Consider the following 133,927-nt stretch of genomic DNA (forward strand, 5'->3'; position numbering starts at 1 on the left):
CCCCCGGCTTCCACCTTCCTGGGTCTGGTCTCGGAGCATTCAGCATCCTCTGCCCCTCCGTGCGCTTCCCCCCAGCGAGTCCACTCAGGCAGGGCTCCTGGGGAAGCCAGAGGGTCCTGCCCCCCAACTCCGCAGTCAGACGGGACTCTCAGCCAGCCAGTAACACAGAAGGTTTATTAGACGATGGGAACATGGTCTAAAACAGAGCTTGTAGGTGCAGAGACCGGGACCCCTCAGCTGGGTCCATTTTGGGGGGCAGTGAGCCAGACAACCACGTCTGCCCTTCACTCCATGTCCCAGCCAGCCCCAAACTGAAACTCCCTCCAGCCCCTCCTCCTCTGGGCTTTGTTCCTTTCCCGGGCCAGGAGGTCACCGGATTCCTTTGTTCTCCAACCCTTCAGCTCTCACCTCGCAGGGGGAAGGGCCCAGGCCATCAGTGGCCAGGAAACAGGGTGTCGGCCATTCTCTGTGTCCAGACCCCTGCACACACCTGCCCTCTAGGGCTCTGCAATGATCATACACCCTTACCCCACCCCCTAGATACTTAAGAACTGCATAGGGGAAACTGAGGCACCCCCACACTATTCGGAGGAAACATTAAGAACAGTCCCACTTTGTCACATCTCTCCCCCCTTCGAGATCGAACTGAGCGGGGTCACTTTACCCGGTGACCTGGGGAAGTTCGAAGCCACCAATGCTCCCATGGATGCCCCAGCATCTCCCCCATTCCTTGGTAGGAGTTACACCAGGCCCTTCCAGTTTCACGCCCTCCCTTAGGTCGGGGGTGGTCGATAGCACTAGCAGGCTGCATGTGGGAAGGTTTCTGCAGCCCATGCCCTTTGGCCACCCCAAAACCCCAGGGGGTCAAACTGGGATTGGGTCTTCTCCGAGTGCTCCAGTCTGGAGGGCTGCAATTCGGGCTCTCTTGGTTAAGGGCCCCCATCTTGACCTGGGCCACATACTGTTCACTTACAGAACTAGCATGGAGACATCCCTTTCTCCACAACCTTGTCTCCCAACAAGCTGGCCAAACACAGCCACTTGGTTATAGGACGGTGTACCTTTCTTAACAGCTTTCACTCCATCTGAGACCTTCTCAAAGCTATCCACACTGGATCTTTCAACAGGAAAGTCAGTGGATCCATTCACAACAGAACATTTCTGGCTGTTAGGAACTGAAACTTTCTTGATTAAATCACTTTCACACCCTTCCGTTGCAGTAAACTGCTTGCAAAGACTCCATGAGGATTCCTTTCCCTAGGGCTTTTCTATGCAACAATTCACCCCTCCCAGAAATTCTGCCCTTACCCTCTTTACCTAGGGCTTGCTCTAGAGGAACACTTTCCTGAGCAACAACAGACTCTTTCTGGGTCTCCCTTACATCCAGAATCACCTCTGGCCCATCAGGCGGATTCCTACATAATCCCCTTTCAGGCAAACTTACAGACTTCCTAGATAAAAGGTTAGAAGCATTCTCCTTCCCTTTGCCACACACAAGTTCAGGAATCTTTTCCTTCTTGCTACAGGTTTCCACACCCTCAGTAGGTAACACAATCACACACCTTCATGCTCTCCTTGTGCCCTGGCTAGGATCTCACCCTGATTAGACAGAGTTGCTCCACCCTTTCCAACAACACACTAGCAACAGGCAAAATACAAGCACCAGAATTGTCTGGTCTCGGGGATTTTACATAGACCCTAACTGGATGCGACCTAGTTACAGGGCCATTCTCCCGAGCAGACAGAAACTTAGGACCCTTCCCTTCCTGGGCTTTAGCTGAATCCAGAACCAGCTCTGAGACAACTGCACGACCCTCAACCATCATAGGCTGAAAGGCCCCTTCTGTCTGCTCCACAGACCAAGAAGAGCCGGACACACTTTCTCCTTTACCAGACACACAGGTTGGGATCTCTTTCCCTTTGTCCCAGCACACAAGGCTGGTCACAGACAACTGCTTGGAGATCAGGGTAGCTCCCTCCATAGGCAAGTCAATACCCCTGACAGACAGAGACCCATTTCCTTCACTGTCCCAATTCTCCACCCAGCTAACAGGTAAGGTCCAGGGACTCTCATCTTCCGCTCTCCTGGCCTTCCCACCCTGCTGACTGGACACAGCCATCAGATCGCAAGGCTGCCTAGGCTCATCCAAACTTTCCTAACCAAGCACCTTGCCACTCCCCACAGATCCCCTGCCCTGCCTGTGTCCTCCCCCCCCCTCAGCTGGGGTCTCAGCTCCCACTGTGCTCAGCGCTGCCCTGGCTGTCCCAGTGGGGCAGGCCACTGCTTTCCTCAATGCATCAGAGCCAGGGAGAGTCCCCACTCTTGTGTGCAAGGGGGCAGGGAGCATCTCTCTGTCCCACCCAGCCCCAGGGGTCTGGTTACAGGCAGGCAGGTATCGTGAGCCTAGCGGCTCCTCCCTGCTGCCAGCCATGTCATCTGCATTTTCACTGACCATTTCCCTCTCCGCTGATTGGTTCCCTGGATTCAAATTCAAACCCTTGGCAGTTACAGGAACAGGGCCTGGATCCTGTCCCAAAGAGACACAGTCACCCCACAACAGGGTCTCGCAGCTGGTGTCCTGGGGCACCCCAACCACCAGTCAGCCCCACTCCTCCTGGGTCTGCACAGGGATCTGGGCCATAGGCAGGGCGAGGGGCTTCGTCCCTGGGACCCTCACCCAGCTCACACAGACCCTCAGCATCTGAGGCTGCACCACCCAGGGCCTGACACCAGTTCTCTCTGTCCCAGGATCTCGCCACCCCAGGAATGTCTCCCCATTGACCATCACCTTCCGCTCCCACTGGGGGTCCGAGGGGCCTGGCCCCAGGAGACTCCATACAGACATATAGGCTGGGGTCAGGAGTGGGAGCCTGTCCACCTCCCCACCCATCTGGCTGACGGAGTCTGTGGCCTTGGGACCCAGCAAGGGAGCTAGACACCGGGGCTTTTCCGCAGGGTCCCCCTGGTTCAAATCTCCAGCCTGCTCAAAGGCAGTGAGGTGGGCATCCACACACCCCCCCTCCTTAACTAGGGGCAGCAATTTAGTCTCGAGGTTCCCTGCGGAACTGGCCTCCCGAGGTCTATCCCCACTCACCCCTGGGAGGTCCTCTAGGCCTCTCCGCCCCACCACCGCCAGTTCATGCTGCTGCTGCTTCTGCAGCTCTTTCTCGGGCTCTCGCTGTCTCTCACAGTCCTCTTGCTCTCTCGGACTCAGCTCCAATCCCATCTGTCTCCGATCCCCCATGGGGAACCCGATCGTGAAGACCCTCGTCTGGTCGGGGACAGGAGTCTTGGGGATGCCTGGCTCCCACTCCAGCTGCTCCCAGATCCTGCTATAGCCCCAGTTGGGGTCAGGAATCTGCTCCTTAGAGCGGTCATCCCCCTCCAGCTGCACGATTAACTGTGCTTTGGTGAACTTTCCAACGCTCAACCCTCTCTTTCTGCACAGGGTTACAATGTCCTTCTTAAGGAGACGGTGACAGGCCATCACTCCGCTCCTCCCAAGTTGTTCTGGACTCACAGGCCTCTGTGTTCTCAGCTCCCCACGGTTTCCAGGGAGAACCCCTCGTGTGCCAGCCCTTCTCGAGGTCACCCCCTCTTTGCCAGGGTCGAGCTGCAGACTCCTCCGCCCTGGGACCGCTCGCTGCAATCCCCAGGGGAACACTGTTACTGCAAAAGTCCATCTCTCTCCCAGGGCCGAGCCGCAGGCTTCTCCGCCCCTGAGACTGCTCACCGCAGTCCCCAGGGGGACCCCATTACTGCACAGTCCTTCTCGCTGGTCACACACTCCCAGGGGTTAACCGCCCCCCGAAACCGCTCCTCTCTGAGCCTTCAGCAGGCCTGGTCCTCGGCAATCCCCCTTCGTGTTACTGCTCCCCAGTCACTTACTGCAGGAAGCGCCATCCACGGGGTGCAGTACATCCCACCGCTGCCACCAGTTGTCACGGAGTCCCTGGGCGATGCTCTGGAACTGCTCCCCATGAAGCCAGGCAGGACTCTGGGGTAGTCGCCTTCCTGTGAGCAGCCTGTCTTCAGGACACACAGCTCACACAACTGCCACCTTCCTGGGTCTGACCTCGGAGCATTCAGCATCCTCTGCCCCTCCATGCGCTTCCCCCAGCGAGTCCACTCAGGTGGGGCTCCTGGGGAAGCCAGAGGGTCCTGCCCCCCAACTTCGCAGTCAGAAGGGACTCTCAGCCAGCCAGTAACACAGAAGGTTTATTAGACGACAGGAACATGGTCTAAAACAGAGCTTGCAGGTGCAGAGAACGGGACCCCTCAGCTGGGTCCATTTTGGGGGGCGGTGAGCCAGACAACCCCGTCTGCCCTTCACTCCATGTCCCAGCCAGCCCCAAACTGAAACTCCCTCCAGCCCCTCCTCCTCTGGGCTTTGTTCCTTTCCTGGGCCAGGAGGTCACCTGATTCCTTTGTTCTCCAACCCTTCAGCTCTCACCTTGCAGGGGGGAAGGGCCCAGGCCATCAGTGGCCAGGAAACAGGGTGTCGGCCCTTCTCTGTGTCCAGACCCCTGCCCACACCTGCCCTCTAGGGCTCTGCAACGATCATACACCCTTACCCCACCCCCTAGATACTTAAGAACTGCCTAGGGGAAACTGAGGCACCCCCACACTATTCGGAGGAAACATTAAGAACAGTCCCACTTTGTCACATGGGGGCCCTGAGCTGAGTTGGGGGTCTGGGCCACGCCCAGCACAACGGGGGCCGATCTCAGTGGGAGGTCTGTGCTGTGCTGCAGGCCGGGGCGCAGCAGGGGGTGCTCTGCCCGGGCAGCCAATGCTGGCCCCAGGGCCCCCAGGCAGCACGGGGGTGGGGAGGGTGCCGTAGTAGTTGGCTCCCCAGGGGGCGCTCCCGCCCCGCAGCCAGCGCCTGGCACTGGGGGGCGCTGCACAGCTGCCCAGAGCAGACCCACGCTCAAGCCCTGGCTGCTGTGTGATCCTTCAAGACCCAGGACTCCCCAGGGAAGTGGGGCTCCCCAGGGGCCACTCACCCCCTCCGGGGAGCGGCTGCGAAGGGGAGACAGGCCAGTCCCAGGCTGCTCCGCCCTGGCCTTCGAGGTCACGCCGGGCCGTGTTTCCTAATTAGCCTGAAAATGTTACATGTGTTGTCAATAAACCTGCTTATTCCCCCCCAACCCGCCCCCCCGGTGTGGGGTGGCCCCCTACCCCACCCGCTCGCCCACCCCAGCGCCTAGCTAACTGAGCCAGAGGGGACAGGCCCCGTGCCCCATCCCCGCCCCCCTGAGCCAGCCGGCGCCCCCCAGAGGGGACAGGCCCCGTGCCCCATTCCCCTCCCCCCTGAGCCAGCCGGCGCCCCCCAGAGGGGACAGGCCCCGTGCCCCATTCCCCGCCCCCCGGAGCCAGCCGGCGCCCCCCAGAGGGCACAGGCCCCGTGCCCCATTCCCCGCCCCCCTGAGCCAGCCGGCGCCCCCCAGAGGGGACAGGCCCCGTGCCCCATTCCCCGCCCCCCTGAGCCAGCCGCCGCCCCCCAGAGGGCACAGGCCCCGTGCCCCATTCCCCGCCCCCCTGAGCCAGCCGCCGCCCCCCAGAGGGCACAGGCCCCGTGCCCCATTCCCCGCCCCCCTGAGCCAGCCGGCGCCCCCCAGAGGGCACAGGCCCCGTGCCCCATTCCCCTCCCCCCTGAGCCAGCCGGCGCCCCCCAGAGGGCACAGGCCCCGTGCCCCATTCCCCGCCCCCCTGAGCCAGCCGGCGCCCCCCAGAGGGCACAGGCCCCGTGCCCCATTCCCCGCCCCCCTGAGCCAGCCGGCGCCCCCCAGAGGGCACAGGCCCCGTGCCCCATTCCCCGCCCCCCTGAGCGAGCCGGCGCCCCCCAGAGGGCACAGGCCCCGTGCCCCATTCCCCGCCCCCCTGAGCCAGCCGGCGCCCCCCAGAGGGGACAGGCCCCGTGCCCCATTCCCCGCCCCCCTGAGCCAGCCGCCGCCCCCCAGAGGGGACAGGCCCCGTGCCCCATTCCCCGCCCCCCTGAGCCAGCCGGCGCCCCCCAGAGGGCACAGGCCCCGTGCCCCATTCCCCGCCCCCCTGAGCGAGCCGGCGCCCCCCAGAGGGCACAGGCCCCGTGCCCCATTCCCCGCCCCCCTGAGCCAGCCGGCGCCCCCCAGAGGGGACAGGCCCCGTGCCCCATTCCCCGCCCCCCTGAGCCAGCCGCCGCCCCCCAGAGGGGACAGGCCCCGTGCCCCATTCCCCGCCCCCCTGAGCCAGCCGCCGCCCCCCAGAGGGCACAGGCCCCGTGCCCCATTCCCCGCCCCCCTGAGCCAGCCGCCGCCCCCCAGAGGGGACAGGCCCCGTGCCCCATTCCCTGCCCTGGAGCCGGATGGGAGCTGGCGCCCCCCCAGAGGGCACAGGCCCCATGTCCCCCGGGGGGAGCGGTGGCTCTTTGAGGCCTGGGGGCGGCTCTGTGGGGCAGGCTGCGAGGATTCGAAGGGAGGCAGCAGCCGTGGGGCTCGTACGAGAGGTGCAGAGGCCACCCCCCCAGCTGGGCGGCACCCTGACCCCTGGCTGCCTGGGGCTGTGGGGCGGGGTGAGCTGGGCCAGGCCCAGACGCATCCTTGCCAGAGCCACCAGTGGGCTGGGGCTGGGGGGAGATTGTGACGGCCTCAGCCTTGGGGGGGGGACACCCCCTTCCTGCCAGCCAGCCCCCACCCGCCCCAGAACAGGCCCCTCCCCACCAGGGAATCAAGCCCCACCCCCTGAAGAAACGGGCCCCTCCCACTCAGATACAGGTTCCTCCCCCTCAGAAACAGGCCCCTCCCCCACCAAGTACAGGCCCCTCCCCGCTCTGGCCTGAGGCCCCGCCCCCAGCAGGGAATCAAGCCCCACCCCCTGAAGAAACAGGCCCCTCCCACTCAGATACAGGTTCCTCCCCCTCAGAAACACGCCCCTCCCCCACCAAGTACAGGCCCCTCCCCGCTCTGGCCTGAGGCCCCGCCCCCAGCAGGTGAAAAAGGCGGGAACACCCTCCCCCGCCTCGCGCCCTGTTCGCCCTCTGAGCGCTCACAGCCCCGCCCCGCACGTGCTCCACCTCCCCCCGCGTCTCCCACCCAGCGCATGCGTAAATGTCACGTGGGGGAGAGACGCTGACCAGGGGACGGAGCCCGCCTTGACTCGCGGTTACGCACACGCGCCTTGCGCCGCTTTCCCCACGCGCCCCGTCTTCCACGCATGCGCGCGAGGTGAGGGGGGGGGCGAGGGCGCCATGGCGCTCGATCTTGCTCTTGCGCCTCACTGTCCGCCCCGCGCATGCGCCGACCCGTGACCCTCCCCCCGCAGACGGCGCCTGCGCGGTCGGCAACCGTCTTCCGCCTCACGCGCCGCCCGCCTGGGCCTCGGCGCAGGCGCGCCGCGCGCGCCCAACCGCCCACCTGCCGGCGCCTGCGCAGTGCGGCTCCGCTCGCCGCCCGGGGGCCGCCGCTGTCAGTCGGTGCGCGGAGCCCGGCGCCGGGTGGGTCCAATGGGGCCGCAGTGAGGAGCCGGCCAGGCCCAGCCCGCCCCGGACATGGCCGACCCGGCCCCCGCCCGCAGCCTGGATGACATCGACCTCTCCGCCCTCAGGGTAAGGGGGGCAGAGGGCAAAGGTCACGGCGGCCTTGGCAACGGGGGGTTACAGGTGAAGGGGGAGGGGCCTATTGGGGGGCTGGGGGAGGGGCCTGATGTGGGGGGAGGGGGAAAGAGCCCCCCTCTTGTGCTGGCCCCTACGGGGGGTTCTGATGTGGGGGGAGGGGGAAAGAGCCCCCTCTTGTGCTGGCCCCTACGGGGGGGGTTCTGATGTGGGGGGAGGGGGAAAGAGCCCCCCCCTTGTGCTGGCCCCTACGGGGGGGGTTCTGATGTGGGGGGAGGGGGAAAGAGCCCCCCCCTTGTGCTGGCCCCTACGGGGGGGTTCTGATGTGGGGGGAGGGGGGAAGAGCCCCCCCCTTGTGCTGGCCCCTACGGGGGGGGTTCTGATGTGGGGGGAGGGGGGAAGAGCCCCCCTCTTGGGCTGGCCCCTACGGGGGGGTTTCTGATGTGGGGGGAGGGGGGAAGAGCCCCCCCTTGTGCTGGCCCCTACGGGGGGGGTTCTGATGTGGGGGGAGGGGGGAAGAGCCCCCCCTCTTGGGCTGGCCCCTACGGGGGGGTTCTGATGTGGGGGGAGGGGGAAAGAGCCCCCCCCTTGTGCTGGCCCCTACGGGGGGGTTCTGATGTGGGGGGAGAGGGGGAAGAGCCCCCCCCTTGTGCTGGCCCCTACGGGGGGGTTCTGATGTGGGGGGAGGGGGGAAGAGCCCCCCCTCTTGGGCTGGCCCCTACGGGGGGGTTCTGATGTGGGGGGAGGGGGGAAGAGCCCCCCCCTTGTGCTGGCCCCTACGGGGGGGGTTCTGATGTGGGGGGAGGGGGGAAGAGCCCCCCCTCTTGGGCTGGCCCCTACGGGGGGGTTCTGATGTGGGGGGAGGGGAAAGAGCCCCCCCTCTTGGGCTGGCCCCTACGGGGGGGTTCTGATGTGGGGGGAGGGGGAAAGAGCCCCCCCCTTGTGCTGGCCCCTACGGGGGAGTTCTGATGTGGGGGGAGGGGGAAAGAGCCCCCCCTCTTGTGCTGGCCCCTACGGGGGGGTTCTGATGTGGGGGGAGGGGGGAAGAGCCCCCCCTTGTGCTGGCCCCTACGGGGGGGGTTCTGATGTGGGGGGAGGGGGGAAGAGCCCCCCCTCTTGGGCTGGGCCCTACGGGGGGGTTCTGATGTGGGGGGAGGGGGAAAGAGCCCCCCCTCTTGGGCTGGGCCCTACGGGGGGGTTCTGATGTGGGGGGAGGGGGAAAGAGCCCCCCCCTTGTGCTGGCCCCTACGGGGGGGGTTCTGATGTGGGGGGAGAGGGGAAGAGCCCCCCGCTTGGGCTGGCCCCTACGGGGGGGTTCTGATGTGGGGGGAGAGGGGAAGAGCCCCCCGCTTGGGCTGGCCCCTACGGGGGGGGTTCTGATGTGGGGGGAGGGGGAAAGAGCCCCCTGCTTGGGCTGGGCCCTACGGGGGGGTTCTGATGTGGGGGGAGGGGGAAAGAGCCCCCCCCTTGTGCTGGCCCCTACGGGGGGGTTCTGATGTGGGGGGAGGGGGAAAGAGCCCCCCCTCTTGTGCTGGCCCCTACGGGGGGGTTCTGATGTGGGGGGAGGGGGAAAGAGCCCCCCCTCTTGTGCTGGCCCCTACGGGGGGGTTCTGATGTGGGGGGAGGGGGAAAGAGCCCCCCCCTTGGGCTGGCCCCTACGGGGGGGGTTCTGATGTGGGGGGAGGGGGGAAGAGCCCCCCGCTTGGGTTGGGCCTTGTGTTGGGACAAGGGGGCACCTCCCCTATTCTGGGCCCTATTGTGAGGGGAGGGTTCGGGTTGGGCTAAATGAGTCGCCCCCCCCCCCATTGTGGGACCTGGGAGGACACCCCCCATCTCTGCTGGACCCTCCCCCTTGTCCCTGGGTTGGGGGATGTGACTCAAGGGATTCCCCCCCGCTCTCCCCCCTCCCCCCGGAGCTGTTGCGGTGGGGTTAGGCAGATGGGGAAGTGATTAGATGGATGTGAGCCGTGCTCCCCGTTCCCCCTTGCTATCCGCCCCAGTGTCTCTGCAGCGGCTGTGGTCATTGCATTTACCCTGACTCATTGTGTCCCTCCCGTGTCACTGCAATGACTCTGATTCCCCGTTCCTCCGCCGCTTCCCCCCTTCGTCGCTGCACTCACCCTGATCCCCGGTTCCCAGTGTCCCTGCAGTGACCCTGATTCCCTGTGTCTCCCCCCCCCACCCTCCCAGTGTCACTGCTGCTACCCTGACTCCTTGTTTTCCCCCTTTGCTCTCCTCCCCACTGGCGTTGTTGTGGTTACCCCGTCCCCCCATCTCTGCAATGATCTCACTAGCTCTTCCCCACGCATGCTGCTGCGTTACCCTGTTCTCTCCTCCCCCGTCTCTCCTATTTCACCGATGGTGCCCAGCCTCTGCGTTCCTAACCGGTGCAGCAGTAGGCAGTGCAGGGAGGGCACATGTTGGTAGCTGGCTCAGGGGGCAGAGTGGGGAGCTGTTGCTGCAGTGGTTCATGGATGGTAGCACTTAGGCATGGATCATGGGGTCACTGTCCTGGCCCACATCAACCTGCTAGACCCCAAATCCGATTTTCAAATGTTGAATAACCGCCCCGTCTTGGAGTATTCTCCTCTGCTGTGCTGGGCTGGTGGTAAATCACCCTCAATCAAGCCCCCCACACTGCCAGCGCCCTTGTGTGGGAATGGTGATTCTGACATCCCCGGCTCTGCAGTGCTAACAAGCAGGAGTTCTTTAGGCCATCGCCACAAAACCTTGGCAATGCAACGTGGCGGCTCTGCTCAGGATTGAGGCGAGCTGGTGAATAATGATTAGCCTGGCATGCCAGGGGTTTCATGCAGAGTACAGAGCAGAGCTTCTGCATTGGAGCATTCATTCCCTCGACCTTGAGGGATCACGTACGCCAATGGGAGAACCCCTCCTGGCGGGGTAGATAGTGTCTACGCAGAAGTGCTATCGGTGTAGTGTCTCGTGTAGAGAAGCCCTGAGATCGATGTAGTTATACCAGTATAATCACCTATAATAATGAGGCTATATATATATATATAATAAAGGCTAATGCTTTTCGTCCGTCGATCATTATACCCACTCCCTGCCTCAGTTTCCCCATCTGTAAAACGGGGATGTGCCTTATCAAAGGTCACCTAACAGATCAGCGTCAGAGCTCTGAATAGAAGGTCTCCCAGTGCTCTAGCCAAGGCAACACCTGCCTTTATACCAGTATAATTAGATCTTCCCCATAACTGTGGTGCTGGTACCAGTATAAAATCAGTCACTGGCCCGAAGTCCCTGGCAAACCATTTCCCTTTTTACAGGAACCCTAGTTTATAATTGTGTTTAATGGGAACGAACCGAGGTGCCGGCTGCAGGTCGGCCTGTGCTGTGAATTCTCGCCTCCCTCAGCAGAACAGCTCCGGAACGCTTTGGAATGTGATTACATCTCTTTTCAAACCACCGTCTATCTCACAGACAAACGAGGGAGGTTTCGTAACGCTGGCTCTGTGCAGATGTCATTGCTGGTGGGTGGATAGAACTTCTTCCCAGCTGGCTGCAGTCTTTCTGTCCTTCCCAAAGGATCCCCAACATCTGCCTGCCTTATTCAGGTGGTAGCACCCAGTCATGGACTCCGCTGATCACAGGGAGAAAATATCCGGTACCAAGGTGCTCTTTAATCTGTCAGAAAGGCAGCACACAAACCAACGGCTAGCAGATAAAGCCAGACAAATTCATGCGAGAAATAAGGCACAGGTTTTGTACAGTGTGGGTGATTAGCCGTTGGCCCAAACTGCCTACAGCAGTGGTAGATTCTCCGTCTCGCCAGATGATGTGGAATGGAAGTGGAAGTCAGCGCATTTAAAACTGGCCAAAGGAAATATGCTGGGCACTGCATTTAAAAAGCAGTGCCACAAGAGGCCAAGAGTTTAGCGAGATTTAAACAAATGATCAGACGTTTTATGTGGGTAATAGTAAGGATTGAAAAGAAAAACAAGAGTTAGACTCTCGCTCTTCAGGGCACAAGCACGACTCATCCTCTGTGTAACAGAGACAGGTTATCCCGTGGCTGCAGGGTTTCTTGTCTCCAACAGCTCTTACAAGGCTCTGGGCTGAATGGACCCTGGTTCTGGCGATTCTTTTGCTGATAGAAACTGCGGTGCCAGTAGGGTGGAATGCAACAATTGTTCAACAGGGCCCAGTGTTTTAGGACAGGAAGTGACACATTTCTTATCTGATTGGAAGTGCAGGGGCTGGGCATGGTGCATTTCTGGAGTAAACCCTGGTATGCATCAGCCTTTGCTAAATGGCAACCTAAGCACAGAATCTGCTCGTCCCATCTGGTTTGCCCCGATTCATAGAGGAAAGCCAGGAGAGACACTTAGATAATCTAGTACCCTACAGGCAAGAGAATTTCACCCAGCTCCCACTGTATTGAGTGTAAGAATTGTGCTGGGCTAAAGCGTCTTCCAGAGAGGTTCCAGTCTGGATGGGAAGGCAGAAAGAGATGGGAAATCCACCCCTGCCCTGGGGACCTTGTTTCAATGGTTAATCACTCACGCTGTGGGAAGCATATGCCTTATTTCTAATGGGAATTTGCATGGCTTTAGCTTCCAGCTGTTTACTCCCCATGTAGGTACTTACAGACCGTGATTAATGTCTTTGGTAAGATGAATACTTTGAGCTGCTTTGTGAGGCGTGGTTGCCAGCTTGTCGATCCTCCTTATAGCTCTTGTCTAAACCCTCTCCCATGTTTCATCATCATCGTTTTTAAAGTGTGGATGCGAGCGCAGGACACGATATCATTGCCACTCGCTGGGAGCTCATGGCTGACTTCTCAGGATTTCCCAAAAGGCCACGCTTACCCCCTGCCAGTGGGGACGGGGTCTTAATTTCGCTACTTGGGTTCTGACTTACCTGGTCTGAGCGGTGATTGGTCACTTGCCAGGGATATTTGGCCGGAAGGCACACAGTGTTCAAAAGTGCAGCGTGAGACGAGAGCCAAAAACTAACCCCAAACCCAGCCAGCCAGGTGGTGCATCTGTCTGTATCCATGTGTGGAGAAGGCAATGTGTTGGGCTTTGCTGCTTCAGATTGAAATGGGGGGTGCTAATACCCATGACCAAGTCCGAGCTGGGAGCTGTCTGGCTGCCCTAACTGGAATGACTGCCCCATCTGCATCAAGAAGTCTTCCCACGGTTGCTGCTGAGCGGGGGCTGGCAGCGTTCAGAGCCTTAGTGCAGACATGGAGCTGGGGACTGTGTGGAAAGGCTTTCTCTGCGTGGGGCTAGAGTCATAAGGGATCTGACTTCCTGTACAGTGCAGGCCCTGAATGGATCCCTGTGTGAACTGAGCAGATCTTTTAGAAAAACTTCCCACCCCTTCTGTCCATGCACCGATGGCCAGAAGCTGGGCCTGGCTGACGGGCTGGATCACTCAGTAATCACCCTGTTCCGTTCGTTCTCTCTGAAGCATCTGGCCCAGGCCGCTTTGGTGGGCTAGACGAACCATCGGTCTGAGCCAGTGTGGCCGTTCATATGTTCATCTTTATGGAAAAATTGCCACGGCAGCCCTAGTGCTTAAACCCCCTCACTGTTAACATGTCGCGCCTGCTTTCCAGCCTGCGTTTGTCTCGCTTCGATTTTCAGCCCTTGGGTCGGGTTAGACTGAAGAGCCCGGTGTTAAACATTTGTGCCCCGCGTAGGTGCTGATCAAGCCACCCCTTAGCCCCTTGGATTGCGATCCTGCCATCTCTCCTTATAAGGCAGGCTTTCCCTTCCTTCCTGAACTGCAGACGCCCAAACATGACAACAGTATCCCAGGGTGCCTTGCTCCTATGTGAGATTCCCCTGTGTGTGCATCTGAGGGTGGCGTTAGCCTTTGCATCAGAAGCTGCCACACAGACACCACCCCAAGACCGAGATCGGGGTCCCCCCATGCCAGGTACTGTACAAACATATTGTAAGAGACAGCCCCCCCCAACCCCATGATCTTTAAGGCTGTGTGAAAATTAAGGTCCAAAATTTCCTTGATCAACTTTTTATACACCTCACAAGTTTCTGCAAACTGGAGTGAGATGTGTCAAATCGGCCTCCAGGCGCAGGGGGTCACAAAACCCCTGTTTCTACAGGGCCTGCACTGACAGTCCCAAACCACAACTTCAGCGCACCCCAGATTCAGCTTTTGAACCCAACTATTAAAATCAATCACAACTTTGTTCCAGCCTCAAGCCTCTTACAATGTAGGGGCCCGGTCCACATTGCATCGCATTGGGAGCTCCTGTCCAGCTAACTCTCCACCGTGACCCCCGACTCCTTTTTGGATGCGGTGGTCTTTCTAGCTGTCACGGACTCACAGGTCATGGCCACTCTTGGCCCCGTGCGGTCTGTGGGGGGAACTCCCTTCAGTGAGACAGCCCTTCTCGGGGGTCCACTCTCTCTCGTGGGTTAAGCCCCCCCATCCTGGAACCACCCCTCTCTGAGCCTTAGCATGCCTGTCTCTGCCGTGGGCCCCTTGGGGAGACCCTCAGGGCCTCCACTCCCAGTGGGAATAATGCCCCCTGATCTCTAGACTGGAGTGACTCTCAGCCAGCATAAAACAGAAAGGTTTATTGAACGTTTGACCCCAGCATAGGAAACTCCTCAGGCCTGGTCTCCCTCAACACAGTACATCCAAGTCTCTCCTGCATCCAGCGGGGCTCTGCCTGCTCCCTCCCTCCAGCCCCGAGCCCCCCTGCTTCCCAGCTGGGCATCTCCTATCACCTCCCCCAAGCCCCACCTCTGTCCATTGTCTTCTCTCTAGGTAAACAGGGTCGCCTGGGCCCCCTCTCCCCTCATCTGTCCTCTGGCCCCTCTGGCTGGGACTGGCTGGTCAGGTGGGGGGGGGGTGTCCTCTCTTCGCAGCCCGTTGTCCTCCCACTGGCCAGAACCAGCTCATGGTCTCCCCTGCAGTTATGGCTCCACCCCGCTTTGTGCTAGCTAGTCCTCTGCAGGGCTGACTGTGGTGTGCTGGCTCTACTCGCTGGGCTGGTACCTGGGAGATCTGAGTTCAATTCCCAGGTCCTCCAGCACAGGCTGCCTGCATTACCGTGGGGAAACTGAGGCCTGGAGAGATGCAGTGACCAAACGGGAGCTGCTGCTGAGTCTGACACCAAGGCCGGGTGCTGCAGCTGCTGGCTTCGTGTCACTCCGAGGGCGTCTTCCGCTCGGCGTTGGCATTCGAATCCAGGCCGTGCGCCTGAGGTGTTCAGCGCAGTGCGAGTTGCGAGGTAGAACTTGTTGACTGCAGTGTGTGTCTTTGGATCTGATAAAAAGAACAGGGGGACTCGTGGCACCTTAGAGACTAACCCGTTTATCTGAGCATGAGCTTTCGTGAGCTACAGCTCACTTCACACGTTCCTGCTCTTGTGGCTTCTGTCCTTGAACTCGCATCGTGCGGCTCTAGCTCGTGGATGCGAAATAAAGGAAGAGACGGAGCTAATAAGGGCTTTTAATGTCTAACTGTCCACATGTTCCTGACGAGCCGCAACGCATGCCTGGCTCCCTGCTGATACAAAGGCTCACAGCCACCGAAAAATCCACTTTAGAAACAGCTTTTGTATTCTCCTTGTCCTGGCCGAGATTAGGGGGGCCCTTGGCTGTGCTGAGCACTGCCCAGAGGCCCCCGCTCCCTGACCGAGATTGGGGCAGAGCACTGCCTGCCACCTCCCCCCTCCCTGACCGAGATTGGGGCAGAGCACTGCCTGCCACCTCCCCCTCCCTGACCGAGATTGGGGCAGAGCACTGCCTGCCACCTCCCCCCTCCCTGACCGAGATTGGGCGGGAAGTGATGCGCGTACACACACACACCCCGAGATGGTGGGGAGCGCTGCCTGGCACCGCCCTCACCCCCCCACACCGAGATTGGGGGGGAACACTGCCCATCTCTGCCCTCCCCCACCCCCAACCAAGATCGGAGGGTCCTCGCCTCTGCTGGGCGCTACACAGGTCCATAGCAAGAGACATCCCTGTGCCAAACAGCTGACAATCTGAGGAGATATGCTGGGAAGGGAAAAGTTGCGTGTCGACAGGGGACTTGCCCAAGTCCCCCAGCAGGTCGAAGGCAGAGCTGGTCTCATTGTCTGGACTGCGCTTCATTGAACAATCGCTGGAGAGCCCCAGCAGGGTCTTCAGCAGGGAGCAGAGACTGCTGCAAATGAAACGCCTGAGGCTGCTGAGACCATCTTCCACCTCTAGGTCACAGGTTCAAAGCAGGCTGGCTGCATGCTGAGCTGTGGGTCTGGAGGGAATGTGGATGCCTGCCTGGTTCCACAGGCTGTACAGACCCCACCTCCAGGGGTGCTATCCCAGCCCTGCGGGCACGGCAGACGCTGCTGCTAGAGAGGCAGTCTGCTCCCCGGGCCAGGGCATTGGGCTCAGGACACCTGGTTCTGTTCCCAACCCTTTGGTCTGCGTGCAGCGCCTAGCACAGTGGGATCCTGGGCCTTGACGGAGCACCTGGGGACTGCCGTAATGCCCTGAACGTACAGCACCTGGCACAGAAGGGTCCTGGGCCCTGACAGGGCGCCTGAGGGCTGCCATAATACCCCTAACGTACAGTGCCTGGCACATGGGGGTCCTGGGCCCTGACGGGGTGCCTGGGGACTGCTGTAATACCCCTAATGTACAGTACCTGGCACATCAGGGCCCAGGATCCCACTGTGCCAGGCACTGTACGTTCAGGGCATTACAGCATTCCCCAGGCATGTGGCTGAGCTGGGAATTGCACCCTGGACTCTTCTGCCTCAGGGCATTGTGAGGAGCTCAGTTGGCAGCGCTCTGGCTCCTTTGGCAATTCTGCCGTTGGTGGTTTGGGCCCAGGGTTGCGAGCTGGGGGTGGGGGCGCGTTGGGGGTTGGCGGAGGGGCTGCAGGCTGGGCCCGGGGGGTAACATGCCGAGCCCGTGGCGATGGTCCTTGCGTTAAACAGCAGCAGCAGCAGAGTTCCCCAGCTGGCTGACCTGCCTCTCTGGTGCGAACGGGGTGGGGTGCTTCTCTGCTCTCTGCCTGGACTGGATGTGCCCCAACCTGCCCCAAGTCAGCTGCGGAGCAAACCTCTCCCTTTTCGGAGCTGGTCTAGCGCTGGATTTGGGGAGGGGGCATGGGCTGCTCCCCTCAGGGTGCTTTTGGCCCAGAGGCGCATGCTGCAGTGTCTCGTGCGGTGGGGGCCTACTCCTTGGCTGGAGAGCGAAGTCCTGTGGGGCTTCCCCGCTGGATCCCCGGCTGCGAAAGGCTCGTTGCAGGATGGTTCATGCTGGGAGTCTGAGAGTGCTGAGCTGGGGCGCTGGACAGGTCTGGAGGAAAGGTCCCTGCCTCAGTGGAGGTTTGTGGGGAGAGCTGCCCAGACTCCTGGTGTAATTGCCCCAGGTACAACACCGCCCCCCAGCTGGTGGCCTCTATTGTACCGGGCACTACACAGCCAGAGTAAAGCAGTGCCAGCCCTGGGAGTCATGGTCTAATCAGACAAGGCGGCTATCTTATCCCCATTGTACAGATAGGGGAACTGAGGCCCGGAGACGCAGGGACTCCCCCAGGGTTTTCCGTAGATTCAGGCCAGCAGGGACCATTGTGATCACAGGCTGGAGAACTGCCCCCAGATCACGCAGACAGTCTGGAGCAGAGCTGAAAATCCCAGGTGGCCGGGATGGATTTCACGCTGGCTTTGGGGAGCCCCGACCTCCTTTTGTAGTCTGGTGTCTGACCAAGCCCACCTTCCGGCAGAAGGCTTCATGTAGCTGCACGACTCCTGATTCCCCTTTTCCACACACCTGCCGTGAAATGCAAATCAATACCTTGTGTGGTGGCCGCGGATCTGCCTTATTGTGATTTACTGTTGAGGGTGGGACGTGCTGGGTAACTCCCCGCTCTGCCGTGGGCTGTGGGAGAAAGCAGCGCCGTGGGGCTGACTGAACATAACATGGGAGCAGCCATACTGAGTCGGAGCAAACGTCCATCTAGCCCAGTGTCCTGTCTTCCAACAGTGGCCAATGCCAGGTGCCCCAGAGGGAATGAATCATCCAGTGATCCGTCTCCTGTCACCCATCCCCAGCTTCTGGCAAACAGGGGCTAGGGACACCAGCCCTGCCCAGCCTGGCTAATAGCCACTGCTGGACCATCCTCCAGGAATGTATCTAGTTCTTTTCTGAATCCTATTATAGTCTGAAATTAACTGAAATTAACTGATGCTGAAGCGCTAAAGGGAAACCTTATTCATCATTCTGGAGCTCAGCAAAACTGCTTTACGATCTCCTTAAAGCGGGATCGGGGCCTTTCCGAAGCCCTGCCCTGGGCCTGTCCAGCTTCCCCCCCCGTCCTTTTTCTTTGTGGCACAGGGAGCTCTCTGCAGCGAGGCCTGCTGTCTAATTAGCAAAGGCAGGCAACCCACAGCACCTCACGCATTTAAGTGATGTTTCTCGGCTGGAAATAAGGTGACCTCATTGTTGTCTGGGAGGAGAAGGAATAGCCCCGTGATGGGGGCTCGTGGGTGGGGGGAGACAGCCTGCACACGGCTGGAGCTGGGTATGTTAGCAATGCGTATTGGCTCTCCAGGGACAGCATGAATTTGCTGAGCTCTGAGGCTCACTGAGGGCCATGTGGCTGGTGACCCGGGTGATGGGAGAGGAGTGCTACAGATGTGGGTCAGCGTGATCTAGTGGGTCCAGCAGTGGGCTAGGACACGAGAGACCCAGCTTCTGTTCCCAGATCTGCCACTGAGCGACCTTGGGCGAGTCCCTTCACTGCCTCATGCCTCAGTTTCCCCTGCCTGTCCAGTGAGTGTAATAATCCCCAGCGTGAAGTGCTGTGAGATCTGTAAATGGAAAGCGCAAGGTATCATTAGTATTTGGGGGGGCTGCATGGCTCGTGGGAAGGGATCACTGCTGCATGGGGACTCATGGGCAATGAGGAATCATTTGGCCTGTTAACCTTGGCTCAGAGGGCCCAAGGCTGCTGGATATTCCCCCTGTGCGTGATCCCAGGCTAAAAAAGTCGCTGGAGAAGGATGGCTTCATGGTTCAGGCTGGGACGTAGGACGCCCGGCTGCGTAGTGGACCAGGCCCCTAGATTGTAAGAGGCTTGAGGCTGGAACAAAGTTGTGATTGATTTTAATAGTTGGGTTCAAAAGCTGAATCTGGGGTGCGCTGAAGTTGCGGTTTGGGGCTGTCAGTGCAGGCACTGTAGAAACGGGGGTTTTGTGACCCCCCTGCACCTGGAGGCCGATTTGACACATCTCACTCCAGTTTGCAGAAACTTGTGGGGTGTATAAAAAGTTGCTCAAGGAAATTTTGGACCTCAATTTTCATACAAAGCCTTAAAGATCATTGGGTGGGGGGGGCTGTCTCTTACAATATGTTTGTACAGTACTTGGCATGGGGGGGACCCCTATCTTGGTCTTGGGGTGGTGTCTGTGTGGCAGCTTCTGATCTAGGCTGGGACCTCCAGGGTGCTACAGTGATCGATAACTCCCAGCTGAAACCTACCGTGGGGGGGAACTTGCTTTCTGTGCAGTTCCCCTCAGGGTGGGCTTTGCCGTGAGGAACATGGGGGGCGCAGCTGCAGGTTCCTATCTCGATATATAGGGGGAAGATCGGAAATGCCTGCTCCGGACAGAAGCGTCCTGTGATGAAGCGGGACTGTTCTTAATGTTTCCTCTGAATAGGCTGGGGGTGCCTCAGTTTCCCCTAGGCAGTTCTTAAGTCTCTAGGGGGTGGGATAAGGGTGTAGGATCATTGCAGAGCCCTAGAGGGCAGGTGTACGCAGGGGTTTGGACACAGAGAATGGCCTGTTTCCTGGCCACTGATGGAGAGGTGAGAGCTAAAGGGTTGGAGAACAAAGGAATCCGGTGACCTCCTGGCCCGGGAAAGGGACAAAGCCCAGAGGAGGAGGGGCTGGAGGGAGTTTCAGTTTGGGGCTGGCTGGGACATGGAGTGAAGGGCAGACGGGGTTGTCTGGCTCACTGCCCCCCAAAATGGACCCGGCTGAGGGGTCCCGGTCTCTGCACCTACAAGCTCTGTGTCAGACCACGTTCCTGTCGTCTAATAAACCTTCTGTGTTACCGGCTGGCTGAGAGTCCCGGCTGACTGCAGAGTTGGGGGGCAGGACCCTCTGGCTTCCCCAGGACCCTGCCTGGGTGGTCTCGCTGGGGGAAGTGCACGGAGAGGCAGAGGAAGCTGAAGGCTCCGAGGTCAGACCCAGGAAGGGGGAAGCCGGGTGAGCTGTGTGTCCTGCAGACAGGCTGCTCCCCGAGAGGAGACTCCCCAGAGTCCTGCCTGGCTTTGTAGGGAGCAGTTCCAGAGCATCGCCCGGGGACTCCGTGACACTTCCCTGGCCTGCTTTGCCAGCAGCTGCCGGTTTCTGTCGCCTCGCCGCTGGTGGGCACCAGGCTGTAGTTTGAAGGGATTGGGGGTTCCCCATCTTACTGCCCCCCATACCTCTGCGCTGGGGTGGTCTACAGCTGTGGATGCTGGGTGGTCTTGCTGTGCTTGCCATGCAGGTCCAGAAGTGACAAGCACCAACACACATGCAGCTGCGGAAGAGATGCCCTCGGTGGTGCAGGGCCGAGTGGCTGGGGGTCACACAGACCCCCCCACCCCAATCTGAGGGCCTCTCTGAAGGGCCAAGCCCTGAGCAAACCCATCGCAAGTTGCTCCCAGCCCTGAGGAGAGCAGGAAAGATGGTTCCCCCCCTCCCTCTTACAGCTGGGAACTGAGGCACAGAAGCGAAGTGAAGTGGCCAGGGTCACACAGGGAGCTTGTGGCAGAGCTGGGAAATGAACTCAGGTCTCTGAGTCCCATCCGGTCCGTTAACCACAAAGGCAGCCTTGCTGTCTCCCAAGCCCACTCCCCTCCCAGAGCTGGGGAGAAAACCCAGGAGTCCTGGCTCCCAGCCTCTCTGCTCTAACCCACCAGACCACACTTCCCTCCCAGAGCTGGGGAGAGAACCCAGAAGTCCTGGCTCCTGGGCCCCTTCCTCAAACCCTAGACTCCAGCTGCTGCCTGGCTGCCACTGAGAATGAGTGCCATATTGCCCCTGGCAGGGAGTAGGGCTGATTGGGTCATGTTTGAACCTGCCTGAGATGCAGACTCCGGGCCAGCTCTGTGCCAACGGGAGGTACGTTGTCTGGGGAGAACGCCGCGGGGCAGGGAAGGGGTTGTGGTGTTCCAGGATGGGCCATTCCACCCCAGCATTGCCCATGCGCCGGCTTCCCCAGGTTCTCCGCTCTACATTGTGCCAGCAGCCTGTGGGGCCAGGGGGTGGGTGGATGGCTTTGCGAAGGGAGGTGGCTGAGAAGCCTGGGTCCTCTGAACAGACCAGCCAGGGCTTGCCTGCATCCCCTGTGCCTTCCCCCAGCCATGCTCTTGGTTGTGTTTTGAATCTCTTCCTCTCCCAACCCCGGGTGTCCCCGTTATCTGTAGAAATGTCTGAGGGCCCTTGAATGCAGCTCTCATGGCAGTGAGTTCCGCAGGCTAATTTATGGGTGGGGCACGAGCCTAGAGGTGGCAGAGCCAGCTCAATTTCCTGCTCTGCCACAGACTTCTTGTGTGACACTGGGCCAGTCACTCAGCTGCTCCGTGCCTCGGTTTCCCCATCTGACCAGCGGGGATCCCTGCCATGCCAGCTGTGACGATCAATACACTGAAGGGTGTGAGGCTGTGGTGGGAACCATACATTGATTACGGGGCTCCTATAGAGAGAGTCTGACAAAAATCTACTGGAGTGCCATCTAGCCTGAACCCTTGGGTCAGAGAATCCCGCCCACTAGCCCCTGTATTTAGCCTACTAAAGCTCCCAGAAAAGCTCCAGCCTGGGTCGGACGCCCCCAAGAGATGGAGATGCCCCCCCGAAACAGGCCTTTGGCTGGCACGAGTGGGAGCCATGTCCTTTCACCACCTCATACTGGGGACTTACACGGGTCTTTCGAATTACGTGGAGAGTGAGGGACAACAAACCCAGCTGGGCTCGAAAGGTTCTCGTCCTCCTTCAGATGTCTGTGTGTGCCGGTAGCTGCCGGGGGCTGTGCATTGTACAAACACTCTGAGGGCTTTGTGTGGGGGTGGGAGGGGGGCTTGGGCTTACACACGTCCACACTACAGCATAGCCAGTATCCTAGACAGCGCAAGGAAACCGTGCTCGCAGGGAGTCTGCAGCAGAGCCAGGATTTGAACCCAGATCTCCTGCCTCCAAGCCCAGTGCTCTTAGTTACAAGCCCCTTGCTGCCCGTCTGTCCTTCTCGTGCTCAGTGTCGGCTTTCTGCGTGTAACTGGGGGTCGTCTGCCAGGCGCTGGGCTGTGTCACGCTGCCCGGGGTGTAGGTGGAGCGTCACTGAGATGAACTGGGGGACTTCTCAGGAGACTGAGCTCCAGTCTGAGCTGGGGACCCCCCCACCAGCCTGAGGAGTGGCTCCCCATGGTCAGCCCCCCTCCCTAGAGCGTGCTGGGAGCGCTGTCGCGAGTGGGTTTGAGATGCCCAGGGCCCCCCCTGGAGGCTGGCATGCCCTGCGTGGTGCTGGGGCGGGCGCACAGTGGGGGCGATGTTCTTGGAGGGGGGCAAGGACGCTAGGGCTGCGTCTCCCTGGGCCTCGCTGAACGCTTTGATCCAGCAGGGACCATGGGCCTTTCTGCGGCTGCGAGACGGGAAGCTCTCTGGGGCAGCACCTGGCTCTGGGTGCAGTGCCCGGTGTGATGAGGGGCACCTGATCTCAGGTGCTGGGTGTCTGTGCAGTGCCGGCATGGTGCCACCCCATCTTGGTGAGTTAGAGCCGGGGGGGCCTGGGAGCCAGGACTCCTGGGTTCTCTCCCCAGCTCTAGGAGGGGCATGGGTTGTGGGGGTGGGGAGCAGGGAGTCTGTACGCTTGGATTCCTTCCCTTGCCAGCTCTCCTCTCTAAACGCAGGCTGTTCTCTCTCTGAGGGAATGAGGGTGGGTCGGGAAGCTGCAAGTACAAAGTCCTGTTGACTCTGGAGGTGTGACCTGGATTGCCGTGCCAGGAAGGGGGCGGGAAGGAGGCTTTTGCTGGGCCCCCAGAAGGGCAATCCAGGGGCAGGAACGTGGTGTCCTGAAGAGAATACCCAGCTCCAATCCCATTCTCCAAGATAAACACCGGTTCCTTGGATTCCCAGCTCTCCCTCCCACCCACTGCCTGGCTCACCCCTGCACTCCTCTCCCATGCTCCCTTCTGCCCCGGGTCCCAGCCCCACACAGCTGATTGTCCTGGGTGGATTGCTTGGACTCCCTGTCTGCTAACGCTGCTGATTCTCTAGGAGTGCCTGACCCCCAGCCATGCGGACCACTGCACGGAGCCCAGCCAGTATCGGAGCCCCTGTTGTCCCCGGCCTGCACAGACTCACGCCACGGCCCCTGTGGTGCTGAGCATGGCACAGATCCCCCCATTTGAAATTGGGCCCCTTTGCGCCAGGCACTGGACAGGGCCCCGTCGTGCCAGACAGAGGGCCGACCCCCACAGAGATCAAGGCCCCCCGTTGTGCGAGGCAGTCCCTGTCCCAAGCTTCAAGTCTACGCAAAGGCTGGGACGGAGGGGAAATCGCAGGGGCCCAGAGCGGGGAAGGGACTTGCCTGAGGTCTCCCAGCGCCAGCAGGGACCAGAAGCCCAGTCCCCTGACTCCCAGCCCAGCGGCCTACCCGCTAGGCCGTGCTATCTCTGTGCCTCAGCATGCTGGGGATTGCAGCTTGCCACCGGGCAGAGAATTCCCACAATCCCCCCAGCGGCCGGGCGTCATCCCCACAGGGTAACCTGGCGCATCGCCGCATTGTGGGTCGCTTGCCCAGAAGGCATTGCTGCCGAGGCAGCTCAGCCCGATGGTGGGGCTGGCGTACGCTGACCTGCCCCACCGGGTAGCACCACCCCAGGGCTGCGAGCACGGATCCTGGCGTCCAGGCAGGAGAGGGGAGCAGCAAGCCCTGCTAGCTGGCCTCTGTCCCAGGCCCCTTGTGACCGATTCCAGCCTGGCTTCTCTGTTAATTCCTTTGTGTGCCAGGGCTCGGGGTCCAGCTGGGCGGGGCTCAGCTGCTCACAGGGCTCTTTTGTGTTCCCCCTTGCACTACTCGTGTCAGCTGCCAGCTTGTTTGGGTGGTGTAAGGGCCAGGAGGGAGCGACAGTGAATGCTGGGCCCTGAGAGCAATGCGCCATCTCCAACAGACTGAGCCGTTCCTGGGGCGGGGGGGCGGGGAGCCAGGACGCCTGGGTTCTCTCCCCGGCTCTGGGAGGGGAGCGGGGGCTGGTGGGTTAGAGCAGGGGTGGCCGGGAGCCAGGACTCCTGGGTTCTCTCCCCAGCTCTGGGAGGGGAGCGGGGTCTGGTGGGTTAGAATGGGGGGCTGGGAGCCAGGTCTCCTGGTGTGCGTCCCAGGCTCTTTCACAAAGTCATTTCCCCCGCCGTGGAAGGGTGCTGGTTCTGTGCTGCGAGGGAGGTTGAGTGCAGGGAGCAGAGCAGGGAGGAGCTGTCTGAAAAGCTGGTTCAAAGGTCCCATTGTGCCAGGCGCTGCACAGACCCCTGGGCTGAGATGGGGGGTGGGGGGCCTGTGGTGCTAAGCGCAGCGTGGACCCCTCCCTCCAGCGGGCAGGGTGCTGCATGGATACACACAGGAGCAGCCCCCACGAGCTCCCAGCCTAGCAGGTTGAGAACGGAGGAGTTTATGGCTCACGCCTCCTTGGCAGCATCTGTAATTTCAGCCCCCGGACTCCTCCAGAGACCTGCCCCTCTCTGCCCTGGGCGGGATCCAGAGCCCCTCGGCTGGCGGCCGGCGCTCTGTCGTCTCTCTGGGCACCGCACAGGTGCAGACCCGTTTCTGCCCATGATGTGTTATCGCCGAGGCCTAGCGGGGGCATACGCATCCAGAGCTCCCAGAACAGCCCCGCATGTATTCACAGGGAGTAGCTGCCTCCCCTCTGAGCCAGCCCAGAGCTTTGTCACCTCTGCTGAGGCCGGGTGGCCCGTCCCCTGAGCACCCCGGGAGCCCCGGAATTCAGAACCGGAGCAGAATTGTCCCGAGGTGCGGGTGTTGGCAGTGTGGGGCCAAGCATGGGACCAAACTCCACGGGGCGGGGGGGGTTTCCATCTCGCAGCCTAGACCCTTTCTGGGAGATACGTTAGTGCAGCCCGAGGGACTGGCCTCCCTGCGGAAGTAGCTGGTGGAGGGCCAGTCACAGGATGATCCGATGGGCTCTTGGGGCTGGTTTCAACATCTGTCTCCATTTGTGCAGCTACCTCAGGCCTCCTCAATGATCTGTGTCCTGGGGATGCTCAGAGACCCGGGCCAAAATCAAAGGGACCTCATCATGCCATAAGCTGCATGGACTCCCAGCTGAGATCAGGGAGACCCTGTTGTGCTGGGTGCTTCTCGGAGCCCCCCAGCTGAGATGGGTGGGGATCCTGTCACTCCGAGTGCCTCGTGGAGCCCCCCAGCTGAGATGGGTGGGGATCCTGTCACTCCGAGTGCCTCGTGGAGCCCCCCAGCTGAGATGGGGGGGATCCTGTCACCCCGAGTGCCTCGTGGAGCCTCCTAGCTGAGATGGGGGGGATCCTGTCCCTCCGAGTGTCTCTCGGAGCCCCCCAGCTGAGGTGGGGGGTATCCTGTCCCCTCCGAGTGTCTCTCGGAGCCCCCCAGCTGAGGTGGGGGGGATCCTGTCCCTCCGAGTGTCTCTCGGAGCCCCCCAGCTGAGGTGGGGGGGGGAATCCTGTCCCTATAGCAAGGGACTGTCCTTGCCCTGAAGATCTTACTGTCTAAGTAATTGAGAGAGGCAGCATTATTCTTCCTTCCCGTTTTACAGGGCACTGAGGTCCAGAGACTCACTCAAGCTCAGGCAGGGAGTTCGAGGCAGAGCCAGGAACAGACTGTGGGGGAGTCCTGACCCCCCAGCCCCGTGTCTGAACCACATGGCTGCCCTTTCTCTCTCTAGGGTCCCAGTTCGCTCCACCATGATGCTTGCAAAATGCTGGTGAGCTGAGATTTCTGCTTATTCTAGGAGATCCTGGGGCCGGTTTCACGGAGCCTACAGCCAGGACCGGCTCATCTGACCTCCTGTGGGTGATGCCCAAGAATTCCCCTCAGGATCTGCAGATCCCTGGGGGAACGCTCCCGTTCCAGCCCAGAGGGGGTGTTTATTCTGCAGATGGCCCCGTCCGGGCCTGTACCAACCCAGAGCGAACAGCTGATCGCTAATAGATGCTCCTGCAATGTGACATTGTGCTTGGCGCTTCCCTGCAGCTTGTGTCTTGTTAAGTGACTTTCTTGTCTGTTCCCTGCCCTGCTGAACGTGTAAAACCTTCAGCCGCCTTCCTGTGCCCTTGTGAGAAATTAGTTTAATGAGGATCTTCAGTAAATCAATTAAGAAGAGGAAAGCAAGTCGCGCAGCAAGAGCCCTGCGTTCTGTCTTCTGGAGCCGTTCATTGTACCCAGGCGATGATTCCTCCGCCAAGACACCCGTCTAATAGACCATCCGGATAACCCAGTACAGAGGTTCTCATCCTCTTCTCCCTGTATTGAGCCCAGTCTCTAAAGCACCTTCCAGGAAGGCTCCGGGCCGGGTGGGAAGTGAGGAAGAGATGGATCCACCGCTGCCCTGGGGAGGAGGTCTAATGGCTCATCACCCTGTCTGTGAAAACCTGGTGCCTTGTTTACCCCGCTGGGTCCTGATCTGCCTCTCTCCGCTATATCAAAGAGCCCTGCAGCACCAGGGGTTTTCTCCCCATGGAGGGACTGAGATGCTGCAGACAAGTCACCACTTCATCTTTTTGTTAAGGACTCGATCGGTTTTAGCTTCTGTGACGAAGTGGGACTGTTCTTAATGTTTCCTCTGAATAGTGTGGGGGTGCCTCAGTTTCTCCCATGCAGTTCTTAAGTATCTAGGTGGTGAGATAAGGGTGTATGACCATTGCAGAGCCCTAGAGGGCAGGTGTGGGCAGGGGTCTGGACACAGAGAATGGCCGACACCCTGTTTCCTGGCCATGGATGGCCTGGGCCCTTCCCCCCTGCGAGGTGAGAGCTAAAGGGTTGGAGAACGGTGACCTCCTGGCCCGGGAAAGGGACAAAGCCCAGAGGAGGAGGAGCTGGAGGGAGTTTCAGTTTGGGGCTGGCTGGAGACATGGAGTGAAGGGCAGACGGGGTTGTCTGGCTCACTGCCCCCAAAATGGACCCGGCTGAGGGGTCCTGTTCTCTGCACCTACAAGCTCTGTGTTAGACCATGTCCCTGTCGTCTAATAAACCTTCTGTGTTACCGGCTGGCTGAGAGTCCCGTCTGACTGCGGAGTTGGGGGGCAGGACCCTCTGGCTTCCCCAGGACCCCGCCTGGGCGGACTTGCTGGGGGGGAAGCGCACGGAGAGGCATAGGAGGCTGAAGGCTCCGAGGTCAGACCCAGGAAGGGGGAAGCCGGGTGAGCTGTGTGTCCTGCAGACAGGCTGCTCCCCGAGAGGAGACTCCCCCGGAGTCCTGCCTGGCTTCATGGGGAGCAGGTCCAGAGCATCGCCCGGGGACTCCGGGACAGCTTCATTCTCACTGCACAGCATCTTCTCCAGCCGTAGCCCCTCTCTGACTTCCCCCCCATCCTCTGTAAAATGCCCACCCCAGAGCGGGGCGTAGGGTTGGGTGTTCTTTGCCGGCTGGTTTGCATGAACTTGGTCAGTTGCTCAGCCCCACGCTGCCGCTCCAGGAATCAGAGGGGACCGCGGGTGCTCGGGGGGAGCTGACGCTGCAGCCAGAGGGCTGTGTGGAAGAGATGCCGGCTCATATGGCCTCGCTCTCCGGCTTTGGCGCAGCCCCAAAGTGCTTCCTGTGTTTTTGGAATCAGATAAGGGCTCAGGGCTCATCCTCGTGGCACAATACGCGTTCTCCGACCAGCCTCCTGGGCTATGAACACAGCAGCGTGGAGGTAAAACCCTCCCTGTACACTCCATCCTCCCCCAAAGTCTAAGAGCCAGCGTGCCAAGACCCGGTGGGGCCAGGCAGGGGCTCCGTGCACCAGCAGCTAACCGTGGGCAGGGGTTTTGGAGGCAGTGTGGCGAAGGAGGCGGCTGTAGGGGCTCGGTGTTTAAGGCAGCTGTGGGAGAAGGCACTAAGGGGCTCAACATCGCCAATGGGCGATGGAGGCCGGTGGCTCCAATCGGAGGTGGGGCTCGGCATCTCGAGAGAGGATGGGGTGGGTGGGGACAGGCGGCGAAGGGCCTGGAGACGGAAACTGAAGGGTTGGTGTCTGAGCCAGTGGAGAACAGGAAGAACGAGGGGGGAAGCATTGGTCCAGTGTGTGTGTGGGGGGGTCTCTGTACCACCCAGAACAATGGAGGGCCCTGATCTCAGCCTAGGGGGTCTGTGTGGTACCCGGTGTGATGGGGACCCCAATCTGAGTCAGGGAGGGAGGAGTCTGAGCACCACCAGAGACTGGGGGCCCTGTTCTCGGCCCGGGAGGGGTCTGCGCGGCGCTGTTGGGGCCCTGATCTCCGTCCGTCTTGGTCTGGGCTTTGTAGGTACTGTCATGAAACAAGTTACAGCCACGTGGGAAGAGGGCAGAGAGAGGGGTGGGGAGCCAGGACCCCCGCTCAGCACTGGTCACCTGGCTGGCTGGTCCTGACTGTGTCTCTGAACCAGGAACTACCTGGCCAGCTGTACAGATGCGGCTGCCTCTGGTCTGGAGTGACACCCAGCTCTCACGGGCTTGTCCCTCCCCTCCAATATTGGTTAGCACTTGGCACGTGCTGCGTGCCCGGGGCATCGTGTGGCATCAGGCCCCGGCCATGGTATTAATAGCTTGGCAGTGTGATACGCAGCAGAGACCCTGCCAAGGCTACCTGGGAATTGGAGGGTGGGCTGGGGCCGGGGGAGGAGAGGGGCTCTCCGGGGCAGGCCGGCACAGGGGGCAGGGACTGGAGTTGAGGTGGGGGGAGGACGGGGCAAGCCGGCACCGAGAGGGTCTGAGGGTGGGCTAGTGCAGCAGGAATGTTTGTGGCACAGTCACCCCGACATTGTTTCTGTTACCCCCCCAGGACCCTGCCGGCATATTCGAACTGGTGGAGGTGGTCGGGAACGGGACGTACGGACAGGTCTACAAGGTGAGTTCGTGGCCGGCCCACCCTGTCATAGAATCATAGAATCTCAGGGTTGGAAGGGACCCCAGAAGGTCATCTAGTCCAACCCCCTGCTCGAAGCAGGACCAATCCCCAACTAAGTCATCCCAGCCAGGGCTTTGTCAAGCCTGACCTTAAAAACCTCTAAGGAAGGAGATTCTACCACCTCCCCAGGTAACGCATTCCAGTGTTTCACCACCCTCTTAGTGAAAAAGTTTTTCCTAATATCCAATCTAAACCTCCCCCACTGCAACTTGAGACCATTACTCCTCGTTCTGTCATCTGCTACCATTGAGAACAGTCTAGAGCCATCCTCTTTGGAACCCCCTTTCGGGTAGCTGAAAGCAGCTATCAAATCCCCCCTCATTCTTCTCTTCTGCAGGCTAAACAATCCCAGCTCCCTCAGCCTCTCCTCATAAGTCATGTGTTCCAGACCCCTAATCATTTTTGTTGCCCTTCGCTGGACTCTCTCCAATTTATCCACATCCTTCTTGTAGTGTGGGGCCCAAAACTGGACACAGTACTCCAGATGAGGCCTCACCAATGTCGAACAGAGGGGAACGATCACGTCCCTCGATCTGCTCGCTATGCCCCTACTTATACATCCCAAAATGCCATTGGCCTTCTTGGCAACAAGGGCACACTGCTGTCCCGCTTTGCCATTCATCCGTCCCGTCCCCAGGCACCATCCAAAGCCAACCAATGAGCATCCGGAGACACAGTCACAGCACACGTTGTCTGGAACTCCGCGGCGTCCCGTGACCGTGAGGACAGAGCCCTGGGTCTGCTCCCCGTGTGCTTCTGTGGTCAGAACAGTGCTGGTCTTAGGGCGGCATTGCCTCGGAGCCCTGACCTTGTGCTTGGCGGGGTGAGGTATTTAGTACATCCATTACGGTCGTGTCGGGCCCCCCAGCCGAGGCCAGGGCCCCGTGGTGCAGGGCGCTGTACGTTATTAGGTGTATTACGGTCGTGTCGGGCCCCCCAGCCGAGGCCAGGGCCCCGTGGTGCAGGGCGCTGTACATTATTAGGTGTATTACGGTCGTGTCGGGCCCCCCAGCCGAGGCCAGGGCCCCGTGGTGCAGGGCGCTGTACGTTATTAGGTGTATTACGGTCGTGTCGGCGCACCCCAGCCGTGGCCAGGGCCCCGTGGTGCAGGGCGCTGTACAAACACAGCCCGAAGCATCACTCCCCACCCCACAGAGTTGACATTCTCACTCACTCATCCCCCCACCTCCACAGGCCTGGCGCTGTACTAGCCTCCGGTCGGTGGGCCCAGCGAGCCGAGCGCCAGGACCGAGTGCAGCCGGCGCAGAAACTCTCCCTCGTCTCGAGCCAATTAGCAGCACCCCTGAGGCTGGAGGCGGCAAGTGTGCTCGGCCTTCGAGGAGAGAGCGGGGGCCTCGGCTGGCAGGATCTCCCCCTCGCTGTCCCACTGGCTGGATGTGTGCAGACACTCCTGTAATAAATACAGGCAGTGACCCGTGCAGGGCCCAAGCTGCGTGCCGCCTGGCGCGGTGGGTGTGGTGATACCCATGGACACGCCGGTTCGGACTCAGTTCCACGCTGTATGATTGTTCCGCTCGTTAGGGTACTGAATTGCCATCCGAGTCTCTGCTGCCCCGCCGGCTATTCGCATGCGAGGATGATGGGGGAGGGACTTAATTTCCCCAGTGAATGGGAGGGGACAGGGAGGGAGCCCAGCAGCTTGGCTGGAGGAGATGGACCCCCCCTCTGGGAACCCAGATCCATCTGTCTGGGCGCGGTCCGAGGGAACGGCAGCGAGGAGGTGACTTGCTTCCTGCTCTTCCGCTCCAGTTCTATGGCTGCAATATCCGAGTGCCTCCCCATCTTCAGTGGATTCACGGTCACGAACCCAGGTGGGGAAACTGAGTCACGGAGCAGCTAAATGACTCGTTCAGGGTCACACAGGAAGTCTGGCAGAGCAGGGACTCAAACCCAGTCTCCCCAGTCCCAGGCTGACGCTGTGACTGTTCCCCACCCTTCTCCTCTCCGGAGCACTGATTGTGGGCCGCGAATGCCAAACCCGGGTGGCCCACACCCACGTGTGTCATTTCCCTGGGGAGTGGTGGGTAGACGGCCGGCACCTGGCATGCCAGGCTTGAGAAGCACCTAGATGCGGGACTGGGGGAGCGGTTTCTCGGTGGGAAATTGGGTTTGTTAGCCACATGGCCCCTGTGCCTCATGGGAGTTGTAGTTTGGCTGCCCCTGTGGACCCAGCAGCTTGGAGGGAATAATCTTCCGTGAGGCACAGCGGTGGCTCTACAGAAAGAGCGACCACGGTGCATCCTGGGAGATGTAGTCCAGGCAGAGAGCCGGGCCCACGGAGGTGGACAAGGGGCATGCAGCGTCTGAACTACGCCTCCCCTGAGGCACCGGAATGACAATTCCAAATGGAAATTTTCAACTGTTTCACCGCAGATGTGAGACTTAGTGGGGGGGGGGGCACCCCCATTTTCCAATAGTCTTTGCCGTGGGGCCTGGTACGAGGGAGACCAAGAGCAGTGTTGCCAACTCCCTTAAAGCCCCAGCTGCTGGAGTCATGCTATTCCAGGGGAAGATGTCTGGGGGGCCATCTCCTCGCTGGTGGTCCTGGTGATTGCAACATCTGAGCCTGATGTGACTGCTCACACTGAACGAGGCCAGCCCCTGCGCTCAGCGTACCCTGGGAGAACCGCTGGCTGGCAAACCAGGCCTGCTTCCCATTAAGGTTCCAAGGCTGAATGGCTGCGCAGGGGTTAATGGGTGCTGAGTGAATGTCGCAAGCATCCTAGCCTCGTCAGAGATGGGTGGAAGCCACATCTTGAGTCACGGAAGGTTGATCAGTCAGTTATTAGAACACCTGTGAATCAGATGTAAATGGAGCTCAGGTAGGAGTACAGAGGTTATTTTACTTCTGCATTTGGCACTGGTGCGATCTCCAGCTTCCTCCGCCCCTGCTCTAACCACTAGCCCCCACTCCCCTCCCAGAACCAGGAGAGAACTCAGGAGTCCAGGCTCCCAGCCCCTCTGCTCCAACTGACCAGCCCCCACTCCCCTCCCAGAGCCGGGGAGAGAACCCAGGCGTCCTAGCTCCCAGCCTCCCCCCTGCTCTGACCACTAGCCCTCACTGCCCTTTAGTGCAGCGTTTGTGGTGAGAAATGTATTGAGGCGTTTACCACTGCCCTTGGCAGCCTGCCCTTCCCCCGAGAGGAGCCGGCAGGGCTAATTGCAGGCTGATGAGATCCGACTTCAAGGTGAACCGATGTGAAATATCTCCAGCGTTGTAGGTCAGTTCCTATCTGCTCTGGTTCCCAGCAGAGGGCTCCTGCTGGCGCACCGCGCTTCTCCAGTCGCTCCAGTTCCCAGTACAGGCCTGAAAGCTCCTCTGCCCCCTTTCCGGCCTGCCTCCAGGCACCCCAGCCTCTCCGCAGTCTCCCACCCTCCAGCCGGCATGCGGGTCCGCTTCTGCCTGCTGACCTCCCCAGCAGCCTTCCCGGCAGGCGGTGTCTCTCCAATCCCCGATCATGTAGTCCGACCCCCTGCAGGACAGAGGCTGGAGGATTTCACTCGCCGGATCGGGTCCCGTCTAGGCTGGCCAGCGAGAGACAGGCACTCCAAGTAGCCGTCTTTGGGGGGCAGGGGATGATTTGAACCCCGCGTGTTTAGTGTGTGTGCGTTGTGTCTCGGGGGTGTGCCCACGCTAGGAGGAAAGGGGGTGGGTTGAGTGGCGGGTACCGTGTGGCCATGCTCCAGCTGCCTTGTGCACTCCCAGGTCGTGCCCACTCTTGGCCCCGTGCGGTCCGTGGGGGGAACCCCCTTCAGCACAACAGCCCTTCTCGGGGGTCCACTCTCTTGGCGGTCCAGCCCCTCCACCTCCTGGAGCCGCACCTCTCGGAGCCTTAGCCTGTCTGTCTCTGCCATGGGCCCCCTCAGAGAGTCCCCTCGCTCGGGACCCCCGGGGCCTCCATTCCCAGGGGGAATAATGCCCCTGTTCTCTAGACTGGAGCGACTCCCAGCCAGCGTAAAACAGGAGGGGTTAGTGAGCGTCTGAACCCAGCCCAGGAAACTCTCTGGGCCTCAGGCCTGGCCTCCCTCAGCACAGCATATCTAGGTCTGTCCCGCATCCAGGGGGGCTCTGGGGGCTCCCTCTCTCTAGCGCAGCAGCCCCCTTCTTCCAGCCGATCATCCCATATCACCTGCCCCAACAGCTCCTCCATCCCAGGTAAACAGGTCGCTGGGGTCCTCTCTTCGTCCTTTGTTCCTCTCTGGCTGGAACTGGCTGGTCAGGTCAGCGGGGTCTCTCCACAGCCCTCTGTCCTCCCACTGGCCAGAACCGGCTGTCGGCCAAGCTGGGATGGGCCTCTTAGTCACCAGTTGTTAGGGTTCCCCATCTCCAGGCCGTTGTCCGGGGGTCCCAGCTGCCAGGCGAAGTCACACCTGGTCCTCTGCAACAACAACCCCTCTCCCATCACCTTCTTAAACATGCGGCACACAGGGAAACTGAGGCGCGCACACGCTGTTCTTGTAAAACACTACAAAAATCCCCACTTCCTCACAATAGGATTTTGCCACCTGGTTTAAAAGAAACCCAAAACAACCCCCACTTTTCTCCTAGTGAAGCTGGGGCCTGTCTCCCCGGCCCGGCTCTGCCTGGGATCTGCCCCAAAATCTCCCACAAGGGCTGATTCCTTCTCAGCTTTGGCAGGCTGGTACGGCCGAGGGGTGTCCCCTCTCTGCTCCATCTGGTCAGATCAGGGCTTTGTGCCGGTCTGCAGAGGCAGGCCCTGCGTCCTCTCCTGCCCAGGCAGCGTGGGACAGGCTGTATGAGACGGTCGGCGAGGGCCAGCTTCTCCGCCCCCGCACCGGAGCAGCCGGGCCACCCCGTTAAGGATCGGCCCATCCACAGCCAGGCTGCTGTGGCTACAGGGGGAGTGTGGGGCTCGTGTGTGTGCGTGAGAGAGAGAGAGCGAGAGAGAGAGATTCTGGTGTTTTAATTTCTTAACGTTCCTACTCCTTGGGGCCGAGGCTGGCGGGAGAATCTCTGCTTTTCATTAAAACCAAATCCGTCCGTTCCGAACCCTGCGGCTGCAGAGCAAAGGTCCCCCAGCTCCTCAGGAGGCAAATGAAAAGAATCAAAACTGGTTTGGGTTTTTTGAAGATTTAGTTTTAAGCGACTCTCACGGCTTTTGGGAGCCTGGCTCATGATAATTGGGTTTGGCACGTTGGGGGGTTGTATGGGAACGTGTGTTCAAAACCCAGGAGTCAGGTCCTGAAACGCTGAGAAAAAAATCACAAGATAGATTTTTAAAAAGGTCCTTTTGTATGAGGTTTGTGAGCACTGTCCAGACCCTCCCCAGCCGAGATCAGGGGCCCCTGTTGTGCCAGGCGCTGCCCAGACCCTGCTCCCCAGCTGAGAGCAGCGCCCCCGGTGCCCACTCTTCAATTTGGGGTGACAACCGCTTTCCTTCCTGCTCTGTTTTGTGTCTGTGCCGGGCTGGAAATGCCCCTGTGTGGTGTTCCCATGGAAACCCCAGCTCCGTTTTCTGGATCAACCCCCTGTTCCTGGAAGCCAGGCTGGTCTCAGCGCTGCGTAAAAATAACCCCCCCGGCTCCCCGTGGGAGCCCGATCCAGGGACCCCGCCACTCCTCTGCCATCTCGGTGCGGCCGAGCACATGCCAAGCTGTACAGTGCCAGGACTCGCAGCCCCCCCAGGGAAGAGCTGGTATCCCCTTTGAGCCTGAGCGTGGCATTTACAAGGGCACAGAGTCCCCATCCTCTTGAGCCCAGGCCAGGGAATTGCACTGAGCCCAGCTGCCTGGGTCAGACCAAAGCATTTCAGCCCCCAGGAGATCAGCTGGCATGGACCTCAGGAGGGAGCGAGGGGCCCCCAGCACCTGAGCCCCCTGTGGGGGCAGGGGGCTATCAGATGAGCCAGGCCCCCCGATCAAGCAGGTGACCCGCGCCCCATGCCGCAGGGGAAGGGGAATACCGCCTCCAGGTCCCTGCCAATCTGAGCCGGGGACAATCCCATCCCTGCTCTGAGCTTGGAGCCCTGAGCCAGCCCACGCAGCTCAAGTGGCTCCCCGTGGGGCAGGCAGGAAGGGGACAATGGGAGTCGGGGGCTATGGTGGGCCGCGCTGGGCACCTGTCTGCAGCTGCAGGGACTAAAACCCTGGGAAATCTGGCCCTGAGTCATCCAGGGGCAGAGTGTGGGGCACGCAGGCTGCCAGCCGCCTAACCACAAGCCCCTCCTTCCTCCCGGGCCTGAGAGCAGGCGTGGTAATCCCGTCCCGGTGCTGCTCCTTCCCAGCCGGCCCAGGCAAAGCCCCTTTCTCCCGGGCGCCTGGCTGCGTGGGCTGAAACCCCAGAGCTGCCAGCCCCTGCCCCAGCCGCCTTGCGTCAGCAAATTGAGTCCCGGCTCCCCTCCAGTGCTGCAAATTGCCTCATTAGCAGATCACGAGCCAATTGCGCTCATCGCAAGGAGCTGGATTAGCCTGGCTGGGTTGCCGTGGGGCAGACCGGAGGCTAGGGGGATGGGTGTGCACTGTTAGGAAGGGGCCCACAACCGGGAGGGGTGTGGCAGTCAGAGCAGCTGCATTGAGCCCAGACCCTTGTGCTGGAGCAGAGCGTGCTGCAGAAAGGCCCTCACAGCCCCAGAACAGGCCGTGGGATTCCTGGGTGCAGGGCTGGGACCCCTGGGAGTCCTCAGCCCCTGCTCGAGTACCCCCCGCCGGAGCAGGGGCAGCTCCCTGGAGAAAGGAGATGCAATATTCCCCGGCGGCAGCAAGCAGCTCCTGCGGGGGCGGGGGGCTGCCTCCCACGCCCCCCCGCACGTCAGTCCCCAGCCCAGAAGAGCAGGAGGCGGTTGCTAGGTGACGGGCACCCCCCCGCACACTGCACAATGCGGGCACGTGGCAGAGGGCTCCGGGGGCCTGCGTGGGATGGAGCCGCGGCACTGCAGCGCAGGGGTCAAGGCAATCCACCCAGGGGGTCTCCAGCCCCTGCGCGTGGGACCCTCAGGCCTGCGCTGCTTTAACCCCTTCGCCCCCTGCCTGCCCGGAGCCGGCTGTGAGGAGTCCGAACCCAGCCAGCAGGCCCGAGGCTGGATCAAAGCCAGGCTGGGACGGAGACCAGCTGCTCTTCTTAATCCGTGATTGATATGGCGGTAGATCAGTGCTAGCACCCGGCAGGACTGGCTCCCAGCCCCTCTCTAATCACCAGCCCGCATGCCCCTCCCAGGGCCGGGAGAGAACCCAGGAGTCCTGGCTCCCAGCCCCTCTCTAATCACCAGCCCGCATGCCCCTCCCAGGGCCGGGAGAGAACCCAGGAGTCCTGGCTCCCAGCCCACCTGCTCCAACCCACCGGCCCCCACTCCCCTCCCAGGGCCGGGAGAGAACCCAGGAGTCCTGGCTCCCAGCCCACCTGCTCCAACCCACCGGCCCCCACTCCCCTCCCAGGGCCGGGAGAGAACCCAGGAGTCCTGGCTCCCAGCCCCTGCAGCCCACTCCCTACGGAAACACCCACACATGACTCTCCTCCCATCCCCCTGCTGGGCCCTGGCATGTCTGTGGGCTCATCCCACCACTGCCAGCCTGTGCCCCTGCCCTGGGTTTGCTTGGCCTGGGGCTGGAGTTGGGAACGTGCCCTGAGCCGTCAGCTGGCGGAGGGACTCCCCACGTGGGTAGAGCACGGTGCAGGCACGGCGGCTCCTTCCCTGCTGGAGCAGGTCCCAGCTCTAGGTGAGTCTGGCCGGCCCGGAAGGGAGTCAGCACCAGCGGGCCCCAGCCCACGCACCAAGGTTCTCATCCACTCGGCCTGCCTCTGCCTTCCTGATTTGGAGGTGCTTTGCCCACCTGGCCCCATCTAGCCCAGCCTTGGGTCTCCCCCAGGAGCAGAAAGCCCTCAAGTGGGCCAGCCTGTCCCCTCAGCCCGAATTATCTCTGCTCACTGTGATCGAGTGGGTGGGCCTCAGGACATCCGGATTCTATTCCCAAGCAAAAGGATAGGCCCATCCCCTTCAGTGCCTCGGTTTCCCCCTCTGGGGTGTGCGGATAAGGAGACCTCTCCTTTGTGAAATATCTTGAGAGGTTGGGAATAAATTATCCAGGGGAGCACTGATCCTTTCCCAAACTCCTGCTGCAGTCTAACCAGTTCCTCTGCGAAGCCTGAATCTTGTGGCAGGGAGTTCCACAGGCTGCCACCATACCACGGGGGGATGTGTCTCTCCATCTGTTTGAAACTGGCTGCTGCTGTTTCTTCCTTGTCAGCCTCCTGCCTCACCTGTCGGTAGCACTGACACGGCCCCATTGCTTGAATGCGCCGGGTCTGGCCTCACCCTCCCAGCTCCCCGGGACGCAGGGCTGATTCCCCATTGCAGTGTGGCCCAGAGAGGCTGGGGGGCTTGGCCAAGGTCCCCCAGGGAGTCTGTGCAGCGCCTGGCACAACGGGGCCCCTAATGCGGCTGGGGTCTAAGTCGGCAGGGCGTGGGACGTGGGCCCAGCGCGGCCCGGCTCAGCCCCCTGGCGTCTCACGGGGGGAGATGTACGTGCCAACAGGCTGGGCAGGATTGGTCCTATGGTGGGTGGGAGGGGATGGCGTAGCCATCTGCAGCGGGGGGGAGGTACATGCTACGTTTCTGGCACTGGGTCACGTGCTCGGCAGAGGGAGCGAGCCCCGGCCTGGCCTGAGCCGGGAGGCAGGAGTCCACTGATGAGCCATTGGGCCTCTGCCAGCATCACTGGTCCATGGCCTGTGTGTTTCGCTGGGTCGCTCTATCCACTAGCCCCCACTGCCTGCCCGGAGCCGGGGAGAGAACCCAAGAGTCCCGGCTCCCAGCCCCCCCCATCCTGTAACCCACCAGCCCCCACTCCCCTCCCCGAGCCAGGGAGAGAACCCAGGAGTCCTGGCTCCCAGCCCCCCCTGCTCTAACCCACCAGCCCCCCTGCCCTCCCAGAGCCAGGGAGAGAACCCAGGAGTCCCGGCTCCCAGCCCCCCCCATCCTGTAACCCACCAGCCCCCACTCCCCTCCCCGAGCCAGGGAGAGAACCCAGGAGTCCTGGCTCCCAGCCCCCCCTGCTCTAACCCACCAGCCCCCCTGCCCTCCCAGAGCCAGGGAGAGAACGTGGGAGTGGGGGTTAGGGAGCAGAACAGGGGGCTGGCGCTGCCTTGCTCTGGATGTAGGACGTTCCCTTCTCTCTGGGGAGTGGCGCAGGGCGACTCTGCTGGGACCGTGTGTTGCACCCTGACTGGGGGGGTGGCGCCCCCTACTGACCGTACAGCTGCTACACTCTCCCGCCGTAGCTTGCAGAGCGGGGACCGTGTCTGTTAGGTGCGTGGACCCCAGCACAACGGGGCCCTGATCTCAGCTGGGGGGCAGGCGGCTGGTCTGGGCAGTGTCTGGCAGAAAGGGGGCCCAATCTTCAACCAGCGGGCTCCAGGGAGCTAGTTCATCACATACGTACCCCAGCCCCATGGTGTGCGGGGGTGTGACGAAGCGGGACTGTTCTTAATGTTTCCTCTGAATAATGTGGGGGTGCCTCAGTTTCCCCTGTGCAGTTCTTAAGTCTCTAGGGGGTGGGATAAGGGTGTAGGATCCTTGCAGAGCCCTAGAGGGCAGGTGTGGGCAGGGGTCTGGACACAGAGAATGGCCGACACCTTGTTTCCTGGCACCTGATGGCCTGGGCCCTTCCCCCCCTGCGAGGTGAGAGCTAAAACGTTGGAGAACAAAGGGATCCGGTGACCTCCTGGCCCGGGAAAGGGACAAAGCCCAGAGGAGGAGGGGCTGGAGGGAGTTTCAGTTTGGGGCTGGCTGGGACATGGAGTGAAGTGCAGACGGGGTTGTCTGGCTCACCGCCCCCCAAAATGGACCCGGCTGAGGGGTCCCGTTCTCTGCACCTGCAAGCTCTGTGTTAGACCATGTCCCTGTCGTCTAATAAACCTTCTGTGTTACTGGCTGGCTGAGAGTCCCGTCTGACTGCGGAGTTGGGGGGCAGGACCCTCTGGCTTCCCCAGGACCCTGCCTGGGTGGTCTCGCTGGGGGAAGCGCACGGAGGGGCAGAGGAAGCTGAAGGCTCCGAGGTCAGACCCAGGAAGGGGGAAGCCGGGTGAGCTGTGTGTCCTGCAGACAGGCTGCTCCCAGAGAGGAGACTCCCCCAGAGTCCTGCCTGGCTTCATGGGGAGCAGGTCCAGAGCATCACCCGGGGACTCCGGGACAGGAGGGTGGAGGAATTTCTCCCTGTTAGTCATGGGTCAGCTCTGCCCCAAAGCCTGGCACTGGAACCCCGGACATGCCCACTGTCCACAGCCACGAAGATCCAGTGGCGATCAGTTCCACAGACCAGCCACACAGAGCTGGGTCCGAGCGCTGTGCCCATGGAGCGGGGCTGGACAGAGGAGCCCACCCTACCCCCCCTGCCCCCAGCACTCATGGGCTGACCCCCTCTCTCTGCCTTTGCCTCCCCAGGGCCGCCATGTCAAGACAGGGCAGCTGGCCGCCATCAAAGTCATGGACGTCACCGAGGTAAGAAGGATGGGGGGTGGGGTACACCTACGTCAGCCCTGCAACGGCTGCCCCTTCCCTGGGGGCGCCCAGTCTCCCCCCTCAGCCCCATTCGTTCTGCATCCCTCCCGTTCCCCGGCCTGCTGCGGGGGCTGGGCTCAGCTGCCCATCTGCGTCTGTCCCCTGCTGCCACGGCAGGCCGGGCTCTGCTGGGTGAAACCCATCTCCTCCTCTCCGGCGATCCCTGGCCCGTTCGCCCCCCTCCTCTGGGGCGCCCGGCGCTCCTCTGCCCCTGGGGCCTTATATCCCAGCCTAGCTCTGCCAGCCTCCATCCCCTGAGCAGCCTGGCATCCCTCCTCTGCACCTGGGCACACGCACCTCCCCCAATCAAAGGGGAACTGGCAGGGCTGGGCTAGCAGGGGCTGCGGGTCGGGAGTGAGGGGCACCAGCAGAGCTGGGGGGAGCCCAGGGCTAGCAGGGGCTGCGGGTCGGGAGTGAGGGGCACCGGCAGGGCTCGGGGGAGCCCAGGGCTAGCAGGGGCTGCGGGCCGGGAGTGAGGGGCACCGGCAGAGCTGGGGGGAGCCCAGGGCTGGCAGGGGCTGCGGGCCGGGAGTGAGGGGCACCGGCAGAGCTGGGGGGAGCCCAGGGCTGGCAGGGGCTGCGGGCCGGGAGTGAGGGGCACCGGCAGGGCTGGGGGGAGCCCAGGGCTGGCAGGGGCTGCGGGTCGGGAGTGAGGGGCACCGGCAGAGCTGGGGGGAGCCCAGGGCTGGCAGGGGCTGCAGGCCGGGAGTGAGGGGCACCGGCAGAGCTGGGGGGAGCCCAGGGCTAGTAGGGGCTGCGGGTCGGGAGTGAGGGGCACCGGCAGAGCTGGGGGGAGCCCAGGGCTGGCAGGGGCTGCGGGCCGGGAGTGAGGGGCACCGGCAGAGCTGGGGGGAGCCCAGGGCTGGCAGGGGCTGCGGGCCGGGAGTGAGGGGCACCGGCAGGGCTGGGGGGAGCCCAGGGCTGGCAGGGGCTGCGGGTCGGGAGTGAGGGGCACCGGCAGAGCTGGGGGGAGCCCAGGGCTGGCAGGGGCTGCAGGCCGGGAGTGAGGGGCACCGGCAGAGCTGGGGGGAGCCCAGGGCTAGTAGGGGCTGCGGGTCGGGAGTGAGGGGCACCGGCAGAGCTGGGGGGAGCCCAGGGCTGGCAGGGGCTGCGGGCCGGGAGTGAGGGGCACCGGCAGAGCTGGGGGGAGCCCAGGGCTGGCAGGGGCTGCGGGCCGGGAGTGAGGGGCACCGGCAGAGCTGGGGGGAGCCCAGGGCTAGCAGGGGCTGTGGGCCGGGAGTGAGGGGCACCGGCAGAGCTGGGGGGAGCCCAGGGCTAGCAGGGGCTGGGGGTCGGCAGTGAGGGGCACCGGCAGAGCTGGGGGGGTGGGAGCCCAGCTGCCTGTAACCCGGGTCCTTTCTGCCCCGCCAGGACGAGGAGGAGGAAATCAAGCAGGAGATCAACATGCTGAAGAAATACTCCCACCACCGCAACATCGCCACCTACTACGGCGCCTTCATCAAGAAGAGCCCACCCGGGAATGACGACCAGCTGTGGGTGCGTGGGGCCGGCGGGGTGGGGCGGGCTCACATGGCTGCCAGGGCCTGAGAGCACGCGCCGCCGGGGAGACGCATGGATGGGGCCCGCTGCTCGGCCATGTCTGGCACACACAGCACTTGCCTGGTGGCACCCGGGCTCAGAGAACAATTAGACGAGCGGCCTGGCTCTGTGCAGCGCCTGGCGCAGCGGGGCCCCGATCTTACTCGGGGGGGGGGTGCAGCGCCTGGCGCAGCGGGGCCCCGATCTCACTCTGGACATGGGGGGGGGTCTGTGCGGCGCCTGGCGCAGCGGGGCTCCAAGCTTGGTCGCGGTCTGTGCCACACTGAGATCCTGTGGCCATCTCTCCCCTCTGCTCGCACCCGGCCCCATCCGTGGGGCTGTCCCTGCTCAGTGGCTCTCTGCGGCGTCTGGGGGTCCGGGCTGGTAACTCTCTGCTCCCCCCAGCTGGTGATGGAATTCTGTGGGGCCGGTTCCGTCACAGACCTGGTCAAGAACACCAAGGGCAACGCGCTGAAGGAGGACTGCATCGCGTACATCTGCCGGGAGATCCTGCGGGTACGCCGGGCCGCACTGCCGGACCCTGCCCTCTGCGCCCCACCGGCCAGGACGCTGGCAGCCAGGACTCCTGGGTTCTCTCCCCGGCTCTGGGAGGGGAGCGGGGTCTGGTGGGTTAGAGCAGGGGGGCTGGGAGCCAGGACTCCTGGGTTCTCTCCCCGGCTCTGAGAACGGAGGGGTGGCTGGTGGGTTAGAGCAAGGGGCTGGGAGCCAGGACTCCTGGGTTCCTGTGACAATCCCAGCCGACCTTTCCCTGCTCCCCTAGGGCCTGGCTCACCTCCACGCCCACAAGGTGATCCACCGGGACATCAAAGGGCAGAACGTGCTGCTGACGGAGAACGCCGAGGTGAAGCTGGGTAAGTGGGGGGCAGCGCCCAGAAGCCCCATTTCTGCTGAAGGGCCACTCGCCCCGGACTCCTGGGTTCTGTCCCCGGCCCTGCCGCGCACTCTGGTCTCCAGCAGCTGCCACGCCCCCGTGAGTGGGCGACCTGCCGTCTTCTCTCCCTAGAGGAAATTCCTTCTCCCCCGACAACTCAGGGCGCTCCCGCCCGGCTCACGTGACGAGGTTAGAGTCCCATCTATTTCCTTTCTCTCTGGCTGGTCTGACGGCCCACATAAGTGTCAGTCCTGCTTCAAATCCCTTGAGAACCAGCAACATCCTGTGGCAGGGAGTTCCACAAGCCACCCATGGAATAGATCATCTCCTTGGCCTGGTTTATAATGGGCCACTTCTCCCTGCCTGAGTCTGCAGAGAGCCTGAGCCCATTGCTCTGAGGCGGGGAGCTTCTGGCTGGGGAAGGAAGGGTGGCCATGCCACTGTCTCTCTGGGGTTGGGGCCGCAGGCCGGGGTTGCTGATGGGCGAGGGGGTGGGGGTTCCGCGTGCTGATGGCTGCGTCTCCTCGCTCCCCAGTGGATTTCGGGGTGAGCGCCCAGCTGGACCGGACGGTGGGGCGCAGGAACACCTTCATCGGCACCCCCTACTGGATGGCCCCAGAGGTGATCGCCTGTGACGAGAACCCCGACGCCACCTACGACTACAGGGTAGGGCAGGCCCCATGGATTGGGGGCTCGGCAGGGATCCCTGCCCTGCAGGGAGGAGGGGCAGCCTGGCCTTGGGATCCAGGACACCTGGGTTCTGCTCCCGGCCCTTGGGCCTGACTTTGGGGGGAACCAGCCCCATTTGGTCAACGCCGCCCTCTCCCCACCCCTACTAATATGGCCCTGCTCCCCGCGGGGACAGGGCTGTGAAGCGACAGATCTTGGCCCTGGGGCGTGCCTGTCCTCTTTCTGGGTAGCGTGCTGGACTGGGGGGCCCTCCGCTGGCTCGCCCGCCGAGTTCCCCCCCGTCCAGGGATCCCCCCCGGCCCCCAAGAGGTCAGAGCTAGAGGACCTACTGAATCCTTGTAGCGCTGGAGAGTCCTGCCCGCCCGTCCCTACACCCCTGCCCTTCGCCAGGGTGTGCAGGGGACATACAGCGTAGGGGCGGGTCTCACGGGACCCGCAACCCCCTCAGTGTCCTCCCCCCACTCTGATATCCCAGGTTCCCCACATCCCAGTCCCTCTGGGACTCCCCACCCCCATCCCCCTGCGTCCTCCCCCACTTTGATCCCCCTGGTTTCTCCCACAGTTTTGACCCCCTCTGGATTCTCCGTACCCCAGTCGTCCCAGCCCGCTCCCCCCATACACAATCACACCCAATCTCCCTAGACTCCCCCTCACTTTGATCCCCCCACGTTCTCCCCCCTCCCCCTGATCCCTACAGACACTCCGATGCCTCTGGCTCCCCCACAGCCCGGTCCCCCCTGCGGGCAAAGGTACTGCCCACCCCCTCCCCAGCTGCAGCATGGGCCCTGGGCTCGGAGCCATGACGGTGCAGGGAGATCCCCACTCCCAACCCGTCCCTCCTTTCTCTCTGCAGAGCGACATCTGGTCCCTGGGCATCACTGCTATCGAGATGGCCGAGGGGGCACCACGTAAGTGCCGGGCTCTGCCCTGCCCAGAGGGGAAGCTGCGGCCCGGGTCAGCCATGCACACCCCCCCGGGGGGCTTGTAACCTGTGGGAGTCAGAAGCTCCCCTGGGTGCTCTCCCCAGCTCTGGGAGGGAAGTGGTGTCCCGGAGTCCCTGGGCGATGCTCTGGACCTGCTCCCTACGAAGCCAGGCAGGACTCTGGGGGAGTCTCCTCTCTAGGAGCAGCCTGTCTGCAGGACACACAGCTCCCCCGGCTCCACCTTCCTGGGTCTGACCTCGGAGCCTTCAGCCTCCTCTGCCCCTCCGTGCGCTTCCCCCGCAGCGCGTCCACCCAGGCGGGGTCCTGGGGCGGCCAGAGGGTCCTGCCCCCCAACTCCGCAGTCAGACGGGACTCTCAGCCAGCCAGTAACACAGAAGGTTTATTAGACGACAGGAACATGGTCTAACACAGAGCTTGTAGGTGCAGAGACCGGGACCCCTCAGCTGGGTCCATTTTGGGGGCAGTGAGCCAGACAACCCCGTCTGCCCTTCACTCCATGTCCCCAGCCAGCCCCCAACTGAAACTCCCTCCAGCCCCTCCTCCTCTGGGCTTTGTCCCTTTCCCGGGCCAGGAGGGCACTGATTACTTTGTTCTCCAACCCTTTAGCTCTCACCTTGCAGGGGGGAAGGGCCCAGGCCATCAGGTGCCAGGAAACAGGGTGTCGGCCATTCTCTGTGTCCAGACCCCTGCGTACACCTGCCCTCTAGGGCTCTGCAATGATCCTACACCCTTACTCCACTCCCTAGATACTTAAGAACTGCCTAGGGGAAACTGAGGCACCCCCACACTATTCAGAGGAAACATTAAGAACAGTCCTGCTTCGTCAGAAGTGGGGACTGGTGGTTACAGCAGGGGGGCTGGGAGCCCGGACTCCTGGGTCGATCCCCAGTAGGGCTAGGGGGTATAAGGATCTGCGTGGGGCCATGGCCATTGTGAGCGGGGGACCCAGACTGGGCAGAACACTCTAAGGGGATGCTGTGGCTGGCGGGGGGGTGCAGCCCATGTGTGACTGTCTCTCTCTCCCCCAGCTCTGTGTGACATGCACCCCATGCGAGCGCTCTTCCTCATCCCCCGCAATCCACCGCCCAAGCTCAAGTCCAAGAAATGGTACGTTCCCCAGCAAGTTGCAGTGGGGGAGGTTTAGATTGGATATTAGGAAAAACTTTTTCACTAAGAGGGTGGTGAAACACTGGAATGCGTTACCTAGGGAGGTGGTAGAATCTCCTTCCTTAGAGGTTTTTAAGGTCAGGCTTGACAAAGCCCTGGCTGGGATGATTTAACTGGGAATTGGTCCTGCTTTGAGCAGGGGGTTGGACTAGATGACCTTCTGGGGTCCCTTCCAACCCTGATATTCTATGATTCTATGATAAGCCCAGCGCCTTGTCCTGGCCACCTGCACTGCCTAGCCAGAGCCCAGCTGGGGTCCCTGGGCCCGGGCTGCCCCCCATCAGAGTCCCTGGGCCCAGATCCCCCCCAGCTGGGGTCCCTGGGCCCAGATCCCCCCAGCTGGGAGTCCCTGGGTCCAGGCTGCCCCTCATTGGAGTCCCTGGGCCCAGACCCTCCCAGCTGGGAGTCCCTGGGTCTGGGCTGTCCCCCATGAGAGTCCCTGGGCCCAGATTCCCCCCTGCTGGAGTCACTGGGCCGCCCCCCCCCTCGGAGTCCCTGGGCCCAGATCCCCCCCCGCTGGAGTCACTGGGCCCAGACCCCCCCAGCTGGGAGTCCCTGGGTCCGGGCTGTCCCCCATGAGAGTCCCTGGGCCCAGATCCCCCCGCACTGGAGTCACTGGGCCGCCCCCCCCCCTCGGAGTCCCTGGGCCTAGATCCCCAGCGGGTGTAGCCGGGACCTGGATGATCCTGCCCGGGCTCCGACTGGGGCTGCGGACGAGCGTCACGGGCCCATCTGGCCTCAGCCACAGAGCATGGGGCTCACCCCATGTCCACCCCCTTCCCCCAGGTCCAAGAAATTCATCGACTTCATCGACACCTGTCTGATCAAAGCCTACATGAGCCGCCCGCCCACGGAGCAGCTGCTGAAATTCCCCTTCATCCGCGACCAGCCCACGGAGCGCCACGTCCGCATCCAGCTCAAGGACCACATCGACCGCTCCCGGAAGAAGAGAGGAGAGAAGGGTGAGTGGGGCGGGGTGGGGCCTGTCCCCTCTCGGGGGCGCCGCCCTCATCTGCCTGACTGGGGGGGGGGCGGGAAATGGGACACGGGGCCTGTCCCCTCTCGGGGGCGCCGCCCTCATCTGCCTGGCTCGGGGGGGGCAGGGAATGGGACATGGGGACTGTCCCCTCTCGGGGGCGCCGGCTCCCTTCCAGCCCCAGGGCAGGGACTGGCTGGCTCGGGGGGGCGGGGAATGGGGCAGGCACTGGCGGGCTCGGGGAGTGGGGGCTGGCCCCACCCGGCCCATCGCTGTGTAACTGGGTCTCTTGCCCCCAGATGAGACGGAGTATGAATACAGCGGCAGCGAGGAGGAGGACGACAGCCACGGGGAGGAAGGGGAGCCCAGGTATGGAACAAGGGGGCAGGGCAGATTCCGGGAGGGGGCAGGAGGTGCCTGTGGCCTAGGACCGGGGGCAGCGTGGCTGGGTTGTTGGGGTGCGGCTGTGTGGGCAGAGCTAGGGGGCCTGAACTCAGGGCTATGGGGTGGGGCCACACGGGCTGGGTATGGGGGAGGGGCTCTTGGGGGTGCATGGGATAGGGCCAGGTGGGTAGGGCTGGTGACAGAGTCTGTGGGGGAGGTTCTGGGGCGCAGCTGTGGGGCACCAAGGCGGGACCACGGTGCTGTGGAGTGTGTGGGCGGGGCCCTCTGTGGGGGCCATGGGGCGGGGCCGAGGTGCTGGGGGCGGGACTGTGTAGCTGTGGCTGGGGGCCGGGGGACGGGGCCGAGGTGCTGGGGACTGGGCCATGGGGTGGGGGCGGGGCCAAGGTGCTGGGGGGCGGGGTTGGGGCCAGGTGGCTGAGGTGCTGGGGGGTGGGGCCCAGGCGCTGGGGGCCGTGAGGCGGGTTGGGGCCCAGGCGCTGGGGGCGGGGCCAGGCGCTGGGGACGTGGGAGCGGGGCCCAGGTGCCATAGAGTGGGGCAGGGCCGAGGCGCTGGTGGGGGGCCCATGTGCTGGGGGCCGGGGGGCGGGACCCAGGTGCTGGGGGCGGGGCCCAGGCTTGCGGGGCCCAGGCGCAGGGGGCCGGGGGGCGGGGCCCAGGCGCAAGGGGGTGGGGCCCAGGTGCTGGGGGGCGGGGGCGGGGCCCAGGCACAGGGGGCGGGGCCCAGGCGCAGGGGGCCGGGGGGCGGGACCCAGGTGCAGGGGGCGGGGCCCAGGCACGGGGGGCGGGGCCCTGACGCCCCCGCCCCGCCCCGCAGCTCCATCATGAACGTGCCGGGCGAGTCGACGCTGCGGCGGGAGTTCCTGCGGCTGCAGCAGGAGAACAAGGGCCACTCGGAGGCGGCCCTGAAGCAGCAGCAGCAGCTGGCGGCCCAGCACCGCGACTCCGAGGCCCACATCAAGCAGCTGCTGCACGAGCGTCAGCGTCGCATCGAGGAGCAGAAGGAGGAGCGCCGGCGCGTGGAGGAGGTGAGCGCCCCCGGACGCCTGGCTCCCGCCTCCCCGGGCCCAGCCACTGCCCTGGGAGGGGAGGGGCTCCAGTCCGAGCGCGGGAGCTGGGAGCCGGGACTCCCGGGTCCTCTCCCTGGATCCGGGAGGGGTCAGAGCAGGGGGGTGGGGAGCCAGGACTCCTGGGTTCTCTCCCTGGATCCGGGAGGGGTCAGAGCAGGGGGCGGGGAGCCAGGACTCCCGGGTTCTCTCCCTGGATCCGGGAGGGGTCAGAGCAGGGGGCGGGGAGCCAGGACTCCTGGGTTCTCTCCCTGGATCCGGGAGGGGTCAGAGCAGGGGGCGGGGAGCCAGGACTCCTGGGTTCTCTCCCTGGATCCGGGAGGGGTCAGAGCAGGGGGGCGGGGAGCCAGGACTCCTGGGTTCTCTCCCTGGATCCGGGAGGGGTCAGAGCAGGGGGGCGGGGAGCCAGGACTCCTCGGTTCTCTCCCTGGATCCGGGAGGGGTCAGAGCAGGGGGCGGGGAGCCAGGACTCCCGGGTTCTCTCCCTGGATCCGGGAGGGGTCAGAGCAGGGGGCGGGGAGCCAGGACTCCTGGGTTCTCTCCCTGGATCCGGGAGGGGTCAGAGCAGGGGGCGGGGAGCCAGGACTCCCGGGTTCTCTCCCTGGATCCGGGAGGGGTCAGAGCAGGGGGCGGGGAGCCAGGACTCCTGGGTTCTCTCCCTGGATCCGGGAGGGGTCAGAGCAGGGGGCGGGGAGCCAGGACTCCTGGGTTCTCTCCCTGGATCCGGGAGGGGTCAGAGCAGGGGGGCGGGGAGCCAGGACTCCTGGGTTCTCTCCGTGGATCCGGGAGGGGTCAGAGCAGGGGGCGGGGAGCCAGGACTCCTGGGTTCTCTCCCTGGATCCGGGAGGGGTCAGAGCAGGGGGCGGGGAGCCAGGACTCCTGGGTTCTCTCCCTGGATCCGGGAGGGGTCAGAGCAGGGGGCGGGGAGCCAGGACTCCCGGGTTCTCTCCCCGGCTCCGGGAAGGGAGTGGGCACCAGTGGGTCAGAGCGGGGGGGGAGCCGGGCCCCCCGCACTCGGCCGGTCCCACCTGTCCCGCTGGCTCCTCCCTCCCAGCAGCAGCGGCGGGAGCGGGCGCAGCGGAAGCTGCAGCAGAAGGAGCAGCAGCGGCGGCAGGAGGACATGCAGGTGCTGCGGCGGGAGGAGGAGCGCAGGCAGGCAGAGCGCGAGCAGGTACCGCCCGCACCCCCCGGCCCTGCTCAGCCCAGCTCCCCCCGACGGGGGTTGGGGGGCTGCGGCCCTGGGGACTCCCTGCAGCCGCCGCTGCGCCCTGGGGAGAGCAGCACCCCAGGGACTCCAGCTGCCTGGCACCCCACGTTCCCCTCCTCCGAGCCAGGCGGGGCCTCAGCGAGGGACCTAGCAGGAGACGGAGGCTTCAGCAGGGGAGTGGGGGCTGGGGGGTTAGAGCAGGGGGGCTGGCAGCCAGGACTCCTGGGTTCTCTTTCTGGCTCTGGAGGGGAGTGGGGGCTGGGGGGTTAGAGCAGGGGGGCTGGCAGCCAGGACTCCTGGGTTCTCTTTCTGGCTCTGGCGGGGAGTGGGGGCTTGGGGGTTAGAGCAGGGGGCTGGCAGCCAGGACTCCTGGGTTCTCTTTCTGGCTCTGGCAGGGAGTGGGGGCTGGGGGGTTAGAGCAGCGGGCTGGGAGCCAGGACTCCTGGGTTCTCTCTCTGGCTCTGGCAGGGAGTGGGGGCTGGGGGGTTAGAGCAGGGGGCCTGGCAGCCAGGACTCCTGGGTTCTCTTTCTGGCTCTGGCGGGGAGTGGGGGCTGGGGGGTTAGAGCAGGGGGGGCTGGAAGCCGGGACTCCTGGGTTCTCTCCCTGGCTCTGGAGGGGAGTGGGGACTGGGGGGTTAGAGCAGAGGGGCTGGGAGTCAGGACTCCTGGGTTCTCTTTCTGGCTCTGGCGGGCAGTGGGGGCTGGGGGGTTAGAGCAGGGGGCCTGGCAGCCAGGACTCCTGGGTTCTCTCTCTGGCTCTGGCAGGGAGCGGAGTCTGGGGGGTTAGAGCAGGGGGGGCTGGGAGCCAGGACTCCTGGGTTCTCTCTCTGGCTCTGGCAGGGAGTGGGGGCTGGGGGGTTAGAGCGGGGGGCTGGGAGCCAGGACTCCTGGGTTCTCTCTCTGGCTCTGGAGGGGAGTGGGGGCTGGGGGGTTAGAGCAGGGGGCTGGCAGCCAGGACTCCTGGGTTCTATTCTATTCCTACTTCTGATCTTGTGAACTTGGAGCCCCTCCCCCTCCCCCTCCCCCTCCCCCCGGGGTCAGTGCACTAGACCGCTTGGCCATGGGTTCAAGTCTGCCCTGGCCCCCAGCTGGCGGGTCTCCCCGGGGGGGTCTGGGCCCCCTCTTCTCACTCCCTGCGCTGTGACCTGTCTCTGTCTGTCTGTCCGTCCCTCTCCAGGAGTATATCAGGCACAAGTTAGAGGAGGAGCAGAGGCAGCTGGAAATCCTCCAGCAGCAGCTACTGCAGGAACAGGCCCTGCTTCTGGTAACCGGGCTGCGCCCCGGGGGGGGGGGGCGCCCCCATCCCTCGCTGCAGCCTCCCTCGGAGCTGGCCCCGCCCCCGCAGCCGCGCTGGGGGGATGCCCCACTTGGAGCAGCCTGGGGGCTGCTCTGAGCTGCGCTCAGCCATGGCAAATACCCCCAGTGCAGAGTGTGCCGAGGCCGGGTGTTCGGCCAGGGGGCGGGGGCGCTGGGGGGCAGTGTCTGCTCCCGCCACGCTGTGCCACGGGGGGGCAGAGATCCCCCTCAGCCCATAGCTGCCCCCATCTGGCGGGGGTGGGGAGAGCTGCTGGGGGCCACCCCAGGGAGGGCAGGGTCTGAGATAGACCCCTACTAACCCTGCATCCTCCCAGGGGGCATCTCCGGGGTGCGCGTGTCAGGCCGCCGGGGCCCCCCCTGCCTGCGGGCGTGCGCGTGTCAGGACGCCGGGGCCCCCCTGCCTGCGGGCGTGCGCGTGTCAGGACGCCGGGGCCCCCCTGCCTGCGGGCGTGCGCGTGTCAGGACGCCGGGGCCCCCCTGCCTGCGGACGCGCGCGTGTCAGGACGCCGGGTCCCCCTGCCTGCGGGCGTGCGTGTGTCAGGCCGCCGGGTCCCCCTGCCTGCGGGCGTGCGCGTGTCAGGACGCCGGGTCCCCCCTGCCTGCGGGCGTGCGCGTGTGAGGACGCCGGGGCCCCCCTGCCTGCGGGCGTGCGCGTGTGAGGACGCCGGGCCCCCCCTGCCTGCGGGCGTGCGCGTGTGAGGACGCCGGGCCCCCCCTGCCTGCGGGCGTGCGTGTGTCAGGCCGCCGGGTCCCCCCTGCCTGCGGGCGTGCGTGTGTCAGGCCGCCGGGTCCCCCTGCCTGCGGGCGTGCGTGTGTCAGGCCGCCGGGTCCCCCTGCCTGCGGGCGTGCGTGTGTCAGGACGCCGGGGCCCCCCTGCCTGCGGGCGTGCGCGTGTGAGGACGCCGGGTCCCCCCTGCCTGCGGGCGTGCGTGTGTCAGGCTGCCGGAGTCCCCCTGCCTGCGGGCGCGCGCGCGTGTCAGGCCGCCGGGTCCCCCTGCCTGCGGGCGTGCGTGTGTCAGGCTGCCGGAGTCCCCCTGCCTGCGGGCGCGCGCGTGTCAGGCTGCCGGGTCCCCCCTGCCTGCGGGCGCGCGCGTGTCAGGCTGCCGGGGCCCCCCTGCCTGCGGGCGCGCGCGTGTCAGGCTGCCGGGGTCCCCCTGCCTGCGGGCGTGCGCGTGTCAGGCCGCCGGGTCCCCCTGCCTGCGGGCGTGCGCGTGTCAGGCCGCCGGGTCCCCCTGCCTGCGGGCGCGCGCGTGTCAGGCTGCCGGGGCCCCCCTGCCTGCGGGCGCGCGCGTGTCAGGCTGCCGGGGCCCCCCTGCCTGCGGGCGCGCGCGTGTCAGGCTGCCGGGGCCCCCCTGCCTGCGGGCGCGCGCGTGTCAGGCCGCCGGGTCCCCCTGCCTGCGGGCGTGCGCGTGTGAGGACGCCGGGGCCCCCCTGCCTGCGGGCGCGCGCGCGTGTCAGGCCGCCGGGGGCCCCCTGCCTGCGGGCGTGCGCGTGTCAGGCCGCCGGGGTCCCCCTGCCTGCGGGCGTGCGCGTGTCAGGCCGCCGGGTCCCCCTGCCTGCGGGCGTGCGCGTGTCAGGCCGCCGGGGTCCCCCTGCCTGCGGGCGCGCGCGTGTCAGGCTGCCGGGGTCCCCCTGCCTGCGGGCGTGCGCGTGTCAGGCCGCCGGGTCCCCCTGCCTGCGGGCGCGCGCGCGTGTCAGGGTGCCGGGGGCCCCCTGCCTGCGGGCGTGCGCGTGTGAGGACGCCGGGGCCCCCCTGCCTGCGGGCGCGCGCGCGTGTCAGGCTGCCGGGGGCCCCCTGCCTGCGGGCGTGCGCGTGTCAGGCCGCCGGGGTCCCCCTGCCTGCGGGCGTGCGCGTGTCAGGCCGCCGGGTCCCCCTGCCTGCGGGCGCGCGCGTGTCAGGCTGCCGGGGTCCCCCTGCCTGCGGGCGTGCGCGTGTCAGGCCGCCGGGTCCCCCTGCCTGCGGGCGTGCGCGTGTCAGGCCGCCGGGTCCCCCTGCCTGCGGGCGTGCGCGTGTGAGGACGCCGGGGCCCCCTGCCTGCGGGCGTGCGCGTGTCAGGCTGCCGGGGGCCCCCTGCCTGCGGGCGTGCGCGTGTGAGGACGCCGGGGCCCCCTGCCTGCGGGCGTGCGCGTGTCAGGCTGCCGGGGTCCCCCTGCCTGCGGGCGTGCGCGTGTCAGGCCGCCGGGTCCCCCTGCCTGCGGGCGCGCGCGTGTCAGGCCGCCGGGTCCCCCTGCCTGCGGGCGTGCGCGTGTCAGGCCGCCGGGTCCCCCTGCCTGCGGGCGTGCGCGTGTCAGGCTGCCGGGGCCCCCCTGCCTGCGGGCGTGCGCGTGTCAGGCCGCCGGGTCCCCCTGCCTGCGGGCGTGCGCGTGTCAGGCTGCCGGGGCCCCCCTGCCTGCGGGCGCGCGCGTGTCAGGCCGCCGGGGCCCCCCTGCCTGCGGGCGCGCGCGTGTCAGGCCGCCGGGGTCCCCCTGCCTGCGGGCGCGCGCGTGTCAGGCTGCCGGGGTCCCCCTGCCTGCGGGCGTTCGCGTGTCAGGCCGCCGGGTCCCCCTGCCTGCGGGCGTGCGCGTGTCAGGCCGCCGGGTCCCCCTGCCTGCGGGCGCGCGCGTGTCAGGCTGCCGGGGCCCCCCTGCCTGCGGGCGCGCGCGTGTCAGGCCGCCGGGTCCCCCCTGCCTGCGGGCGTGCGCGTGTGAGGACGCCGGGTCCCCCCTGCCTGCGGGCGTGCGCGTGTCAGGCCGCCGGGGCCCCCCTGCCTGCGGGCGTGCGCGTGTCAGGCCGCCGGGGCCCCCCTGCCTGCGGGCGTGCGCGTGTCAGGCCGCCGGGGTCCCCCTGCCTGCGGGCGTGCGCGTGTCAGGCCGCCGGGGCCCCCCTGCCTGCGGGCGTGCGCGTGTCAGGCCGCCGGGGCCCCCCTGCCTGCGGGCGTGCGCGTGTCAGGCTGCCGGGGTCCCCCTGCCTGCGGGCGTGCGCGTGTCAGGCTGCCGGGGTCCCCCTGCCTGCGGGCGTGCGCGTGTCAGGCTGCCGGGGCCCCCCTGCCTGCGGGCGTGCGCGTGTCAGGCCGCCGGGTCCCCCTGCCTGCGGGCGCGCGCGTGTCAGGCTGCCGGGGCCCCCCTGCCTGCGGGCGTGCGCGTGTCAGGCCGCCGGGGCCCCCCTGCCTGCGGGCGCGCGCGTCTCAGGCTGCCGGGGTCCCCCTGCCTGCGGGCGCGCGCGTGTCAGGCTGCCGGGGCCCCCCTGCCTGCGGGCGCGCGCGTGTCAGGCCGCCGGGTCCCCCCTGCCTGCGGGCGCGCGCGTGTCAGGCCGCCGGGGTCCCCCTGCCTGCGGGCGCGCGCGTGTCAGGCTGCCGGGGTCCCCCTGCCTGCGGGCGCGCGCGTGTCAGGCCGCCGGGGTCCCCCTGCCTGCGGGCGCGCGCGTGTCAGGCTGCCGGGGCCCCCCTGCCTGCGGGCGTGCGCGTGTCAGGCCGCCGGGTCCCCCTGCCTGCGGGCGCGCGCGTGTCAGGCCGCCGGGGCCCCCCTGCCTGCGGGCGTGCGCGTGTCAGGCTGCCGGGTCCCCCCTGCCTGCGGGCGTGCGCGTGTCAGGCCGCCGGGTCCCCCTGCCTGCGGGCGCGCGCGTGTCAGGCCGCCGGGGCCCCCCTGCCTGCGGGCGTGCGCGTGTCAGGCTGCCGGGGCCCCCCTGCCTGCGGGCGTGCGCGTGTCAGGCCGCCGGGGCCCCCCTGCCTGCGGGCGTGCGCGTGTCAGGCCGCCGGGGCCCCCTGCCTGCGGGCGCGCGCGTGTCAGGCCGCCGGGGCCCCCTGCCTGCGGGCGCGCGCGTGTCAGGCCGCCGGGGCCCCCTGCCTGCGGGCGTGCGCGTGTCAGGCCGCCGGGGCCCCCTGCCTGCGGGCGTGCGCGTGTCAGGCCGCCGGGGCCCCCCTGCCTGCGGGCGTGCGCGTGTCAGGCCGCCGGGGCCCCCTGCCTGCGGGCGTGCGCGTGTCAGGCTGCCGGGGTCCCCCTGCCTGCGGGCGTGCGCGTGTCAGGCCGCCGGGGCCCCCTGCCTGCGGGCGTGCGCGTGTCAGGCCGCCGGGGCCCCCTGCCTGCGGGCGTGCGCGTGTCAGGCCGCCGGGGCCCCCCTGCCTGCGGGCGTGCGCGTGTCAGGCTGCCGGGGCCCCCCTGCCTGCGGGCGTGCGCGTGTCAGGCCGCCGGGGCCCCCTGCCTGCGGGCGTGCGCGTGTCAGGCCGCCGGGGCCCCCTGCCTGCGGGCGTGCGCGTGTCAGGCCGCCGGGGCCCCCCTGCCTGCGGGCGTGCGCGTGTCAGGCTGCCGGGGCCCCCCTGCCTGCGGGCGTGCGCGTGTAGGGCCGCCGGGGCCCCCCTGCCTGCGGGCGTGCGCGTGTCAGGCCGCCGGGGCCCCCTGCCTGCGGGCGTGCGCGTGTCAGGCCGCCGGGGCCCCCTGCCTGCGGGCGCGCGCGTGTCAGGCCGCCGGGGCCCCCTGCCTGCGGGCGCGCGCGTGTCAGGCCGCCGGGGCCCCCTGCCTGCGGGCGTGCGCGTGTCAGGCCGCCGGGGCCCCCTGCCTGCGGGCGTGCGCGTGTCAGGCCGCCGGGGCCCCCCTGCCTGCGGGCGTGCGCGTGTCAGGCCGCCGGGGCCCCCTGCCTGCGGGCGTGCGCGTGTCAGGCTGCCGGGGTCCCCCTGCCTGCGGGCGTGCGCGTGTCAGGCCGCCGGGGTCCCCCTGCCTGCGGGCGTGCGCGTGTCAGGCCGCCGGGGCCCCCCTGCCTGCGGGCGTGCGCGTGTCAGGCTGCCGGGGTCCCCCTGCCTGCGGGCGTGCGCGTGTCAGGCTGCCGGGGTCCCCCTGCCTGCGGGCGTGCGCGTGTCAGGCCGCCGGGGCCCCCTGCCTGCGGGCGTGCGCGTGTCAGGCCGCCGGGTCCCCCTGCCTGCGGGCGTGCGCGTGTCAGGCCGCCGGGGCCCCCCTGCCTGCGGGCGCGCGCGTGTCAGGCTGCCGGGGTCCCCCTGCCTGCGGGCGTGCGCGTGTCAGGCCGCCGGGGCCCCCCTGCCTGCGGGCGTGCGCGTGTCAGGCTGCCGGGTCCCCCCTGCCTGCGGGCGTGCGCGTGTCAGGCCGCCGGGGCCCCCTGCCTGCGGGCGTGCGCGTGTCAGGCCGCCGGGTCCCCCTGCCTGCGGGCGTGCGCGTGTCAGGCCGCCGGGGCCCCCTGCCTGCGGGCGTGCGCGTGTCAGGCCGCCGGGTCCCCCTGCCTGCGGGCGTGCGCGTGTCAGGCTGCCGGGGTCCCCCTGCCTGCGGGCGTGCGCGTGTCAGGCCGCCGGGGCCCCCCTGCCTGCGGGCGTGCGCGCGTGTCAGGCTGCCGGGGCCCCCCTGCCTGCGGGCGTGTGCGTGTCAGGCCGCCGGGGCCCCCCTGCCTGCGGGCGTGCGCGTGTCAGGCCGCCGGGTCCCCCCTGCCTGCGGGCGTGCGCGTGTCAGGCCGCCGGGGCCCCCTGCCTGCGGGCGTGCGCGTGTCAGGCCGCCGGGGCCCCCTGCCTGCGGGCGTGCGCGTGTGAGGACGCCGGGTCCCCCTGCCTGCGGGCGTGCGCGTGTCAGGCCGCCGGGGTCCCCCTGCCTGCGGGCGTGCGCGTGTCAGGCCGCCGGGGTCCCCCTGCCTGCGGGCGTGCGCGTGTCAGGCCGCCGGGGCCCCCTGCCTGCGGGCGTGCGCGTGTCAGGCCGCCGGGGTCCCCCTGCCTGCGGGCGTGCGCGTGTCAGGCCGCCGGGGCCCCCCTGCCTGCGGGCGTGCGCGTGTCAGGCCGCCGGGGCCCCCTGCCTGCGGGCGTGCGCGTGTCAGGCCGCCGGGGCCCCCCTGCCTGCGGGCGTGCGCGCGTGTCAGGCCGCCGGGGCCCCCCTGCCTGCGGGCGTGCGCGTGTGAGGACGCCGGGGCCCCCCTGCCTGCGGGCGTGCGCGTGTCAGGCTGCTGGGGCCCCCCTGCCTGCGGGCGTGCGCGTGTCAGGCCGCCGGGGCCCCCTGCCTGCGGGCGTGCGCGTGTCAGGCCGCCGGGGCCCCCCTGCCTGCGGGCGTGCGCGTGTCAGGCCGCCGGGGCCCCCCTGCCTGCGGGCGTGCGCGTGTCAGGCCGCCGGGGCCCCCTGCCTGCGGGCGTGCGCGTGTCAGGCCGCCGGGGCCCCCCTGCCTGCGGGCGTGCGCGTGTCAGGCTGCCGGGGCCCCCCTGCCTGCGGGCGTGCGCGTGTCAGGCCGCCGGGGCCCCCTTCCACCTCCCCTGACCCTGCCGCCCCCCAGGAGTACAAGCGGAAGCAGCTGGAGGAGCAGCGGCAGTCGGAGCGGCTCCAGAGGCAGCTGCAGCAGGAGCATGCCTACCTGAAGTCCCTGCAGCAGCAGCAGCAGCTCCAGAAGCCGCCGCAGGGGGCGCCGGCGAGCGAGAAGAAGCCCCTCTACCACTACAGCCGCAGCGCCCACGCCGCCGACAAGCCCGCCTGGGCCCGGGAGGTGCGGGGGGGCGGGGGGACCCGGACACAGGCTAGGAAGCAGGTGGGCCTGTGCCAGACCCTGCCAGGGCGGCGAGACCCAGAGCCAGCCAGTCGTGGGTACAGACGGGGCGGGGGCAGGTGGGTGAGAGCGGGGAGGGCTGGGAGCCAGGACTCCGGGGTTCCCTCCCAGGCTCTGGGAGCGGGGTGGGGGCTAGCGGTTAGAGCGGGGAGGGCTGGGAGCCAGGACTCCGGGGTTCCCTGCCCGGCTGTGGGAGGGGAGTGGGGGCTAGCGGTTAGAGCGGGGAGGGCTGGGAGCCAGGACTCCGGGGTTCCCTGCCATGCTCTCCCCCCACAGGTGGAGGAGCGGTCGCGGCTGAACAAGCAGAACTCGCCGGCGGCGCAGGCCAAGCTGGGCGGCACCGCGTCCGACCCGGCCCTGCAGACGCACTCGGAGCCCGTGTCCCTGGGCTCCAGCCCCGCGGCCCAGACCCCGCCCATGCAGCGCCCCGTCGAGCCGCAGGAGGGGCAGCACAAGGTAGGGGGCCTGTCGGTGTGAGCCGGTCCCTCCCCTCGGAGCCGGGCTCTGGGCTTCGGTCCCTGCGGGTGGGTTTCTAGGTGCCGTGGGCTGCCCCCAGGGCCCGGCGGTGATGGCTGCCCTCCCCACAGAGCCACCTCGCGCACCGGGTGCCGCTGAAGCCCTACGCCGCCCCGGTGCCGCGCTCCCAGTCCCTGCAGGAGCAGCCCACCAAGAACGTGGCGGCCTTCCCCGTGCAGGGCCCCGCCGCGCCCACGCCGGCCCGCGCCGCCATGGCCCGCCAGAACTCGGACCCCACCTCGGAGACGCCCGGCCCCGCCGCCCCGCGGGGGCCCTGGGGCCGCACCGAGCCCGAGGCCCCGCCCAAGGTAAGGGGCGCCCAGAGGCTGGGGTGAGGGGCAGGCCTGGATTGCGGGGGAGGGGAGGCGGGATTCCTGGGGCCGACGCCCCCTCACCGCTCTGCTCCCTCCCCCCGCCAGGTGCCCCAGCGAACGTCGTCCATCGCCACCACGCTCAACGCCAGCGGGGCCGGGGGCGGCTCCCGGCAGGGCCACGCCGTCAGAGCCAGGTAAGGCCGCCACCCTCCCAGGCCCCCCGTCGCCCGGCCGCCTCGGGCCCCGAGCCCGTCCCCCCCCCCGTCGCCCGGCCCCCCTGCCCCCTCGGGCCCTGAGCCCGGCCCCCCATCCCTCGGGCCCCGAACCCGGCCCCCCATCACCCTGGGCCCGGCCACCCTGCCCCCTCGGGCCCCGAGCCTGGCCCCCCCCATCACCCTGCCCCCTCGGGCCCCGAGCCCAGTCCCCCCCCTTCACCCTGCCCCCTCGGGCCCCGAGCCTGGCCCCCCATCACCCTGGGCCCGGCCCCCCATCCCCTGCCCCATTGGGCCCCGAGCCCGGCCCCCCCGGTCACGCTGCCCCCTTGGGCCCCAAGCCCTGCGCCCCATCACGCTGACCCCCTCAGGCCCTGACCGGCCACTCGGGCCCCAAGCCCAGCCCCCACAGTCTCCCTGACCCCTATATCACTTTGGCCCCGAGCCCGGTCCCCCTCTCACCCTGCCGTCCATATCACTCGGGCCTGGCCCTGCCAGGGCCCCAGTCCTCTTAATGCCTTGGAGCCCATGCCCAGCGCACTCAGGTACCTAGTCCAATTCCCCCATCCCTTGGGGTCCCCCCAGTACCCCACCATCCCCCTCTTCCCTCAGGCTTCTCCTTGACAGACTCTAGTGGCCAGGACACCTGGGTTCTATTCCCTACTCTGTCAGTGACCTTCTGGTCACCTTCAGCAAGTCACGCTGCCGCGCTCTGCCTCAGTTTCCCCTCCCATCTCTTGTCAGTTCATTCGGGAGCTGTGGGGGGCAGGGACTCCTAGATGTGCCTCCCAGGGCAGCTGCTCCTACTTTGGCTGGTCCTAGGGGCTGGAGCCAAGGTGCAGCCACCTCTGGGGCGGGGCGGCTGGTGACCCGGGGACCCCTCACCCCCCGCTGAGATGCAGCCACCTCTGGGGCGGGGCGGCTGGTGACCCGGGGACCCCCTGCCTCCAGCTGCCCTCCAGGCACCAGTGACCCTCATCTCCGCTCCACAGACCCCGTAGCAAGTCCGCCTGGCACATCCACATGCACAGCCGGCTGGAGAGGGTACTGCCCGAGGACCCCCCGGCACCGCTGCCCCCTCCCCAGCCGCCCAGGGGGGGGCCGCGCCGGGCCCCGGCCCCCATGCCGAGCACCAGTAGGTAATGGAGCGTGGCCGGCGGTGGTGATGCTGCTTGGGACACGGTGCTGCTCCGGTGGTGACGGGCCGGCTCCGGCCGGGACGCGGGGTGGGGGGTGCGGGCTCCACCTGACGCTTCCTGCTCTGCCTTCCCATCATGCCGTGCAGCAACCCGGACCTGCGGCGCAGCGACCCCGGCTGGGAGCGAGCCGACAGCCTGCTGCAGGCGGGCAGCGCCAACCTGCCCCAAGCCGGCTCCCTGGAGCGCAACCGCATTGGGGGTAGGGACCGGCCGGGGGGCGCCAGGGGGTGTGGGGCAAGACGTGGGGCACAGGGGGTTGGGGTACGGGCATGGGGGCACAGGGGGTGTGGGGCAAGACGTGGGGGCACCAGGGGGTGTGGGGCAAGACATGGGAGCACAGGTGGTGGGGATAGGGGCTTGGGGGCACCAAGGGGTGTGGGGCAAGACATGGGGCACAGGGGGTGGGGGTAGGGGCGTGGGGGCACCAAGGGGTGTGGGGCAGGGCTTGGGCGGGTGGGGGGTCTGTTCCCGAAATGTCATGCCCCCCCATCCCTGCAATCCCAGCCCCACAGGGCCCCTCTCCCCCATCCCCTGCTGCCCCCCAGATCTGACCCTCTCTCCCCCACCCCAGCTGCATCCAAGAGGGAGAGCTCCCCCATCCTGCCCCTGGTGAGCAAGCCCAAGGCGGAGGATCACCGCTCGCGCCCTGGCCGGCCCGCGGTGAGTGTCGGGGTGGGGGGAGGCATGGGGGGTGGATGTGGGGCACCCTGTGGGACAGTGTTTGGGGCGGTCGCCCGTTGGTAGAGCTGGAACCATGGGCGTGCCGACGGTTCTGGGGGGCTGCAGGGCCCTGGGCATTGGAATTGGGGTGGCCAGGCCATCCGGGAGGAGGATTTCAATCCTGTGACCTGGGGAGAGAACCCAGGAGTCCTGGCTCCCAGCCCCCACTCCCCTCCCGGAGCCAGGGAGAGAACCCAGGCGTCCTGGCTCCCAGCCGCTGGCTGCGTGGTGTGTGTGAGGTGGGGATGCCGGGGGGTCTCGCTCTCACGCGTTAACGTCTGCGCCCTTCTTCCCTCTGCTCCCCCCGCGCCACTACAGAGCTATAAACGTGCCATCGGCGAGGTTAGTGCGTCCGTGTGTCTGGGCCCGGCCCGGCCTGTCCTGTCTGCTGCTCTGTGCTTCGCCCCTCAGCGCCGGGGAGAGAACCCAGGCGTCCTGGCTCCCAGCCCCCACTGCCCTCCCAGCGCCGGGGAGAGAACCCAGGAGTCCTGGCTCCCAGCCCCCACTGCCCTCCCAGAGCCGGGGAGAGAACCCAGGCATCCTGGCTCCCAGCCCCCACTGCCCTCCCAGCGCCGGGGAGAGAACCCAGGAGTCCTGGCTCCCAGCCCCCACTGCCCTCCCAGCGCCGGGGAGAGAACCCAGGAGTCCTGGCCCCCAGCCCCCACTGCCCTCCCAGAGCCGGGGAGAGAACCCAGGCATCCTGGCTCCCAGCCCCCACTGCCCTCCCAGCGCCGGGGAGAGAACCCAGGCGTCCTGGCTCCCAGCCCCCACTGCCCTCCCAGCGCCGGGGAGAGAACCCAGGCGTCCTGGCTCCCAGCCCCCACTGCCCTCCCAGCGCCGGGGAGAGAACCCAGGAGTCCTGGCCCCCAGCCCCCACTGCCCTCCCAGAGCCGGGGAGAGAACCCAGGAGTCCTGGCCCCCAGCCCCCACTGCCCTCCCAGCGCCGGGGAGAGAACCCAGGAGTCCTGGCCCCCAGCCCCCACTGCCCTCCCAGCGCCGGGGAGAGAACCCAGGCGTCCTGGCTCCCAGCCCCCACTGCCCTCCCAGCGCCGGGGAGAGAACCCAGGCGTCCTGGCTCCCAGCCCCCACTGCCCTCCCAGCGCCGGGGAGAGAACCCAGGAGTCCTGGCCCCCAGCCCCCACTGCCCTCCCAGAGCCGGGGAGAGAACCCAGGCATCCTGGCTCCCAGCCCCCACTGCCCTCCCAGCGCCGGGGAGAGAACCCAGGCGTCCTGGCTCCCAGCCCCCACTGCCCTCCCAGCGCCGGGGAGAGAACCCAGGCGTCCTGGCTCCCAGCCCCCACTGCCCTCCCAGAGCCGGGGAGAGAACCCAGGAGTCCTGGCTCCCAGCCCCCACTGCCCTCCCAGAGCCGGGGAGAGAACCCAGGCGTTCTGGCTCCCAACCCCCACTGCCTTCCCAGAGCCGGGGAGAGAACCCAGGAGTCCTGGCTCCCAGCCCCCACTGCCCTCCCAGAGCCGGGGAGAGAACTCAGGAGTCCTGGCTCCCAGCTCCCACTGCCTTCCCAGAGCCGGGGAGAGAACCCAGGAGTCCTGGCTCTCAGCGCCCCCTGCTCTAACTCCCAGGCCTCACTCCCCTCCTGGAGCCGGGAGAGAACCCAGGAGTCCTGGCTCCCAGCCCCCACTGCCCTCCCAGCGCCGGGGAGAGAACCCAGGAGTCCTGGCTCCCAGCCCCCACTGCCCTCCCAGAGCCAGGGAGAGAACCCAGGAGTCCTGGCTCCCAGCCCCCACTGCCCTCCCAGAGCCAGGGAGAGAACCCAGGAGTCCTGGCTCCCAGCCCCCATTGCCCTCCCAGAGCTGGGGAGAGAACCCAGGAGTCCTGGCTCCCAGCCCCCACTGCTCTCCCGGAGCCAGGAGAGAACCCAGGAGTCCTGGCTCCCAGCCCCCCCTGCTCTAACTCCCAGGCCTCACTCCCCTCCCGGAGCCGGGGAGAGAACCCAGGAGTCCTGGCTCTCAGCCCCCCCTGCTCTAACTCCGAGGCCTCACTCCGCTCCCGGAGCCAGGAGAGAACCCAGGAGTCCTGGCTCCCAAACACCCTGCTCTAACCCCCCAGACCCCACTGCCCTCCCAGAGCTGGGGAGAGAACCCAGGTGTCCTGCCTTTCAGCCCCCCCTGCTCAAACCCCCATCCCCCATTCCTTCCCCTGGCGTTTGGGGGGCCATGCCCCGGTTCAGGAGCTCCCCACCCTGCTGGCTGCTTGTGTGCGGTGTGGCTGTTAGCCAGGTGTGGGGAGCGTGGCACTAACCCCCCGCCCGGCCCCCCAGAATTTCGTGCTGCTGAAGGAGCGGCCCGAGGAGCCCCCCAAGCCCCCCAAGAAGGCCATGGACTACTCCTCCTCCAGTGACGAGCCGGACAGCAGCGAGGAGGAGGACGACGAGGCCGAGGGGGAGCCCCAGGATGGGGGGGGTGAGCCCAGCGGGACCAGGTAGGGCATGGGTTGCCAGGGAGGTGGGGGGAAGGGGGGGAGGTAGGGGATGGGAAGGGGAGCAGTGGGGGGACAGTGTAGGGGACGGGGATGGGAAGGGGAGCAGTGGGGGGACAGTGTAGGGGACGGGGATGGGAAGGGGAGCAGTGGGGGGACAGTGTAGGGGACGGGAGGTGGGGGGACGGGAAGGAGAGCAGTGGGGGGACGGGGGACGGGAAGGGAAGGTGGGGGGACAGTGTAGAGGACAGGGGAGGTTGGGGACGGTGCAGGGGCGGGGGGCCCGGGGGCAGGAGGGATCTGGCCCCTCACCCCTGCCCCCCCCAGGCCGAGCAGGGACGGGGACACCGACAGCGTCAGCACCATGGTGGTTCACGAGGTGGAGGAGCCGTCGGGCAGCGGGTCGGAGAGCGGCTCCTACGGCGGGGACGGCACCATGCTGGTGCAGCGGGTGAGCCGTGCCCGGGGGGCAAGGGACGGGGGCCGTGCCCGGGGGGGAAGGGACGGGGGCCGTGCCCGGGGGGGATGGGGGCCGTGCCCCGGGGGCTGGGACGGAGCGCTGTGCCCCGGGGGGGATGGGACGGGGGCGCTGTGCCCGGGGCTGTGCCCCGGGGGCTGGGACGTAGCGCTGTGCCCCGGGGGGGCCGTGCCCGGGGGGGATGGGGGCCATGCCCTGGGGGCTGGGACGGAGCGCTGTGCCCCGGGGGGCTGTGCCCCGGGGGCTGGGACGTAGCGCTGTGCCCCGGGGGGGCCGTGCCCGGGGGGGATGGGGGCCATGCCCCGGGGGCTGGGACGGAGCGCTGTGCCCCGGGGAGGCTGTGCCCGGGGGAGATGGGGGCCATGCCCCGGGGGCTGGGACGGAGCGCTGTGCCCTGGGGGGGCCATGCCCCGGGGGGGAAGGGGGCCGTGCCCTGGGGGCTGGGACGGAGCGCTGTGCCCCGGGGGGGCCGTGCCCGGGGGGGATGGGGGCCATGCCCTGGGGGCTGGGACGGAGCGCTGTGCCCCGGGGGGCTGTGCCCCGGGGGCTGGGACGTAGCGCTGTGCCCCGGGGGGGCCGTGCCCGGGGGGGATGGGGGCCATGCCCCGGGGGCTGGGACGGAGCGCTGTGCCCCGGGGAGGCTGTGCCCGGGGGGGATGGGGGCCATGCCCCGGGGGCTGGGACGGAGCGCTGTGCCCTGGGGGGGCCATGCCCCGGGGGGGAAGGGGGCCGTGCCCTGGGGGCTGGGACGGAGCGCTGTGCCCCGGGGGGGCCGTGCCCGGGGGGGATGGGGGCCGTGCCCTGGGGGCTGGGACGTAGCGCTGTGCCCTGGGGGGGCCATGCCCTGGGGGGGAAGGGGGCCGTGCCCTGGGGGCTGGGACGGAGCGCTGTGCCCCGGGGGGCTGTGCCCGGGGGGGATGGGGGCCCTGCCCCGGGGGCTGGGACGGAGCGCTGTGCCCTGGGGGGGCCATGCCCCGGGGGGGAAGGGGGCCGTGCCCTGGGGGCTGGGACGGAGCGCTGTGCCCCGGGGAGGCCGTGCCCGGGGGGGATGGGGGCCATGCCCCGGGGGCTGGGACGTAGCGCTGTGCCCTGGGGGGGAAGGGGGCCGTGCCCTGGGGGCTGGGACGGAGCACTGTGCCCTGGGGGGGTTGGGAAGGGGGGGCCGTGGCCCGGGGGGCTGACCCCAGGGACGGGGACCCCCCCCGTGTCCCCCGCTGACCCCCCCGTGCCTCCGCAGACCCCCGAGGAGGAGCGGAGCCTGCTGCACGCCGACAGCAACGGCTACACCAACCTGCCGGACGTGGTCCAGCCCGGTCACTCGCCCACCGAGCCCAAGGGCCAGGGCGGCTCCCCCGCCAAGGACAGCGCCAGCGACGTGAGCCCCCGCGCGGGCTGCTGGGGGAGGGGCAGGGGGCAGGTGGGGGAGGGGGAGCTGGAGGGGGGGCCATGTCTCACCTTGTCCTTCCCCCCCCAGTACCAGTCGCGGGGGCTGGTCAAGGCCCCTGGCAAAAGCTCCTTCACCATGTTTGTGGACCTGGGCATCTACCAGACCACGGGCAGCGGGGACACCATCCCCATCACTGGTGAGCGGGCTGCGGGGGGCACTGGGGGGGTGCCGGGCAGCGGGGACACCACCCCCATCACGGGTGAGCGGGCTGCGGGGGGCACTGGGGAGGTGCCGGGCAGCGGGGACACCATCCCCATCACCGGTGAGCGGGCGGCGGGGGGCACTGGGGGGCACTGGGGGGGTGCCGGGCAGCGGGGACACCATCCCCATCACCGGTGAGCGGACGGCGGGGGGCACTGGGGGGCTGCGGGGGGGTGCCGGGCAGCGGGGACACCACCCCCATCACTGGTGAGCGGGCGGCGGGGGGCACTGGGGGGGCGCCGGGCAGCGGGGACACCATCCCCATCACCGGTGAGCGGGCTGCGGGGGGCACTGGGGAGGTGCCGGGCAGCGGGGACACCATCCCCATCACCGGTGAGTGGGCGGCGGGGGGCACTGGGGAGGTGCCGGGCAGCGGGGACACCATCCCCATCACCGGTGAGCGGGCGGCGGGGGGCACTGGGGAGGTGCCGGGCAGCGGGGACACCATCCCCATCACTGGTGAGCGGGCTGCGGGGGGCACTGGGGAGGTGCCGGGCAGCGGGGACACCATCCCCATCACCGGTGAGTGGGCGGCGGGGGGCACTGGGGGGCACTGGGGGGGTGCCGGGCAGCGGGGACACCACCCCCATCACCGGTGAGCGGGCGGCGGGGGGCACTGGGGGGGTGCCGGGCAGCGGGGACACCATCCCCATCACTGGTGAGCGGGCTGCGGGGGGCACTGGGGAGGTGCCGGGCAGCGGGGACACCATCCCCATCACCGGTGAGTGGGCGGCGGGGGGCACTGGGGGGCACTGGGGGGGTGCCGGGCAGCGGGGACACCACCCCCATCACCGGTGAGCGGGCGGCGGGGGGCACTGGGGGGGTGCCGGGCAGCGGGGACACCACCCCCATCACGGGTGAGCGGGCGGCGGGGGGCACTGGGGGGCACTGGGGGGGTGCCGGGCAGCGGGGACACCACCCCCATCACGGGTGAGCGGGCGGCGGGGGGCACTGGGGGGCACTGGGGGGGTGCCGGGCAGCGGGGACACCACCCCCATCACGGGTGAGCGGGGGGCACTGGGGGGCTGCGGGGGGGCGCCGGCTGCGGGGAGAGGGCTCAGCGGCGGGCTCCGGGCTGCGGCAAGGCTTGGCGGGGGCAGCCCGGCCGCTGACCCCCCTCTCCCCCCAGCGCTGGTGGGGGCGGACCCCAGGCAGCTGGAGCAGCTGCAGCTGGAGGTGCGGAAGGGCTCGGTGGTGAACGTGAACCCCACGAACACGCGGCCCCACAGCGACACCCCCGAGATCCGCAAGTACAAGAAGCGCTTCAACTCGGAGATCCTGTGCGCCGCCCTGTGGGGTGAGCGGGGGGGGCCTGGGGGTCGCCGTGGGGACGGGGTGGAGGGCGTTGCTCTGGGGCCAGCAGGGAGGAGGGGGTGGTCCCAGGGAGGAGGGCTCGCTGTGGGGCGGGCGGGGAGGAGGAGGGCTCGCCGTGGGGCGGGCGGGTCTCACGCTGCCCCCCCCGTGCCTAGGGGTGAACCTGCTGGTGGGGACGGAGAACGGGCTGCTGCTGCTGGACCGCAGCGGGCAGGGGAAGGTGTACGGCCTGATCAGCCGCCGGCGCTTCCAGCAGATGGCCGTGCTGGAGGGGCTCAACCTGCTGACCACCATCTCGGGTAGGGTCCCCGGCCCCCCGCGGGGCCCCCCGCGGCCCCCCCGCGGCCCCTGTGACCCCCACGGGCCCTGTGACCCCCATATCCCCCGCGGCCCCTGTGACCCCCACGGGCCTCCATCTGTTCACCACCATCTCGGGTAGGGTCCCCGGCCCCCCACGGCGCCCCCCGCGGCCCCCCCGCGGGCCCTGTGACCCCCACGGGCCCTGTGACCCCCATATCCCCCGCGGCCCCTGTGACCCCCACGGGCCTCCATCTGTTCACCACCATCTCGAGTAGGGTCCCCGGCCCCCCACGGCGCCCCCCGCGGCCCCCCCGCGGGCCCTGTGACCCCCATATGCCCCGCGGCCCCTGTGACCCCCACAGGCCTCCACCTGCTGACCACCCTCTCGGGTAAGGGCCCCCCGGCCCCCCACGGCGCCCCCCACGGCCCCCGTGACCCCCACGGGCCTCCACCTGCTGACCACCCTCTCGGGTAAGGGCCCCCCGGCGCCCCATGGCCAGCTCTCCCCGGCTCAGCGCCCGTCTCGCCCAGGGAAGAGGAACAAGCTGCGGGTCTATTACCTGTCCTGGCTTCGCAACAAGATCCTGCACAACGACCCCGAGGTGGAGAAGAAGCAGGGCTGGACCACGGTGGGCGACATGGAGGGCTGCGTCCACTACCGCGTGGGTAAGAGCCCCTGCCCCACGGCCACCCCAGTGCCGCACGGGCACCAGACCCCGGCCCTGCCCCGCCCCACGGCCACCCCGCTACCGCGTGGGCACGAGACCCCGCCCCCTGCGGCCTGGCCACGCCCCCTCCCTGCCCCCTGGCTGTTACAGGGCTTCTTCCTTCACCCTCCCACTTCCCTGGTCCTTCTCGCATCAACACCCGAACTCCGAAGGTGCGAACAGTCGGATGGTTATTGGGGGGATCTTCCAGCGAGCTTCAGTCCTACTTCCTGTCTGCCCCTATTTCCCAAGCCCCACTTCCTTCCTGTCTGCCCCTAATTCAGCGAGTAATGGTCTGAGCTACCCCTTCACGGCAGTCCGTCCGCCCAATCCGAACGTGGGAAGGTGATTCTCTGACCAATCACACCCCACGGCGCTAACGGCTCGCAGCAGACAGCCGCGTAGCGCCCCAGCCCGCCTGCCGCCGGGAAAGTGGGGGGCACGAAGATCAGACGGACGGAAATGAGGGTTCCCGCCGTACGCCGGCCGACGGTGATTTTCATTCTTTGCGTTTCTACCGACGTGATCTTAGAGTCTGCGCCTGTAGGTGCCACCCCCCAGTAGCGCGGGGGTAAGGGAGCCCCCCACGGCACAGCCATACCCCACCCTCCCCCCGTGGCCCAGCCAGACCCCGTTACTGCGCGGGTAAGAGATCACCCCCCAGCTCTGCTGGTCTCCTCCCTCCCGAGGCACAGCCCCGCCCCCACACTGGCCCCCAGATCTCCGCTCCCCCTGCCCCATGGCGCGGCACCCTGGCTGGGGAGTGACCGGGGCCCGGCTCTCTCGGCAGTGAAGTACGAGCGCATCAAGTTCCTGGTGATCGCCCTGAAGAACTCGGTGGAGGTCTACGCCTGGGCCCCCAAACCCTACCACAAGTTCATGGCCTTCAAGGTATCAAGGGGGGCTGGGAGCCAGGACTCCTGGGTTCTCTCCCCGGCTCTGGGAGGGGAGTGTGGGAGCTGGGAGTCAGGACACCTGGGTTCTCTCCCCGGCTCTGGGAGGGGAGCGGGGGCTGGTTGGTGAGAGCAGGGGGGGCTAGGAGCCAGGACTCCTGGGTTCTCTCCCCGGCTCTGGGAGGGCAGTGGGGGCTGGGAGTCAGGACACCTGTGTTCTCTCCCCGGCTCTGGGAGGGGAGTGTGGGAGCTGGGAGTCAGGACACCTGGGTTCTCTCCCCGGCTCTGGGAGGGGAGCGGGGGCTGGTTGGTGAGAGCAGGGGGGGCTAGGAGCCAGGACTCCTGGGTTCTCTCCCCGGCTCTGGGAGGGGAGTGTGGGAGCTGGGAGTCAGGACACCTGGGTTCTCTCCCCGGCTCTGGGAGGGGAGCAGGGGCTGGTTGGTGAGAGCAGGGGGGCTGGGAGCCAGGACTCCTGGGTTCTCTCCCCGGCTCTGGGAGGGGAGTGTGGTAGCTGGGAGTCAGGACACCTGGGTTCTCTCCCCGGCTCTGGGAGGGGAGCAGGGGCTGGTTGGTGAGAGCAGGGGGGGCTAGGAGTCAGGACACCTGGGTTCTCTCCCTGGCTCGGGGAGGGCAGTGGGGTGCAGTGGTTAGAGCGGGGGGCTGACCCCGCACACTGACTCCCACCCCCCCGTTTCAGTCCTTCGCAGACCTGCCGCACCGGCCGCTACTGGTGGAGTTGACGGTGGAGGAGGGTCAGAGGTTAAAGGTCATCTACGGGTCTTGCGCCGGGTTTCACGCCATTGACGTGGACTCAGGAAACAACTACGACATCTACATCCCCGTGCACGTGAGGGGGCGGGGCGATGGGGGCGGGGCACGGGGGGATGCCCACGCAAGTGGGCGCTGGGGTGGCCTTGGGCGTGCACGCACCCACACAGCACTGGGGGGGTCAGGCCATGGGGCGGGTGGGTGCCCTTTGCCCCCTGACCTTTGCCCTGTGCCGGCAGATCCAGACCCACATCACGCCCCACGCCATCATCTTCCTGCCCAACACGGAGGGCATGGAGATGCTGCTCTGCTACGAGGACGAGGGCGTCTACGTCAACACCTACGGGCGCATCATCAAGGACGTGGTGCTGCAGTGGGGGGAGATGCCCACCTCCGTGGGTGAGCCCGGACGCCTGGGTCCTCCCGGGTTCTCTCCCCAGCTCTGGGAGGGGAGTGGGGGCTGGTGGGTGAGAGCGGGGGGGCTGGGAGTCAGGACTCCTGGGTTCTCTCCCCAGCTTTGGGAGAGGAGCGGGGGCTGGTGGGTGAGAGCAGGGGGGGCTGGGAGTCAGGACTCCTGGGTTCTCTCCCCAGCTCTGGGAGGGGAGTGGGGGCTGAGAGTCAGGACTCCTGGGTTCTCTCCCCAGCTCTGGGAGGGGAGTGGGGGCTGGTGGGTGAGAGCGGGGGGGGGGGGGGGGGCTGGGAGCCAGGACTCCTGGGTTCTCTCCCCAGCTTTGGGAGGGGAGCGGGGGCTGGTGGGTGAGAGCGGGGGGGCTGGGAGTCAGGACTCCTGGGTTCTCTCCCCAGCTTTGGGAGGGGAGCGGGGGCTGGTGGGTGAGAGCGGGGGGGGCTGGGAGTCAGGACTCCTGGGTTCTCTCCCCAGCTTTGGGAGGGGAGCGGGGGCTGGTGGGTGAGAGCGGGGGGGGGGCTGGGAGTCAGGAGTCCTGGGTCCAGTGAGGAAGGGTCCCCCCCTGACTCTCTAACCCCCCCCCAGCGTACATCTGCTCCAACCAGATCATGGGCTGGGGCGAGAAGGCCATCGAGATCCGCTCCGTGGAGACGGGGCACCTGGACGGGGTTTTCATGCACAAGCGGGCCCAGCGCCTCAAGTTCCTGTGCGAGCGCAACGACAAGGTGGGCCCTAGGGGGCGCCGGGCGGCAGGGAGTGGGGCAGGGAGCTCAGCAGGGGGGTCTCCCCAGAGCTAGTTCTGTCCCCAGTGTCCCCGCAGCAAGGGTGTTAGACAGCTGCTGTGCCCCGCCCCGGAGGTGGCCGCATCTCAGCGCCGGGTGAGGGGTCCCCGGGTCAGCAGCCGCCCCGCCCCAGAGGTGGGCGCGTCTCGGTGCCGGGCGGGGGGTCCCCATGAAACCCGCCGCCCCGCCCCGGAGGTGGCCGCATCTCAGCACCGGGTGAGGGGTCCCCGGGTCACCCGCCGCCCCGCCCCAGAGGTGGCCGCATCTCAGCGCCGGGCGAGGGGTCCCTGGGTCACCCGCCGCCCCGCCCCAGAGGTGGGCGCGTCTCGGCGCCGGGCGAGGGGTCCCCGGGTCACCTGCCGCCCCGCCCCAGAGGTGGGCGCATCTCGGCGCCGGGCGAGGGGTCCCTGTGAAACCCGCCACCCCGCCCCAGAGGTGGGCGCGTCTCGGTGCCGGGCGGGGGGTCCCCGTGAAACCCGCCGCCCCACCCCGGAGGTGGCTGCATCTTGGCGCCGGGCGAGGGGTCCCCGGGTCACCCGCCGCCCCGCCCCGGAGGTGGGCACGTCTCGGTGCCGGGCGAGGGGTCCCCGGGTCACCCGCCGCCCCGCCCCGGAGGTGGGCGCCTGCCAGACTTACTCCTGCTCTGCTCCCCCTCAGGTTTTCTTCGCCTCCGTCCGCTCCGGGGGCAGCAGCCAGGTTTACTTCATGACACTCAACAGAAACTGTATCATGAACTGGTAAAAGGCCCCGCCCCTGGTGCTGGCTCCGCCCCAGCACTGGCCCCGCCTCTGGAGGGAAGGGGCGGGGCCCCCTCAGACACTGGATCCCTATGCCGGAGACTCCGCCCCCACAGCCAGCGAGGATCAGGACCGACCAATCAGCAGAACTGATGCCTTGATCGCCTTCCCCCCCACCCATGTCTGATGCTGCTTCGGGGGGGGGGCATCTCCATGGTGACAGTGTGTGTCCCCCCCGACTGACAGACTGACTGCCCTCCGCTTCGCTCGCCCGCCCCCTCCTCCGACTCATGGGGACCTGCTTTGTTCATAGCCGGGCCGAAATCTCGGCGCCGGGCGAGGGGTCCCCGGGTTACCCGCCGCTCCGCCCCAGAGGTGGGCGCATCTCAGCGCCGGGCGAGGGGTCCCCGGGTCACCCGCCACCCCGCCCCAGAGGTGGGCGCATCTCAGCGCCGGGCGAGGGGTCCCCGGGTCACCCGCCACCCCGCCCCAGAGGTGGGCACATCTCAGCGCCGGGCGAGGGGTCCCCGGGTCACCCGCCGCCCCACCCCAGAGGTGGGCGCATCTCAGCGCCGGGCGAGGGGTCCCAGGCGTGTGTGGGGTGACGGGCAACCCCCCCGATGAAACACAAGGAGGGGGGTGGCCGCAGGCCCAGGCTGGGGGGACCCAGTGCTGTCGCTGTGGGGCGCTGCACCTGCCACGGCCCTGTGGAGGGGACTCAGAGCGGCCGGGGGGCGCAGACCCAGCGCTTTGTGCCAATTTCACTTTGCTTAGAGGGGGGACGGGGCCTTTCCCGCCACCTGGGTCGGAGCCGCGGTGGTGGTAGGGAACCCCCAAAGCAGCCCCCAGACTGCCTTGTGCACCCCCAGAACTCCTCCCCCTGCAGGTCCTGGGCCGGGCAGACGGGGGCGACCCGCCGCAGGCGTCTGGGGGGCGAATGTACCGGGGGACATGGGGGGAGGCGGAATGGCCCCTCCGGGCTCTGTGTATATTTTGCTTTAATTATTTTTATTTTGTAAGAATGATTCATTAACAAAGCACTTTAAAGCCCCGACTGCATCTCATGGGGGGCCGGGAACACCCCCCGGGGCAGATTTGGGGTTATTCTCTAACTGACCCAGGAGAGCTGGTCCTAGGGCAGGGACTGGCTGGCTCAGGGGGCGGGAAATGGGGCAGGAACCTGTCCCCTCTAGGGGGCACCAGTTCCCTTCCAGCCCCATGGGAGCCAGGCTGCAGCAGCAATGCAAGGGTTAAACTGGGGGGCACAGAGCCAGCATGCTGATTCCCCTCCCTGCCCCTCTGACGCTGCCTGCAGTTGAGGGGTCCTGCCTGGGGGCCCCCCAAGAGCCATATGGAGTGTGGGGGGGGTTATGGAGTTCATGGGACCCCCCCAGTATTCAGTTTCCTCTGTACGTTGCTTGCATCTATCAAGCCCCCCCCATCCCACCCCGCGCCGTGGCCTTGAAATTTCATCTGTTAATAAAAAACCAAATTCTATGACTTTCCCCGCCTGGTCCGGAGTTATTTACCCCGCGGGGGGCAGGCAGCGGGCAGCCCCACCCCCGGGAGGTGCCGGCAGGAGGCGGTTGGCACTGACCAGCAGGAGAGTTGGCAGCAGCCCCTGGCTGTGGCTTGATCCGGTTCGTCTCGGGCAGCTGGGGCAGGGTAGGTGGGGCAGGGCCCGGGGGGAGAGCCAGGGCACACTGAGGAAGTGGAGTTCACGGGGCCAATCCCCACTATCCCAGTGGGTGTTGCAACAATGTCAGGACCCCGAGTAAACTCTCGTCCTCATTCCGAGGGTCCTTATCACCCCCGTGCCGCCTTCCTGTTCTTCTGCCGAAGGCGTAGTGACCTCCAGACCAGGCACCCGCAGACTCCGGCCGGTGCCACAGAGAATTTTGGCAGAACCGTGTCGGTGAGAAGTGGGATTGTTTAAGAAAATCTCAAAAGCCACCAGGAAAGATGCTGAGAAGCCAGCCCGGCAGCAAGAGCAGCGTCGAATGGACGACCATGGCCGAATGTAAACCCGACTGTAGGACACTGATGAGGAAAGCTAAAGGCCAGAAGGAGAACTGGGCAGCCGGCGGCGTTAAGAACGCGCGTGGTCACTGTATCGGGGACAAACCGAAGCCTGACAAGGAGTTCACACACATGTCAAGGGAGCATTCGCGGTGAAGTGGCCGTTAACACCCCACCAGTCATGGCGGGGGCGGGGAACTGCTGTACTGAACCATCCATCCAGCCTGTCTCAGTCCCTGGTTTTGGGTGTCTGGCACAGTGATGAATTTCAGCTCCCCGGTTCCTCTGGATCTGTGACCCTCAGAACATCCCAATGCCCCCCAGCCCCCATAACTGGAGGGGTGGTAACAGGCTACTTCGCCTCAAATGGTCCCTTGAAATGTGCGTTTAGCTGAGTCCCTCTCCCAGCCTGCAGAAGGGCTCGGTGGGGCGCGAAAGCTCGTCTCTCCCACGAATAAAATACATTCCCTCCCCCACCTTGTCTCGCTCAAGGTAGCCACTGGATGACTTGCCACCAAGAGTTTTAAAAGAGCGGGCCGAGCAGCTCACTGAAGCATTCGTGTTGATTTTCAGTAACTCTTGGAGCACTGGGCAAGTTCCAGGGGACTGGAAGAAACCCAACGCTGTGCCAGTGTTTAAAAAGGGCAAACGGGCTGACCTGAGTATTTCGAGGCCTGTCAGCCGGACATCGATCGTGGGCAGGATAGTGGAGCAGCTTGATACAGGACTCGATTAATAAAGCAAGGCAAGGTAATTAATGCAAACTGACATGGGATTGTGGCAAACAGAACCTGTCAAGCCATCTGATCTCTTTTTTTTGACGAGAACAGAAGCGGGGGGGTGACAGTGTTGACGTAGTAGATGAGGACTCCGGTGAGGCCTTTGGCTCGGCACCGCCGAACGGTTTGATTGGAACAGGGCCTGTGTTAAACGAACTAAAACCTGGTAACTGATGGGTCTCGACTGTACCTGGCAACGCGGAATCGTCATCGAGCAGCTCGCTTTCCGGTGGTGTCCTGGGCTCAGGGAGCTGTGAAACATAAGAAACATAAGAACACCCCAATAAAGATTGCAGGTGACCCCAAAATTGTGGGAAATGAGGAAGAGGCCGTGTCCCCGGTTCAGAGCGATGTGGGTCACAGCTCCATACTGTGGTTTGAATGTCAACGTACACAACAAGGAACGAAGCGCGTCAGCCCTACACAGGGGCCGGGGGAGTCTCTCCGGGGGCGCAGCGGCTCTGAAGCAGATTTGGGGGGCGCGTGGTGGGTAATCAGCGGAACGTGAGCTCCCGGCGCGACGCTGTGAGCAAAGGGGCGAATGCGACCCTGGCCTGCGTCAGCGGGAGTCTCGCGTCGGGCAGAGAGGCGACCCGCCGGGGGGCGAGTACATCGGAGAGGGGTCAGAGAAGAGCCGCGAGAAGGATTCAAAACCCTGCCTTCGAGTGAGAGACTCCAGGAGCTCAATTAGCTGCACGGCGCGGCGGCGAAGGGGTGACTGATCCCGGGCTGTGAGGGCCGGCGCGGGGAGCGAATGTTCACAACGGGCTCCTCAGACTGGCCGAGGCAGGTCCCACCCGGGCAAAGGGCCGGGAGTTGGAACCAGGCGAATTCGGGCTGGAAACAAAATGCAAAACGTCTAACGGTGAGGGGGCCCGGTGGGTTAGAGCAGGGGGGCTGGGAGCCAGGACTCCTGGGTTCTCTCCCCAGCTCTGGGAGGGGAGCGGGGGCTGGTGGGTCAGAGCAGGGGCGGCTGGGAGCCAGGACTCCTGGGTTCTCTCCCTGGCTCTGGGAGGGGAGCGGGGGCTGGTGGGTCAGAGCAGGGGGGGCTGGGAGCCAGGACTCCTGGGTTCTCTCCCCAGCTCTGGGAGGGGAGCGGGGGCTGGTGGGTCAGAGCAGGGGGGGCTGGGAGCCAGGACTCCTGGGTTCTCTCCCCGGCTCTGGGAGGGGAGCGGGGGCTGGTGGGTCAGAGCAGGGGGGGCTGGGAGCCAGGACTCCTGGGTTCTCTCCCCGGCTCTGGGAGGGGAGCGGGGGCTGGTGGGTCAGAGCAGGGGGGGCTGGGAGCCAGGACTCCTGGGTTCTCTCCCCGGCTCTGGGAGTGGAGTGGGGGCTGGTGGGTCAGAGCAGGGGGGGCTGGGAGCCAGGACTCCTGGGTTCTCTCCCCAGCTCTGGGAGGGGAGCGGGGGCTGGTGGGTCAGAGCAGGGGGGGCTGGGAGCCAGGACTCCTGGGTTCTCTCCCCGGCTCTGGGAGGGGAGCGGGGGCTGGTGGGTCAGAGCAGGGGGGGCTGGGAGCCAGGACTCCTGGGTTCTCTCCCCGGCTCTGGGAGTGGAGTGGGGGCTGGTGGGTCAGAGCAGGGGGGGCTGGGAGCCAGGACTCCTGGGTTCTCTCCCCGGCTCTGGGAGTGGAGTGGGGGCTGGTGGGTCAGAGCAGGGGGGGCTGGGAGCCAGGACTCCTGGGTTCTCTCCCTGGCTCTGGGAGGGGAGCGGGGGCTGGTGGGTCAGAGCAGGGGGGGCTGGGAGCCAGGACTCCTGGGTTCTCTCCCCGGCTCTGGGAGGGGAGCGGGGGCTGGTGGGTCAGGCTCTCTCTCTAACACACTCTCTGGCCTGTCAGCCCCTGGGATGTGGGGGGAACAGGTGCAGTGAGGGGGGGGGGGAAAGTGACTCGACACCGGTGGACTGGGGGGGGAGAGATCCAGTGTCTGTCCCACCCCGGAAGCCGGAATCAACCTCAAAATAACTTGCCCCTTTTCCAGCCGCCGCGGCCGGGAGGGGGACTCGGCCGCGATGCGGGGACTGGGGGTGCTGCTCCTCGCCCTGCTGTGCGGGGGGGTCAGTGGTAAGTTGGGAGGAGGAAACCTGAGCCCTCCGGGGGGCCCTGACATCCATGGGGGGCCGATGGAGCCAGGCCCTGATTCCCCCGAAATGGGGGGGTCTGAGCCAGTGGGGCGGGGGGCTGGGGCTGGGGAGAATCGGGAGGGGTTGAACCAGGACTGGGGCGGGGTGGGCGGCACAAAGTGGTGGGAGGGCAGGGCTGGGGGGCGGGCTGCTCCCCACACACCCGGGCCTGACCCCTGCCTGCCCCACAAGGGGCCCGGGGCGGGAACGAGGAGCTGCGGCTCTACGAGAAACTCTTCGCCGACTACGACAAGAACACGCGGCCGGTGAGGCGCCCCGACGACACGGTGGAGGTGCAGATAATGCTGACACTGACCAACCTCATCTCGCTGGTGAGAGGCCCCTCGCTCCTGCCCCACGGCCCCCGGCCGGCGCCCCACGGCCGGCGCCCCTCGCTCCCGCCCCACGGCCGGCGCCCCTCGCTCACGGCCCACGGACGGCACCCCTCGTTCCCGCTCCCTGGCCGGCGCCCCTCGCTCCCACCCCACGGCCCCTCGCTCCCGCCCCACGGCCGGCGCCCCTCGCTCCCGCCCCACGGCCGGCGCCCCTCGCTCCCGCCCCACGGCCGGCGCCCCTCGCTCACGGCCCACGGACGGCGCCCCTCGTTCCCGCCCCACGGACGGCGCTCCTCGCTCCCGCTCCCTGGCCGGCGCCCCTCGCTCCCGCTCCCTGGCCGGCGCCCCTCGCTCCCGCCCCACGGCCGGCGCCCCTCGCTCACGGCCCACGGACGGCGCCCCTCGCTCCCGCCCCACGGCCGGCGCCCCTCGCTCCCGCCCCACGGCCGGCGCCCCTCGCTCCCGCCCCACGGCCCCCGGCCGGCGCCCCACGGCCGGCGCCCCTCGCTCCCCCCCACGGCCGGCGCCCCTCGCTCCCGCTCCCTGGCCGGTGCCCCTCGCTCCCCCCCACGGCCGGCGCTCCTCGCTCACGGCCCACGGCCGGCGCCCCTCGTTCCCGCTCCCTGGCCAGCGCCCCTCGCTCCCTGGCCGGCGCCCCTCGCTCCCGCTCCCTGGCCGGTGCCCCTCACTCCCGCCCCACAGCCCACGGCCGGCGCCCCACGGCCGGCGCCCCTCGCTCCCCCCCACGGCCGGCGCCCCTCACTCCCCCCCACGGCCCCCAGCCGGCGCCCCACAGCCAGCGCCCCTCGCTCCTGCCCCACGGCCCCCGGCCGGCGCCCCACGGCCAGCGCCCCTCGCTCCCCCCCACGGCCCACGGCCGGCGCCCCACGGCCAGCGCCCCTCGCTCCCCCCCACGGCCGGCGCTCCTCGCTCCCGCTCCCTGGCCGGTGCCCCTCGCTCCCGCCCCACGGCCCCCGGCCGGCGCCCCACGGCCAGTGCCCCTCGCTCCCCCCCCCCGGCCGGCGCCCCTCGCTCCCGCCCCGCAGCCCCCCGGCCGGCGCCCCTCGCTCCCACTCCCTGGCCAGCACCCCTCACTCCCGCCCCACGGCCGGCGCCCCTCGCTCCCGCCCCTCGGCCGGCGCCCCTCGCTCCCGCTCCCTGGCCGGCACCCCTCGCTCCCGCTCCCTGGCCGGCGCCCCTCACTCCCGCCCCGCAGTCCCCGGCCGGTGCCCCTTGTTCCCGCCCCACGGCCCCACGGCCCCCCAGCCGGCGCTCCTCGTTCCCGCTCCCTGGCCGGCGCCCCTCGCTCCCGCCCCACGGCCGGCGCCCCTCGCTCCCGCCCCACGGCCGGCGCCCCTCGCTCACGGCCCACGGACGGCGCCCCTCGCTCCCGCTCCCTGGCCAGCACCCCTCACTCCCGCCCCGCAGCCCCCCGGCTGGTGCCCCTCGTTCCCGCCCCACGGCCCCCCCGCCGGCGCCCCTCGGTCCCGCCCCACGGCCGGCGCTCCTCGCTCCCGCTCCCTGGCCGGCACCCCTCGCTCCCGCCCCCTGACCGGCGCCCCACGGCCAGCGCCCCTCGCTCCCCCCCACGGCCGGCGCCCCTCGCTCCCCCCCACGGCCCCCGGCCGGCGCCCCACGGCCAGCGCCCCTCGCTCCCCCCCACGGCCGGCGCTCCTCGCTCCCGCTCCCTGGCCGGTGCCCCTCGCTCCCGCCCCACGGCCCCCGGCCGGCGCCCCACGGCCAGTGCCCCTCGCTCCCCCCCCCCCCGGCCGGCGCCCCTCGCTCCCGCCCTGCAGCCCCCCGGCCGGCGCCCCTCGCTCCCACTCCCTGGCCAGCACCCCTCACTCCCGCCCCACGGCCGGCGCCCCTCGCTCCCGCTCCCTGGCCGGCGCCCCTCGCTCCCGCTCCCTGGCCGGCGCCCCTCGCTCCCACCCCTCGGCCGGCGCCCCTCGCTCCCGCTCCCTGGCCGGCGCCCCTCACTCCCGCCCCGCAGCCCCCCGGCCGGTGCCCCTTGTTCCCGCCCCACGGCCCCACGGCCCCCCAGCCGGCGCTCCTCGCTCCCGCTCCCTGGCCGGCGCTCCTCGCTCCCGCCCCACGGCCAGCGCCCCTCGCTCACGGCACACGGCCAGCGCCCCTCGCTCCCGCTCCCTGGCCAGCACCCCTCACTCCCGCCCCGCAGCCCCCCGGCTGGTGCCCCTCGTTCCCGCCCCACGGCCCCCCCGCCGGCGCCCCTCGGTCCCGCCCCACGGCCGGCGCTCCTCGCTCCCGCTCCCTGGCCGGCACCCCTTGCTCCCGCCCCCTGGCCGGCGCCCCACGGCCAGTGCCCCTCGCTCCCCCCCACGGACGGCGCCCCTCGCTCCTACCCCGCAGCCCCCCGGCCGGTGCCCCTCGTTCCCGCCCCACAGCCAGTGCCCCTCGCTCCCGCCCCCCGGCCGGCGCCCCTCGCTCCCGCTCCGTGGCCAGCGCCCCTCACTCCCACCCCGCAGCCCCCCAGCCGGCGCCCCTCGCTCCCGCCCCTCGGCCGGCGCCCCTCGTTCCCGCTCCCTGGCCAGCACCCCTCACTCCCGCCCCGCAGCCCCCCAGCCGGTGCCCCTCGTTCCCGCCCCACGGCCCCCCAGCCAGCGCCCCTCACTCCCGCCCCACGGCCCCTGGCTGGCGCCCCTCGCTCCCACCCCCCGGCTGGTGCCCCTCGCTCCCGCCCCGCAGCCCCCCGGCCGGTGCCCCTCGCTCCCGCTCCCTGGCCAGTGCCCCTCGCTCCCGCCCCTCAGCCCCCGGCCGGCGCCCCACGGCTAGCGCCCCTCGCTCCCGCCCCCCGGCCGGCGCCCCTCGCTCCCGCTCCGTGGCCAGCGCCCCTCACTCCCAGCCCCTCGGCCGGCGCCCCTCGCTCCCGCCCCTCCGCCCCCGGCCGGCGCCCCTCGCTCCCGCCCCGCAGCCCCCCAGCCGGCGCCCCTCGCTCCCGCCCCCCGGCCGGCGCGGCTGCACCCCTCGCTCCCGCCCCACGGCCGGCGCCCCTCGCTCCCGCCCCACGGCCGGCCTGGCTGCACCCCTCGCTCCCACCCTGCAGCCCCCCAAACCACGCTGATGGCCTCCATCCTGTTGCAGAATGAAAAGGAGGAGACTCTGACCACCAATGTCTGGATAAAGATTGTGAGTAACCCCCCCCGCCCCACAGACACGGGGTCTCCTGCCCCACTCAGGCCCCCCCAGACTCCTTGTTGACAAAGGCCCTCAAGTGACCCCAGAGTAGGATCTCACCTGCCCCCCTCCCCCCCATCGCACTGCCGGCCTGAGCCTGAGGAAAGAACCCAGGAGTCCTGGCTCCCAGCTGCTCCCGCTGCACTAATCCCCCGGTTCCAGCGAGTGACCTTGTCCTGCAGGGCCGTGGGGCAGCTGCTATCCCCTGGCCCCCCCAGCTCTTCCGGTGCCCCTCACTCCTGACCCGCAGCCCCTGCTAGTCCAGCCCCACCCCCCCAGCCCTGCCGGTGCCCCTCACTCCCGACCCACAGCCCCTGCCAGCCCAGCCCTGGGCTCCTCGCACACAGCCCTGTGGCTAGGGGTGCAGGGGGTCCCCCAGCCTCACCCCCTGTGTCTCTGCCCCCAGGAATGGGTGGACTATCGGCTGAATTATAGCAACAGTGAATTCAAAGGGATCCGCTCCCTGCGGGTCCCCTCCGACATGGTCTGGCTGCCGGACATCGTCCTGGAGAACAAGTGAGACTGTGGCGGGGGGGGCTAAGGGCCGACGCCCCAGGGTGTGTGGGGGAGGGAGGCTGTGGGGGGAAGCCGGATGACTTACAGGCTCAGGGACCCTGGGAGATTCGGGGTGGGGTGGGTTTCTGGGCTGGCAGGATTTTGACGGTTGCTGGAGTTTGCAGCAGTTGCACGGGGCAGATCTCAGGGGGACATGGGGCAGGGCTGGGGTGATAGTTCTTGGGTTGCGTGGGCCCCGCAGGGTGGGTTTGGGGGGCAGACCTATGTCACCCATCTCCCAGCATCCTCGGGGCTTTTTCCTACCGCTTCCCTCCCAGTAACTGGGGCCGCGACCTGCTTGCTCTGCGCCCCACGGGTTTTCTTCCCACTCGCAAGAGGGACGGGAAACGTCCGCACTTCTTCCTCCGGCAGCTGGTCAGGGTCCCAGCCCCAGCTCCCGCCCCCTGTCAGCCAGGCCCGAAGGCCCCAGGAGAATCTGGAGCGGGGGGCTCTGGCTATGTCACGTGTAAACGCTCTCGGGCGTCCAGGCCTAACACCTCCTCGAACCCCGGACAGGGCGTAACTCGGAGAAGCAGCAGTTAATTGCGACCCTCACTGAGCCGAGCAAGTGTCTAGCCACAGTTGCTAACGGGTCGGTGGCTCAGCTCGCCGAGCCTGTGTCTGGCTCCCTGCCTCCAGCCCCCGGCTTCCCCCACTCCCCCATTAACACTCAGCTCCGTGGCTGGGGCCTTGCCCAGGGACAGGGACAGCCTGGGGCAGGGGCCTCGCGCTGCCCGCTGGGGCGAGGAGACCAGGGCACAGCTCCCCAGAGGACACCAGCTGCAGAGAAGCCCCAGGTCACCACCGGCTCCCGTTGGCGGATTGGGCGCCAGGAGCTTCACCGCCAGCAGATTTTCCTCCAGCCCAGATGGCGGGTGGCTCGTTTGGGTCTGGCCTCGAGATCCCTCCAAGCTGGAGAGGGGCCAGGGGCCAGACCCTGGATCTCCACAGCTCTGGCCTGGCGCCACCGGCCGCTTGGATACCGATTGCTTGTGCCGGCTGCTGCTTTTGTTTGATGCTCTCGCTGCGATTCCCCAAGGAGTTGAGACGAGGCCATTTTCCGGGCGCAGAGAGGTCGGCCTCCGCCCTTTGCAGTGGCTGGTTAGGGTGCCGGTCTCACCGATCACGCACCAGCTTTCTGGTGACCCCACGGCCGACGTGGCCAGATTCCCACGACTGGTGCCAGGCGAAAAGGATTTGTCATTCTTTCGGTCACAGCTTGTCGAATATCTCGGACAGCTGCTTCCTTGGCCCTCTCACTTTCCGCCCACTTCCTTTGTCGCCGCTGCTGGTACGATTCCCATGGCCACACCGAAAATCAAGCAGAATCGTCTCTGCAAATGGCTCGTGCGCCATGGACATGTTCCCGTCTCTCTTTGCTGCTGTGTTGTGGGAGATACCTGTTCCGTAGCTGTCCCATGGCTGAGGATTGAAGCAACGCAGATGTCTTCAACCCCACTTCCCTGCAGCCACACCCGTGGAATTCATGGCATCTCACGGGCGGCATCGTCAAATTCATTTGGATTCCCTCCCCTTCATCAGCTGGGCTCTGCAGTGGGCTGCTTCATCGTACACGACACCAGCCCTGTCTTGGCCCAGAGCATGGGGGGTAACTCGAAAAAGAGTGGTGCAAAAAGCAGAAACTCAGTCAAATTACGAAGGATGAATATTTAAAAAAAAACAAAAACCATAAACAGGTAGGGACAAAATTAGAAAGGCCAAGGCACAAAACAAGATTCAACTAGCTGGGCGAAAAGGGGTAAGAAGAACACATTTTACAACTACGTTACAAGCAAGAGGACTTCCTGCCCTCAGGACGGGAGAATCCCAGGCACCGCTACAGACTAGGGACCGAATGGCTCGGCAGCAGTTCTGCGGAAAAGGACCTAGGGGTGACAGTGGACGAGAAGCTGGATATGAGTCAGCAGTGTGCCCTTGTTGCCAAGAAGGCCAACGGCATTTTGGGATGTATACGTAGGGGCATTGCCAGCAGATCGAGGGACATGATCGTTCCCCTCTATTCGGCACTGGTGAGGCCTCACCTGGAGTGCTGTGTCCAGTTTTGGGCCCCCCACTACAGAAGGGATGTGGACAAATGGGAGAGTCTCCAGCGGAGGGCAACAAAAAGGATTCGGGGGCACACATGACTTACGAGGAGAGGCTGAGGGAACTGGGATCGTTTAGCCTGCAGAAGAGAAGCGTGAGGGGGGATTTGATAGCAGCCTTCAACTACCTGAGGGGGGTCCCAAAGAGGATGGAGCTCGGCTGGTCTCAGTGGTGGCCGATGACAGAACGAGGAGCAATGGTCTCAAGTTGCAGTGGGGGAGGTTTAGGTTGGATATTAGGAAACACTATTTCACGAGAAGGGTGGTGAAGCACTGGAATGGGTCACCTAGGGAGGTGGTGGAATCTCCTTCCTTAGAGGTTTTTAAGGCCCGGCTTGACAAAGCCCTGGCTGGGATGATTTAGTTGGGGTTGGACTAGGTGACCTCCTGAGGTCCCTTCCAACCCTGATCTTCTATGATTCTATGAAGACCAAGGACAGGGTACGCCCATTACTCACTGAGGAGGGAAAGACAATAACAAAAAACCGCAGCAGCGGCCGATGTGTTAAATGCCCTTTTTTTGTTTCAGTTTTCACCGAAAAGTTAGTGGTGACCAGACGACTAACACCGCGAACGTCCGTGTAAACGGGGTAGGATCTGAGGCTAAAATAAGGAAAGAACTACGCAGGCAAGTTAGACGCCTCCAAGTTGGCAGAGTCTGATGGAACACATGCCGGAGTACTCGAGAAACGGGCTGAAGAGGTCTGAGCCGTCGATGCACTCTTTCAGTACACGTGGCGGCGGGCGCACAAGCGCCTGGGAAACCGGTCCCAGAGAGTACTCATCAGCGGCTCGCAGTCAAGCCGGAAGAACCCAACAAGCAGGGTCCCCCCGGCTGGAATCTGGCCTGAGTCTGGTTCTATTCAGTGATTTCCGTAACGGCATAGAGAGCACACTTGCAACGTTTGCGGACGGTACCAAGCAGGGAGGGTGATAAATTGTTCTCCTCATCCACTGAGGACAGGAGAAGAAGCAAGGGGCTTAAACTGCAGCAGGGCCGTCCAGGTTGGACGTTAGGAAAAAGTCCCGCGCAGGGTGGTTAAAGGCTGCAACAAACGAGCCAGGGAGGTTGCGGCGTCTCCGTCACTGGACGTTTTTAAGAACAGGTTGGACGAACACCTGTCGGGGATGGTCTAGAAGAGAATACTTTGTCCTGCCTCGGCGTAGGAGGCTGGACTAGATGGATTATTCGGCTGGTTGTCCCCCTCCCTGGCGTTCCCACCCCTTTTTGGTCTGTCCCTGCTTTAGTGGCTCAGCCTCACATGGGGTGGGTCGTGCGTCCCAGTCCACCCCTGTCCGGGTGTCCCAAAAGCCAGCCGGATCACAGAAAAGTCTTTCCGGGGACCCCCCCGCAGCTGGATTCTCCACTGAGATGAAGGCGGCCACTGGGACCCAGAGCTGCTCCTTCACTCTCACAGGCTTCAGGCCACAGGGCAGGTTCGGGGGGTGCCGATCTTTTGGGGTGCACAGGCTTTGGTGTGTCAATATACGAGGGTGTCTCGTGGGCACCCAGGGATGCTGGTGGTTTTGTTTTTGGGGCACAGAGATGTTGTTTTCCGGGCTGCGTGGGGAGTGTCTGGGCTGCAGGGATTGGGGGGGGCCCTTGCTGACGCTCCCTTTTGCTTCTCCCCCCCAGCATCGACGGGCAGTTTGAGATCGCCTACTACGCAAACGTGCTGGTGTACCCCGGGGGGGCCATGTACTGGCTGCCCCCCGCCATCTACCGCAGCACCTGTGCCATTGAAGTCACCTACTTCCCCTTTGACTGGCAGAACTGCTCCCTCGTCTTCCAGTGAGTGAGATACGGCCACCTCTGGGGCGGGGTGCCTGGTTATCCAGGGACCCCTCGCCCAGTGCCAGGGCTGACCCTAAGGAGAGGGTGCTCCCTGCTGACTCCCCCATGTGCCCCCAGGTCCCAGACGTACAGCGCTAATGAGGTTGAACTGCAGCTCTCAATCAATGAGAAGACAGCCCGCCCCTTTGACGAGATCGATATAGACCCTGCCGCCTTCACAGGTATGGGGGGGCCTGGGACAGGGGATGTCTGCCAGGCTTGCCCCCCAGACCAGATCCCCCAGGGGGCAGAGGATGTCTGCCACAGCCCCCTAGCAGGTCCACTCCAGGGGGGAGGTGGTGTCTGCCAGGGTCCCCCAGTGGATCTCCCCCAAGGGGCGGGTGGTGTCTGCCACAGGTCCCCCAGAGGCAAATGTCTGCCGGGTCCCCCCCAGTGGGGGTCTTCCCAAAAGAGCAGGGGGTGCCCCCCAGAGAACCGCCTGCCTCCCACGCCTGTCGCCCTGCAGAGAATGGGGAGTGGGCCATCCGGCACCGGCCGGCCTGGAAGGTACTGCACCCAGAGCTGGGCCGGGAGGCGCTCGGCTTCCAGGAGATCCGCTTCTCGCTCATCATCCAGCGCAAGCCCCTCTTCTACATCATCAACATCATCGTCCCCTGCGTGCTCATCTCCTCCCTCGTCGTCCTGGTCTACTTCCTGCCCGCCCAAGGTGAGCCCGGCCACGGGGGAACGCCACCCTGCCGGCCACGGGAAACGCCCTGTCGGCCACGGGGACGCCCTGCCGGCTACGGAAACCCCTGCTGGCCACGGGGACCCCACCTGAAACCCCACCCAGCCACGGGGATGCCCTGCTGGCCACGGGGATGCCCTGTCGGCCACGGGAATGCCCTGTCAGCCACGGGGACGCCCTGTCGGCCACAGGAAACCCCGCCCGGCCATGAGGATACCCTGCCAATCACGGGAAACCACGCCTGGGCACGCCTTACCAGCCACAGAGGCGCCCAGCCCAGCCTAGAAGATGCCTAGCCAGCCATGGGAAACCACGCCCGGCCACAGGGATGCCCAGCCGACCACGGGGAAACCCTGCCCGGCCCTACCACACCCACGTGGGGGACAGGTTTGCTGGCACTAAGAGCAAAGGATAGGGGCATGAACCCCAATCTCTCCTGGCTGTCCCCCTCTGGGGGGCCCCAGGCTAGAAAGCCCCAGGCCCTGGGCAGGAGAGGGCAGAGCAGGATGTTGGAGGAAAGCCAAACGGCCCCATGTCACCCCTGTTCTCTGCCCCTGGCAGCCGGCGGCCAGAAATGCACCCTCTCCATCTCAGTGCTGCTGGCTCAGACTGTCTTCCTCTTCCTCATCGCCCAAAAAGTCCCAGAGACCTCGCTCAGCGTCCCCCTCATTGGCAAGTGAGTGACACCCCCCATCCCATTTCTCTGGGAACCAGGACTCCTGGGTTCTCTCCCCGGCTCTGGGAGGTCAGTGGGGTCTGGTTAGAGCAGGGGGGGCTGGGAGCCAGGACTCCTGGGTTCTCTCCCCAGCTCTGGGAAGGGAGTGGGGGCTGGTGGGTTAGAGCAGGGGGGCTGGGAGCCAGGACTCCTGGGTTCTCTCCCCGGCTCTGGGAAGGGAGTGGTGGCTGGTGGGTTGGCAGCAGGCTGGGAGCCAGGACTCCTGAGATCTCTCCCCGGCAGGTACCTGATGTTCGTCATGGGAGTGGCGACGCTGATCGTGATGAACTGTGTCATTGTGCTGAACGTTTCCCTGCGAACGCCGAACACCCACTGCATGTCTGAGCAACTCAAACATGTGAGGGTCGGGGGCAGAGGACAGTGGGGAGATGAGGGGGATCTGGGGAGGGAAGTGCCAGGGGGCTGGGGGTGGAGGGAGTGATCTGGAGATCTGGGGATCAGTGTCTGGGGGCATGGGGGGCACCAGCCTTGGAGGGGAATTGGAGAACCAAAAACCAACCAAAGGGGGAATAGGAGTTGGGGAGTGGACTGACTGGCTGGGTAATTGGGGGCTCAGGGCAGGGAAGAAAGGGTCCAAGGGCTGAGCCTGGACCCTTAGGTCCAGTATTTTAGATGTCTGTATACTAATGCGAGAAGTATGGGGAATAAGCGGGAAGAACTCAAAATGCTGGTAAATAAACACAACTATGAGATAGCTGGCGTCACGGAGATTCGGTGGGATAGTATGCATAACCGAAATATTGGTAGAGAAGGGTACAGCTTGCTCAGGAAGGACGGGCGGGGGAAAAGGGAGGAGGTTTTGTCTTATATATTAAAAATGGATAGACTTGGACTGAGGTTGAGATAGAAATAGGAGACAGACTTGTTGAAAGTCTCTGGATAAGGATAAAAGAGGTAAAAACCACGGGTGATGTCATGGTCGGGGTCTACTACAGACCACCTAACCCGGAAGAAGAGGTGAATCAGGCTTTTTTTAAACAACAAACAAAATCCTCCAAAGCCCAGGACTTGGTGGTGATGGGGGACTTCAACTCCCCAGACGTCTCTTGGGAAAATAACCCAGCAGGGCACAGATTATCCAGCAAGTTCTTGGAATGTGTTGGAGACCATTTTTTATTTCAGAAGGGGGAGAAAGCTACCAGGGGAAGGCTGTTCTAGATTTGATTTTGACAAATGGGGAGAAACTGGTTGAGAATTTGAAAGTGGAAGGCAGCCTGGGTGGAAGTGATCATGAAATGAGAGAGTTCACGATTCTAGGGAATGGTAGGAGGGAGAACAGCACAATAAAGACAATGGATTTCAAGAAGGCAGACTTTAGCAAACTCAGGGTTTTGGTAGGTCAGATCCCATGGGAAGCGAGTCTAAGGGGAAAAACAATTGAAGACAGTTGGCAGTTTTTCAGAGAGACATTACTAAGGGCACAAGAGCAAACTGCGTAGGAAAGACGGGAAGTATGGCAAGAGACCAGCCTGGCTTACCCAGGAGATCTTCAATGATCTGAAACTCAAAAGAGTCCTACAAAAAGTGGAAACTCGGTCAAATTACAAAGGATGAATACAAACAATACATACAAGTATGTAGGGACAAAATTAGAAAGGCCAAGGCACAAAATGAGATCAAACGAGCTAGGGACATAGAAGGAAACAAGAAAACTTTCTACAAATACATGAGCAGCAAGAGGAAGAGACCAAGGACAGGGTAAGCCCGTTACTCAATGAGGGGGGAAAAGACAATAACAGAAAAGGTGGAAATGGCAGAGGTGCTAAATGACTTGTTTCGGTTTTCACCAAGAAAGTTGGTGGCGATTGGACATCTAACGTAGTGAATGCCGGTGAAAATGAGGTAGGATCAGAGTCTAAAATAGGGAAAGAACAAGTCAAAAATTACTTAAGACAAGTTAGATGTCTTCAAATCACCAGGGCCTCATGAAATGCGTCCTAGAATACTCAAGGAGCTGACTGAGGAGATATCTGAGCCATTAGCGATTATCTTTGAAAAGTCATGGAAGACGGGAGACATTCCAGAAGACTGGAAAAGGGCAAATATAGTACCCATTTATAAAAAGGGAAATAAGCACAACCTGGGGAATTACAGACAACTTAACTTCTGTACCCGGAAAGATAATTGAGCAAATAATTAACCAATCAATTTGCAAACACCTAACATAAGAATGGCCCTACTGGGTCAGACCAAGGGTCCATCTAGCCCAGTGTCCTGTCTTCCAACAGTGGCCAGTGCCAGGTGCCCCAGAGGGAATGAACAGAACAGGTAATCATCCAGTGATCCGTCCCCTGTCACCCATTCCCAGCTTCTGGCAAACAGGGGCTAGGGACACCATCCCCGCCCACCCTGGCTAATAGCCATTGATGGACCTGTCCTCCAGGAACTTATCTAGTTCTTTTTTGAACCCTGTTATGGTCTTAGCCTTCACCACATCCTCTGGCAAGGAGTTCCACAGGTTGACTGTGCGTTGTGTGAAGAAATACTTCCTTTTGTTTGTTTTAAACCTGCTGCCTATTAATTTCATTTGGTGCCCCCAGTTCTTGTGTTATGAGAAGTAGTAAGCAACACTTCCTTATCTACTTTCACCACACCAGTCATGATTTTATAGACCTCAATCATATCTCCCCTTAGCCGTCTCTTTTCCAAGCTGAAAAGTCCCAGTTTTATTAATCTTTCCTCATACAGAAGCTGATCCATCCCCCTATTAACTTTTGTTGCCCTTTTCTGAACCTTTTCCAATTCCAACTGATCTTTTTGGTGATGGGGCGACCACATCTGCACACAGTATTCAAGAGGTGGGCGTACCATGGATTTATAGAGAGGCAACATGATATTTTCTGTCCTATTACCTAACTCTTTCTTAATTATTCCCAGTATTCTGTTCGCTTTTTTGACGGCCGCTGCACGTTGAGTGGATGTTTTCAGAGAACTATCACAATGACCCCAAGATCTCTCTCTTGAGTGGTAACAGCTAATTTAGACCCCATCATTGTATATGTATAGTTGGGATTATGTTTTCCAGTGTGCATCACTTTGCATTTATCAACACTAAATTTCATCGGCCATTTTGTTGCCGTCACCCAGTTTTGAGAGATCTTTTTGTAGCTCTTTGCAGTCTGCCTGGGACTTAACTATCCTGAGTAGTTTTGTATCATCTGCAAATTTTGCCACCTCACTGTTGACCCCTTTTTCCAGATCATCTATGAATATGTTGAATAGGACTGGTCCCAGAACAGACCTCTGTGGGACACCACTATTTACCTCTCTCCATTCTGAAAACTGACCATTTATACCTACCCTTTGTTTCCTGTCTTTTACCCAGTTACCGATCCATGAGAGGACCTTCCCTCTTATCCTGTGGCAGCTCACTTTGCGTAAGAGCCTTTGGTGAGGGAACTTATCAAAGGCTTTCTGAAAATCTAAGTACACTGTATCCACTGGATCTCCTTTGTCTGTGTGCTTGTTGACACCCCTCAAAGAATTCTAGTAGATTGGTGAGGCATGATTTCCCTTTACAAAAACCATGTTGACTCTTCCTCAACAAATTATGTTAATCTATATGTCTGACAATATGTTCTTTATTATAGTTTCAAGCAGTTTGCCCGGTACTGAAGTCAGGCTTAACGGCCTGTAATTGCCGGGATCGCCTCTGGAGCCCTTTTTAAAAATTGGCGTCACAGTAGCTCCCCTCCAGTCATTTGGTCCAGAAGCTGATTTAAATGACAGGTTACGGACGACAGTTAGTAGTTCTGCAATTTCACATTTGAGTTCCTTCCAAACTCTTGGGTGAATCCCATCTCATCCTGGTGACTTAATTTATCCGTTTTTTTCCAAAACCTCCTCTAATGATCATAGAATCATAGAATATCAGGGTTGGAAGGGACCCCAGAAGGTCATCTAGTCCAACCCCCTGCTCAAAGCAGGACCAATTCCCAGTTAAATCATCCCAGCCAGGGCTTTGTCAAGCCTGACCTTAAAAACCTCTAAGGAAGGAGATTCTACCACCTCCCTAGGTAACGCATTCCAGTGTTTCACCACCCTCTTAGTGAAAAAGTTTTTCCTAATATCCAATCTAAACCTCCCCCAGATACCTCAATCTGGGACAGTTCCTCAGATTTGTCACCTAAAAAGAATGGCTCGGATTTGGGAATCTTCCTCACATCCTCAGCCGTGAAGACGGATGTAAAGAATTCATTTATTTCTCCACAATGGTCTTATTACTCCACAATTGTCCTTGAGTGCTCCTTTAGCACCTCGATCATCCAGTGGCCCAACTGGTTGTTTAGCAGATTTCCTGCTTCTGATATACTTACGAAAAAAAATGTTGATATTACTTTTAGAGTCTTTGGCTAACTGTTCCTCAAATTCTTTTTTGGCCTTCCTAATGGTATTTTTACACTTCATTTTCCAGTGTTTATGCTCCTTTCCTCACTAGGATTTAACTTACACTTTTTAAAGGATGCCTTTTTGCCTCTCACTGCGTCTTTTACTTTGTTGTTTAGCCACGGTGGCTCTTTTTTGGTTCTCTTACTATGTTTTTTAATCTGGGGTATACATTTAAGTTGAGCCTCTATTATGGGGTCTTTAAAAGGTTTCCATGCAGCTTGCAGAGATTTCACTTTGGGCACTGTACCCTTTCATTTCTGTTTAACTAACTTCCTCATTTTTGTGTATTTCCCCTTTCTGAAATTAAATGCTACAGTGCTGGGCCGCTGTGGTGTTTTTCCTGCCACAGGGATATTAAATTTAATTATATTATGGTCACTATTACCAAGCGGTCTAGCTAGATTCACCTCTTGGACCAGACCCTGTGCTCCACTTAGGACTAAATCAAGAATTGCCTCTCCTCTGGTGGGTTCCAGGACCAGCTGCTCCAAGAAGCAGCCATTTAAGGTGTCAAGAAATTTTATCTCTGCAGCCCGTCCTGAGGTGACATGTACCCAGTCAATACGGGGACAGCTGAAATCCCCTATTATTATTATTGAGTTTTTTTATTTTAATAGCCTCTCTAATCTCCCTGAGCATTTCACAGTCACTATCACCGTCCTGGTCAGGTGGTCGGTAATATATCCCTTCCGCTATATTCTTATTATTAGAGCACGGAATTACTAGCCATTACAGATTCTACGGTTCAATTTGATTCATTTACGATTTTTAATTCATTTGACTCTATGCTTTCTTTCACATATAATGCCACTCCCCCACCAGTACGACCTGTTCTGTCCTTCTGATATGTTTTGTACCCTGGTATTACTGTATCCCATTGATTATCCTCATTCCACCAAGTCTCTGTGATGCCTGTTATTTCAATATCCTCATTTAATACTAGGCGCTCTAGTTCATCCATTTTATTATTTAGACTTCTAGCATTGGTATATAAGCACTTTAAAAACTTGTCTCCGTTTAGCTGTCTGCTGTTACATGATGTAATTGAATGGGACAGATAATAACCTAGAAGCTGATAAGGTGATAACAGTCAGCATGGATTTGTCAAGAACAAATCGTGTCAAACCAACCTGATAGCTTTCTTTGACAGGGTAACAAGCCTTGTGGATAGTGGGGAAGCGGTAGATGTGGTCTATCTTGACTTTAGTAAGGTTTTTGATACTGTCTCGCTTGACCTTCTCATAAATAACCTAGATGGAGGGTGCAAAACTGGTTGGAAAACCGTTCCCAGAGAGTAGTTCTCCGTGGTTCGCAGTCAGGCTGGAAGGGCACGAGAGGGGTCCCACATGGATCGGTTCTGTTCAATAATAGCATAGAGAGGACACTGATAAAGTTTGCAGATGACACCAAGCTGGGAGGGGTTGCTTTGGAGGATAGGATTAAAATTCAAAATGATCTGGAAAAACCGCAGAAATGGTCTGAAGTAAATAGGATGAAATTCAATCAGGACAAATGCAAATTACTCCACTTAGGGAGGAACAAACAAAAAAAAGAGAAATGACGGCCTAGGAAGGAGTACTGGGGAAAGGGATCTGGGGCTCACAGTGGACCACAAGCTAAATATGAGTCAACAGGGTGACGCTGTCGCAAAACAAGCCAACATCGTTCTGGGCTGTATTAGCAGGAGCGCTGTAAGCAACACCCAAGAAGTAATTCTGCTGCTCTGCTCCCGGCTGATTAGGCCTCAGCTGGAGGAGTGTGTCCAGTTCTGGGCGCCACGTTTCAGGAAAGAGGTGGACAAGTTGGAGAGAGTCCAGAGAAGAGCAACACAAATGATGAAAGGTCTAGAAAACATGAGCGATGAGGGAAGATTGAAAAACTTGGGTTTGTTTAGTCTGGAGAAGAGAAGCCTGAGAGGGGACATGAGAACAGTTTTCAAGCGCATAAAAGGTTGTTACAAGGAGGGAGAAGAATTGTTCTTCTTAACCTCTGAGGCTAGGACAAGAAGCAGTGGGCTTAAATTGCAGCGAGGACACGGTTTAGGTTGGACATTAGAAAAACTTCCTACCTGTCGGGGTGGTGAGGCCCTGGAATAAATTGCCCAGGGCGGTTGTGGGATCTCCATCATGGGGGATTTGTAAGAGCAGGTTGGACAAACCCGTCAGGGATGGGCTAGAGAATCCTTAATCCGGCCACGAGTGCAGGGGATGGGACGAGAGACCTCTCGAGGCCCCTTCCAGTTCTATGACTCTATGATGTGCCCCCCAGGTGTTCCTAGAGGTGCTGCCACGGTACCTGGGCTCGGCCCTGGAACCCATGGGGGACCCCTGGGCTGCGCCCCCGGCCCGGCGGCGCAGCTCCTTCGCCATCATGCTCAAAGCGGAGGAGTACATCCTCAAGAAGCCGCGCAGCGAGATCCTCTTTGAGCGGCAGGGCCAGCGGCATGGCCTCACCAGGCCCCCCGCCTGTGGTGAGAGACCCTCCTCCCCCACACCCCACTGCCAGGGAAACGCAGTGTTAGTTCAGGAGCTGGGACTCCTGGGTCCCTGACTCTGCCCTGCCCCCTCTCTCTGCAGATGGGGTGGATGTGGGTGTCACCAGCACCTTGTACAAGAACCTGGCCAACGCGGCCCCCGAGATCCGGGCGTGCGTGGAGGCCTGCACCTTCATCACAGAGACCATAAGGGAGCAGAATGCCAGCAGTGCCGTGAGTCCCACATCGAGCTGCCCCACACCAGCCTGCCCCAGCACCCTGCGGGAGGATTGGGGCCAGCGCCCCCTACAGGGGAAAATCCCTGGGTCCTATCTCCTATTCTGACTCTTAATCTAATCCACCTGTCCCCACTCCTCTCCCAGAGCCGGGGAGAGAACCCAGGAGTCCTGGCTCCCGCCCCCGCCCTCCCCGTGCTCTAATCACAGGGGACCCAGGCATCCTGACGCCCCTCTCTCTGCCGCGCAGGCGATGGAGAACTGGGTGCTGATCGGGAAGGTGATTGACAAGCTCTGCTTCTGTGCTGCCATCCTGCTCTTCACCATCGGCACCCTCAGCATTTTCCTCATGGGACATTTCAACCAGGTGCCCGACGACCCCTTCCCCCTGCAGCCGGCCCCATAGCTGGGACCCCGCCCCGCCCCACCCCGCCCTGCCCTCCCCTCCCCTCCCCCTGGCTGACAGGGGTATCAACACACAATGAGGTAGCCAGGTGGACAAGTGTGATCTCTGGATGGGAGCCCTCCTCACCCCACTCCCTGCAGCACGGCACCAGGGCCAGCCCTGATCCCGCAGCCTAGGAGCCTTGGCCCAGGGCCAGCCACAGCCTGGGGAAGTCACTAGACTTTTACCCACAATCCCCTAGTCCCAAGCAGCTGCAGGCCCCCCTACAGGGCTGGGCTCAGCAATGCTGCTGGAATTGGGGAGGGACGCCCCACCCCCAGACATGGACGTATCTCAGCACCGGGCGAGGGATCCCTGTATCAACCCCACCCCAGACACAGCCGCATCACGTGAGGGATCCCCGTGAACAGCCCCCACACCCCACCCCCGAGGCAGCTGCATCTCAGCCCCCATGACTCTCCCCTCCAGACCAGCGAGGAGATTCTGGGGACTTACAGCTCTTTGGAAAAAGCTCTAGTCCAAACATGTGGGGTCTGGACCTTGTCACAGCACCTGCTGGGCTAGTGTAGATGGGCCCTGTGGCTCCCAACTCCAGACCAGGCTGCCCCACACCTGGTCCCACCTCACCTTCCCAGCCTTGCTGATTGTGGCTGGTGCCCTGGGTGGGGGAGATGAATGTGATCACACACCAGCTCGAAGTTAGCGGCTCCGGGCCAGGGGTTAACCTGCGTGCCGCCTAGGGTCACCAGCAGTCTACGGTTTGGTGCCAACCACCTGGTGTCCGTCCCCACCACCTCCCTCCAGCACCTCTCTGAGCCTGGGGTTGCTGCCCTCACCCGCCTGGCCCTGGCTCACAACGGTTCACAGAGCTGATTCCCGGGGGCGGCTGCGGACCCTGCCTGAGCGGGCCTGCGAGTGGCTGACCAGGCTGCGGGACAACGCCCTGGAGGAGCTGCTGCGGCTGTCGTGGAACCGGCTCCGCACCCTGCCCAGCGGCTTCTTCCCACGACTGCGGGCTGGCCTATCCCTGACAACCGCTTCAGCGTCTCCACACAAGAGCAGGGGCTGGATGGGCTGCCCACTGAGAACGAGCCCCTGAGGTAGTCACACTCGGTTCATTTATTCCCTGTCTTCCTGCGCTGCTTGACAGGGACTCGTTTCTCCGGCAAGGTGGCCATCAGCCAGCCCCATAGCACGCTGCCCAAGGGGTAAAAGCCCCCATGGGGCACAGCCTACCAGCACAGGGCGAGGCGGTGGGGACCTGAGCCCTGCACGTTTCGTTAAAGAAAAGCAGAAGCTGGCAGAGGTAAATACAGAGCGTGCTCTGGTAGTCCGGTCCCCACTGGCACCATGGCTGTCTGAGGTTGCTCGGTCCTGGCCCGAGTGGGCCAGCAATTTCCCTTCCCTTCTGTCCACTCCAGCCAATAAAGTCATGCCTTGTAACCCAGCGGGCACTTTCAGACTTGCTTTTCTGATTGATATGCAGGGCAGTGACCGACCTGACAAGGGATTGCTGGGCAGTGGGTGCAAAGGGGTAACAAGTTGCTGGAGACATGAGGTGTCTCTCTCTCCTAACTCCTTGGGGCTGTGTGGCTGGGTCCTTAAAGGGCTGTGTGAACCCGACCCACATCCATGGAGGAGCTGGCGAGAACCGAACAGACACCTCCCAAGAAGAAATCCCGCCATCAGGTGGAAGATGTGAACTCAGCAGGGGGCTCCGATGGGAGGCTAGGGTACACCCGGCCTTGGGAGAGGGACAGGCACTCACCCGGGACAGAGAGAGAGAGAGCCAAGATGGCATGGCCAAGGCGCACTGTGTCTGACGCTGTGCTTCTCTACACTAACGTCAGGCCTCCAGGGCGCTAATAAACCCTGCTCTGCTCTGGAAAGGCGGCCGGGCGTCACTGCAGACAGCGGCTGGGCACCCGGGTCCCTGCAGAGCGGACAAGGCTCTCACGGGGCAGAGCTCGCCAGGTGAAGCAGGCTGGAGCCCCGAGGCACAGCTGACCCGTAGGCCTTGGGAGTCTGACACACTGAAGGGGTTCCTCCCAGGACCTGTTTAAAAGCTGGGGCGTAGCTCAGAACCCGTAGATCCGTGACATGCTGCTGCACTGTTGCCGAGGTGTCCTTCCTCCCTGCCCCCTGCAGGAACCCCAAAGCAAACGTGCCAGTAGGACCATGATCTGTTTACTGAGTTCAAAGCAAATAGAAGGGGGAGAGACAAGATAAAAAGCTCGGCCCAACGCACAGACCTACACCTCACATGCGGGTCGGCCATTGCCACCCGAGGATTTGCGTTCCAAAGTAACTGGCCCAGTCTCGAACCCCCCAAATAAATAATCCAGAGTCGTCTGGAGCACCCCACCCCAGTCCATACAGAAGCTGTGCCATCCTCCCCGCCGATCCTTTCACGTGATTTGGGAAACAGGGAAGAACTGTGACGTGACTGACACCAAACACAGAGGAAGGGGAGGGGCTCCAGCCGGATCCTTGCTTCAGACCCCAGTGAGAGCCGGGGCTGGTTCCCCAGCAGCAGGCAGACGCTGGCCCGGCGGAGGGGCTGCGCTCTGGGGAGGGGGCGCCCAGCAGCGGCAGGGCAGGACCTCCTCTTAGGCACTGAGGAAGAACTTCTTGTAGAATATGTTCATCTGCTCGAGGAAGATGAAGGTCAGGACCGTGTGGGGGCCCAGGCGGGCGTAGTAGGGGGTGAAGCCCTTCCAGAGGCTGAAGAACCCCTCGTAGCGGATGACTTTCAGCAGCACATCCTGGAATTCAGAAAGCAGAGGTCAACATGCCGCGGATGATACTCCGGGGCCGCCACGCCCCTGCACTGGCTAGTCGCTCGAGCAAGCGGTGGGGAGGCAGGACTCCTGGGTTCTATTCCTGGTTCTGTCACTGACTCTGTAGCTTCCAGCAAGCCACTTCTCAATCTCTCTCCCTGCCTCAGTTTCCTTCGCCGTACAACACTGTCTGAGCTCCCGGAGCCGGGATATTAATGAATATCAGCGGAGCACTGTCAGTCCCCCGGCTTTTCTTCCAAGTCTCATATCTGACCGGCCACTGCCCCCCAGTGGCCAGATGGATTCAGGACCGGTGAAGAGACACACCGGGACTGCGCCGTCGGCACAACGCAGCCGGCGTATATTTAACGAAGACGCCACGCTGAACGTGACACAGAGGAGGTGACCATCGTATGTCTTCACTTGACTGTCCTCCTGAGTCCCCTTTGCTTTCCCTGGACACGGGCATTTGGAGAAGTGCTTTCTCCCCTGCCCCAGCGTCACGGATTCACATGCAGGGTCCACCAGCATTGCAAGGGCTCGGAGCAAAGGCGTGATGGGTGAGTGACTCTGAGTTAAAAGCCTGATGGGAATATTCCTCCACACCCCGGAGGTTAAAGCCCCTGGGTCCTGTTGTCCCAGGCAGCCAGGTGACCGGAGGGGGTGCAGAACGGAGTGGCTCCCTGTCCATGGGGAGACTCCGAGATTGGGCAGCGGTAAGAATTCCTGAACTAACCACCACAGAGAGGGAGTTCGCGGCGGGAAATCACCTGCCTGTCGAGGTAACTTTCCTAGCCACGCAATAGGGGCTCAGAGCTGGCTGCTCAGAACCCCTCCAATAATATCCAGAGCCCCCTGTATCTGGGCTGAGGCGATGGGCCACACGGTGCACCCAAGCACTCCACGGGCCTGGGCCCACTCTCACCACCAAACATTTCCACCTCGTTTCCAGGCTGAATTTCTCCAGCTGCCAGCCCTCGGACCGGGTTAGACTGCTAGACTGAAGAGCCCGTTACTGACTATTTGTTCCGCAAGTCAGTACTTAAAGACCCCCTTCGCCTTCTCTTTGTTAAGCTAATTGAGCTCCTGGAGTCTCTCACTCGAAGGCAGGGTTTTTAATCCTTCTCGTGGCTCTTCTCTGACCCCTCTCCGATTAATCACCCTCCGGCTGGAACTGAGGGCACCCACGATGCCCAATCCAGCCGTAAAATCACCTCTCTGCCCCTACTCGAGAATGCCGCTTATGCAGCCCGGGATCGCATCAGCCCTTGTGGTCACAGCGTCGCACCGGGAGCTCCCGTACAGCGATTCTCCGCCCCCTAAACTGACAGCTCCCATCTCCACACGGCTTTGAGGTACAGGACAAAATGTCTGGACCCCATGGTACAGCCGAGTGCTTCATCTCACTGGACAGCTGGGGCGTTCTCCCCCGACGACTGCACCTGGCTCCTTACCAGAGCTTGACCTTCTACGCTTGCCATAGGCGCCTCCATTTCCCCACGGCCAGGAGGGAAGCACAGCTGCTCTATCAATAGAAACATGCCCTATGGAGCGGCAGCGTGAACCCACCATCTGGTCACAGGGGCAGGAATATTCATCCAAGGACACAACACCCCAAGCGCAACCAAGGGCAGAAAACGGCCCATCCCAGCATGTGCCCTGGCTCCAGCTATCACTTACCAGCCCATTCTTGTACTCCGGCTTCCCGTCTATCATCCGCATGTTCTGAATCCTGTGTGCCCGGAGGAAAGGGGGAGAGGAAGCTTTAAGCCAGCAGCAGGCGCTCAGCGGGGGCCTGCCACTTATTTATACATCAAGATCAGTTTCCACGTATCTAGGGATCAAGGGTGGATCTGGGACAAGGGAAGCCTGCAGTCCAGACTAGCTTGCCCTGTGATCCCTGCAGCCGAAGCAAGGTCAAGTCTTTATGAGACCCGCCCCCAGAACAGGGGCACTATGGGTCATGCTCCCTATGTATGCATCCCTGCCCCTGGAAGGTGGGGAAGAGCTCAAATCCCGTGGCCTGTTCGCTGCTGACAGGGGGTGATTCCCTCCTGTGGTGATGGGCACTGCTGTCCCGTTAGGGCTGAAAACTCACCAACTCAGCTCTCAAAATACCCACAAGGGAGGAATGAGGGAGCAGAGATGGATTCCCCTCTAGCAACAAAACCCTCCACTCCCTGTTCCTGACCCATCTCTGTGCCCCCCTCAACCATCCCAGCCTCTGCCGAGGGCACACCCAGCGCTCCTCCCACTCGCCTGGTCTTAGCGATATCCACCGGCATTGAAGCAGCCGTGGTCACCAGCCCGCTGATCATACTGGCACAGAAATGGCAGAAGATGTTGTCTCGGAAGTAACCTGGAGAGGAGAGAGAGGAGTGGTTTTAGGACCCCCTGGAGATCAGAACTAAGCCGTTCTCGAGCAGGGGGGCTAGGAGCCAGGACTCCTGGGTTCTATACCCAGCTCTGGGAGGGGAGTGAGGTTTCGGGGGTTAGAGCAGGGGGAGCTGGGAGCCAGGACTCCTGGGTTCTCTCCCTGGCTCTGGGAGGGGAGTGAGGTTTCGGGGGTTAGAGCAGGTGGGGCTGGGAGCCAGGACTCCTGGGTTCTCCCCGCCCTTCCAATGAGATATTGGGAAACAGGCCTGCCCCTCTCTGTGCTTCAGTCCAATGTGGATAACACTTAACTACCTCCTGGGGGGCAGCCTGGACTGGTTAGCAGGGGAGATGCACCAAGCATAATACTGGCATGTTGGTTGGCTCGAGCAACTTGGCGTGGTGCTATCTCGCAGTCTTGCATTTTATGTCGGACACGTGAGCGGCACTTACCGGAGCCCAGCAAGAACTGCTTGGACTGAGAGTAGGAGGCTAACTGGGCAGCGTTCACAACCACCGCTCTGGCCATGGTGGGGACACAGCCCTGCAATGCAAAGAGAGGAGGGGCAGTTAACGGGGGAGGACACGGGAAACACCATGCAGACACGAGGACGGGGAATCTAAGCACTTGCCTTGCGTGAGAAGCAGATGCCTGCCACAGACTAACATCCCTTCGGCCCCCTGAACGTGTTTGCCCGTAGGCTGTGTGGCCTCACGCCCCATATTCTTCAGAGTAAGATGATGATATGATTATGGCGTAACTACAATGTATTTTATGCAAGATAGGTCCTGTAAGAGGTCATTGAAACGGTTCTGATTCACTGAATAGGATTATCCTAGTTGTATGCATGTATCATTTTGGTAGCTGAGAATACTGAAGTTAAGAATATTGTTTATGCACCTATTACACATGTGTTTACACCTGTGGGCGGCCCATGAGACAGAATGCAAACAAGTCAATGGCCCATTAGGGAGAACAAAAGGTCTGAGAAGATGCTAATCTCCCCCTGGGGAGGCTTCCTGAGGACATTACAACCAGCCTCTGACTCATGGCTGCTATGGCCCTACAGGGGCATGTGACCAAGTCACCTGGTACTGGACCCCATCTTGGAATGCCAGTATTTTTCCACTGAAAGGCGTGGGAACCAAGTTTGGAAACAAAGAGTTCTCGCCATATGCAAAAGCTATTTAAGGCAGGCGAGTGACATCATCCTGGTTCCTCTTCACTGACTCCCCACCCAGAGGAGATGCTTGGGAACACCTGAGAAACAAGGACTGGACTGGGGGAGAAGGGCTGAACCCAGGCTAGAGGGATTTCTAGCCTGTGAAATTTTCAGCTGCAAGCAAGTGCAGCTTGCCTTCCAGAATCTCTGCAATCTGCCTAAAATAACATTTGCTAGACATATCCAATTTCTTTAGCATATTAAGATTACCTAGTAAATAAACAAAAACAATCTAATCTGCTTTGATCTGTTTGCTATCCCTTATAATCACTTAAAATCTGTCTTCTGTAGTTAATAAACTTATTTTTGTTTTGTCCAAAACCAGTGTGTGGAAGTCACAACTGGAGGCAAAAAGCTGTGTGTATTCCTTTCCTGAGGGAGGGGATGAATTTCATGAGCTTACGCTGTACAGTTCCCTGTGCAGCGCAAGACAGTATAATTTTGGCTTTACCCTCCGGATGGGGGGATGCACTTGAGTATCTGGGCAGTTCCTTAGCTGAAGCCTTCCCAGGCAGAGCTGATCTCAGCATCTGTGTGTGTGTTTCTGCAGCTCGGTGACTCCCTACCTGTATGTGTGCTGGTGAAAGTGTGTCTGCAGCTTGTCACAGGGTGAGGGGGAGTCCAGGCTGGTGGGTCAGATGGGCTCAGTGGTACTCCAGTTCCAGGTGTACCCCAGAGGGTTTGTATCCCACAAACCCAGTCTCCCCCCTCCGCCCAAGTAAATTCTCCTGGGTACATCTGCCGCCGGGCCTAGCCCTCTAACGAGCGCCGTACCCGCCAGAGTGTCAGAACGCCCTCTTCGCGGGTTATCCTCAGCAGTGCGTTGAAGACGTTGGTGTAGCCTCTCCTCTGGTCACGGGGCAGCCTGGGAATAGGAACAGAGGAAGGGAGCAAGGGGGCAGTTCAGACGCACAGACCCCCTCAGAGCGTGGCCTAGTGGGTTACAGCAGCAGGCTGGGGCCACTGAGTTTCTCATGGGGGCTAGCAGCACCGCCGCCAGGCGAGGAAGCAGCGGCATTACTGCATCACACGTAGTTCAAACCCACTCACCTGCCATCCGCCGTCATCCTGATGAGCGCCACTTCAGCCGGCGTGCCCACAAAGGCCCCGGTGGCGCCAGCCGTCATCCCGATCCCCGCCTTCATGAAGAAGTTGGGCGGCGTGCCGTCCGCCTTGGTGAGCCTCTCAAAGAGGATGGTGTAGATGCCCAGGCGGGTGGTGGTGTAGGTCGCCTGTCTCAGGAGCCCTGCCGACAGCCTGCCAAGGGTGGGAGGGTAATGGGCCTGTGTGGTTGCTGAACTCCTGGGCTCTAGGCCCGGGTCCAGCTCTGCAGCAACCATGAGAATTAGGTGCATTTCCTCACAGAGCCGGAGGCCTGGCACACAGGAGGGCCAGAGAAAGGCTGGCCACGACACAAGACATGCGTCTCCCGGCTGCATGGACAGCGATGGCTTCCCGCCTGCACCATGTGTGCCCTGGCCCTCACGAGCACTTGACTTTACCCCTGCATGCACCAAGCATGGCTCAGCTCCGCACTGGGGAAAGGAGCAGAACTGACAAAAGTGAATGCTATACCCACACCGGGCTCAAACATTTCTCACAGGGCCAGTCAGCGCCTGCCGGGAGGCAATGATCCTGGTCACAACACAGCTGGGGCTGTGGTGCCATGTGTAGCCTAGAGGGGAAAGGCCTCACGTCCCGTTCGTCAATCCCTGTGCCAGAACAAAGGAGTGGTCAGGAAGGTGCCCTCAATCACCCATCCCCGCCCCCTCATACCCAGTGTAGATGCCGCGGACTCCTTCCTTCCTGAGGATGCTCCTGACTGCATGAAAGCTGGTTTTGTACTCTTTGGTCTTGGCTCCTTCCCCGCTCAGCTGCATTCGGTTCTTCACCAGGTCCAGGGGCTGCACAAACACAGTGGCCCCCATGCTGCGGAGCCACAGGGAGCATTTTACAAGAGACAAAATGGAGACAACCGGCCTACACGGTGCAGTTAAGGGGTATCTAAAGTGATCACCTGTATTGGGATAGCGCCTAGGAGCATACATCACGGATCAGGACCCCACTTTAGAGCTGACAGCCTAAGCTTTGGGGTAATATTCTCCTCCATTTCTCACAGGGGACCCAGGAGCCCTGACAGTCAGCCCCCTCCACTAGCCACTCCTCACAAAGCTGCCAGTTGAACTTAGGAGTCCCAAGTGCCAGCTCTACCCACGACAAACACAGGGCAGTTTTCAGAGTAGCAGCCGTGTTAGTCTATTCGCAAAAAGAACAGAAGGACTTGTGGCACCTTAGAGACTAACAAATTTATTTGAGCATAAGCTTTCGTGACTACAGCTCACTTCATCGGTTGCATTCAGGGCAGTTTATCTGTAAGTGGAAATAGCCAGCTTGCCAGGAAGGGACTGCCACAGCTGTCCAGCCTGCCACAGCGTTCAAATCATCAGGTCCAAAATTCAGACAACCAAATAACTTTCGGACACACGCTCCACTTCGGACTCTGACCCACACGTAAGAGGGGGAGGAGAGAGTGCTTATTTATCAACGCCACAACCCCCAGTTTAGAGAAGAGATTTAGGGAGCGGGCCCAGGAGTTACTACCTACCATCAATGAAAACACTCGCCTTGCTTGCTTTGGACAATCCACAGGGGTGGCACAGACCTAAGGGTGACAGCAGGAAGGGGAAGCCTCAGATGTGTGGGTTAGGAAACTCTAGCCTGCCCTCCACTTTCGAACCAGTGCCCTATTGAAGATGAAAGACTTAGCCTGTTCTCTGATTCCCCTGAGCTAGCTGGTCCCCATTCCCAAGAGGGAAGAGACCCTGTATCCTCTGGAGCCAGCCAGTCCTGCCTGGAGCCAGCCAGTCCTCCTAGAGGTGGAAGGGCCCTAGACGGCCAGAGGCTAATAGCACATTTGCTAGGCATGTTCTGGTGAGGATTAAGAGTAAGAGAAACAGCAGCTAACCCTCAGGCGCTGTCCCTCACAAACCTCCTAGTCACGCTAAAGCGCAAGGAAACCCTCAGGCTGCAACAAGTGGATTAACATTTTTGGCCTCGGCAACGCCATACTTTGCTCCACACGTAATCCCATGCTGCGCCAGTTTGCCAGGTCCTGAGCACAGCAGGTGATGACCAAACACAGGGCACCCCCACTTCACGGGGCAACCAGTCACATCCCTGCCAAGGAACAGCGTTCACTATGGTGCCAGCTAAAACCTAACAAAAAGAAAAGGAGGACTTGTGGCACCTTAGAGACTAACCAATATATTTGAGCATGAGCTTTCATAAGCATCCGATGAAGTGAGCTGTAGCTCACGAAAGCTCATGCTCAAATAAATTGGTTAGTCTCTAAGGTGCCACAAGTCCTCCTTTTCTTTTTGTGAATACAGACTAACACGGCTGTTACTCTGAAACCTAAAACCTAATGTTACAAATCCTCGTTTTGGCACCTAGGGGAGGGCTCAGTGCTGGTGGGTTATACCCTCCTCTTCTCACAGGCCTCGTGTCTAAGGGCTGCCGGAAGCTTTATTGAACACGGGAAGCAGCACAGTCCGGTGGCCTGACCAGGAGTCAGGAGATGTGAGGGCTGTTCCCAGCAACTACTGACCCTCTGTGACCTTGGGCAAATAACCGCACCTCTGCATGCTTCACCTGTGTAACACGACCCAGGAGTCAGTGGTAGTCTGTCTTTGCAAAAAGAAAAGGAGTACTTGTGGCACCTTAGAGACTAAATACCTTGGTTAGTCTCTAAGGTGCCAAAAGTACTCCTTTGACCCAGGAGTCCTGGCTCCCAGCCCCCCCGCTCTCACCCACCAGCCCCCACTCCCCTCCCAGAGCCGGGGAGAGAACCCAGGAGTCCTGACTCCCAGCCCCCCTGCTTTAACCACCAGCCCCCACTGTCCTCCCAGAGCCAGGGAGAGAACCCAGAAGTCCTGGCTCCCAGCCCCCCTGCTGTAACCCACCAGCCCCCGCTCCCCTCCCAGAGCCGGGGAGAGAACCCAGGAGCCCTGGCTCCCAGCCCTGCCCCCCAGCACAGGGGCTGGGAAAGAGCCGACAGATACAGGGTGCAGGCAGAAACGGGGCATGGCCTGCCCCAGAGGAACCCAGGAGTCCTGGCTCCCAGCCCCCCCACTCTCACCCACCAGCCCCCACTCCCCTCCCAGAGCCGGGGGGAGAACCCAGGAGTCCTGGCTCCCAGCTCCCACTGCCTTCCCAGAGCCGGGAGAGAACCCAGGAGTCCTGGCTCCCAGCCCCCCCACTCTCACCCACCAGCCCCCACTCCCCTCCCAGTGCCAGGGGGAGAACCCAGGAGTCCTGGCTCCCAGCCCCCCCACTCTCACCCCCCAGCCCCCACTCCCCTCCCAGAGCCGGGGAGAGAACCCAGGAGTCCTGGCTCCCAGCCCCCCCTGCTCTCACCCACCAGCCCCCACTCCCCTCCCAGAGCCGGGGGGAGAACCCAGGCGTCCTGGCTCCCAGCCCCCCTGCTTTAACCACCAGCCCCCACTCCCCTCCCAGAGCCGGGGAGAGAACCCAGGAGCCCTGGCTCCCAGCCCTGCCCCCCAGCACAGGGGCTGGGAAAGAGCCGACAGATACAGGGTGCAGGCAGAAACGGGGCATGGCCTGCCCCAGAGGAACCCAGGAGTCCTGGCACCCAGCCCCCCCCCACTCTAACCCACCAGACCCCACTCCCCTCCCAGAGTCGGGGACAGAACCCAGGAGTCCTGGCTCCCAGCCCCCCCCACTCTCACCCACCAGCCCCCACTCCCCTCCCAGAGCCAGGGAGAGAACCCAGGAGTCCTGGCTCCCAGCCCCCCCCACTCTCACCCACCAGCCCCCACTCCCCTCCCAGAGCCGGGGAGAGAACCCAGGCGTCCTGGCTCCCAGCCCCCCCCACTCTCACCCACCAGCCCCCGCTCCCCTCCCAGTGCCGGGGGGAGAACCCAGGAGTCCTGGCTCCCAGCCTCCACTCCCCTCCCAGAGCCGGGGGGAGAACCCAGGAGTCCTGGCTCCCAGCCCCCCCACTCTCACCCCCCAGCCCCCACTCCTCTCCCAGAGCCGGGGAGAGAACCCAGGTGTCCTGGCTCCCAGCCCCCCCTGCTCTCACCCACCAGCCCCCGCTCCCCTCCCAGAGCCGGGGGGAGAACCCAGGAGTCCTGGCTCCCAGCCCCCCCACTCTCACCCCCCAGCCCCCACTCCCCTCCCAGAGCCGGGGAGAGAACCCAGGTGTCCTGGCTCCCAGCCCCCCCTGCTCTCACCCACCAGCCCCCGCTCCCCTCCCAGAGCCGGGGGGAGAACCCAGGAGTCCTGGCTCCCAGCCCCCGCTCCCCTCCCAGAGCCGGGAGAGAACCCAGGAGTCCTGGCTCCCAGCCCCCCTGCTCTCACCCCCCAGCCCCCGCTCCCCTCCCAGAGCCGGGAGAGAACCCAGGAGTCCTGGCTCCCAGCCCCCCTGCTCTCACCCCCCAGCCCCCGCTCCCCTCCCAGAGCCGGGGGGAGAACCCAGGAGTCCTGGCTCCCAGCCCCCCTGCTCTCACCCCCCAGCCCCCGCTCCCCTCCCAGAGCCGGGGGGAGAACCCAGGAGTCCTGGCTCCCAGCCCCCCTGCTCTCACCCCCCAGCCCCCGCTCCCCTCCCAGAGCCGGGGGGAGAACCCAGGAGTCCTGGCTCCCAGCCCCCCTGCTCTCACCCCCCAGCCCCCGCTCCCCTCCCAGAGCCGGGGGGAGAACCCAGGAGTCCTGGCTCCCAGCCCCCCTGCTCTCACCCACCAGCCCCCACCCCCCTCCCAGAGCCGGGGGGAGAACCCAGGCGTCCTGGCTCCCCCAGCTCTAACCCGCTAGACTTCGCTCCCCTCCCAAAGGTCCCGTGTCTCCAGGGCTACGGGGCGTTTGAGAAGAGGCAGGAATTGAGGGGGAGCGAAGGAGGCTGAGTCCGGAAGAGGACAGGGCCGTGCAGGGCTCTCGGAGCACCCCAAGCCCCAACAGGGAAGCGCAGGGGGGGAGGGGTCACGGGGAGGGGGGAGGGGCGTGAGCCGGGGGGGAGGGGTCACGCTGTGGGGGAAAGGTCACGAGGAGGGGGGAGGGGTCACGCTGTGGGGGAGGGGCGCGCGCGCGCGGGGGGGAGGGGTCACGAGGAGGGGGGAGGGGCGTGAGCCGGGGGGGAGGGGTCACGCTGTGGGGGAAAGGTCACGAGGAGGGGGGAGGGGCGCGCGCGCGCGGGGAGACCGGTCACGAGGAGGGGGGAGGGGTCACGAGCGCGCGCGCGGGGAGACCGGTCACGAGGAGGGGGAGGGGTCGCGCTGTGGGGGAGGGGCGCGCGCGCGGGGGGGAGGGGTCGCGGGGGGGGTCGCGCGCGCGGTCTCTCACCCGGCCAGGCCCCCGAACAGGAACTTCACGGCCTTGGGGGAGGTTTGGGGCCGCTCGGGCGCCGCCGCCGCCGCCATCGCCGGGTCCGGCCGGGCCGGGACCAAGGTGACTCCGGCGCCGGGACTGAAGCGAGCGAGCCCGGCTGCGCGCGCAGCCAACAGCGCCCCGGCACGCGGCGGGGCGGGGCGGGGCCAAACCCGGCTGCGCGCGCAACCAACGACGCTTCCCGAGGCGGGCGCGAGGGGCGGCTGCGCGCGCAGCCGGGCCGTCTGCCCTCCCCGCGGCGGGAGGGGGTTGCGCGCGTGGCGGCGGGGCCGCGGCTTTTGGCGGGAACGGCGGTTGGCGTTGCCGTTGGGGCGCGCGCGGCCCGTGAGGAGGGGGCGGGGTCAGTAGTGCAGTACTCCCCGGCCAGCAATAAGTAATACTCGGGGCGTGGGGGAGGACAAATACTCCACCCCCAGAAGTAACACTGGCAGAGGGACGCCTGCGCACCCCCCCCCGCGGCAAACAGTACTCGAGTATTGATACTCGGCGCCTCGTGAGCCTTCCCGGGGATACTCAGCGGGGGGTACTCCGGGGTAATACTCCCGCGCCAGGATACATACTGCGGGGCGCACGCACACATCCCCCCCCCCGAGTAATACTCGGGTATCAAAGTCCTCCTGGCATGCTCAGCTCCCAGTTAATCCCAGTTGGCTAATCCTCGGGGGCCAGGGTACATACTACACCCACCCCAGAAATAATACCCAGGCATGCTCAGCTCATGGTGTCCCCAGGGAATAACACCCTGGGGAAAATAGGAAAATACTCCACAGATATGAATAATAAAGTACTCACTCTGGCCTAGAAATACCTACTCCCCCCCCCAGCCCAGGATAAATACTCCAGGGACAGCGCCACTCAAATCATACTTGTGGCTCAATACTCTGCACATATTGCCCCTTACAAATAACACCCCAGGGGATAAATACTCAGTGGCCCCAGACATAATACTCTTGGATCAATATTCAGCACAGTGTCCTCTAGAAATATCCCGGGAGGGAATATATACTCCCCACGCTCCCCGGAAATAATACTCAGGCGTCAATCTTCAACCACTAACATCTCTTGAGAAATGATACGTAGGGGTCAAGGTCAACCCTCAGTTTGCCAATGCTGGCCCGTAGAAGCACCAGGAGACTAATACTCACAATAACCAATGCTGGCCCCTCAGACATAATGGGAGATTAATATTCAACCACCACCATCGCCCGCCTCAAAAATAATACTTGGAGGTTGAGCCTCAATCGTTGTGGATTAATACTCAACCAATACCACCTCTTCAAACATAATACTTGGCATTAACAATCAACTGCCAACATCACTTCCCTTGGAAATAATACTTAGCAATCAATGCTCAACCACCAGTACCTAGACATCCCTGATTTAACCACGAGACCCCCCCAAACCCAAGCTGGGGACAGAACCCAGGAGTCCTGGCTCCCAGTCCCCCTGCTCTAGCCCAGCAGACTCCACTCCCCTTCTGGGGACAGGGAGAGAACCCAGGAGTCCTGGCTCCCAGTCCCCCTGCTCTAGCCCAGCAGACTCCACTCCCCTTCTGGGGACAGGGAGAGAACCCAGGAGTCCTGGCTCCCAGTCCCCCTGCTCTAACCCACCAGACTCCACTCCCCTTCTGGGGACAGGGAGAGAACCCAGGAGTCCTGGCTCCCAGTCCCCCTGCTCTAACCCACCAGACTCCACTCCCCTTCTGGGGACAGGGAGAGAACCCAGGAGTCCTGGCTCCCAGCCCCCCTGCACTAACCCACTAGATCCCCCTCCTTTCCCAGGGCCAGGAAGAGAACCCAGGAGTCCTGTGTAACCCAGTACTGTGCTACTGATTTCCCCCTCTTTGACAGTATTTGCACAGACATGAATTCCCATCCTTGCCAAGAGACCACAGCTCGACGTAGGCCCCTTCTCGATACTACACGTGTGCCATTCACTTCTGAGCACTCCAGTACCCGTCGTTACCAGCCGGGGACACACACACGCAATTCGTCATTTCAGATGCCCTGCGTGTGAACGACACGCCGAAGACAAACCGCTACAGCTTGGATCTGGGTTACCCCGGCACCTCGATCTGCTCCCCGCGGGGCCCGGCTGGATCGGATGGGTGCTCCAGAGGGCTGCCAGTTTTGCACCCCTGCCAGCTACCGCTCACTCGTGACGCGCTTCCAACTTCTACCTATGAGGGTATGGGGTGCCCCCGCAGGGACACCAGCCTTTAGCACTTCCACATCAGCTTTACTCAGCATGGTTACCGACCACAGGAGCCGCCGCACCCCCTGGCTTGAAGTGGTTTCCATCACTTCCAAGGTTTACAACTTGATTCAATGCGTCTCAGCACCCCCACTGTACAAATTGTTCCAGGCCCCTGCCCCCCCCCCCGCCCATTACCAGCTTCCTGCATCCCTCTAGCTTCCTGAAATAGCAGCTATCTTCCCCGCCCTTGCTCGAGGCTCTGGACTGCTACCCCGACAGAGAGCAATTAGAAACAGCAGCTGGAACTGCAGCTCTCAGTGGGTTGGGGGCTGAACGCCGTGAAATAAGAATTAAGAAATGGGGGTGGCGCTGAGTCTCAGCCCCTCTGCTCTGCCCGGCGGGGGCTTGTGCAGTCCCTCAAGGCTCAAAGCAATCTCTGGAAGGCACGCCCCAGCAGGGTCCAGCAGCGCTTTGTGCCACCCCTCACCCCCAGGCGTTGTACTGCTTCCTCTGCCTCCATGGGGCGGAGCGGCTCACGGGAGGGGAGACTTGGGTGGGGTCAGAATAGGGGATCCCCAGCTCCAGGTATCTGCCAAGGAGATCCCTCCCCCCCACCACTAGCAAAGCTTCCAGGGACAAGATGCAGGGCCTCGTGCTCCTGAATCATCAGGGCATCCAGGAGTATGTCTGCACTGAGCCCAGAGCTGTGGGGCCCAGGCTAGTGGACCCGGTGTTTTGAAGCCCGCAGTGGAGCATCCACAGTGCATTGTAAACCTGGGTGTACAATTGCTGGAGCCGGGTCTCACAGTCGTGCTAATGCGTCCACAACTGCGCTGCATAGCCCTTCTGACTGGGGGTCGGTGGCTCAAGCTGCGTCCACACTGCGAAATGCCAGGGCTTGGACCCAGCTCACAGCAGGACTCTAGCCCTGAGTCAGACTGATTGGCGTGTGGACGGAACAGGGGCTCGGGGGAGTCGAAGCGCAGTCCGCGTAGACACACCCCAGGCGCCCTGCTCATGTGGCTTTGCAGCTGAGACAGGACAGCCTCCCCGAGGGAGGGAAAGTGCTCTCCGGTTACTAGCTGGGGCGTGAACGGCTGTTGAGTGCATCGCTCATGAGATGGCAGCACAGCCCGTGCAAATAAAAAGGGCCCAACTGTCTCTAGGAAGAAGATGACCACTAACCCTCTCCTAGGACTCCTGGGCTTTATTCTTGCCTCTGGGAGGGGAGTGTGGTCTCCTGGTTAGAGCAGGGGGGTGCCAGGAGCCAGCACCCGTGGGTGGCAATCTTGGCAAAGCGGGTTTTGCTCCTCGGGCTGAACAGTGCTGCATGCTGCATGCAGAGTCACGTGCGTTAGTTTTCTTTTGCACCAAATTCTGTGCCTCTTTCTGTGAGCTGGTTGGAAGGGGAGACCCGACTGGGCTGGGGGCTAACATGGTACCTGGCCTTCGCAGAGCAATGGGGCAGGTGTGGGGGAATTAACTCCCAGGCTGGGATTCCTTAGACTCAGAGAATATCAGGGTTGGAAGGGACCTCAGTCCAACCCCCTGCTCAAAGCAGGACCAATCCCCAACTAAATCATCCCAGCCAGGGCTTTCTCAAGCCTGACCTTAAAAACCACCACCTCCCTAGGTAACGCATTCCAGCGTTTCACCACCCTCCTAGTGAAAAAGTTTTTCAAAATATCCAACCTAAACCTCCCCCACTGCAACTTGAGACCATTACTCCTCGTTCTGTCATCTGCCACCACTGAGAACAGTCTAGATCCATCCTCTTTGGAACCCCCTTTCAGGTAGTTGAAAGCAGCTATCAAATCCCCCCTCATTCTTCTCTTCCGCAGACTAAACAATCCCAGTTCCCTCAGCCTCTCCTCGTAAGTCATGTGTTCCAGCCCCCTAATAATTTTTGTTGCCCTCCGCTGGACATTTTCCAATTTTTCCACATCCTTCTTGTCGTGTGGGGCCCAAAACTGGACACAGTACTCCAGATGAGGCCTGACCAATGTTGAATAGAGGGGAACGATCACGTCCCTCGATCTGCTGGCAATGTCCCTACATATACATCCCAAAATGCCACTGGCCTTCTTGACAACAAGGGCACACTGTTGACTCATATCCAGCTTCTCGTCCACTGTAACCCCTAGGTCCTTTTCTGCAGAACTGCTGCCGAGCCACTCGGTCCCTAGTCTGTAGCGGTGCATTGGGTTCTTCCATCCTAAGTGCAGGACTCTGCACTTGTCCTTGTTGAACCTCATCAGATTTCTTTTGGCCCAATCCTCCAATTTGTCTAGGTCACGCTGGACCCTATCCCTACCCTCCAGCGTATCTACCACTCCTCCCAGTTTAGTGTCCTCTGCAAACTCGCTGAGGGTGCAATCCACACCATCCTCCAGATCATTAATGAAGATACTGAACAAAACCGGCCCCAGGACCGACCCCTGGGGCACTCCACTTGATACCGGCTGCCAACTAGACATGGAGCCATTGATCACTCCCCGCTGAGCCCAACAATCTAGCCAACTTTCTATCCATCTTATCGTCCATTCATCCAGCCCATACTTCTTTAACTTGCTGGCAAGAATACCGTGAATTCCTTTGGCTCTGAGGCTGGCACGTTGACTCCTTGTCCCAGACTCGGTTTCACTTCTCCCCTGGCTGAGCTGAGAGAGACTTTCCCCTGGCTTTTCGCTCCGTGGGGCAGCCAGGGAACCTGCAGGCTGCCCGGCCAGGGGCTGAGGCCCAGAGAAACGTGAATGCACCAGAACAAGCCAGAGAGCCTGGCAGCAAGGCGCAGAACATGGAGCAGGCATGGGGGTCATTACTGACACCAGGGGAGAGAGCGCCCCCTGCAGCACCGTGCCCCCTAGCACCGTCTGGGGCATTGGGGTCAGGACTAGTGCCCCCTACAGAGCCCCCCACCCTGCAGATGGGTGCCCCCTAGAAATGTGAGACCTTGGGGGTGAGGGCACCCCCGATTGAATCACAGGTTCCGTCTCCCAACAGCACCCTGGGGTTTTTTGCTTAGTGCAACCCGACCCAACCCTCTTTAGACTAATTACGTCATCTTATTATTGACGAGGTGCTTTACTGTAGTGCTCAGGAGCCCCTGTCACGGGCCAGCACCCCACGGTGCTAGGTTCAAACACACCCTGTCTGAAAGAGCTCCTTTCTCCTTCCCTTTGCCACACACAAGTTCAGGAATCTTTTCCTTCTGCTACAGGTTTCCACACCCTCAGTAGATAACACGATCAAATCACCTTTCTGCTCTCCTTGTGCCCTGGCTAGGATCTCACCCTGATTAGACAGAGTTGCTGCACCCTTTCCCAACAGCACACTAGCAACAGGCAAAATACAAGCGCCAGAATTGTCTGGACTCTGGGATTTTGCATAGATTTTACTAACTGGATGCGATCTAGTTACAGGGCCATTCTCCCAAGCAGACACAAACTTAGGACCCTTCCCTTCCTGGGCTTTAGCTGAATCCAGAACCAGCTCTGAGACAACTGCACGACCCTCAACCATCACAGGCTGAAAGGCCCCTTCTGTCTGCTCCACAGACCAAGAAGAGCCGGACACACTTTCTCCTTGACCAGACACACAGCTTGGGATCTCATTCCCCTGGTCCCAGCACACAAGGCTGTTCGCAGACAACTGCTTGGAGATCAGGGTAGCTCCCTCCATAGGCAAGTCAATACCCCTGACAGACATAGGCACGTTTCCTTCACTGTCACAGTTCTCCCCCCAGGTAACAGGTAAGGTCCAGGGACACTCATCTTCCACTCTCCTCGCCTTCCCACCCTGCTGACTAGACAAAGCCATCAGCTCATAAGGCTGCCTAGGCTCATCCAGACTTTCCTTACCAAGCACCTTGCCACTCCCCACAGATCCCCTGCCCTGCCTGTGTCTCCCCCCCCCTCAGCTGGGGTCTCAGCTCCCACTGTGCTCAGCGCTGCCCTTGCTGTCCCAATGGGGGCAGGCAGCGAGCTCGCTGCTTTCCTCACTGCATCAGAGCCAGCGTGAGCCCCCTCTCCGGTGTGCAAGGGGGGCGGGGAGCCCCAGGGGTCTGGTTACAGGCAGGCAGGTATCCTGAGCCTAGCAGCTCCTCCCTGCTGCCAGCCAGGTCACCTGCATTTTCACTGACCATTTCCCTCTCCGCTGATTGGTTCCCTGGATTCAAATGCAAACCCTTGGCCGTTACAGGAGCAGGGTCTGGATCCTGTCCCAAAGAGACACAAAAAGAAAAGGAGGACTTGTGGCACCTTAGAGACTAACCAATGTATTTGAGCATGAGCTTTTGTGAGCTACAGTTCACTTCATCGGATGCATACCGTGGAAACTGCAGAAGACATTATATACACAGAGAGACCATGAAACAATACCTCCTCCCACCCCACTGTCCTGCTGGTAATAGCTTATCTAAAGTGATCATCAAGTTGGGCCATTTCCAGCACAAATCCAGGTTTTCTCACCCTCCCCCCCCCCCCCACACACAAACTCACTCTCCTGCTGGTAATAGCCCATCCAAAGTGACCACTCTCTTCACAATGACAGGTTTCAGAGTAGCAGCCGTGTTAGTCTGTATTCGCAAAAAGAAAAGGAGGACTTGTGGCACCTTAGAGACTAACCAATTTATTAGAGCATAAGCTTTCGTGAGCTACAGCTCACTTCCTCAGATGCATCTGAGGAAGTGAGCTGTAGCTCACGAAAGCTTATGCTCTAATAAATTGGTTAGTCTCTAAGGTGCCACAAGTCCTCCTTTTCTCTTCACAATGTGTATGATAATCAAGGTGGGCCATTTCCAGCACAAATCCAGGTTTTCTCACCCCCCCACCCCCATAAGAGACACAGTTACTCCCCAACAGGGTCTCACAGCTGATATCCTCGAGAACCCCAATGGCCAGCCAGCCCCACCTCTCCTGGGTCTGCACAGGGATCTGGGCCATAGGCAGGGCGAGGGGCTTCGTCCCTGGGACCCTCACCCAGCTCACCCAGCCCCTCAGCATCTGAGGCTGCACCACCAGGGGCCTGACACCAGTTCTCTCTGTCCCAGGATCTCGCCACCCCAGGAATGTCTCCCCATTGACCATCCCCTTCCGCTCCCACTGGGGGTCTGAGGGGCCTGGCCCCAGGAGACTCCATACAGACATATAGGCTGGGGTCAGGAGTGGGAGCCTGTCCACCTCCCCACCCATCTGGCTGATGGAGTCTATGGCCCTTGGGACCCAGCAAGGGAGCTAGACACCAGGGCTTTTCCACAGGGTCCCCCTGGTTCAAATCTCCAGCCTGCTCAAAGGCAGTGAGGTGGCATCCACATCTCCCCACTCCTTAACCAGGGACAGCAATTTACTCTCGAGGTTCCCTGCAGAACTGGCCCCCCGAGGTCTATCCCCACTATCCCGGGGAGGTCCCCTAGGCCTCTCCGCCCCACCACCGCCAGTTCATGCTGCTGTTGCTTCTGCAGCTCTTTCTCGGGCTCTCGCTGTCTCTCACAGTCCTCTTGCTCTCTCGGACTCAGCTCCAATCCCGTCCGTCTCCGATCCCCGGATGGGGAACCCGATCGTGAAGACCCTCGTCTGGTCGGGGACAGGAGTCTTGGGGATGCCTGGCTCCCACTCCAGCTGCTCCCAGATCCTGCTATAGCCCCATTTGGGGTCAGGAATCTGCTCCTTAGAGCGATCATCCTCCTCCAGCTGCGCGATTAACTCTGCTTTGGTGAACTTTCCAATGCTCAACCCTCTCTTTCTGCACAGGGTTACAATGTCCTTCTTAAGGAGACGGTGACAGGCCATCACTCCGCTCTTCCCAAGTTGTTGTGGACTCTCAGGCCTGTGTGTTCTCAGCTCCCCACGGTTTCCAGGGAGAACCCCTAGTGTGCCAGCCCTTCTCGAGGTCACCCCCTCTTTGTCAGGGTCGAGCTGCAGACTCCTCCGCCCTGGGACCGCTCGCTGCAATCCCCAGGGGAACACTGTTACTGCAAAAGTCCTTCTCTCTCCCAGGGCCGAGCCGCAGGCTTCTCCGCCCCTGAGACTGCTCACCGCAGTCCCCAGGGGTACCCCATTACTGCACAGTCCTTCTCACTGGTCACACACTCCCAGGGGTTAACCGCCCCCCGAAACCGCTCCTCTCCGAGCCTTCTGCATGCCTTGTCCTCGTCAATCCCCCTTCATTTTACTGCTCCCCCGTCACTTACTGCAGGAAGTGCCATCCACGGGGTGCAGTACATCCCACCGCTGCCACCGGTTGTCACGGAGTCCCTGGGCGATGCTCTGGAACTGCTCCCTACGAAGCCAGTCAGGACTCTGGGGCAGTCGCCTTTCTGTGAGCAGCCTGTCTGCAGGACACACAGCTCACCCGGCTTCCCCCTTCCTGGGTCTGACCTCGGAGCATTCAGCATCCTCTGCCCCTCCATGCGCTTCCCCCAGTGAGTCCGCTCAGGTGGGGCTCCTGGGGAAGCCAGAGGGTCCTGCCCCCCAACTCCGCAGTCAGACGGGACTCTCAGCCAGCCAGTAACACAGAAGGTTTATTAGACGACAGGGACATGGTCTAACACAGAGCTTGTAGGTGCAGAGACCGGGACCCCTCAGCTGGGTCCATTTTGGGGGGCAGTGAGCCAGACAACCCCGTCTGCCCTTCACTCTATGTCCCCAGCCAGCCCCAAACTGAAACTCCCCCCAGCCCCTCCTCCTCTGGGCTTTGTCCCTTTCCCGGGCCAGGAGGTCACCGGATTCCTTTGTTCTCCAACCCTTTAGCTCTCACCTTGCAGGGGGGAAGGGCCCAGGCCATCCGTGGCCAGGAAACAGGGTGTCAGCCCTTCTCTGTGTCCAGACCCCTGCCCACACCTGCCCTCTAGGGCTCTGCAATGATCCTACACCCTTACCCCACCCCCTAGAGACTTAAGAACTGCCTAGGGGAAACTGAGGCACCCCCACACTATTCAGAGGAAACATTAAGAACAGTCCCGCTCCGTCACAGCTCCCAGCCTATGTCTCGGACGAGAGAGAACAGATGGCATCGGACAGGCAGGGAAAACAATGACACAATACCAGACAGGACGTGATCTCAGCACACCAGCAGCCCCATGGCACTCGAGTTTTTCCCAGGCGTCCGTGAGTCCGTCACACCGTGGTATCTGTTTTTTGCACGCTCTGCCCAATAAACTTGGCGTGTTTCTCTAAGTGGCCTTGCAAACCCCAGGGCTTGGGCAGCCTGGATGAAATCAAATGACCTGCAAGACAACACGTAAAATCACCATGCAGCAGCCCTGAAATCCCTGCAGGCATTCGTACGGCCCGTACCCAGCGCAACGGATCCGCTTAGAGATCGGCAGGGGTTTGATGATACAGCGGGCCTGGGCTGAGCGTATCCAGTCTCTGCTGCTCTAGCATCAAATAAACAGATCGGCTCCGCTCAAGAGAGACCCTGACCGCAAATGCAGGTGAGAACAGAGGAGGCCCGGCCCCGGTGCGCTCCGTGCCCAGCAACTCCGACCACGACACACACGCACAAGAAAAATACACCGAACGGAAAACGTGCCGCTGCTGTGCCAGGCACTGCACAGACCCCCCCGCCCCCCCCCATCCGAGATTGGGGTCCCCGTGGTGCCAGGCACTGCACAGACCCCCCCGCCCCCCCATCCGAGATTGGGGTCCCCGTGGTGCCAGGCACTGCACAGACCCCCCCGCCCCCCCCATCCGAGATTGGGGTCCCCGTGGTGCCAGGTGACATGCTGACCCCATATCTGAGATTGGGGGCTCCCCATTGTGCTGGGTGCTGCCCAGACCCCCCCGGTCCGAGATAAGGACCGCCTGACTCCCTGGGCCGGGGCCTAGGACGTGCCGAGAGGGAGCGGCCCCGGTTAAACCAGAGGGGCCCGGGGCGTCCCCGAGTGCCAGGCACTCCAATCGGGCTCCATGGGGAACCCCGGCCCGGCTGCACTCGCGGGGCGGGGCCTGTCCTACAAGGGCCCTCGCAGCCCGGCCCCGGGGTGACCTGACCAGGCCCAGGAGCATCTCAGCCCCGGAGGGACACAGCCGTGCCCTCGCCCGGCCCAGGGCTGGGGGGAAACCGAGGCACCGGGCAGGGACAGAGCAAGTTAGTTGCAGAGCTCCAGATGGAACCCAGGAGTCCTGGCTCCCACACCCTCTGCTCCCCTCCCAGAGCCAGGGAGCGAACCCAGGAGTCCGGGCTCCCCGCCCCCCCTGCTCTCACCCACCAGCCCCCCTTCCCCTCCCAGCAGGGGAGAGAACCCAGGAGTCCTGGCTCCCAGCCCCCCTTCCCCTCCCAGCGCCGGGGAGAGAACCCAGGAGTCCGGGCTCCTAGCCCCCCTGCTCGAACCCACCAGCCCCCACTCCCCTCCCAGAGCCAGGAAAAGAACCCAGGCGTCCGGGTTACTGGGGGGAGGGGAGGAAGGGTTGCTCCTCCTCCTCTCGCGAGAGCTTGTACCTCCCATGTTCCCGAGAGGAGAGTTGTAAACAGAAGGAGCCAGAGGGGAGACCCCCCGCAGCCAGAGGGGGACCCCCTGTTCCTGACTCAGCCCTGCTCCAGGGGACAGACCCTCTGCGCCTCCATGAGCCAGCACTGACCAGGGGAGGCACCCCCAGCCAGCCAGAGCAGGTCAGTGCGGGGGTGGCCCCCCACTTAGACACCCCCTAGATAAGGGGGTGCTGCTGGGGAGGGGGGGCTGAAAGGAGAGGGGGGATGCTGAGGAGGGGGGACTGATAGAAGGGATCGCCCCATCTGGGGAGGGGGTGCTGCAGGGTTTTGGGATCTCCCGTTTGGGGAGGGGGTCCTGTGGGGACTGGGGGCTCAGACAGAGGGGACCATACTTGGTCCAGCCAGGACAGGGGGGTAATGCCAAGGGTGCATCTCAGTGCCCCGTGTCACCCGCCGCCCTGCCCCAGAGGTGGCCGCATGCCGGGCGAGGAGTCCCCATGTCACCCGCCACCCTGCCCCAGAGGTGGCCGCATGCCGGGCGAGGAGTCCCCGTGTCACCCGCCGCCCTGCCCCAGAGGTGGCTGCATCTCAGCGCCGGGCGAGGGGTCCTTGTGTCACCCACCGCCCTGCCCCAGAGGTGGCCGCATGCCGGGCGAGGGGTCCCCGTGTCACCCGCCGCCCTGCCCCAGAGGTGGCCGCATGCCGGGCGAGGGGTCCCCATGTCACCCGCCGCCCTGCCCCAGAGGTGGCCGCATGCTGGGCGAGGAGTCCCCATGTCACCCGCCGCCCTGCCCCAGAGGTGGCTGCATGCCGGGCGAGGGGTCCCCGTGTCACCCGCCGCCCTGCCCCAGAGGTGGCCGCATGCCGGTCGAGGGGTCCCCGTGTCACCCGCCGCCCTGCCCCAGAGGTGGCCGCATGCCGGGCGAGGAGTCCCCGTGTCACCCACCGCCCTGCCCCAGAGGTGGCCGCATGCCGGGCGAGGAGTCCCCATGTCACCCGCCGCCCTGCCCCAGAGGTGGCTGCATCTCAGCGCCGGGCGAGGGGTCCTTGTGTCACCCACCGCCCTGCCCCAGAGGTGGCCGCATGCCGGGCGAGGGGTCCCCGTGTCACCCGCCGCCCTGCCCCAGAGGTGGCTGCATCTCAGTGCCGGGCAAGGGGTCCTTGTGTCACCCGCCGCCCTGTCCCAGAGGTGGCCGCATGCCGGTCGAGGAGTCCCCGTGTCACCCGCCGCCCTGCCCCAGAGGTGGCTGCATCTCAGCGCCGGCCAAGGGGTCCCTGTGTCACCCGCCGCTCTGCCCCAGAGGTGGCCGCATGCCGGGCGAGGAGTCCCCATGTCACCTGCCGCCCCACCCCAGAGGTGGCCGCATGCCGGGCGAGGAGTCCCCGTGTCACCCACCGCCCTGCCCCAGAGGTGGCCGCATGCCGGGCGAGGAGTCCCCGTGTCACCCGCCGCCCTGCCCCAGAGGTGGCTGCATCTCAGCGCCGGCCAAGGGGTCCCTGTGTCACCCGCCGCCCTGCCCCAGAGGTGGCCGCATGCCGGGCGAGGAGTCCCCGTGTCACCCACCGCCCTGTCCCAGAGGTGGCCGCATGCCGGGCGAGGAGTCCCTGTGTCACCCGCCGCCCTGTCCCAGAGGTGGCCGCATGCCGGGCGAGGAGTCCCCATGTCACCTGCCGCCCCGCCCCAGAGGTGGCTGCATCTCAGCACTGATTGAGGGCAGTCCTGAAGCAGCTCCCTGGTCCCATGGCTCCCCACACACACAGCTCCCCTCATACTCCTGCCCTAGTGTAGGGAAAAGGGGCTCAGTTTGCGTGACCCCTTCAGCCCTCGGACTGGCAGCATGGGCTAGCGGGCACAGCCTGAGCCTCGGGACGCCCAGATTCTGTTCCCAGCTCGGCCACTGACCTGCTAGGCAAGTCCCAGCACCTCCGTGCCTCGGTTTTCCTTCCCTACCCATTGTCCGTCTCGCTTAGTTAGCTTGTAAGCTTTCAGAGTAGGGACAGCCCCGTATGCCTCCGATGCCCGACCGCCTGGGGGACCCCAATCTCGCTGCAGTCCCCAATCTTAGAACTGGACTGAGACCCTCCCAACTCATGTCACCCAGGTGCCAGCTGGGAAATTCCCCCCCAGTCCTGGCCCTGCCCACTTCCCAGCCAGCTCTTCGTTCCTGCTCTTGGCCATAAACCCGTCAGCGCCCCTGAACTTTGCTCCTTGGTTCAGTGCCGCTGGCACGGGGAGGCTCCTGGCAGCCAGGCCGCTGCGCCCGCAGCTGGGCTGAGCCAAGCGCCTCCCAGCCTGGGCCAGGAAACCAAGAGTGTCGGCCTCCGGTCCACGCCCAGACCTGTTCGGGCAGGGCTCCCCGCACCTCCCTCCAGCTGAGTGCAGGGCCCCTGGGGGGCCGGGCCCTGCGCTGACCGCACCTTCCAGCCGAGATCGGGGCCCCCACGTTGTGCCATTTCATCAAGAAGGAGTGGTGTTTAGCAGTTAGAGGGGGCTGGGAGCCAGGGCTCCTGGGTTCTCTCCCCGGCTCTGGGAGGGGAGTGGGGGCTGGTGGGTCAGAGCAGGGGGGCTGGGAGCTAGGACTCCTGGGTTCTCTCCCCAGCTCTGGGAGGCGAGAGGGGGCTGGTGGGTTAGAGCAGGGGGGGTGGGAGCCAGGACTCCTGGGTTCTGTCCCGGAGGGGAGTGGGATCTAGTGGGTTAGAGGAGGAGCGACGGTCCATTGACCCCAGCTGGGATCTGGCCCCACGGAGCGACGGCCGATGGACCCCAGCTGGGATCGGGGCCCCCGCTTACTTCGCTGCTATCAGGGGCTCACTGCCAGTGCCCGCCTCACGTCTGCCTGCCACAGCGCGGCCTCGTGGGCGCTCAATGGGCCCTTTGTCCCAGCTGCGAGCCCCGGGGCCGTCTTTCCGGGCAAACAGGCTGCTGCCGATCCGGCGGCTGCCCTCCGGGGACGTGATGTGGGGGGGCAGATCCGAGACTCCAACGGGGCCTGACCGGGCCTGGCCACCCTGCCCCTCTGGCCTCAGTTTTCCCTCGCGGCCCGTGTTGTGGAAGGTCTTCGGGGCAGGGACGGTCTCTGACAGGGGGGTGCGTGCCGGCTCTCCCGCGCCAGGCTCCCGCTTCTCCCCCTTGCAGGGCTCTGCCAGCTGCCAGGATGTGGCCCGAGCATGCCTTCCCCAGCCCCGTCATGGCCCTACTGCTCCGCACCTGCCTGCTGCTGCCCCCGGCAGACGCCTACATCCACGCGGTGAGTGGCCAAGGGCCAGGGGGAAGGGGGAGAGTGTGGGGGCAGGGACCCAGGGAGTGCTCAGATTGGGGGGGAACCGGAGCCTCTCTCATGCCAGCCTGATCCTTCTCCCTGCCCCGACAGGTGAGGGATCACAATGCCAGCATGGACTTCTCAGACCTGCCCGCCCTCTTCGGGGCCCTGCTGCCCAGGGAAGGACTCGTGGTGCGTAGCCGCAAGATCCAGCGGTCTGGTGGTCAGAGCAGGGGGGCTCCAGGATGCCTGGAGCCTCTCCCCAGCTCTGGGAGGGGAGTGGGGTCCAGTGGGTTAGAGCAGGGGAGGGCCTGAGAGCCAGGACTCCTGGGTTCTCTGCCCGGCTCTGGGAGAGGAGTGGGGACTGGTGAGTTAGAGCAGGGGGGCTCCAGGATGCCTGGGTTCTCTCCCCGGCTCTGGGGGGGGAGTGGGGTCCAGTGGGTTAGAGCGGGGTGGGGCCCTGAGAGCCAGGACTCCTGGGTTCTCCCCCTGGCTCTGGGAGGAGAGTGGGGGCTGGTGGGTCAAAGCAGGGGGGCTGGGAGCCAGGACTCCTGGGTTCTCTTCTTGGTTTATCCTGCCTGGCTGCAGGCCTGTGGGGTACTGACTCTGATGTCCTGCTTTGCTCCAGGGCTATCTGGTGGAGGCCAAGCCCAGCAACGCCTGTCAGCCCATCGAGGGGCCCCCGGACTCCAGCAACGCCACCCGGTTCATCGCCCTCATTCGCAGATACGAATGCAACTTCGACATCAAGGTGGGGGAGGTCTTGGGGGGCAGTGACGGGGAGCTGGGGGGCAGCCGTGGGGGAGCCCAGCCCAAAGACAGGACCTCCAGACAGATCCTGTCCTGACCTCCCACCCAGGTTGTGCCCTGAACCACGAGGTCTGATAGCCCTTCTCACACATCCACTGAGCTCAGGACTCCTGGGTTCTCCCCCAGCTCTGGGAGGGGACTGGGGCTGGGGGGTTAGGGCGGGGGGGCCAGGAGCCAGGACTCCTGGGTTCTCTCCCTGGCTGCGGGAGGGCGCTGCCCCCCCTGACCTGTCCCCCCCACCCCACTCTAGGTGTTGCATGCACAGCAGGCCGGGTTCGACGCCGCCGTGGTGCATAACACGGGCTCCAACAAACTGCTCAACATGGCCTGGAATGATGGTGAGTGGGGCAGGGGAGGGGCTTTCCCTAGGCTCCGCCCCCAAGTTCTGGCATGCGGGGGGTTACTCTCAGGGCTCCCCAGGGAGGCGCTCCGCCCCCCATGTGCAGGCTGGATTGTGGCAACTCCTAGCAGCGGGGGTGCAGGAGTGAGACTCCCGCTCTCCGCCCCCAATTGGCTCCCCCCACTGCCAGGATCCGCCCGGTCAACCTCCCCTGCTGCTGGGGTCCCCACGCCGCCCACCTCCCCCCCGGGGGAGCTCTGGGCAGAGCGAACCCACTGTCTGAGGGGTTAACGTCCCCCGGGTGTGGGTCAAGAAGTTCTCTGTGGGCCTGGCTGAGCCCCTCTGCCATCTCTCTGCCCCACAGAGAGGATTCGGGAGCAAATTGCTATCCCGTCGGTCTTCGTGGGGGAGACAGCCTCCGACTACCTGCGCTCCAAGTTCAGCTATGAGAAGGGGTAGGCACCTGCCCGCCTGCGGGGGGGTGGGGGGGCGCTGTGTGGCCTGGGCCCCCTGCAGAGAAACGCCTTGAGCCATGGGAGACCCCCATCTTCCTCCTGTCCCCACCGCAGCCCCCGAGCCTGGAGGAATCCCAGCGGGGGCCAGGCCCCCCGCTCGGAGTGCATGTGTGACAGATGGGCGCGGCTTACCTTGCTTTCCCTGGGTGCCCCCCAGGGGCTCCATCAGTAGGGAGGGGAGTGGGGGCTGGTGGGTTAGAGCTGGGGGTGGGAGCCAGGACGCCTGGGTTCTCTCCCTGGCTCTGGGAGGGCAGTGGGGGCTGGTGGGTTAGAGTTGGGGGTGGGAGCCGGGACGCCTGGGTTCTCTCCCTGGCTCTGGGAGGGCAGTGGGGGCTGGTGGGTTAGAGCTGGGGGTGGGAGCCAGGACGCCTGGGTTCTGGTCTGGAGGCAGAGTGCGGGCTAGTGGCCAGCATCTCCACCCTGACTGACCCCACTGTCTCCGGTCCCCCAGCGCACACATTATCCTGATCCCTGAGTACATTTTCCCGCTGGGCTATTACCTCATCCCCTTCACCGGCGTGGTCGGCATCATCATTGCTGTGATGTGCACCATCCTGGTGAGTGACGTCCCACCACACTGTGCGGGGCAAGGGGCGGGAGAGCCAGGACTCCTGGGTTCTCTCCCCGGCTCTGGGAGGGGAGCGGGGGCTGGTGGGTTGGAGCAGGGGGGCGCTGGGAGCCAGGACTCCTGGGTTCTGTCCCCGGCTCTGGGAGGGGAGTGGGGGCTGGTGAGTTAGAGCAGGGGGGGCCGGGAGCCAGGACTCCTGGGTTCTCTCTCGGCTCTGGGAGGGGAGTGGGGGCTTAGAGCAGGGGGGCCGGGAGCCAGGACTCCTGGGTTCTCTCCCCGGCTCTGGGAGGGGAGTGGGGGCTTAGAGCGGGGGGGCCGGGAGCCAGGAGTCCTGGGTTCTCTCCCCGGCTCTGGGAGGGGAGTGGGGGCTTAGAGCGGGGGGGCCGGGAGCCAGGACTCCTGGGTTCTCTCCCTGGCTCTGGGAGGGGAGTGGGGGCTTAGAGCAGGGGGGGCCGGGAGCCAGGACTCCTGGGTTCTCTCCCCGGCTCTGGGAGGGGAGTGGGGGCTGGTGGTTAGAGCAGGGGGGCCGAGAGCCAGGACTCCTGGGTTCTGTCCCCGGCTCTGGGAGGGGAGTGGGGGCTTAGAGCGGGGGGGCCGAGAGCCAGGACTCCTGGGTTCTCTCCCTGGCTCTGGGAGGGGAGTGGGGGCTTAGAGCCGGGGGGGCCGAGAGCCAGGACTCCTGGGTTCTCTCCCCGGCTCTGGGAGGGGAGCGGGGGCTGGGGGGTTGGAGCAGGGGGGGGCCGGGAGCCAGGACTCCTGGGTTCTGTCCCCGGCTCTGGGAGGGGAGTGGGGGCTTAGAGCGGGGGGGCCGGGAGTCAGGACTCCTGGGTTCTCTCCCTGGCTCTGGGAGGGGAGTGGGGGCTTAGAGCAGGGGGGGCCGGGAGCCAGGACTCCTGGGTTCTCTCCCCGGCTCTGGGAGGGGAGTGGGGGCTGGGGGGTTAGATGGGGGGCTGGGAAGTCTTGGAACCCCCTCACCCCCCGGTCTGGCTGGCAGATCGTTCGCTGTGTTCAGCACCGGAAGAGGCTGCGCCGTCACCGGCTCTCGAAGGACCAGCTGAGGAAAATCCCCGCCCACAAGTATCAGAAAGGTAACTGGCCACCAGGGGGCCCCCTCTCGGCGTCAGGGCTGCCCCCAATGCCCCAGGGCGGCGCTAGGGGGTGCTGTGGGGGGGTCTCTCCCCGGCGGGCAGGGCCCCCATGCCCCAGCAGGAGGCTTAAGCCGGTCCCTAGAGGTGGCCGCAGCATGGGGGGTTCTTGGGCTGGCCCTGAGCCCTCTTTATCCTGGCACCCCCACCCCAGGGATGGGCTCTCAGGTGGCAGGGCAGGGCCCTTCCCAGCATGCAGTGGGGGCAGAGCACTGCATGCTGGGACGTCCCCCAGCCCAGCCCAAAACTGCCCCTCACCCATCCAGGCTGCAGTACAGCCTCTCCCCAGCGGGGGGCCCCCTGCCCCACGGCCGTCTGTCCTTCCGCAGCCCCCGGCCCTCAGATCCCATCCCCTCGCACTATGGGGAGGGGGCAGATCAAAGGAACAATCCCTCCAGCTGGGAGGCAGCCGGGAGGGGTCTAAGGGTGCCCCCTTGTGGGTGCAGGAGAGGGGAAGCTGGGGGCTGTGGGTTCCTCCACAGATGTGGGGTGCCTGTCTGAGCCCCAGCACGGGACGCTGGAAAGTCCCAGTGTCTGTGCGAGGCAGGTGGGGGGGTCAATCACCCTGTCTCCGGCTTCCAGCAGCCAAACCCCAAGCGGGGAGGCGTCAGGCCGGGGAGCGAGCGGCTGTGACCGAGGGTGTGAGACCAGCTCTGAGCGTTTCCCCCGCCCCCCAGTATGCCCCCGCCTCAGCTCCCAGCCCCCTTTGCAGCCTCTGGGCTCACATATCTACTGCGTGTTTTGGGGGACCCCCCCGAGGCACCCGCTTTCCCCTGTGTCAAAACCAGGCTGGGATTCCTTGCATGCTCACTGCAGGCTCACACTCTGGGAGCCAGGACGCCTGGGTTCTCTCCCCGGCTCTGGAAGGGGAGTGGGGGCTGGGGGTTAGAGCAGGGGGGGCTGGGAGCCAGGACGCCTGGGTTCTCTCCCCCCGCTGCAGCAGCCGGTTCAGCCCTGTCCCAGCTCTGGAGCCGGGGGGCGCTAACCGCAGTGACCTGAGGACTTGTCACCTCATGGCTGTGAAATGTTTCCCCAGGCTGGCGGGACGGGGGGACACTCTGGGGTCAGCCCGCCCTGCTGGCTCCAGTCCCCGATGCTGAGACACCCACCCCCTCCCTGGGCTGTGGGAGCCCCCAGTCCCCCATGAACTGAGCTCCCCACAGTCTCTGGGGGGCCCTGGGCAGGCAGGAGTCAGGGGCAGGTTTCCTCGCCAGCCCCCCCAAGTCTTGGATCTCTGTCCTCCAGATCCAGCTGCTGCGGGTTCCCTGTGGTGGGGGGAATGGGGCGGGGGCTTCCCTGGCTGATGCTTGTGGCTCTGGCTTCCTGCTGCTGCCAGCCCTTGCCCAGCCTCCAGGGTTAGAGTAGGGGGAGCTGGGAGCCAGGACTCCTGGGTTCTCTCCCGGCTCTGGGAGGGGAGTGGGGCCTGGCGGGTTAGACTAGGGAGGGGCTGGGAGCCAGGACACCTGGGTTCTCTCCCTGGCTGTAGGAGGAGAGTGGGGCCTGGTGGGTTAGAGTAGGGGGAGCTGGGAGACAGGATTCCTTGGTTCTATTTCTGCCATTAGAAGGGGGAAGGGATGCAAAAAATACCTCCTGGCTCTCAGCCCCCTCCCTTCTAGCCCCCAGCCCCCAGATCCCTCCCAGAACTGGTGAGAGAACGGGGGCGTCCTGGCTCCCAGGTTCTAGCCCTCAGTCTCCCCCTCCCCCTCAAGCTGTCAGCAGAACCCAGGCGTCCTGCCTCCCAGGGAGCTGTTGCAGCCGTTCCACCGCCCGGCGGGGCGGCGGAGCGGGGTGCTCTCGGGTTGAGTAAGCGCCAGGGGAGGAAGCGCCAGGGGAGCGCTCGCATTTACCTTATAAGGGCTTGAGCCGGAGCGGCTGGGTTTACTCCGCAGCCCCTCTGACCGCTTCCCCTCCCGGGTAGGCGCTGGGGCGGGAGCCGGAGCTTCCTGTTTTCGCTGAGACGCTCGAGCCCTGGAGCTGAAATGGGCCTCGGGTCCCAGGCCTCTGTCATCCAATGCAGCCACCTCTGGGGCGGGGCGGCGGGATACACAGAGACCCCTCACCCAGTGCTGAGATGCGGCCACCTCTGGGGCGGGGCGGCGGGATACACAGGGACCCCTCACCCGGCGCTGAGATGCAGCCACCTCTGGGGCGGGGCGGCGGGGTACACAGGGACCCCCTTGCCCGGCGCTGAGACGCGGCCACCTCTGGGGCAGGGCGGCTGGTGACACAGGGACCCCTCATCCAGCGCTGTGATGCGGCCACCTCTGGGGCGGTGCAGCGGGTGACACAGGGACCCCCTTGCCCGGCGCTGAGACGCGGCCACCTCTGGGGCGGGGCGGCTGGTGACACAGGGACCCCTCGCCCGGCGCTGAGATGCAGCCACCTCTGGGGCAGGGATGTGGGTGGAAAGGAGGATTTTGGCCTCAGACACCTTCCTGTGAATACATGTCCCTAGGGAGACGTTGCCATGTGTGTTTCATTGCTCCTAAGTCCCAACAGACTAAGCACAATTCTAGACCTGTCCCCAGGACTCCTGGGTTCTCTCCCCAGCTTGGGGAGAGGAGCGGGGCCTGGTGGGTCGGAGCAGAGGGGGCTGGGAGCCAGGACTCCCGGGTTCTCTCTCTGGCTCTGGGATGCAGGGCTGTTATCCTCTCACTGTATGAGCTTGCCCTGGTCCCACCCCCTCCCTGTGCCTCAGTTTCCCCCGTATGTCTGGGCTAACGGCTCCCTCCCGTCTCTCTGCCAGGGGACGAGTATGACGTCTGCGCCATCTGTCTGGATGAGTACGAGGAGGGAGACCGGCTGCGGATCCTGCCCTGTGCCCACGGTGAGGACGCCTGGGTTCTCCCTCCGGCTCTGGGAGGGGAGGGGGGCTGGGGGTTTAGAGCAGGGAGGGGCTGGGAGCCAGGACGCCTGGGTTCCACTCCTGGTGGCGGGGTGTAACTGCCGTCCCCCTCCCCCAGCCTATCACTGCCGGTGCGTGGACCCCTGGCTGACGCAGACCAAGAAGACCTGCCCGGTGTGCAAGCAGCGAGTGCTGCGGACGGCCGAGGACTCAGACTCGGAGGGCGAGGGCCACCAGCGGGGCGAGGAGGAGGAGCCCCACTCGGAGCGAACCCCACTGCTGGGCCCCTCCTCCGCCGCCAGCACCCCCTCCTTCGGCAGCATGGCCGAGGCACGGGGCCCGCCCTCCGGCCAGGAAGGCTCTGAGGAGGGGCCCCTGGCCACCCCCCAGGGGCAGCGCCCTGAGGGCCTGGGGGACAGCATCCTTGTCTGACCCCCTGGATGGACTCCCCAGGGGGCCTCTACCCCCAATCTTTCTTTGTATTTTAAACTGTGCACAAAACAGGGGCCCCCACCAGGGATCCAGGCTTGGACCCCCTTCCTGTGGGACTGGGGTGACCCCCAGCTTCCCTTCGGACCTGCAGCCCCGCCCCGGGGGATCGATTACGTGCCAAGGCTGTGGGACACGGGGTGTCAGGGCTTTGCAGGACGGTGGGGGGGCTTTGCACAGCTCGGGGTATGAGGGGCATGGGCGGAGATGGATTCTCTCCCCTGTCCCAGAGGGGAGTCGGGGCTGGTGGGTTAGAGCAGGTGCAGTGGGGGTGGGAGCGGAAGCCAGGACTCCTGGGTTCTCAGCGGGGGCGGGGAGGGGGAAGCACACAGCCCTGAAGAAACCAGCCACCCTTCCCCCCTCCGGGGCTCAGCAGCCGGCTGGGTGTAAACACTGTGGCCGGGTGACATTCCTGCCTGCGCCTGGGCCCTGCTCCTGGCCTCCCCCTGGGGGCACCCGCCCCACTTCGCACCAGCTGTTGGGATTAGGGAGAGGGGGCTTTGGCCAGCCGCCACTGCCCCCTTGCCCCAGTTCATGGTCCCGCAGCAGGACGCAGGGGCAGGCCCACTCTTTCTAGGGCGGAGAGCAGGGAGGAGGGGGGCTAGAGACCCCACTGGCCCCCACGGCTGGCCCCCCCTCCAGGCTAGAAGAATGTGGCTGTACCCTGGGAGCAGTGGGAAGCTTTGGCTACCATATGCCGGGGGGGGGGGGACAGGGGGGACCTATAATTCCAGGGGGTATAGCCCATCTGTCTGGCTCAGCCCGAGTCTGTCCTGTTGAAGCCCCCAGGCAGGGTGGACTAAAGCCAGACCTGTCCTTGCCCCCAGTGGCTACCCCCCTTCCCCCCGTTAGGAGGCTAGCAGGGGGCAGGGACTGCTTTCCTTTAGCGTCATGGGCCCCCCTCCTGCAGGGCTCCCCTGTCTCCGCCACACCCCCCTTTAACCTGAGAGCCATTTCAGCCCTTCCTTCTTAGCCCCAGGGGCCAGCCCGACCCCAGCTCCTGCTTTTGATTTGCAGCTGTGACTTAACTAGGGGTGCAGCATGGTTCCCCCCCACCTTCACTCTGCAGAGTCCTGGACCAAAATGGGGGGTGCCTGTTTGTGCTTTTAGCCCCCCAGGGGGTCTTATGGGCCATTAACACCTTGTCTGTCTGTCCCTGCCCCGGCCCCTGGGGCCTGTTCCCTTCACACTATGACCCATAACCCCCGGGGGGGGGGGGTTACTGGAGCTCATTCCTTGGCTGCTTTTTTTAACCAATTGTGGGGTGGGTCACGCCACGCACCCCGGCCATGCACCCAGGGGTCAGCAGCACCCAGGGCACGCCTGGCAGGTCAGGGCACCTCTTCGAATAAAAGATACTTGCCCTGTATTGACTGGTGACTCTTTGGGGTCACGTGCACTGGGCAGGGGGCCGGGCTGGGTGCAAGGGGGAGACACGCTGTACACACCATCGCCCCCCCTCCCCCCAGCACACTGTACAGAGCCCCCTTTCGTCCCGCAGTGCCGGAGTCCAGAGGGGCTGCGACTGGGGGGGCACGGTTTCGGAGCCAGCCCCAGAGGATGGGGGCGGGGCGGGGAGAAGGACTCAACTGGATGTGGGTCAGGCACACGCTCCTGGGTGGCTCGCTCACGGGCAGCGGGCACAGGGCAGGGTGTTTAAGACGACTTCATTGGCAGCAACGAGGTTCTTCGGTCCAGGAAGGTCTGGAGCCGCTCAGCTGGGGGCTCCCCCCCAGGCCAGGCCCAGCCCAGCCCAGCCCCCCTGCCAGCCTTCCACAACTGGGGCTGCGCAGACCCCCCCCGCCTCAAGCACCGTAGACAACTGGGAGGGGGAAACCGGCCCCGGGCCTTCCCCTCTGTGTGCAAGGACCAGGAATAGAACCCAGGCATCCTGACCCCCCCCTCCCCCCACAGCCCAGCACCCAACCCCTAGGCCACAGCCAGGGGAAGACCTGGCTGCAGGGATGGGCAGGAAGCCAGCCCTGGGTGCCCCACCTAAATGGACAGCAGCAGAGGTGGGAGTCGCCCCCCCTCCCCCCACAAGGCAGGATCCCTGGCCCCTCCCAATCAGCTGTTCACACCCCTCCCTGCACCATGACTCAGGCTGGGTGCAGGACTGTGCACCTCTCTCCTGCCAGCTGGGGGGGGCGGAGCATGGGGGGGAGGGGCAGGAATCTCCCAGGCTGCACCCCCTCCCCCAGCTGAACTCTGACTCCGCAAGCCCTTCCCTAGCCAGGGAGAGAACCCAGGAGTCCTGGCACCCAGCCCCCCCCCGCCCTAACCCACCAGCCCCCACTGCCCTCCCAGAGCCAGGGAGAGAACCCAGGAGTCCTGGCACCCAGCCCCCCCCCGCCCTAACCCACCAGCCCCCACTGCCCTCCCAGAGCCAGGGAGAGAACCCAGGAGTTCTGGCACCCAGCCCCCCCCTCTAACCCACCAGCCCCTACTCCCCTTCCCGAGCCGGGGAAGAGAACCCAGGAGTCCTGGCACCCAGCCCCCCCCCGCCCTAACCCACCAGCCCCCACTGCCCTCCCAGAGCCAGGGAGAGAACCCAGGAGTTCTGGCACCCAGCCCCCCCCTCTAACCCACCAGCCCCTACTCCCCTTCCCGAGCCGGGGAAGAGAACCCAGGAGTCCTGGCACCCAGCCCCCCCTGCTCTAACCCACCAGCCCCCACTCCCCTCCCAGAGCCGGGGAGAGAACCCAGGAGTCCTGGCTCCCAGCCCCCCCTGCTCTAACCCACCAGCCCCCACTCCCCTCCCAGAGCCGGGGAGAGAACCCAGGAGTCCTGGCACCCCGCCCTAACCCACCAGCCCCCACTGCCCTCCCAGAGCCAGGGAGAGAACCCAGGGGTTCTGGCACCCAGCCCCCCCCTCTAACCCACCAGCCCCTACTCCCCTTCCCGAGCCGGGGAAGAGAACCCAGGAGTCCTGGCACCCAGGCCCCCCTGCTCTAACCCACCAGCCCCCACTTCCCTCCCAGAGCCGGGGAGAGAACCCAGGAGTCCTGGCTCCCAGCCCCCCCTGCTCTAACCCACCAGCCCCCACTCCCCTCCCAGAGCCGGGGAGAGAACCCAGGAGTCCTGAGTGCCCCCAGAGCAGACACTAGACACAGATACACCTTGAGAATTATTCAAATTTCCTTTTTATTTCTCTTGTTCCAATATAGTTTCCCCCCCCTCTTAAACCCCCCTTCCCCCCCAAAAAAAACCTACAACTGGCTTTTTTTGTTTTGTTTTTTTTAAAACAACCAGAAACAATTTGGCAGCAAGGAAGAGGATTTTTGTGATAGAAAAGGCGGTGGGGAGAGAGGCGGGCCGGAGTGGAGAGCCGAAAGCGAGGAGTGGGGGGTGCTCCAGGCCCGGGGCGGGCGGGGGCCCGGCGGTCCCCGCCAGGGTGGGCATCAGTAGTAGCGCAGCGGAGTGCCAGGCCGGCGTCAATACTGCAAGTTTCTCAAGTGTTGGGCCATGTCGAAGCATTTCTTGTTCACGCAGCCGCCGTGAATGCCCTCCTTGCCCATGGCCAGCACTATCGCTGCGGGGGGAGGAAAGAGGGGTGAGGGGCCAGGCTGCCACCCCCAACTACCCTCTGCCCCCTCCCCACCATCACAGGCCAGGGACGGAAGAGGACGATGGCCCCGTGGGGTCTGATCCAGTCAGGTAACCCCTACCCCAGCACCTACAGGAAACCCAGGAGTCCTGGCTCCCGGCCCGCCCGCCCTAACCCACCAGCCCCCGCTCCCCTCCCAGAGCTGGGGAGAGAACCCAGGAGTCCTGGCTCCCAGCCCACCCACCCTAATCCACCAGCCCCCACTCCCCTCCCAGAGCCGGGGAGAGAACCCAGGAGTCCTGGCTCCCAGCCCCCTGCTCCAACCCACCAGCCCCCGCTCCCCTCCCCAAGCCGGGGAGAGAACCCAGGAGTCCTGCTGCCTCCCGCCCCCTTGCAGCTGTTCATGAAGCCTGTTCATGAAGCCTGGGCGATGTGGGGCTGAAGCAGCTGGATCCAGGGCCAGCTGTTGTGGGCCCCGCTGCAGGGAAAGGGGTCAGGCCTCAGGCTGGTCAGGCAACAGCTGCTGGGAGGGAACGCCCCGCTGGCTTTGGGGTGGGGAGTGGGGAAGCGAGGGCCCGACAGGCAGCCCCAGCTGCAAGAGATGGGGAGGCTGGCTGGACCCCATTCCCCTCCCAGAGCCAGGGAGAGAACCCAGGAGTCCTGGCTCCCATTCCCAGCCAGCAGACCCCAGCTGGGTCACTGGGGGTCCGCTGGGGGAAGGGAGAGGACCCAGGCGTCCGGCACTCACCCTTGTTGGTCATGCAGACTGCAATGTTGTAGGTGGGGGTCTCGCCCGTGGTCTTGGTCCGCAGGTCCATGGTGTACTCCCCCTCGATGAACAGGTTGTCCCGGATCACCGAGCACTTCATGCCCCCCAGCGTCACCCCGTTGATGAAGATGCCGCTACGGTCCTTGGAGATCAGCGTGTTCACCTCTGCCGGCTGGGGAGGGGGGCAGAGGTCAGGGGTCACACTGGACAGGCTCAGGGAGCCCTGCCCCCCACCTCTTCTGGCACTGGGGAGAGAACCCAGGGGTCCTGGCTCCCAGACCCCTCCCAGAGCTGGGGAGAGAACCCAGGAGCCCCCAAGCAGCTGCTTTCCATGGGGTGGGGGGAGAAACAGCGGGACCCAGAGCAGCTGTCCAATTGAACAAGTCCCCCTTCTATTCTCCGCCAGGAGACTCCTGCCCCCCACCCCTCCATCTGGGTGCAATCCAGCCATGCCCGGGGCGGGGGCATTGGCCCCCTTTGGGGGCAGAGTCTGGATCCACACTGGTCGTAAAGGGGCATTAAGGGTCCTGGATTCACCCCCCCACCCCCAATCTCTCTCTCTCTCTCTGCAGCCTGGGGGGCGGGGGGAGACCAAATCCTCCTCCCACCCCCAGTCACGCCCAGACTCCTGCCCCCCTGCAGAGTCTGGCCATAGGCAGCTGAATGGGGGGAGGGTGGGGGTGTCTCCCCTCCTCACCCAGTTTGTTGTGGGCAGGATGGGGGAGCGAAATGGACCCCCAATTTCACCCTCTTCCTCTAGGGGGCAGGTGGACTGAGTGGTCTTATCCCCCCCCCTTCCCCAACTTCCCCTTCTAAGAGCTTCCTGTCTCAGCAGACACCGCCCCCCCAAACCCTCCCCCCACAGAGCTGCTGCTGCTGCCCCCCCCTCCAGAAATCTAGGTGTCCCCACCCCGCACGAAGATCCTTATCTTCGGGGGATGGGACAGGACATGGACTTGCACATTCTTGGTTTATTTCCTCTATCAGCCACCCCCCCCCGTCTGCACCCCACCCCCCTCCCCCATCAGGTTCCATAGGAAACTGACAACCCTGCAATGGGGGTTTTGAGGTTTTAAACCTCTTCCTCCCCCAACCTCTGCCCCTAAGACCAGGGCAGAGACACCCCACCCCCACGGGGAGGGACCAGGTGGAGTTTGGGGAGGGGGTTTGTGAGCTTACGAATAGGGGGGCTCCTTGGATGGCCATCACCCCTGAGAATAGATATGGGGGGCAGCCCCACCTTGCAAACTGGGGGAGGGTCCAGAGCACAATCCACTCTCCCCCCAGAGCCAGAAAAAGAACCCAGGAGTCCTGGGTCCCAGCCCCACCCTGCTCTGACCCACCAGCCCCCACTGGCCTGCCAGAGACAGGGAGAGAACCCAGGAGTTCGGGAGGAAACTGGATTTTGTGGGGGGGGGGTTCCCCCCATGGATGTTATGGGCTTTGGCAAACCCCAGCCCAACCTTTAACAGCCCCGGCCAGGATATGAGACCAGCACCACAACCCCCTGCACCCGGGGCCAGCCACGTGCCAAAATCCAGCCAGCTGGGGCCCTGCCGAGCGCCCCCCCAGTACAAAGTTCCGCAGACACTGGGGAAAAGGTGGGGGTGCAGAGGGGTCCCAACACATGAGCAGCAGGTCCCTGGCCCAACCTCAGGGGTGGGGGCAGAGACTGGGGGGTAATGGGCAGGGAGGGGAAGTGTCCGCCCCTCCGTATTCTCCAGCCCAGTGCTTTTCACCACCCTGCCAACTCAGGGGCCGCCTCACACCCCGAATCAGTAGCACAACTGCATGAAGTGGGGGCGGGTGGGGGAATATTTCTGTGGCAATGAGCCACTTGGGGGGGAAGCGGGGGCCACCCCCCAGGATCAGAGCCACTCAGGGGACCTGAGGATCACAGGCACCATTGGGATGTGGGAGATCTGGGAGAGTTTGACCAGACTCCCTCCCCTTTATGGCCAGGAGACAAGGACGTAGATACTCTCCCAGGCAGGGGGCCCCCGAATTCTGGGTGGTTTTCCAGGCAGAAAGCGGGGGGGGGGGGCGGGGGGAGATCCGTTTTCGACATGTGTCCAGCCACCCCACTGAACAAGGACGGTTTGAAGAGGGGAAATATTTTTGCATTCCCAGCCAAATGAGAAAAGTTTCTGCAAAGAGTGAGAAAGGCGGGCTGGGAGTGGAGGCCATGAAACAGACTTCGGTTTTGAAACAGAACTGGGGAAGCCAAAGATTTAGACCAGACCCGCCCCCCCCCCGCGAGAGGCGAGGCTGAACTAAAGAATGATTGTTGCAAAGCAGAGGGGGGGAGGAAAGGAAAAAAAGATCTGGAAAGATTAGGAGGGAGACAGATTCAGGCCCACAGCGGCAGGCGGAGGCAGAAGGCAGAGACGTGGCAGTAAAAGGAGAGATTAAATACAGACAGACGGCTTCCTGCCCCCACCCATTTTATTAACCAAGGGGGGAGGGAGAGGGGGGAAGTCAGCTTTGCTTTCAAGAAGTTAGCAAAAGTTTCTTCTCCGCTACCCGGGATTTTTTGCACACACAGCAAATGCTCAATTTGCCTCCTGAGTCCCAGACCCCAGGCCTCCCCAGCCCGCAATCCTGGCAATCCTGGTGTCACAAGGCGTGTGCAAATGAGGGGGGGGGGGTCTATTCGGAGGCATGCCACACAAAGTTAGCCATTTTGAACTCTGTTACAGGGATGGAGAGGCCAGCTGCAGCCATCTCTGGGGTGGGGCAACTCCCCTCACAGGGATCCCAGGCCCCAAGTTGCAGCCACCTCTGGGGTACGCGGCAGCCCCCAGAACCAGGGAATCCAATTCATTCCCCAGCGCAGTAAAAAAAAAGCTAAAAACTTTCCCGCCCCTAGACGCTGGCAGATTCACTGTGGCGGGTTCCCCTCAGCCAGGATGGGACAAGCTGGGAAACCAGCCCTGGGCCTTCACAGGGGGGCAAAAAGATAAAGACTCCAGGATCCGGGAATTTGGACCCTGGATCCAGTTCATTTTGCAGAGCCCGGGGGCAGATTTAGGCCTCATCTCTCCCCCCCCCCACACCTACTCTCCCCCCCCTTGGCCTTGAGTCATTTCCTCCTGGTAGCTCCAGGGTGGGGTGGGGCCAGGCCAGAAGGTGCCAGCTGGGTGGGTGGGAAGCAGGGAGCCACCGGGAAGCAACCCCTGTCGGGAGGGCAGCAGAGCAGAGAGAGGAACTGGAGGCTGGGGCTGGTGGGGGGGGGGTTGTCACCCCCCACCCCGTCACTGTCTGATCCTTTGCAAGAGGAAGTGGGTTTTTTTGTGCACGCAGAGATCCTGCAAGGGTGAGATGGGGGAGGGGCTGGCAGTAAGAAAGGGGGGTGGGGTGGGGGGCAGCAGAGAAGGAAGTAGAGTCGCCTGGGGGCTGCAGCTCGCTGGCTGCAAACTCTGGGTTCTTCCCCCCTCCCCGCCACTTTGCAAACTTTTTTTTGTGTTTTAGCCAGTGGCCCTGGCTTCCAGGGCCGGCTACCAGAAAAGTCTCCCCCCACCCTCCATGTGCTCCCATCACATGCCGCCCCTCCCAGTTCCTCTTCTTCGCCATGGACAATCTAACCCCCCCCCTTTGCCCCCAGCACCCCATTTCTGCCTCCCACGTGCTCCCCTTTTCACTCAGAGCCCTCCTTGGGGGCCGCCCCCCATAAAGGCCTCTGTTCCCACCCTACCCCCGATCCCCTTCTCTCCAAAGCACCCCTCACCTACATACACTCCTATAATCCCCCTCCGATGCACGCCCAGGGGGTCCCCCCCTTTCTGAAAGGAGCCCCCCGGGTGCCCCCTGCCTTTCTGCAATGCACCCCATCCCTCGTCCCTACCCCCCTCTTTTGCAGTACAGCCAACTATGCACCCCCCATCCATTCTTCACCCCCCCACTTTAGCAATGCAAGCCTCCTCTTTCCAATGCAGCCCCCCCATCCACTCCCCCGGCCTCCCCCCCTTTGGCATCCAGCCCCCCCATCCACTCCCCCGGCCCCCCCCTTTGGCATCCAGCCCCCCCATCCACTCCCCCGGCCCCCTCTCTTCCAAGGCGGCCCCCCCATAGCACTTCCGGTCCCCCTCTCTTCCAATGCAGCCCCCCCCATGGCACTTCCCGCCTCCCCTCTTTGCAATCCAGCTCCCCCTGCAGCCCCCCCTCACCGTGATGCTGCACAGCGTCTTGCCCGGGGTGGCGGCCCAGACGCACGGGGTGTCCTTGTAACCCACGATGGCCACGTCCTGGCAGATGCCGTCGCACATGAGGCGGTCGACGTAGCAGCTCCAGCCGCTCATGGCTGCTGCTGCTGGGGCTGGGGCGGAGCCGGCGGCGGGGCTGCAGCGGGAGAGCCGGGGGGCGCGGCGCGCGCGGCCGCAGAATCCCGGGGCAAGGAAAAAAAAAAAACAAGAAAAGAAAAGGGCGCGAGACGCCGGACGCGACCGAATCAACCTCGCCCTGGAACGTGGAGGCCGCGGCGCGCGCGGGGCTCGGGGGGGCGCGCGCGGGGCGGGGCGGGGCGGGGCGGCGCGTGCGGCGGGGCAGGGAGGGAGGGAGGCTCGCGCCGCTTCGGCAGCACCGCGGCCGGGGGGAGGAGGAGGAGGCCGGTGCAGCGCGCGCGCTCGGGGGCGGGGGGTGCAGAGTCCGAGAGGCGTCTGGGGGGGCCCCCGGGCCGGGCGCGCGGCTTTTACAGAGCCCGCCGGCCCCGCCCCCCGCCTTTCTCCTGCGGGCGGGGCTAAGCGAGCCCCGGGATCCATCCGCGCCCCCCCCCCGCCCCGCTCGCCGCCCCCAGCCGGGACTATTTCGCCTTCTTGCCTGCACCCCGTTTCCCTTCCCCTTCTCTGCAATGCACCCCCGTTCCCCCCGTGCGCCCCCCCGAGGTCCCCCTTTTCACACTGCGCCCCCGTTCCCCCCGTGCGCCCCCCCCGGTCCCCCTTTTCACACTGCGCCCCCGTTCCCCCCGTGCGCCCCCCCCGAGGTCCCCCTTTTCACACTGCG

At 64.2% G+C, this 133,927-nt stretch overlaps 7 protein-coding genes across 19 annotated transcripts; 4 read left to right on the forward strand and 3 right to left on the reverse strand.

Annotated features, from left to right (window-relative positions):
- The first annotated feature begins 7,400 nt into the window (after positions 1-7,400).
- MINK1 (misshapen like kinase 1) lies at positions 7,401-70,869 on the forward strand. Of its 10 annotated transcripts, none has more exons than XM_084616636.1 (33): positions 7,401-7,586; positions 28,582-28,647; positions 39,126-39,182; positions 40,614-40,739; positions 41,187-41,297; positions 41,563-41,653; positions 42,209-42,339; positions 43,217-43,271; positions 44,336-44,414; positions 45,261-45,436; positions 45,750-45,819; positions 46,670-46,880; positions 47,974-48,090; positions 49,304-49,390; positions 55,672-55,878; positions 56,215-56,394; positions 56,526-56,762; positions 56,874-56,962; positions 57,973-58,119; positions 58,266-58,378; positions 58,751-58,839; positions 61,179-61,339; positions 61,664-61,787; positions 63,052-63,189; positions 63,289-63,397; positions 64,592-64,759; positions 64,932-65,075; positions 65,608-65,742; positions 66,574-66,674; positions 67,374-67,523; positions 67,684-67,843; positions 68,436-68,575; positions 69,290-70,869. In XM_084616636.1, exons 1-33 carry the CDS (start codon positions 7,530-7,532, stop codon positions 69,371-69,373), a joined length of 4,110 nt encoding a protein of 1,369 aa, XP_084472762.1. In that variant the 5' UTR covers positions 7,401-7,529; the 3' UTR covers positions 69,374-70,869. The 10 variants fall into 10 exon arrangements, with proteins under 10 accessions (XP_084472762.1, XP_084472764.1, XP_084472768.1 ...); XM_084616638.1 differs by having other exon boundaries at positions 47,977-48,090; XM_084616642.1 differs by lacking the exon at positions 57,973-58,119.
- A 3,615-nt stretch (positions 70,870-74,484) lies between these two features.
- CHRNE (cholinergic receptor nicotinic epsilon subunit) lies at positions 74,485-91,234 on the forward strand (the record flags this gene model as incomplete). The annotated part of the gene is made up of 11 exons (XM_084616169.1): positions 74,485-74,614; positions 77,720-77,764; positions 78,219-78,328; positions 82,109-82,264; positions 82,385-82,488; positions 82,773-82,973; positions 83,556-83,670; positions 83,953-84,067; positions 90,388-90,589; positions 90,696-90,826; positions 91,079-91,234. The coding sequence occupies exons 1-11, from the start codon at positions 74,585-74,587 to the stop codon at positions 91,232-91,234; spliced, it is 1,365 nt and encodes a 454-aa protein (XP_084472295.1). The 5' UTR covers positions 74,485-74,584.
- A 2,171-nt stretch (positions 91,235-93,405) lies between these two features.
- SLC25A11 (solute carrier family 25 member 11) lies at positions 93,406-104,139 on the reverse strand. 2 transcript variants are annotated; one of them, XM_084616572.1, is made up of 9 exons: positions 103,968-104,102; positions 100,216-100,272; positions 99,387-99,539; positions 98,661-98,867; positions 98,385-98,475; positions 96,841-96,931; positions 96,274-96,373; positions 95,695-95,746; positions 93,406-93,999 (listed from the first exon to the last, which is right to left on the reverse strand). In XM_084616572.1, exons 3-9 carry the CDS (start codon positions 99,536-99,538, stop codon positions 93,844-93,846), a joined length of 849 nt encoding a protein of 282 aa, XP_084472698.1. In that variant the 5' UTR covers position 99,539; positions 100,216-100,272; positions 103,968-104,102; the 3' UTR covers positions 93,406-93,843. The 2 variants fall into 2 exon arrangements, with proteins under 2 accessions (XP_084472698.1, XP_084472697.1); XM_084616571.1 differs by lacking the exon at positions 100,216-100,272 and having other exon boundaries at positions 103,968-104,139.
- Positions 104,140-109,211: 5,072 nt separating this feature from the next.
- Positions 109,212-113,753, reverse strand: LOC311514155 (uncharacterized protein). 2 transcript variants are annotated; one of them, XM_084616573.1, is made up of 3 exons: positions 112,399-113,245; positions 111,699-112,153; positions 109,212-110,424 (listed from the first exon to the last, which is right to left on the reverse strand). In XM_084616573.1, exons 1-3 carry the CDS (start codon positions 112,615-112,617, stop codon positions 110,403-110,405), a joined length of 696 nt encoding a protein of 231 aa, XP_084472699.1. In that variant the 5' UTR covers positions 112,618-113,245; the 3' UTR covers positions 109,212-110,402. The 2 variants fall into 2 exon arrangements, 1 of the variants encoding a protein (XP_084472699.1); XR_014709838.1 differs by lacking the exons at positions 111,699-112,153; positions 112,399-113,245 and adding an exon at positions 113,252-113,753.
- An 880-nt stretch (positions 113,754-114,633) lies between these two features.
- On the forward strand, positions 114,634-125,982 carry RNF167 (ring finger protein 167). 2 transcript variants are annotated; one of them, XM_084616569.1, is made up of 10 exons: positions 114,634-114,821; positions 117,755-117,889; positions 118,013-118,093; positions 118,530-118,652; positions 118,962-119,049; positions 119,416-119,506; positions 120,018-120,123; positions 121,129-121,222; positions 124,026-124,106; positions 124,243-125,982. In XM_084616569.1, exons 2-10 carry the CDS (start codon positions 117,797-117,799, stop codon positions 124,554-124,556), a joined length of 1,071 nt encoding a protein of 356 aa, XP_084472695.1. In that variant the 5' UTR covers positions 114,634-114,821; positions 117,755-117,796; the 3' UTR covers positions 124,557-125,982. The 2 variants fall into 2 exon arrangements, with proteins under 2 accessions (XP_084472695.1, XP_084472696.1); XM_084616570.1 differs by having other exon boundaries at positions 117,778-117,889.
- LOC311513947 (uncharacterized protein) lies at positions 115,039-117,134 on the forward strand. Its single transcript, XM_084616163.1, has 2 exons — positions 115,039-115,218; positions 115,279-117,134. Exons 1-2 carry the CDS (start codon positions 115,059-115,061, stop codon positions 116,541-116,543), a joined length of 1,425 nt encoding a protein of 474 aa, XP_084472289.1. The 5' UTR covers positions 115,039-115,058; the 3' UTR covers positions 116,544-117,134.
- A 1,812-nt stretch (positions 125,983-127,794) lies between the features above and the next one.
- PFN1 (profilin 1) lies at positions 127,795-133,418 on the reverse strand. The gene is made up of 3 exons (XM_084616205.1): positions 133,096-133,418; positions 128,909-129,101; positions 127,795-128,145 (listed from the first exon to the last, which is right to left on the reverse strand). Exons 1-3 carry the CDS (start codon positions 133,225-133,227, stop codon positions 128,048-128,050), a joined length of 423 nt encoding a protein of 140 aa, XP_084472331.1. The 5' UTR covers positions 133,228-133,418; the 3' UTR covers positions 127,795-128,047.
- Positions 133,419-133,927: the final 509 nt, after the last annotated feature.

This window comes from Lepidochelys olivacea (genome assembly GCF_965140295.1).
Source record: "Lepidochelys olivacea isolate rLepOli2 genome assembly, chromosome: 28".
NCBI classification, from domain to species: domain Eukaryota; kingdom Metazoa; phylum Chordata; order Testudines; family Cheloniidae; genus Lepidochelys; species Lepidochelys olivacea.

Excerpts from the sequence above, each read along its gene's own strand:
- RNF167 (XM_084616569.1), top strand. The coding sequence starts at position 117,797 with ATGTGGCCCGAGCATGCCTTCCCCAGCCCCGTCATGGCCCTACTGCTC. Across the intron at positions 118,653-118,961 it reads AATGCAACTTCGACATCAAG|GTGTTGCATGCACAGCAGGC; the intron begins GTGGGGGAGGTC and ends ACCCCACTCTAG. Across the intron at positions 121,223-124,025 it reads CGCCCACAAGTATCAGAAAG|GGGACGAGTATGACGTCTGC; the intron begins GTAACTGGCCAC and ends TCTCTCTGCCAG.
- LOC311514155 (XM_084616573.1), bottom strand. The coding sequence starts at position 112,617 with ATGGAGGGGCAGAGGATGCTGAATGCTCCGAGGTCAGACCCAGGAAGG. Across the intron at positions 112,154-112,398 it reads CGTGGATGGCACTTCCTGCA|CGAGCGGTCCCAGGGCGGAG; the intron begins GTAAGTGACGGG and ends TGGGGATTGCAG. Across the intron at positions 110,425-111,698 it reads TCCGAGAGAGCAAGAGGACT|GATCCAGACCCTGCTCCTGT; the intron begins GTGAGAGACAGC and ends TCTTTGGGACAG.
- SLC25A11 (XM_084616571.1), bottom strand. The coding sequence starts at position 104,044 with ATGGCGGCGGCGGCGGCGCCCGAGCGGCCCCAAACCTCCCCCAAGGCC. Across the intron at positions 98,476-98,660 it reads AGGATGACGGCGGATGGCAG|GCTGCCCCGTGACCAGAGGA; the intron begins GTGAGTGGGTTT and ends TCCTATTCCCAG. Across the intron at positions 94,000-95,694 it reads CGGAGTACAAGAATGGGCTG|GATGTGCTGCTGAAAGTCAT; the intron begins GTAAGTGATAGC and ends TCTGAATTCCAG.
- PFN1 (XM_084616205.1), bottom strand. The coding sequence starts at position 133,227 with ATGAGCGGCTGGAGCTGCTACGTCGACCGCCTCATGTGCGACGGCATC. Across the intron at positions 129,102-133,095 it reads AGACGCTGTGCAGCATCACG|CCGGCAGAGGTGAACACGCT; the intron begins GTGAGGGGGGGC and ends CCCCCTCCCCAG. Across the intron at positions 128,146-128,908 it reads AGTCTGCATGACCAACAAGG|CGATAGTGCTGGCCATGGGC; the intron begins GTGAGTGCCGGA and ends CTCCCCCCGCAG.
- MINK1 (XM_084616636.1), top strand. The coding sequence starts at position 7,530 with ATGGCCGACCCGGCCCCCGCCCGCAGCCTGGATGACATCGACCTCTCC. Across the intron at positions 40,740-41,186 it reads GGAATGACGACCAGCTGTGG|CTGGTGATGGAATTCTGTGG; the intron begins GTGCGTGGGGCC and ends TGCTCCCCCCAG. Across the intron at positions 45,437-45,749 it reads GAAGAAGAGAGGAGAGAAGG|ATGAGACGGAGTATGAATAC; the intron begins GTGAGTGGGGCG and ends TCTTGCCCCCAG.
- LOC311513947 (XM_084616163.1), top strand. The coding sequence starts at position 115,059 with ATGCCAAGGGTGCATCTCAGTGCCCCGTGTCACCCGCCGCCCTGCCCC. Across the intron at positions 115,219-115,278 it reads CCCGCCGCCCTGCCCCAGAG|GTGGCCGCATGCCGGGCGAG; the intron begins GTGGCTGCATCT and ends CCTGCCCCAGAG.